Consider the following 131,476-nt stretch of genomic DNA (forward strand, 5'->3'; position numbering starts at 1 on the left):
CAAGATCACACCATTTATTAGTGTGCATTCATCAGTGGCAGCTTTAAATCACAGTCTGTCTGGCACCAAACCATATGATTATAGATGCCCAAAGTGATGTTGACATCATCATGAGAAATTCAGGCCACCTTTAAGAAAAATTAAATAAAATTTGGATATGGATTTCACTCATTGCATAATATTCATTCATTTTACTCCTTCCTTCTATGAGTATAGATATTGGAACATGTTTATTTTATCTGACATGGAAGAAAGGAAGCTGTGTGGATAACCAGGCCTGAATCAGCCACACACCAGTCCTGTGAATTCCTGCAAGTTACTTGGTCTCTTGCCTCACTTTCCTCATCTCTAAAACGGGGGAAATAAATACCATCCGTCCTCCCTCCTTCCAAGATTTGTTAACATCTAACAAGACCTCATAGTTGAGCTGTTCTGTAAAGTATCATATAACATAAGACATTTTAATGGCCCCATCTCCAGGTTATAAGGGGGGGAGGGGAAGTAAGGAAATATAGTGATCAGCCAAGATCCTACTGAAGAAAAGAGAGGTGTGACATGGCAGTGGGCCCTGGGAATCCATGGGTGAAGTCTAGGATGGGAACAGAGAAGAGGAGAGGATGGCTGTGTACACAGTATACACCTGGGTTTAAAAATCGTTAAAACTAGAAAACTTATCCTAACCCAATTTACTTCAGTGGGAATATCCATTTATTCCTCTTTTGTAAAACATTCACACAACATCCGGAGTAACATTATGCATGTAAGTATCACTAAAGCAATACTTGTTGCAATTACCAATCTATTCAACTACTCAGGCAAGCTAGAAAAATAAAAGGGGGTGGTCAGCCTTCAGACCTACTAAGTTTCGGCAACCATTTGATGCAATGAGAAACGAATTTAATTGGCCCACTAACCAAAAGTAAGAATAAATCCTTTGAAAGCCTTCAAGATGACAACGCCAAGCCAGAGTCTCCCTAACTATCCATAATTGAAAAGCTTGTTTCTAACACAATAGATAAATATTTGAAAATTGCTTTTGCCCTTTGTCAAATTTCTCTTTACAATGCTTACTGTGTGCCAGCACTTTACAATTATTAACTCATTAATTCATTTAATCTTCCAAACAACCCTGGGGTAGAGGTGGGGGTGACGCCAACACCAATGACGGCCCTGGTGCAGTCTGCCTTTGGCCCTGGTCGGCCATTTTAGAACTCAAGGCATGTTAGCCTCGGAAGAAGAAAGCTCACATGACGGAAACAGATGAAAAGGACAAGACAGGAGACACACAGACACACACAAGCAAACAGGTATCTAAAAAGTACCAAATCCTGACTTAGCTTGGTGGGGGATGCAAAGATGAAGTGGATGAGAACTTGCCCACATGGAACCTGTAACAACAGACGAGCAGTGACGAATGCCCTATGGATGACAAAATACCAAAAGAGAGGCTACAGGTGGCACGAACCCCAGGAAAGGCTTCACAGAGGAGATGGCATTTGTGCTAGTCCTGAGGGATGGGTAGGAATTGGCCAGGCTGAGAGACCAACGCATGGCCACTGCAGATAGAGAGAGCGCAGTGAGCCAGCATATCCGATCAGGTCCCTGTGCTCAGAACATGCTGGGAACATGCAGTACCTTCCCAGCTCACTTGGAATAAAATCCCAACTCCTTGTCACATCCTACCCAGACCCTGAGCAGGCCCTGTCTCCCTTACTTTCCCCTTGCTAAGCTCAGGCACTGGGATGCTTTCCACCTGTTATTGCCTCCGGCAGGATGCTCTCACCCTGGCTGCATGCTGGAGTAACTCCGGATCGGTCTTCAGGCTCCGCTGCAATGGCACCGCCTCAGAGACCCTCCCTGGCCCCCGTCCATGTAAGCCAGGGCCCCTCTACCTTTTTGCCTCTCCCAGCAGATGATCTGATTCCTGCCAAGTACACACGGCAATTGTAATGGGGATTTTGACCGGTCTGACGTGTGTAATGTCGGTTCCCCCTCTGGAAGTCGTTCTGTGAGCTGTGGCCTTGTCTATTTGGTTCTCTCCAGGCCCTGACACACTGGGGAGCTCAATAAACATTTTGGGGATGAATGAACGCAGCAGGTCAGTGATTGAATACATGTGAGTGAAGGCCTAGTTGAGGACAAGGTGGAATGTGTTTGGGGAATAGGCAATCGTGACTAGAGCGTACATGATAACAGGTTGGAAAAGGGGTGGGCCCAGATGGGGAGGACCTCAAAGGCAGACCTGGATCGGATTAATTCCCCCAACGGGTACTGCATTGCAGGTGCCGGCCAGGTGTTCGGGGGTGGGGGATGCAAACTGTTTTTCCAAAGCACCCCGGATTCTCTCTGCTCAGAGCCAAACGGACACCCAGGGACTTCTGCGGGAAATAAACAAGCTGCAACCACCTGGACCAAGGGGAGACGCTCAAGGGTGGAGGGGGATGGAGGGGCGGGAAGAGGGCTGTCTTTGAGCGACCCCGAGGGAGCTCCGGTACTGGTCTAGTCCCTGCGGCCAAGAGTCAGGATGGAGGGTCGCCCAGGCAGGGCCAGACATCCAGGCGGCGTCGCCCCCGCCCGTGGGTCCCGGGGAGTTGGGGAGGGGGTGGCGGTGGCGGCCGAGAAACCAGCGGGAGATGCCACCTATGGCCTTCGGGGCCACCGCAGCCCCCCAACAGTAGGAGGCCGGCGCCCGCGGGGCGCAGTAACAGGTCCCGCGGCCGCGCCCACACTCACCCTGCGCAGCCTTGGAAGCCGAGCGCGTCCGCCAGAGCCGCCGGGTCGCCTTCCACGGCCGCAACGAAGAAAACAGCCTCCGGCTCTTCTTGCCGCTCTTCTCAGTTGCTCCCATCTGTGCGCCCGCACCCCTCCCCCGCCGCCCGCCGCCGCCCGAGGGTCGCCTCCCGCTTCCCCGGCCGCCGCGCGTCTGCCAGGTGCCCGGCCGTCGCGGGGGAGGACGCGGCCGCGGGAGGAGGAGCTTGGGGCCGGGCGCGGGGCGGGGGGCACCGCGCTCGCGCCGAGCCTGAGGGCGCTGCCAGCCGAGGCGGGGACGCGACCGGGATGCGCCAGCCCCGGGGAAGCGCTCGGCAGCTCACGGCTGAATGCTTTAGTCATTCGTCCTTGATTCCGGAGGTGTCGACAGAGTGCCCGACTACAGCTCGGCATCATTAATTAACACAAAAACCCCTGGGATACGCACTGATTTCTATCCCCAAATTACAAATGATAAAACTGAAGCTCCCAAAGGTCAGGTAATTGACCGAGAGATCAGTCTCTAACCCATGCAGATTCCCAAGTCCTCGGCTCGAACTGCATTTGTTCATTCCTTTCTACTGCCTTAGGATGATTCCACGTTATGTTCGAATTTTTTTTTTTTTAACTGTGATAGATATTCCTGTTTTCTTCATACAACAGATTAAGAATCACCTGTTTTTCTCTCTCTTTTTTAAGAACCTAGTCTATGTCCAGGGACTTTCACACATATGCCATTAAACCTCATAGTACGGCTGTGGGGTAGGAAGCATTTCCCCATTTGCCAGATGAGGAAACTGAAATGTCAGAGCTGAGGTAGCCCGGCCTTCTCACCACTTTGTCTCTGTAGTGATTTTGCTTGTAGCTGGGGGGAGTCCAAGAGAAGAAGAGCAAAACCAAGATTCCTTAACAGGGCCTGGCTGCGATAGTAACAGCTCATATGTATAGAATGCCTTTCATGTGTCAGGTTTTACATACATTACTTCATTTAACTCTCCCAATGATACTCATGGGAGAGAAATTATTAATATCTATGCTTAATAGAGGGCTTCCCAGGTGGAGCTAGTGGTAAAGACTCCACCTGCCAGTGCTGGAGACACAAGAGTCAGTGTTTGATCCCTGGGTGGGGAAGGTCCTCTGCAGTAGGGAATGGCAACCTACACCAGTATTCTTGCCTCAGAAATTCCATGGGCGGAGGAGCCTGGCAGGCTATAGTCCACGGGGTCGCAAACAACTGGACAGGACTGAGCACATACATCCATACATACACTTAACGGATGGGGGAAACTGAGCATCAGAGAGGTCAGGTTACATGTATAAAGCCTTAATAAAGTTTCTATGTTAGGTTGAATCATGCCATTTTTGTAGGTTCAAACAAAAAGCTCAATTTATTATAGGACAGTTTCACCAGATGATCAAAATTTAAATAACCAAAGGAGGCAACTGATAACTCAATGCATCTAGATGATACACTGAAAAACATATATATATATATACATACATATATATATATATGTATATATATATATGTTTAAGGACTTCCCTGGTGGCCCCCTTCGATCCCTGGGTCGGGAAGATCCCCTGGAGAAGGGCATGGCAACCCACTCCAGTATTCTTCCCTGGAGAATTCCATGGACAAAGGGGCCTAATGGGCTACAGTCCATGGGGATTGCAAAGAGTAGGACATGACTAAGCAACGAACACTTTCACTTTCTTTCGTATATGTTTAAGGGTCTTTGTCAGTGATAAACTGTTGAGGTTGATCATTATATTGGCAAGAAAATATCCAAGTTTTATAAAATACATACTAAGATATTTAGGAGTAAATGGTCATGATGCATTTAATTTTCCTTCAAGTGCTTTACCAAAGAAGTTTCATATATATGTTTGCAGAGAGGGGAGAAGCAAATGATAAAGCAGATACAGCAAAATCATAATAATAGATGAATCTGTATAAAGAGTATATGGGTGTGCTTTGTACTATTCTTTATTCTTGCAACTTTTCTGTAAGATTTCAGTTTATTCCCAGGTGAAAGGGTAAAAAAACCTTTGTTTCATAGAAAAAGAAAATAAAGTGGGAAGACTCACTGTACCTGATATTAAGGACTACTATAAGGCTATATTTATCAAAACAGTGTGGTCTTGGCAGAGGGATAGATGCATAGATCAGTAAATAACTCGAAAAACATGCCTATACACATATACCTAACAGATTTTTGACAAGGATGCAAAAGCAGTTCAATGGAGGACAAACAGCTGTTTCAACAAATAATGCTGAAACAATTGGACATGTGTTGGCAAAAAATAAAAAAATTTACCTTGACATAAACCTCTTACCTCATATGAAAGTCTAGAAAATGGATTATAGAATTAAATGTAGAATTATAAAACTTCTAGGGAAAAATAAGAGTAAATCATCTGTGATCTGGAATACAACAGAGAGGTATCACCAAATGCATGATCCATACAAGAAAAGGCTGATAAATTGGACTCTATAAAAATTAAATACTTCTGCTCTGTGAAAGACCCTTTTAAGAGGATGAAAATACAAGCTACAAAATGGACAAAAAAATCCTTATCCAACAAAGGACTAGTATTTATAATATATAAAGAACCTCAAAACTCAGCATTAAAAAAACCCAATTAGAAAATGTGCAAAGACACTTACTTCCCTGATGGTTCAGTGGTTAACAATCCACCTGCTAAAGCAGGGGACACAGGTTTAATACATGGTCCGGAAAGATCCCACATGTCATGGGGCAACAAAGTCCATGTTCCATAACTACTGAACTTGCACTCTAGAGCCCATGCTCTGCAACAGGAGAAGACACTGCAGTGAGAAGCCTGCATACCACATTGAAAAATACCCCTGCTGGCTACAACTACAGAAAGCCTGTGCAGCAGTGAAGATCCAGCACAGTCAAATATAAATAAATTTTTTAAAAATTTAATTGGAAATGTGCAGAAGACTTGAGCAGATATTTCAGTAGAAAGGATGGACGTACAAATGTCAAATAAGCACATGAAAAGCTACCCAGTACCATTAGCTATTAAGGAAATACAAATTAAAACCACAATGATATATTCAGTTCAGTTCAGTCACTCAGTCGTGTCTGACTCTTTGCGACACCATGAATCACAGCATGCCAGGCCTCCCTGTCCCTCACCAACTCCCGGAGTTTACTCAAACTCATGTCTATCGAGTCAGTGATGCCATCCAGCCATCTCATCCTCTGTCGTCCCCTTCTCCTCCTGCCCACAATCCCTCCCAGCATCAGGGTCTTTTCCATTGAGTCAACTCTTCACATGAGGTGGCCAAAGTATTGGAGTTTCAGCTTCAGCATCAGTCCTTCCAATGAACAACCAGGACTGATCTCCTTTAGGATGGACTGGTTGGATCTCCTTGCAGTCCAAGGGAATCTCAAGAGGCTTCTCCAACACCACAGTTCAAAAGCATCAGTTTTTCGGCACTCAGCTTTCTTCACAGTTCAACTCTCACATCCATACATGACCACTGGAAAAACCATAGCCTTGACTAGACGGACCTTTGTTGGCAAAGTAATGTCTCTGCTTTTTAATATGCTATCCAGGTTGGTCATAACTTTCCTTCCAAGGAGTAAGTGTCTTTTAATTTCATGGCTGCAGTCACCATCTGCAGTGATTTGGGAGCCCCAAAAAATAAAGTCTGGCACTGTTTCCACTGTTTCCCCATCTATTTCCCATGAAGTGATGGGACCAGATGCCATGAGCTTAGTTTTCTGAATGTTGAGCTTTAAGCCAACTTTTTCACTCTCCTCTTTCACTTTCATCAAGAGGCTTTTTAGTTCCTCTTCACTTTCTGCCATAAGGGTGGTATCATCTGCATATCTGAGGTTATCGATATTTCTCCCAGCAATCTTGATTTCAGCTTCTGCTTCTTCCAGCCCAGCATGTCTCATGATGTACTCTGCATAGAAGTTAAATAAGCGGGGTGACAATATACAGCCTTGACATACCCCTTTTCCTATTTGGAACCAGTCTGTTGTTCCATGTCCAGTTCTAACTGTTGCTTCCTGACCTGCATATAGGTTTCTCAAGAGGCAGGTCAGGTGGTCTGGTATTCCCATCTCCTTCAGAATTTTCCACAGCTTATTGTGATCCACACAGTCAAAGGCTTTGGCATAGTCAATAAGGCAGAAATAGATGTTTTTCTGGAACTCTCTTGCTTTTTCGATGATATATTAGTGCATACCTATTAGAATGGCTAAAATGAAAAATAGTGATAACACCAAATGCTGGTGAGGATGCAGAGGGAGAAACTGGATCATTTATACATTGCTGGTAGGAATATAAATGTCACAGCCACTTTGGAAAAGAGTTTGGCAGTTTCTTATAAAACTAAACTTGGGGTCCTTGGCTAAGAGGAGACTTTGCCTTGGGCCCGCCGGTGTAATAAACTGCACTCCACTATCTGCATTGTCCTTCTGAGTGAGTTTGTTTCCCGGAAAGAGTGGCTATAACATTTGGTGCATTGGCCGGGAAACTCCTCGCTTTGAGGAGACAGGTCTCATTTGAGGCCACCCCGAGGCTTTGTAGCTTGAATCTCCTAGAGGGGGGAAGGCGCCTCACCCCTCTGGAAGGCTTCTGCTTTTCAACGCCCGGACCTTTCACGTCAGCAGGTAGTGGACGGCAGCAGGGAAACTGAGCGCTCAGTTAAAGTTGCAGGTATTGTCCCTTGATCCATCACACCAGAGCAAAGAAGGCATACCACGTTGACCCGGAGGACACCAAGTGGACCACCCAGAAGGACCCCACCGACCCACGAGAAACCAAGATCATTCTGAGGAGGAAGAAGAAAACGAGGTCCCAGACGAGCCCTCTACAGGATGGAGCTGGGTAAACGACTCCTGCTGCTCAGCCTCACCAATGCAATTCTGAACCTGACCACTGCTCCTGCACAGGACAACGTCTTCACCTCGTGGGCCACAACTCTGCCAACTGTTGGGTATGTGGGGCTATGCCCCTGTCAGTAATGGACAGACTCCCCTGGTGGGTATCGCCACTCCGTTCCTCTCTCTCACCAACCATAACCTTTCTTTGCTTTCCTGGTGTAAGAAGAAGCCATCAATGGGCCAGGGACATAGGGTTACATTTAACATGAACACCAGCTTTATGGAGATAACAAAGGCTTATACCTCATATATGAAAATTAAAGAAGAAAAGGGCTCCCTTAACAAAAGGGGGACAGGCCTCCCGGTACCTTGAGCAATACTACCAGGTCTGGGATGAATATTTCTGGATGACTCCTGAGAAAGGACAGTTGATTACCCCTGCTACTATTTGCTGGGAACAAAAAGAACAAATTCAGATGAGGAAGGCAGTAATTCGAAATAGGATGGCATTAGACATACTCACAGCAGCCCAAGGAGGGACTTGCGCCATAATTAAAGTTGAATGTTGCGTGTACATCCCTGACCTGTCTGGAAATGTATCTACTGCCTTGGAGGATATGCAAAATCAAGTGAAAGCCATGTCTAATGAAAATATTCCCTTTTGGACTTCAGTCCTCTCCTGGGTAAAGGGAGACTGGTGGAAAACCATTGTAACTGTTGTTATAGTAATCTTAATCATACTGCTTTGTGGGCCCTGCTTCCTACAATGCCTTGTGAATTTTGTGACGCAGAGGTTGATAGCATTCTCTCATGTGGGTGGCAGGAGGGCTAAGGTACAATATATCTCAATGAATGATGCTCATTACAGAAACTAAGAGCATCAAGAGAGGGGAATGAAGAAGGAATTCATAGGGCCTGGACTCCATCTCAGGCCTGTCTGTGCTGATCGTGCTCGGCCACCTCTCCAGTGGACTTGAACTCTCTGCTTAGTGCCTGTGGGAACGACAATGGAAGGATAAGACCCCCTCTGGACAGGGGAACCTTGAAGATCATATCCAGGTTACTCATCACCTAAGAGAAAACAGACACTAATCACCCCTGCCTCCGGACACTATCTATCAGAATGTAAGCACAGGCTTATCGGTTATTAACTATTTGGAATGTAACTGCGGGCTTATTGATTATTGACTGTTTGAACACATAACACGTGAATGATGGGGTTATTGTAGTTGTATTTACCCTTCCTTTGTTTATGTAAGTCTCAAGGGAATTGGGGTGGTGGGTTTGGACACGTACACATCATACACATGGGGTATAAAAGATTTTCGCAAATGCTGGACGGGGTCCTTGGCTAAGAGGAGACTCTGCCTTGGGCCCGCCGGTGTAATAAGCTGCACTCCACTATCAAAAAAAAAAAAAAAAAAAAAACCAAACTTGGGCTCTAAAATCACTGCAGACAGTGACTGCAGCCATGAAGTTAAAAGACACTTGCTCCTTGGAAGAAAAACTATGACAAACCTAGACAGCATATTAAAAAGCAGAGATATCACTTTGCCAACAAAGGTCCATGTAGTCAAAGCTATGGTTTTTCCAGAAGTCACGTACAGATGTGAGAGGTGAACCGTAAAGAAGGCCAAGCACCAAAGAATCGATGCTTTCAAACTGTGTGCCGAAGAAGACTCAAGTCTTGAGAGTCCCTTGGACAGCAAGGAGATCAAACCAGTCAATCCTGAAGGAAATCAACCCTGAATATTCATTGCAAGGACTGATGCTGAAACTCTAATACTCTGGCCACATGATGTGAAGAGCTGACTCATCAGAAAAGACCATGATGCTTGGAAAGATTGAAGGCAAGAGGAGAAGGAGGCAACAGAGGATGAAATGGTTGAATGGTATCACTGACTCAATGGACATGAGTTTGAGCAAACTCAGGGAAATGGTGAAGGACAAAGAAGTCTAGCGTACTGCAGTTCATGTGGTCCCAAAAAGTGAGACACAACTTAACAACTGAACAACAGCAACAAATAAAACTAAACACAACTACCATAAGACCCAACAATTGCACTCTTAGGTACTTATCCCAGAAAAAAGTGAAAACTTATGTTCACACAAAAACATATACAACAATATTTATAGTAGCTTTATTTGTAATAGCCCCAAACTAGAAACAACCCAGATATCAGATATCCTTTGATGGGTAAATCATTAAACAAACTGTTTATACCCCTGTCATGGAATACTAAGCAATAAAAAGTAACAAAGCTATTGCTACAGGCAATAAGCTAAATGAATCTCCAGGGAATTATGCTGAGTAAATAAAACCAATCCCCAAAGTTACATACTATGTGGTTCCATTTATGTAGTATTCTTGAAATGGTAAAAACTATGTAAATCAAAGACAGATCATAGTTGCCAGGGATGAGGGAGATGAGTATGGCTATGAAAGTACAACAAAAGGGACTTTCCTGGTGGTCCAGTGGCTAAAACTCTGGGTTCCCAATGCAGGGACCCTGAGTTCAATCCCTGGTAAGGAAGCTAGATCCCACATGCTGCAACTCAGATTTTGCGTGCTGCAACTAAGACCCAGCACAGCTAAATAAATTTAAAAAAAAAAAATTTTGAAGTACAGCAGGAGAGAAAGACCTGTGGTGATGGAACTGTTCTGTATCTTGTCTGTATGAGTGTCTATACTGGCTGTGATATTAGACTACAGTTTTGCACAATGTTCCCACTAGGGGGAATGCATAAAGCTGTACATAGAATCTCTGTATTATTTTTTACAACTGCATGTGAATCTACAATATTTTTAAATTAAAAGTTTCATTTCTAAAAAATGACTGGTCTGCAACTTCATATAGTTCACTCTAATGTCTAAATCGTGATTGAACCAAGATTCCACCAAGGTCCACAACTTCATGGCCACACTAGGCTTTCTCTTGACTGCTGGCTCACTGTGGAAGGCCAAGGATCTGCTGCTAGGTTCCAGAGAGGAGGGAAGGAGGACTCGGAAAGGTCACAGGAGCACGGAGACCCAGGTCAGTCAGGGAGTGCCGAACTACTCTCTTGGGCTTGTTTTTCTTTAACATATTTATTTGGCTATGCCAAGTCTTAGCTGTGACACATGGGATCTTCCTTGTGTTAACTCAGAATCTTCCCTTGTGGTGCTCAGGCTACTTTCTAGTTGTGGCACGCTGGCTCCAGAGCACAGGCCCAGTACTTGTGGTGCATAGGTTTAGTTTCTTTGACATATGTGGGATCTTAGTTCCCTGATCTGGAATCACTGGAAGGCAGATTCTTAACCATTGGACCGCCAGGGAAGTCCCTACTCTGCTGTTTGAAATGAGTCCCTTGGAGATAAGTGACACTCTGAAAGTAATTATGGGTCAGATCTATTCTGTTCTTTCTTGCATCCAAAAAGAATAGGAAGATATAAATATGAAAGAAGGGAGGTGGGAGAGACCAGGAAGAGGGTAGAAATCAAGAGGTGTCCTCTCTACTAGCAGCGAGCTGCATTTTCTTGTACGTCAGCCTTCATTCTCCATAGCACCTAAAGTCTAAAGAAATAATTCCTTAGAAGAAATGATCTAAAACGAACAAAGCTACTTAGAAATAGCAGACATGTGCCAGCAACTCACACCCTAGACAAGGGTTACCTCTGCTCCTAGGACTTCTTACTTGGCCTTGGGGTGAATTGAAATCGCTCAGTCGTGTATGACTCTTTGCGACCCCATGGACAGTAGCCTGCACCAGGCTCCTCCGTCCATGGGAGTTTCTAGGCAAGAGTACTGGAAAGGGTTGCCATTTCCTTCTCCAGAGAATCTTCCCAACCCAGGGATTGAACCCAGGTCTCCCGCATTGATAGACAGACACTTTACCATCTGAGCCACCAGGGAAGTTTGAAGGACATTTAAATCTAATTCTGGATACTTGAACCATCTGCAAAATACTAGTTATGTCCCTGCCCCTCATGGCTTACTATTTTAATCACCACCACCACATCCACTCCCATTCGTGAATGGAATTTAACCAGATGACCTAGAAGTTTCCTTCCAGGGTTTCCCACCATCCTTCCCTGCACATGTCCCACTGGTCTTGGAATACTGTGAAGCATCAGTAACCCAAGTTGGCCTGGCTTACAGACTCACCTTTTCTTCTGTTCTTTGGCATATCCAGTGGATTACAGTTGTTCCTTGGAGGGGTACATTTGCTCACTGCTTAGATTCACAGGTCAGGACAGCATGAGAGAGACAGTCTTCAGCTTGCCCTTTTAGTCCAAATGTCATGTGATTTCACGACACCCTTCCAGCTTGGAGCTGGAACCAGGTCAAAAGTCTCTGGCTCCCACAGTCACGGACTGCTCCAGCAGATCCAGTGGGAAGCCTTATCTGCAGTCCCTGGAGCCCATGGGGAAAGAATTTAGTCTGAGAGAAGATCTTCCACGCTAGTAGAAACACTCAAGTACCCTGAGCACATTCATGAGCACTAGCAACATAGAATTTCTTTTCAAATGTCAAAAATGCAAAACAAATGTTGGGCATAGGACAAAAAGAAAAGAACCCCCGCAAACCCTGAATTTCATTCATGTCACTGGGTTTATAAAGCTAAGTTCAGAAATTTAAAAACAGCAATGCTCAAAGTTGATAGGATAGAAGATTCTACATGCGTATGTGTGGAGAGGGGGCTAACAGAAAGGACCTACACTTTCCAGCTGGGCAGAGCTGTGTGAAGCCTGGCTCTGCCACTTACCATGTACGTCATCTTATCCAACATGCCTAACTTCCCTAAGTCTCAGTTTCCCTGTCTGTAAAGTGGATTTAGTAACTAGTACCATATCACAAGTACATCATGAGAAATGCTGGGCTGGAAGAAGCACAAGCTGGAAGCAAGATTGCCCGGAGAAATATCAATAACCTCAGATACGCAGATGACACCACCCTTATGGCAGAAAGTGAAGAGGAACTAAAAAGCCTCTTGATGAAAGTGAAAGAGGAGAGTGAAAAAGTTGGCTTAAAGCTCAACATTCAGAAAACTAAGGTCATGGCATCTGGTCCCATCACCTCATGGGAAATAGATGGGGAGACAGTGGAAACAGTGGCAGACTTTATTTTTGGAGGTTCCCAAATCACTGCAGATGGTGACTGCAGCCATGAAATTAAAAGACACCTACTCCTTGGGAGGAAAGTTATGACCAACCTGGATAGCATATTAAAAAGCAGAGACATTACTTTGCCAACAAAGGTCCGTCTAGTCAAGGCTATGGTTTTTCCAGTGGTCATGTATGGATGTGAGAGTTGGACTGTGAAGAAAGCTGAGCGCCGAAAATTTGATGCTTTTGAACTATGGTGTTGGAGCAGACTCTTGAGATTCCCTTGGACTGCAAGGAGATCCAACCAGTCCATCCTAAAGGAGATCAGTCCTGGGTGTTCATTGGAAGGACTGATGCTGAAGCTGAAACTCCAGTACTTTGGCCACCTGATGCGAAGAGTTGACTCATTGGAAAAGACCCTGATGCTGGGAGGGATTGGGGACAGGAGGAGAAGGGGATGACAGAGGATGAGATGGCTGGATGGCATCACTGACTCGATAGACGTGAGTTTGAGTAAACTCCAGGAGTTGGTGATGGACAGGGAGGCCTGGCGTGCTGCGATTCATGGGGTCGCAAAGAGTCAGACACGACTGAGCGACTGAACTGAACTGAACTGAACCATATCACAACTCGCAGGGTTGTGATATGTTTTATTATCATATATAAAGAATTGAATAGGCTCAATGACAAGAAAGGAGCTTATTGTAATACTATGTCCGTTTAGAGATACAACAGATGAAAAAGAATAACATCTTCTTTCACAGTGAATAAGTGTGTGTGTGTGTGTGTGTGTGTGCATGAGTCTCAAGAGAGAGAAATGAAAAGGTTGATTCTTGGTGAAGATCACATCCTTCAGACTTCATAATTTAACTCTATGTCTGTCTTCTTTTATGTGTGAAGTGTCCTATTACTCACCCTTCCTTACAGAAAGTTCCAGAATGTAAACTAAACTGTATAACCTAAAAACATCTCAGGTGCCTTTGGAACCACTGGGCAGTGGCAGTGCCAATAGGACTGTTATTAGCCCAGCAAACAATTCAGGGCAGTCTCCACTTTACACTTATTTTTCAGTCTGAAGTTCTGAAGTTCATATTATATGAAAATTGGTGCTTAAAAGTCTTTCTCTCCTCCACAGACTAGCACTCTCACTTTTGCATCTGACACCTGACTTATTCATCGCTAGCTTCTCTGCCCCCAGCACAGACTTGGTAAAGTAGAGGTTTTCATCAAATGTATACTCATTCTGTTTTTGGTTTACATCAGAACCAAAGGATTTTACTGCAGGGGAGTGGTGGTGATCATGAAGTAATCCAGAGAATGTTGTTGTCTAGTTGCTAAGTTGTGTCTGACTCTTTGTGAACCCATGGAACGTAGCCTTCCATGCTCCTCTGTCCATGGGATTTCCCAGGCAAGAATACTGGAGTGGGTTGCTATTTCTTTCTCCAGGGAATCTTCCCAACCCAGGGATCAAAACTGGGTCTGCTGCAATGACAGGTGGATTTTTTGCCGCTGAGGCCCAGGGAAGCCCACAGTCCAGAAAACAGGCATAGTGAAAAGTCATTACCACTCTAGGCTGGAATGACAGAAGGAGAAGGTGTTACAGCAGCCCAGGGGTGGAGTCACTAGACACTGGAACCAAGGAGATGCCCAGAAGAAGAAACAGCCTCAGCAGAGATTTCAGGAAAATGTTTCCTGACCTGTAACACAATGTGCAGCCCACATAGCCCAGACATCCCACACTTCCAGGGAGTCTTTCCAGAAATCCTCCTTCTCTGTCTCCTTTATGATATGTGGGATTTCAGAGCAGTGAAGAAGAGTGATTAAAGTCACAGAATTGATCGCTTCTGGGTAACCAGCTTCTGTGTGCCTTAGTTTTCTCCTCTGTAAAATTGGGAAATTCATATACATCTGTAGGGGTAGAAGTTGAAGATGAAATGTGAGATTACATTTACAAAGCATCTAGGCTTGTCTGGCACGAAGGGAACATTCAAATTATGCTAATCCTCACCCTCCCTTTTTTTTTTTTTAATTTTTTATTAGTTGGAGGCTAATTACTTCACAACATTTCAGTGGGTTTTGTCATACATTGATATGAATCAGCCATAGAGTTACACGTATTCCCCCATCCCGATCCCCCCTCCCACCTCCCTCTCCACCCTATTCCTCTGGGTCTTCCCAGTGCACCAGGCCCGAGCACTTGTCTCATGCATCCCACCTAGGCTGGGGATCTGTTTCACCATAGATAGTATACATGTTGTTCTTTTGAAATATCCCACCCTCACATTCTCCCACAGAGTTCAAAAGTCTGTTCTGTATTTCTGTGTCTCTTTTTCTGTTTTGCATATAGGCTCACCCTCCCTTTTTAAATGACACAGAACATGCCGTAACAAAAGCCTTTTGTATTCCACTCCTTTCTATTAGAGAAAAACTTTTGTGTGGAGACTAGAAAATCTGTCGAAGGGCAAGGGATCTTTCTGGAAATGTTGGCCTTGGCTCAGAGTTTAACTGTATGCCTTGGTGGATGGGAAATGAAATGAAATATAGGGTGAGTGGTTATCTATAGTTGGAAATCCTTCAAGGTAGAGAAGGGAAGGGCCATGGGAATGGCTGACGGGTTGAGGGGGGGTGACTTGAGGGTCCCTCCTCTACTTTCTCCGATCTCCTTGTCAGAGACTTTGGTGAAAATGACAGTCCAATTGTGTAAATTATTTTTTTCCTCAAGTCTTTCTATTTTTCTTTTTTCAAGCTTTCTATGTGTGGCTCTTACTTGTACAATAAGAAAGAAAAATTAAGCACCAACTTTTAGGTCAACTAACAAAGCTGACTCTATAGGCAACGCTTTAAAATGAATGGGGGACTTCCCCCGCAGTCAGGTGGTTAAGACTCAGAGCTTCTACTGCAGGGGACACAGATTCGATCCCTGGTTGGGGAAGTAAGATCCCACATGCCAGATGATGTGGCCAAATAAATAAGTGTTGTAGTTGCTGGTTAGTTGCTCAGTCATGTCTAACTCTTTTGTGACCCCATGAACTGTAACCTGCCAGGGTCCTCTGTCCATGGGATTTCCCAGGCAACAATATTGGAGTGGGTTGCCATTTCCTTCTCAAGGGGATCTTCCCAATCTAGGGATGGAATCCATGTTTCCTGCATTGACAGATGGATTCCTCACCACTGAGTCACCAGGGAAGCCCTAAATAAATAAATAAATAATAAAATGAGTGGTAATAGGAAAATGGAGATAAGGTGGGTTCCACGGGATTCAGCTCTAACCACATGGGATGGTGGTGGCTGTTTCTAACCAGGCTCACCAGCTGGGTCTGCAATCCTGACATCTTTTGTTCTCCTGGAGGGTTCCTTTGCAACACTTATAATTGTGGTATAACGCACTCAGGGAAGGCCTGCATGCTTTTAAATCTTAGAATGTGCAGATACTCCTTTTTTTGTTTGTTTGAGGTATAATTATAGTTAAAATTGGAGTTCTTAACTTCTCTTCTACTTGCTGTTAATCTTGTCAAAGTATCAGTTTGCTTTTGTGACAGAGATGGGTGGTGCTCACCAATATCCTCTTCTTCTTGGGCCCCAGCTAGACTCCTTTCCCAGGCTAACTTGCAGTTGGTCATGGCCAAGTGACTGAGTCTGGCCAAAGGAATGGGGAATAATGATGTACATCACTCAGAAGCCTGGCCTCTGATCGTTCTCACATAACCCTCCATGCTCTCTTTCTTCACAGATCAGCCAACAGGAAGCTGAAGATCCACTGACTGATTTTGAAGCCCAGAGGAATGGTGGAGCTTTCAGAAGGAGGGAGCTGGGTCCCTGAATGACTGCATGAAACAAATTCCTTCTGCTCTTCCATCAATCACATTGGACTGCAGTGTGAGCAAGGAACACCTTTGCCATGTCTGGGGTTGAGATTCTGCAGTTGTTTGTTACAGCAATCAGAGTACTCTTATAAATACACCTACAGAGAAGGCATACTGGGGGAGAAATATCTAACTCTGAGTGGTGTCCCTGGCAACATGGTGCCCAGATGGACACTTCCAAGGGAGATTAACTGGAGCTGCATATCACCATCTCCCAAGGGGCCAAAAAAGCAAATCAGATCATTGGATGTCACTTCTGAGGATAATTTTCTCTCAGGTCCATTTGCTGGGTTATGTTTCCCTCTTCCATGAATAATTACCTCGGCTTCTTATTTTCAACTGTGGGTTGTTAATGATGATGGAGGGACCTGAACGGGGTGGATAGTAAAAGCTGTTACAAAACGGAGAAGGTTTTTGAATATTTCAGAGGGTTTGCTTCTGTGAGCATGGCTTGAAATATTACATTGCCTTATCCTGTAATACTAACAGGCCTCCGTGAATTCTTTCTTTCATTAAACAATTACTCTGAACAAATATTCCACTAGTCCCTGATACAGTGAGATATAACTCTGAAAAACTGAACAACTGTGGTTCTTTTACTCAAGGAGCTTATGGTCTAATGCAGAAGAAAGACATTAAATAACCAATTACCCAAACAGATAGTCACACAAGTGGAATAGGTGCTATGAAGGAAAAGCCCAGTGTACCAGCAGTGTTAGAATATATAATGGTGGGGGTGGGTGTGTGGTGGCTAAATTCACTGAAAGGGAAATAGCTCCCTGAGAAAATGACGTGAACTTTGAGACCTGCAGGATGACCAGTTGTCCAAGGGAAAAATATATAAGGTATGGGGAGAACTACATTAATATAATTAACATTAATATTACTAATAATATTAACCAATGGTTTTATAATACTTATTATGGCTCAGGTAATACTCTAAGTACTTTGCATATGTTCATACATTTAATCCTTTCAGCAATCCTATAAGGTAAGTACTATTATTATTTTCATTTTGCAAATGAAAAAACTGAGGCATAGAAATGTTAATAAGTTGCTAATAAACAGCAAGGGAAGAATTTTCACTCCAACTAACTGGCTCCAGAATTTTGTACTCTTAGTCACAATAGTCTGCTGAGATTTGGTAGATTCTGGGCAGGAACAGAGAAGACAGGCATAACTGAAGCTTGGTGAGCAAAGAAGATGGCACAAGGCAAAACAGTGAGATGGACTTGGGAATTCTTTCAGGGTAGGGCTTCCCTGATGGCTCAATCAATAAAGAATCTGCTTGCAATGCAGGAGACGTGGGTTCGATCCCTGGGTCGGGAAGATCCCTTGGAGAAGGAACTGGCAACCCAATCCAGTATCCTTGCCTGGGAAAATCCATGGACAGAGGAGCCTGGGCGGGGTACCGTCCATGGGGTTGCAATAGTCAGACATGATTTAGCGACTAAATCACCACCATGGCATGCACTAAGAGGTCAATAAAGTCCCCTAAAATTCTGAGCAATCTTGATCTTTATTTTCTCCACGTGAATTTGGTGACCCATGAACTTCAGGGGTCATGACCCTGGGGGATAGAGAGGTGGTCCTGCCCCGTTAGCAGCTTGCACATCCTATCAGCCATGATTCTTCCCTATGGAGTTTAGTTCTTTCTTCTAGATGATCGGCCTGGGGGCCACCTGGACATCCCATTGAACATGGGTTCAATGTACCTGCTTCTTTAATTAGTGTTTTGCTCATGATGCCTGTGACTTCTCAGCCAGCTTGATACACCTCCCAGGTGAGCCCAGAACAAGCTGACTTCATCTAACTCAGTACAATCATTACCGTTGTATACCCTCCTCACACAATTCACCCCTCTTGCAGTCAAGTACCAGAAATGCAAAAAAAAAAAAAAGCTTCTAGAGTTAAGTTGTTCATTACAGCATCCACTAGACACATGTAGCTATTTGCCTTTACACTTAATTAATAACATTTTATTGAATAATTTAAAAATTCTTCAATTGAACTAGCCACATTTATTTGTGGCTGCACCATGCAGCATATGGGATCTTAGTTCCCAGACCAGGGATAGAACCTATGCCCCGTGCATTGGAAACACAGAGTTTTAACCACTGGATCACCAGGAAAGTCCAAACTTGCCACATTAAAAGTATTCGATCATCACAAGTGTCTTGTGGCTACTATATTGACAGCATAGTTAAAGTTTCTATTGTTGTACAAAGTTCTATTAGACAATATAGAAACATGCTTTATGTTCCTTGGGTTCATCTTAAGATCTGTAACCATAGCAGAGTGCATTTTATTCCAGAACCATTCATAATACATGATATCTCATTCATATTCATAGATTATTCATCCTCATTCAACTAATGCACACTAATGTACACTGAACATCTACTGCTGTCAGATTCTATACTGTATACTGAAAAAGGCTGAACTATCACATTGTTAAAAAGTCTTAGATGATTAGAGCAAAAAGTTTTTGAAATATGGATGCACTGGACTATCCCAGTTTTGGGGGGTCTGTAGGTAGACAATCAAACCTTGGAAAGGTACTTAAGCTCTCTGGGCCTCATAGCACTGTTGTGGGTATTAAATGAAGGTATTAAATATATGAAAAACACTTAGTAAACATTCAATAAATAATAACTGTTATTGTTCACATCATCATCATCTTCCCAGTTAACAGGCAACACAGTGGGAAGGGAACTCAGCCTTATTCATTTTGGGATAGTAATAAATGTTATATGCCTTCTTTGTATTGAGGCCTTAGATGCTGCAGTGATTTAGTGGAAGTAAATCACAGATTACCCTCTTTATGACACTTAGCTCTGCTGTGGACTGTTCATTAGATATCTGGAGACTATGCCTGCTTATCCCCTCCCCACACTCAGCCCTGGGTCCTTCACCTACCTACCCCACTTCTGCAACTCCTCCTTTTCATTTATTTCTGAATATTTTCTTCTTTCACAACACTTTTCTAAAAAGTAGAACTCAGAACCTCTCCAGGTACTTCAGGTATTGCCCAAATACTACATGTTCAGTGACTACCAAAATATGTGCCATGAGGAGGAATTCATTTAATAATTTTTTAACATTTAAAAAAATTCATTTAAAAATCATTTATGAAGGTTTACTCCTGTAACTGAATTTTGAAAGTTAAATACAGGACTTAGTTCATATCTACTACACACATGCACACACACATTTTTTTTACATAAGTGGTATCATAGTCTACGTTTTGTTCATATTTTTCATTAACAATAAACCTGGAAATATCTCCAATACTGAGTACAATATGATGCCTCCATTAATCTGAATACAAAACTGTATTTCTATTATGAGTGAAGATCCTATTAGTTGTCTTTTTAGAGGGTGGAGGACTTTTTAACAGTAGATTAGGCTAGTGCATGGTTACCTAAAATATCAGAATTTTTTTCATAAAATTATTAAGCCAAGTTGCTCCCATTCTATATTTCTGCAACTGCTGAATATTTTAAACCTAAATGTAGGACTTGGCATTCATTTCCATTAAACTGCATTTTGTTGTTTTGACCTTACTTCAAGGTCTTTCAAAATCTTGAGTGCTTTATCCAAAACGCAATCCCTCCCAGCTATAAATCTAATAAATATAATTTTACTTCCACTAAATCACTGCAGCATCTAAGGCCAAAAGCAGAGGCCTTTAAAACAGATGTGACCTTGTTTCACATACACGGATCTGCCTCCACTGATCTTTGCAGGTGACTTGTCCTGGGACTGTGTGTTTAACCCATCACTTTCACCTTTCCTCCATTTTAGGTCTTCTTCTTTATTACTATTTTTTTTAATGTTTATTTATTTGGCTGCATCGGGTCTTAGTTGTGACATGCGGGGTCTTTCATTGTGTGTGGACTTCTCTTTAGTTGGGGCCCATGGGCTCAGTAGTTGTACGCTGGCTTAGCTGCCCCGTGGCATGTGGGATTTTAGTTCCCTGACCAGCGATCGAACCCACTGCCCTGCATTGGAAAGGAGATCCTTAAACACTGGACCACCAAGAAAGTCCCCTAGGTTTTCCTCTTTATATTTGAACCAAAAGACTGTCAAGCATGATAAATCAGCGAGTGATTCATTTACTACTCAACAGCTTTGGTGACAAAAACAAAATTCATCACAAGAATTTGAAACAGCAGAGATAAAATAGTTTCAGGATTCACCAAAGATTCCAATTGAAAATTAAATATAGATCAGAAACTCACTTGATGAATCCTTATTTATTAATCGTATCCATTAGGAGGGGATAAATGAGAGGTGACACCCGGTCTGCTTGTAAAAAAGTCAGTCAACAAGGAGGGATTAAAAGGAGTATCTCGTACAGGTCACTTTTTCTGAACCTCTAGTTTGGAGTGTGTGGAGTCATGAGTGGGTTCACAAATATCATTCTCTGTCCTCTTCCAGGCACACAGCAGGATTGCAGCTCCCCACTTTTTACAGCCTTCCCCAGAGGCAGCCACTCTTAATTGTTTGACATACACCTTTCAATATATTTCTTCTACATTTCCACATAAGAATAAATATGAGTAAAAAATATCACTACAAGATATTTAGAAATATCGATCAAATTCCTTTCTTTTTATTTTTTATTTTCAAAATTGATAAGGTTTTCAAATTTTTTTTTATTGGAGGATAGTTGCTTTAAAATGTTGTGTGTGTTTCTCCTGTACACTAAAGTGAATCAGCGAAATGTATACATGTATCCCCTCTTTTTTTGATTTCCTTCCCCTTTAGGTCACCACAGAGCATCAAGTAGAGTTCCCTGTGCTTGGCAATAGGTGCTCATTAGTTATCTAGTTTATACAAAGTATCGATAGTGTGTATATGTCAATTCCAATCTCCCAATTCATCCTCTCACCTCCCTTTCCCTTTGGTATCCATGTTTGTTCTCTACATCTGTCTCTATTTCTGCTTTGTAAATAAGACTGTCATACCAATTTTTTTGGATTCCACATCTATGCATTAATACACAATATTTATTTTTCTTTTTCTGATTTACTTCTTCCTCTCCTGCTGTAACTCTCCAGTTAAACAGCTTGGCTTTTTGGTGCTCATTGAGGGAAGGATGATAAAAGACAAGTATGGGGGTTGTGAGGGTCTTCCCTTGGCTTTGGTTTTCCAAAGTCTAAAACCCTTGGAATGAGGATGAATCTTAGTTTCTATAGTGCTAAGTAAGAAAATGAAAGGATTCGAGGACAGAGGGATTGCTCACTCATCATTTCTTCTCCCTTGGATATTTCCCTGGGAGGAGGGGAGCAGAAAGTCTGAAAGAAAATAGTGAGGACATAGATTTCAGACAGTAGATGTTGCTAGTAGACTGTCCGGTACCCTGGCAGGGAATAGAAACAGCAAAACAAGTCCTGGGCCTGACAAATGACTTCTATGCCCAGGAACAAGATGGAGAAGCAGCAGGGAGAAACTCTTGGGCTGACAGGATGGAAACACCTAGGGGACTGATGACCACAAATCAGGAGGATGGATATCTTGGCAGGTGCCTGTGTGGACAGAGGACCTTGAGTATCAGAGGGACCAATCGCCACCCCCATCTCCCAGGTCCTTGAAACTCAGATGCACCCCTGGAGAAAAGAAATGATAAACTTCAAATTCATTGAGAGTATATCTACAAAGCTGATACGGTGAGGATTCAAAACAGAAATTAGACCAAATTATAAGAGAAAATTAAAAAATAAAAGAAGTTCTTTTTCTTGTATACCTGAGTAATGGGCTTACTATCCATCACACACACAAACACACACATACTAGTTTTTGTATAAATGGTATCATCATCTACATATTGTTTATATTTTTTATTAATGGACTTCCCTAGGGGTCCAATGGTTAAGAATCTGCCTGCCAATGCAGGGGACATAAGTTTGATCCTTGGTATGGGAAGATTCCACATGCCACAGGGCAACTGAGCCCACATGCCACAAGCACTGAAGCCAACGCAGCCTAAGCTGTGCTCTGCACCAAGAGAAGCACCGCAATGAGAAGCCCACTCATCACAACTAGAGGGTAGCCTCTGCTCACTGAAACTAGAGAAAGCCCACATGCAACAACAAAGACTCAGGGCAGCCAAACTTAAACAAACAATATATCTGGAAAATTATCCAGTGCATAATGGTCCATATATGGATAGACTAGGATTTATTATTTATCACTTAACCATACACTTACTGTAAGATTTCAGGTTGTTTCAAGTGTTTGCTGTTTCAAACAAGACTTCAACATATATTCTACATAACTTCATGCACATATGTATTTCTGTAGAAAGGAATCCTTGAAATACATAGAATATAGGATCAAAAGACATGTGAATTCTTAATACTGATAAGATATATACTAGCAATTTGCCTTCCATAGTGACTCTATTGATTTGTATATCCTGTGATAGTTATAAATTTCCCTTTACATTATAACCTCACAATCCTGACTATTATTAATATTTTAAATTTTTTAGAGTTTGATAGTTAAAAGTATTTTTCATTGTTCACTTCAGGGTAATTGAAAAGTAAGAAATTTTCCTCCTCTTACCAGCTTTGGCCAACTGGCATATCCCATCTTAGGAGATTAAGAAGCAGGGATTCTTGGATTTCCCGGATTTCCCCGGTGGCCCGATGGTTAACACTCCATGCTTCCAATGCAGGAGGTGCAGGTTCCAGTTGGGGTACTAAGATCCCACATGCCACACTGTGTGGCCAAAAAAAGTACAGACTTCTAAAAGAAACAAGTGATTAACCAAACCAGATTTCTAGTAGAATCTTACTTAAATATATCACAATGAAATCCTGATTAACAATCTCATTTTTCTCAGATACAACACTTAGTAAATTTAATGATGAAACTCTTTTATAGTTGTCCATAAATTATTAATAAGTAATGCAGATACAGAATAATAGAGAATTTAGCTTCTTTTCAAGCATTCATGGAGAGTCACAAAACCTGACAAAAGTATATTCAAAAGTACAGTAAGGTAGAAATCATACCCCCAAAAAATTTTTTTCTTAACTTTAGGCCCCATCATGCAGCATGTGAGATTAGTTCCCCAACCAGGGGTGGAACCCATGTCTCCTGCATTGGGAGCACAGAATCTTAACCAGTGGACCAACAGGGAAGGCCCACACTAAAATAATTTTGACCACAATGCAATAATATTATAAATTAATATCAAAATTGAAAAATCAAAAACCCTTCTGCATAGAATTTGAAAGAAAAACTATTAAACAGCCTTTGTGTAAAGAGCATATACAAACAAAATCGAAAAATTTCTAAAAGTAGTATAATGAAAGCACTGCATCTCAGAATTTGTGAGATGCTGCTGTGAAAACGATCAAAGGAAAACTCACAGTCTTAAACATGTATAAAAATGATAAAATGAACATAAATGAATTATATTTTCAGTGTTAACAGCTAGGGAAAAAATCAACAAACTGAATCAAGAATTCCAAGGAAGGAGATAATAAGGAGAAAAACATAAATCAATGAAATATGACATAGACACATAATTAGAATGTCTTAGGAAAGAATCAATGAAAGGAACATAGCTACCTTTTGAAATGAAGGAAACTTAAGAAGTCTTATTTATGGAGAAACATGACACAGACTCCTTCTAAGGCCAGAAACAAGATAAAGGATGCTGTTGTCTCCACTACTACTTGACACTGCTGGAAATATTAACCAATGAAGAAAGAGAAACAATTAGAAACAAAAGAGAAAACAATTAGAACTAGAAAAGTGGAAAATAGGTCAAATTATTCCTATGTACACATATTAAACATGGAATCAGTACTATAGATCAGTATATATAGAATCAGTACTATATCACTAGATCAGTATATATAAATCAGTATATACTAGATCAGTATATATAGAATCAGTACCCAACAGAATCAGTACTATAACACAGAAATAATAAAAGAATTCCCTAATATAGCAGAATGTAAAACTGACATACAAAAATTAACAGCCAACTGTCTGTCAGTCAACTGCTACCAGTCTTCAAGAAAATAAGGAGCTAGTACCAGAATGTAAATCAGCTAGGCCACTAAATACACTACTGAACTAGACTGGCAATTTTTTAAATAGAAAAACTTCCTAGTTTATTTACATAATACTGAGTTGATTTACATAATACTGAGAGTAGCACTGGGACAAAGCAGATTAATATATCAATGTGAATAAGAAATAAGATTTTCAGTTTGAGAAGAAAATATAAAATAAAAGAGGGTATGGAAAAATTCTGCAATGTTTAAATTTGAACACCAGTATGAACTAATAACTTAAAATATATACATGTTTTTATTCTATCTAACGTCACCACAGAGACAATGAGCACCCTTGGTGCCAGGATCCTGGTGTTTTCTAAATACTTCATTGTCCCACTAAAAGAGACCAGAACTCTGTGGAGAATTGACTAATTCCAGGTCTTGGAAGGGAAAGCTGAGATGACACTGTGAAATCTTATGTCAACAATCAAGTAAGTATCCAAACACTGATGGAGCCACATTAAAAAGAAACAGGAACAACTTGAAGAGGATCCTACTTGCCAAATTTGGGACAATTTGAACATGGGAAAATAATTGTTAGAGCTAAAAATGTGGCTAGCAAGACATGAGGTTACAAGATCAGTACACAAAAATCAATTTCATATCTGTACTAGCAATAAACAATATGAAAATGAAATTAAGAAAAAAATTCCACTTACAATAACATCAAAAGAATATAATACTTAGCAATAGTATTTTCTAAAAACCATAGCAAAAGATATATACACCAAAAACTACAAAACTTGACTGAGATAAATTGGAGAAGAATTAAATAAATAGAAAGGCATCACATAATCAAAGGCAGGTAGACTTAATATTGTTAAAACTGCAGAAGTAAAAAAAAAAAAAAAAAAAAAACGGCAGAAGTGAAGAAGTGAAGTTGTTCAGTCGTGTCCGACTCTTTGCAACCCCATGGACTGTAGCCTGCCAGGCTCCTCCGTCCATGGGATTTTCCAGGCAAGAATACTGGAGTGGGTTGCCATTTCCTTCTCCAGGGGATCTTCCCAACCCAGGGTTCGAACCCAGGTCTCCCGCATTGTAGGCAGATGCTTTTACCATCTGAGCCACCAGGGAAGTCTGTTAAAATGGCAATATACCTGAAATTGACCGACAGATTAAATGTAATCTCTAGCAAAAAAAAAAAAAACCCAGCTGTCATTTTTTGCAAAAATTGACCAGTTGACCCTAAAATTCATATGGAAATTAAAGTCACCCAGGAAATGTCCTTTCTTAAAAGAGAAGATCAAAGTTGGAGACTTGTGTTTTCTATTTCAAAATGTCCTACAAGACAGTAATCAAGATGGTAATGATGGCATAAGGAGAGATACACAGATCAATAGGAGAGAATTGAGAATCCAGGAATAAAACCATTAATCTGTTTTTAGTTGATTTTAACAAAAGTACCAAGACAATTCAATTAAGAAAGAATAGCCATTCTAACAAAAGTTGCTGCACAACACATGTCCACCTGCAAAAGAATTGTTGGAGCCCCACCTTATGCCATACACAAAACTTAACTCAAAATAGACCGAAGACCTAAAAAGGATTACAAAATTCTTAGAAGAAAGCATAGGGGTAAATCTCTGTGACTGTCAGTCAGTCAGTAGAGTCACTCAGCAATGACTGACTCTTTGTGACCCCATGAATCGCAGCACACCATGCCTCCCTGTCCATCACAAACTCCCAGAGTCTACCCAAACCCATGTCCATCGAGTCAGTGATGCCATCCAGCCATCTCATCCTCTGTCGTCCCTTCTCCTCCTCCCCCAATCCCTCCCAGCATCAGGGTCTTTTCCAATGAGTCAACACTTCGCATGAGGTGGCCAAAGTATTGGAGTTTCAGCTTCAGCATCAGTCCTTCCAGTGAACACCCAGGACTGATCTCCTTTAGGATGGACTGGTTGGGTCTCCTTGCAGTCCAAGGGGCTCTCAAGAGTCTTCTCCAACACCACAGTTCAAAAGCATCAGTTCCTCGGTGCTCAGCTTTCTTCACAGTCCAACTCTCACAACCATACATGACCACTGGAAAAACCATAGCCTTGACCAGACGGACCTTTGTTGGCAAAGTAATGTCTCTGCTTTTTAATATGCTATCTAGGTTGGTCATAACTTTCCTTCCAAGGAGTAAGTGTCTTTTAATTTCATGGCTGCAATCACCATCTGCAGTGATTTTGGAGCCCCAAAAAATAAAATCTGACACTGTTTCTACTGTCTCCCCATCTATTTCCCATGAGGTGATGGGACCAGATGCCATGATCTTAGTTTTCTGAATGTTGAGCTTTAAGCCAACTTTTTCACTCTCCTCTTTCACTTTCATCAAGAGGCTTTTCAGCTCCTCTTCACTCTCTGCCATAAGGGTGGTGTCATCTGCATATCTGAGGTTATTGATATTTCTCCCAGCAATCTTGATTCCAGTTTGTGTTTCTTCTAGCCCAGCGTTTCTCATGATGTACATTTATGATTAAAACCCTTCAAAGAATGGGCATAGAAGGAACCTACCTCAGCATAGTAAATGGCATATATGATAACCTATGGCAAACACTATTCTCAATGGTGAAAAATGGAAAGTATTCCCCCTAAGATCAGAAACAAGACAAGGGTATCCACTTTCACCACTACTATTAAACATGGTTTTGGGAATCCTAGCTACAGCAATCAGAGAAGAAAAAGAAATAAAATGAATACAGATTGGAAAAGAAGTAAAGCTCTCACTGTTTGCATATGACATGATACGGTACATAGAAAACCCTAAAGATAGTATCAGAAAATTACTAGAGCTAATCAGTGAATTTAGCAAAGTTGAAGGACACACAGAAATTACTTGCATTTCTATATACTAACAAGGAAAAATCAGAAAGAGAAATTAAGGAATCAATCCCATTCACCATTGCAAACAAAAAGAATTAAGTATCTAGGAATAAACTTACCTAAAGAGACAAAAGAACTGTACACAGAAAATTACAATACACTAATGAAAGAAACCAAAGATGACATAAACAGATGGAGAGATATTCCATGTTCCTGGGTAGGAGGAATCAATATTGTGAAAATGAAAATGCAATCCACAGATTCAATGCAATCCCTATCAAATTACCAATGGTATTTTTCACAGAACTGGAACAAAAAATTTCACAATTCATATGGAAACACAAAAGACCCCGAATAGCCAAAGCAGTCTTGAGAAAGAAGAATGGAGCCGGAGGAATCAACCTTCCTGACTTCAGATTATACTACAAAGCTACACGCATCAAAACAGTATGGTACTGTCACAAAAAGAGAAATATAGACCAATGAAACAAGATAGAAAGACCAGAAATAAATCCATGCACCTGTAGGTACCTTAATTTTGACAAAAGAGGCAGGAATATACAATGAGGCAAAGACAGCCTCTTCAATAAATGGTGCTGGGAAAACAGGACTGCTACATGTAAAAGAATGAAATTAGAACACTTCCTAACACCATACACAAAGATAAACTCAAAATGGATTAAAGACCTAAATGTAAGACCAGAAACTATAAAACTCTTACGAGGAAAACATAGGCAGAACACTTGATGACATAAATCAAAGCAAGATCCACTATGACCCACCTCCTAGAATAATGGAAATAAAACCAAAAGTAAACAAGTGGGACCTGATTAAACTTAAAAGCTTTTGCACAGCAAAGGAAACTAAAAGCAAGGTGAAAAGACAACTCTCAGAATGGGAGAAAATAATAGCAAATGAAACAACTGACAGAGGATTAATTTCTAAAACATAGAAGCAGATCATACAACTCAATGCCAGAAAAATAAACAACCCAATCAAAAAGTGGGGAAAAGATCTGAACAGACATTTCTCCAAAGAAGACATACAGATGGCTAACAAACCCATGAAAAATGCTCAACATCAATATTCAGTTCATTTGGTTCAGTCGCTCAGTCGTGTCCAACTCTTTGTGACCCCATGAATTGCAGCACGCCAGGCCTCCCTGTCCATCACCAACTCCCGGAGTTTACTCAAACTCATGTCCATCGAGTCGGTGATGCCATCCAACCATCTCATCCTCTGTCGTCCCCTTCTCCTCCTGCCCCCAATCCCTCCCAGCATCAGGGTCTTTTCCAATGAGTCAGGTGTTCACATGAGGTGGCCTAAGTATTGGAGTTTCAGCTTCAGCATCATTCTTATTCACTTTCTGCCATAAGGGTGGTGTCATCTGCATATCTGAGGTTATTGACATTTCTCCAGCTTGATTCCAAGCTTGTGCTTCTTATTGATTCCAGCTTGTGCTTCTTCCAGCCCGGCGTTTCTCATGATGTACTCTGCATATAAGTTAATATTAGAGAAATGCAAATCAAAACCATAATGAGATATCACCTCACACCAGTCAGAATGGCCATCATCAAAAAATCTACAAAAAAGATGGAGATGGTACAGAGAAACAAACATTCTTGCACTGTTGGTGGGAGTGTAAATTGATACAGCCACTATGAAAGATGGTATGGAGATTCCTTAAAAAACTAGGAATAAACCACCATATGACCCAGCAATCCCATTCCTAGACATATACCCTGAGGAAACCAAAATTGAAAAAGACACATGTATCCCATTGTTCACTGCAGCACTATCGACAATAGCTCGAACATGGAAGCAACCCAGATGTCCATTGGCAGATGAATGGATAAAGAAGTTGTGCTACATATACACAATGGAATATTGCTCAGCCATAAAAAGGAATGCATTTGAGTCAGTTCTGATGAGGTGGATGAACCTAGAACCTATTATACAGAGTGAAGTGAATCAGGAAGAGAAAGATAAATATCGTATTCTAATGCACATATACAGAATCCAGAAAAATGGTACTGAAGAATTTATTTACAGGGTAGCAATGCAGAAACAGACACAGAGAATAGACTTATGGACATGGGGAAGTGGGAGGAGAGGGTGAGATGTATGGGAAGAGTAACATGGAAACTTACATTACCATATGTAAAATAGAGAGCCAATGGGAATTTGCTGTATGGCTCAGGAAACTCAATCAGGGGCTCTGTATCAACCTAGAGGGGTGGGATGGGAGGGAGACGGGAGGGAGGTTCGTATACCTATGGCTGATTCATAGGTTTGACAGAAAACAACAAAATTCTGTAAAGCAATTATCCTTCAATAAAAATAAATTTAAAAAAAAGACACAATAGCAAGTGTTGGCAAGAGCATGAAGAAATTGGAACCCACTGGAACGCATTGCTGGTGAGAATGTAAAATTCTCACCTTGGAAAACAGTTTGGCCATTCCTTAAAAAGTTAAACATAGGGTTACCATATGCCCCAGGAACTTAATTCTTAAGTGTTAATATATAACCAAGTGAATTGAAAACATCCATCCACACAAAAACTTACACACAAGTGTTCATTGCAGCATCATTCTTTATAACCAAAAGATGGAAACTACCCAAGTGATGAATGAACAAAATGTGGTACATCCTATATTAAAAGAATATTTTCCCCCACAAAAAAAGAATTAAGCACTGATTCATGCTACAACATGGATGAACCTTAAAAAAACAAAGCTAAATGAAAAAGCCAGGCATAAAAGTCCTCTTACACAGTTCCATTTACAATGAATGCCCAGAATAGTCAAATTCATAGACAGAAAGTAGATGGATGAGTGGTTACCAGGGGCTGGGGAGAGGAAGGAATTAAGAAATCAATAAATACTCAAAAGAGTAAATATATTAAAAAAATTTTTTAATGTAGCAACTCAGTAATTGATATTTTTTCCAACTGTATAAAAGTTAAAAGAATACTACTCCTGATGCCTTTCACCCAGAGTCAACAACTATACCCTTTTTTTCTTTTTTGCCACATTTGCTTAATAACTGAAAATGAGCTTGGCTAGATATACAATCCTTGGTTCACACTTTGTTTCCTTGAAAATATGACTCAATTGTTGGTTTGATTTGTATACTGAATCACTTGGTCTTTTTGACTTAAAGTTTAGAGGAGTTTTTCTGGACATACAAGAATATGTTTTAGGCTTTTCTGGTGCCTCAGTGCTAAAGAATCTGCCCATTAATGCAGGACACACAGGTTTGATCCCTGATCCTGGAAGATCCCACATGCCGAGGAGTAATTAAGCCCAGGAGCCACAACTACTGAGACTGCTCTAGAGCCCGAGCTCCGCAATGAGAGAAGCCACTGCGGTGAGAAGCCTGAGGACCACAGCATGAGAGCAGCCCCCAACTCACCGCAACTACAGAAAAGTCCCTGCAGCCATGAAGACCCAGCACAACCAAAAGCATAAAGAATATATCTTAACACTGACTATTCTGAGTCAATGTTCAAAATTCCACAGTGTAACTTTCAACATACAGTATCCTTTTCAATATATAGATTCAGGGTTTATGTATTTACTGATAAGTTTTTATTGCATTACAGCTTTAAATGTTGGCTTTGATTTATGCTTTTTCTTCTTTACAGACTCAGTTATAGGTATACTAGATCTTCTTTGTCAGACTTCTATAACTATTATTTTTTTTATGAGTTTCATACTTTTTCTTATTTTGTTTCATTGTCATGGAAATTTTCATCTCACTTTTCCACATCTTCTTTGTATACTTTGATGAATCTATTCCTTCTTGTGCATCTTGTAATTTAGTCCCAATTTTGGAGATGGTGGTCATTTCATTCACTTTCTTTTCTGTGTTCAGTCAATTCTTATTTCACACCTTTTTGCTTTGTGCCCACTTCTCATCTGCATTTATGGATTACTGATTTGTGATGCTTTTTCATATCTTTTATGGCTTGTCGAACAATATTTGATTCAGGTTGGAGTGTTGTGCTACAGCTTTTTCTGCTTTTAGGTTGGGCCTTGAATGCTTTCATCAGCTGAAGAATTTTGATTCTCAATTGACTTCCTTTTGAAACTAACTTTCTGTGGATATTGGCTGCTTTCACCTGTTCATATTCAAGACATTTGGATTTTCAAGACTTTTGGATTTTCCTGGACCAGATGTTTCCATGGATGGGGTTGAAGGATTTGAGTGACTTCCTAGTTTCTTAGTTCAAGAGTGCCCTCTTCAGTTGGTACAGTGAAATACAGTTTCTTTAATGACTAGCCTTTTGGAGGATAGGGGAGGAGGATTAGGGAGAGTTTAGTATGGAGAAGGCAATGGCATCCCACTCCAGTACTCTTGCCTGGAAAATCCCATAAACAGAGGAGCCTGGTGGGCTGCAGTCCATGGGGTCACTAAGAGTCCGACACGACTGAGCGACTTCACTTTCACTTTTCACTTTCATGCATTGGAGAAGGAAATGGCAACCCACTCCAGTGTTCTTGCCTGGAGAATCCCAGGGGCGGAGGAGCCTGGTGGGCTGCCATCTATGGCGTCGCAGAGTCGGCCACGACTGAAGCGACTTAGCAGCAGCAGCAGGAGTATGATTAGATTTAATGAAACTCTCATTTCTCTAGAAATTGTCATTTCTACCAACTTCTTTGTTTTTCCTACTTGTTACTGTATCTCCAAGAGATGTCTCCTCCTAAGTTCCTTGTTTTCTCCCAGAAGCTGCACCTCTACATAACGTTTATTAGACTCTTTCTTCCCCCATTAGTGAGAGCTCTAATCCAGAATGGCTCCTCAGTATTTTTCCACTTAGTGTTGGGACTCTCTAAATGTCACTACACTCTCCTTTTTCCAATTAATCCCAGCCTCCATTTTCAAATGGGCTCCATAGGCAGTGCTCTTAATTAGGGATATTTCTCCATTCAAATACAATAAGAGTTTGTTTTCTGGTTATGTGGTAGATAGAACTGTGTTATGTAGTGAGTTAATTGTGATTTATTTGCTTTCCTTGATCTGTATAGTTTGGGGAAGATACATAGAAAGGGTAAGACTTAGGCAACTGTTATCTTCAGAGAGTCCTCACCATCTAACTTCAATTGATAAATGCCAACATGCATAAATTTTTAGGTAATGTCTTCCTACATGCATGCATGCAAAGTCACTTTGGTCATGCCCAACTCTGCAACCCTATGGACTATACCCTGCCAGGCTCCTCTGTCCATGGGATTCTCCAGGTAAGAATACTGGAGAGGATTGCCATGCCTCCTCCAGGCGATCTTCCCAAACCAAAGATTGAACCTGCGTCTCTTATGTCTCCTGCATTGACAGGCAGGTTCTTTACCATTAGCGCCACCTGGGAAGCCCAAGGTTTTCATATGAGCACTAAAAAATTGAGTCATTTTATTGGCTTAATATGAGCTTCCCTGGTGGCTCAGACAGTGAAGAATCCACCTGCAATGCAAGACACATGGGTTCGATCCCTGGGTTGGGAAGATCCCCTGGAGGAGGGCATGGCAACCCACTCCAGTATTCTTGCCTGGAGAATCCCGGTTGACAGAGGTACCTGGCAGGCTACATACAGTCCATGGGGTCGCAGAGTCAGACACAACTGAGCGACTAAGCACAGCACACTGGCTTAATACGGGGGGTACATAACAGTTTAATACAGATAAAATACAGATGATTCATTCAGGTCTTTAACCTGAATTTAAAGAATTTAAGGAATGCTAGCCTGCACCCACTTCTCGCCTACTGCTGGACCCAGGGTGGTTGATATAATATAACACAGTCAGTGGATCGAGGGTGGTCAGTGTATTTGGGCCATTACTGTGAAGAGAGTGACTGATCCGTCTTGACTAATCTGGACACAGAGTAGTATCCCTGATTCTTCCTTGACAGGAAATCACTTTCTCAGGGTTGCATACTTAGAATGCGGGGTGCAAGATGGCAACTCCTGATGGGATAGAAGATTTAATCCCTCCATGGGAGCTCTTTCTGCCTTGTAAAGGGACTTATGCGAGGATCCTGGCTGGGAGAAAAGCTGGCCACAGGAAAGACTCAACACTCCTCAGGTCCTAGTCACCTCCAAGTGGCAAGGCTCTCCACCCAGACTCTTGCAAGTCCTGCCCAAGGCCAAAGGAGCCCTGACTGCAGGGCCCTTAACTGGTTATGTGGTAGATATAATTGTGTTATGTAGTGAGTTAATTGTGATTTTATTTGCTTTCCTTATCTGTATAGTTTGGGGAAGATATAGAGAAAGGGTACGACTTAGGCAACTGTCATCTTCAGAGTCCTCACCATCTAATTTCAATTGATAAATGCCAACATGTATAAATTTTTAGGTAATAAATTTTCAGGTCCCTCTGGATCTTTGACTAGTGAGAGTCAGAATGAGGAAGAACAGCTGAATAATCATACGTGAGCACTGGAGTTGAAGTCTTCCTTTCTCTAACCCTGAGGTTCATCATCTATAACTGGGGTACAATGCTTGGTCCACTGTGTGACACCAGAGTATATCTTCAATAACTGTAATCTTCTGTTACACGTGCATATATGTACACACACATATTTACATATACATGTACGTGTGTGTGTGTGTGTGCTTGCCTGGTGACTCAATAGGAAAGAATCCACCTGTCAATGCAGGGGTCAGGGATTCAGTCCCTGGGTTGGGAAGATTCCCTGGAGTAGGAATGGCAACCCACTCCAGTATTCTTGCCTGGAAAATCCCATGGACAGAGGAGCCTGGAAGGCTACAGTACGTGGGGTCACAAATGAGTTGGACACAACTGAATGACTACATAATACATATATTTATGTGCACATATAAAATATGCACATAAATAAAATACATATACTACATATTTAGCCTAGGTAGGTTCCCTCAAGTATGGGCATGTTTTTCATTTAATTATTAGTTGCTTACATATTCACTGGCTGAAATGAATATGGGGAAAACTAAACCAAATTGAACTCTGGGGGGGAAAAACCTCAAATTATTTAAACAAGTAGTGTTCTCTGATAAATCAGAATTCTATATAAATAAGCTTTTATTTGGTCATCAAAATTAGAAATCCTCTCCTTCAAGCCCTTTGCCCTTGTATACCCTACCCCCTTACTTCATGGCCATCCAGCCACTAAGACCCTCTTTTCTACCTCCTGTGTTCTCATCCAGAAGTCCCACATCAGCTTAAATAGATATGCTCTTCGGCCTGTGCAGTGTTTTTAAGAAGTTTAAATTGCCAACATTTAAAAATAAGATTTCACACAGTGGCTCCCATTTCAGAAAAATATAATACAACCACCCTTTTGTTGAACTCTACTATCACATCTTAGTTCAGACCTGTAGTACAATTACATCATGCAAATGGGATGAGTCTCTTCTCAGCATAAAGTCGGCTGTGAATTTTGAGACCAGGTCAATACAACTTCCCAACTCAAGTTGGTCTTATCTTTATCGCTCCAGTCCTGCCTCACACAGTTCTGACATCTATCTGGCATATGTTCAGTTCAGTTCTGTCACTCAGTCATGTCCGACTCTTCGCGACCCCATGGACTGCAGTATGCCAGGCCTCCATGTCCATCGCCAACTCCCAGTTTACTCAAACTCATGTCCATTGAGTCAGTGATACCATCCAACCATCTCATCCTCTGTCATCCCCTTCTCCTCCTGCCTTCAATCTTTCCCAGCATCAGGGTCTTTTCCAATGAGTCAGCTCTTCGCATCAGGTGGCCAAAGTATTGGAGTTTCGGCATCAACATCAATCCTTCCAATGAATACCCAGGACTGATCTCCTTTAGGATGGACTGGTTGGATCTCCTTGCAGTCCAAGGGACTCTCAAAAGTCTTCTCCAACACTGCAGTTCAAAAGCATCAATTCTTCAGTGCTCAGCTTTCTTTATAGTCCAACTCTCACATCCATACATGACTACTGGAAAAACCATAGCCTTGACTAGATGGAACTTTGTTGGCAAAGGAATGTCTCTGCTTCTTCACTTTAGGATTCAGGTAAAAGAAAAGCCCCATAAAGCTTGCAAGTTTCAATGCAGATGGAGAGATAGGTACCCATCCTCTGGTCCTAAGGCTTCTACTCAGAAGCAACACCTTCATTTCTGCTCACCTCCAGTGGTTAAAGCACATTATATACCCAAGTGTTAAGCCAATGGGGTCAAGATATAAAATCCTCCTAAAAAGTGAATGGTTTGAACTTTAAAACAATGTCACACATTGCCACTAGGTCCAGTTCACATTTCAGGGACATGGAAGCCTGGAGAGTAAGTTGCTGCGTCAGCTGGCATCTGACTTCAGCTAACTGGAAAGTCCCTGCAGGAGACAGGAGAGGCTGGGAGAAGCCAGGGCGTGTGCCCCCGTCCCTGTCACAGGAAGATTCTCCTTCAAAGGCTCTGTTTCCTGTAAACCTCAAGCTCCCACCAGAGAGGTCTGCTGGAGCTATTGCTTCTGCTGGGTAAGCCTGGAAGGCATGACCTTAGAGTCAGGCACTCTGATCCAGTCTCCTTACCTGTAGGATGGGATCTGCTTACATCATCCAGTTGCTTCAAAAATAAAGAATGTCCATGGAAATAGGTAAAGAATAAAGTGCTGGAAAATAAAGGAGTTTGAAGGTAAACAAAGTGAGGCAACAAAGTGTAGCAGAAAATGAGACAGGGGGTCATAAATCTTGGATTTGTGGTCTTGCTCTGCCACCCAACTATCACGTTATCCAGGGAACACTGTATTCTTGGTTTTCCCCATCTTCAAAGTGGAGAAAACACTGTTGATAATGGGAAGGTTGCAGAGTGGTATAAATGAGAGTATTTGTGAAGGTGTGTACTGCCAAGTATAAAAGGCTATATAGAAATGTTAAATGAATTCACTAGTTGTAAGCAGAAAAAACTTTATTTCTATCAAATTAAAAAGTATGAGTCAATCTTCAAGCCAGATAAAATCATCAATAACACAATTAACAGAGCATGTACAGATTAGACTACAGGTTTAGATACTTTGAATTAAGCACATACACCAAAATCAAGAGGACTGATAACTTCCACACTGAGGAAAAGCAGACTCATTGTAAACACACGACTTCTGGGAAAATGGAGCTGACATTTCACAGGAGAGTAAACCAGAGGCGAGTTGTCATTAGGTTAGAGAACTGATTTGAGCTTGAGAAGAATCACAGTGAAATGCCATTGTAATGCAACAATTTCCCGAGATCTACTCATCTCAAGAATATATAAAAATCAGTAGTACAAATTCTCATAAAACTAGGAAAGCCCTCTATGCCCTGACACCTTGGAGCTGACACAAAGATTGAGTTTTCATTTTTCTTCCCTTTATTCTTCTCTAAATTAAACACAAAACTTTGTTTTTATTTATAGCACATTTCTGTCTCAAGAGAAAGGTTTTATGAAATGGAATTAGACACACATCAACCCCAGTGAGAATCTTCAAGGTACAATGCTCTTTTGACATGTGTTTAAACAGGAAATCTTTTATTTCAAGAATGACACTGTGCTTTATAGAATAGCCTAATTATCGCCAAAGAAGGAATGAATATATCCACCACTCCCCACCCCCCCTACCCCCCGCCGCCAAAACACACACCACCTCTCTCTTTCTCTCTCTCTCACACGCACACACCAATTTAGGGAATTTCCTGAAGCATACAGATAATGACATTTATTTTGGCAAGAATCGTGCAATTTGTTAAAAGAAAGATAAGGTATGGCATTTATCAGCAACTGTAATTATATCTCAACAGACACAGGAAGCAAATTTTCCTCACAGTTGAAATACGGCTTCACGGTTCCCCCATCATCTGGGTCTTGCACACTTTGCATCTGGAAACCAGACTGGGTCAGTTATATAAGGAAAGGAACCTTATGACCAGACCACATTCCCACATGAAAAGGTGTTTGTTACTGGGTTCCTCTTCTGAAACACCAAACAGACGAGGGAGTTACTGAAAATGGAGGGGAATAGAATGCAATTCATACTATAGACATGACTCTGTCTTACGAATTGCCTTTCTGGCAAAATTACTGCAGCAAGAAAAGATATTGTCTATTAAGTGAAAAGCAACACATGAAATCCATCAGGTAGATATGAATGCCTCCCGAGATCCCGTGACCCAGCAGAAGACAGATGAAACACCATCCTCTGTATACACAGTGTGCGGCTACCACCAGGACCCACTGATGCCCATTTCCGGTCTCGGCACTAGGGCCAAAAGCAAAGATTCCAGGTGGGAGCAAATACATTGTTTTACCTATTCATGAGAATAGGGAGCTCAAACTAGAAAAACACAAAAAAAGCCTTTTTGAATTTCCTGATTAATTCCTATACATATAGGAAAAGGTTAAGTAAACAGGAGCATTTCAGTTTTAAAACACAAGGAGGCAAGATAATTGAGATAATACTATTACATAGGCTAATTGTTGAGGATTTAATTAGATAATGGATGGAGTGCACATAGCACCAATAAACAGTGACTACCAAGCCCTTCTGATACCTGAACATACCTGGAAATTTGCTGTCTTTATGACTTAAGCAAAGACTTCTCCCTCCACCCCCTGCCCCACACACACACCACAAGCAGGTGGTTAAAACTTCTTTAAACAAATAACCAAAATCAGATATTGAACTCAGTTTCCAGTGATTTAAAAAGTATAAAAACTCTATTTATGGGTGTATAGGCATCTTTCTATCAGAATTTATCAACAACCTACAGGGCTTCCCTGGCAGTCCAGTGGTTAAGACTCCGCACTTCCACTTCAGAGGGCACAGGTTCGATTCCTGGTTGGGTAAGTTCTGCATGCTTCATGGTGTGACCAGAAAAGAAAAAAACTCAACCTAGAAATGACAGGAGAGGCCACAGCATCACCTGTCTCCCAGGAATCCTCCATCGCCTGTGCCTATTCTTACCTTTTCCCCTTCCCTACCAAAGAGAGGGGCACACCCTGGATGAAGCTGGAGCTCATGTGAGCTGAGCTATTGGAAGGTACTGAGAGTCACCCTGGAGAAGGCAGGTGAGATGGGAAGCCATTTCTGCCAGAATTGTAAGTGATGAGCAGTGCCACCACATCAGAGGGCAGGCAAAGATGTGGATTTGGCATTCAGGACCATGTTAATGGGCAACGTCACACAGGGAGGATGATATTAAAGTCTAGGATGACCCTGGATTAGGAGCCCAATCACCATTCATTCACTGGCTAGCACTGCAGGAAAGATCAGTTACTATGGGGGGCACGTCTGGGGGTAGAGGCAAGGGAGTCATTTGTTCTGATGTCAGGGAAACAAAGTATTGAGTAGTGTCTGGAGGGCTCCCAGGAGTCTAGGGGAGTGTGTGAGCACCACGGCTGGGGTGGCAGAAGCACCAAGGTCCCTTCAGGGCCACAAAACCATGGACACCGAGAGAACAAGTGAGGACCATGAGCTTGCCGCTGCCACAGAGTAGCCTGGACCCAAGCCAGGCCTACTTAGACAGCCTTTCATTTTACTTATGTACAAAAGTAAGAGCCGCTCAGTCATGTCCCACTCTTTGCGACCCCCATGGACTATACAATCCATGGAATTATTCTCCAGGCAGAATACTGGAGTGGGTAGCAATTCCCTTCTCCAGGGGATCTTCCCAACCCAGAGATCAAACCCAAGTCTCCTACACTGCAGGTAGATTCTTTACCAGCTGAACCACCAGGGAAGCCCAATTCATTTTACTTATAAGTGAGCAGTTATGGATGATCAAGGGCTCAGACTCTCCTCTGGCAGCTTCCTTTGCTTAAGCAAAAGGGAAAAAGGAAAAGGAACACTCTCATACAGAGGTGGATGTCACCAGAGTGAACACCGCCATTCTGGATGTGAGGCCACTTGGAAATATAAGCAAGCTCAGAGCCCTGTGTTGCTTGGGACAGGACGCAGGGAGTTAACATCTAGGAGCAGAGCTAGGAAAGCTGGGTTCAAGTCTGTCTACACTGCGCATTGGCAGCAGAAGCCAGGGCAAGATGCTTTACTCTGCCGACCCTTGCTTTGTTTATAAACATGGGATCATGCCTATCTCAAAAGATGCTGTCAAGATTAAATGAGATGTTTGCAAATGTCCTAAAACTGTACACACATGACACTCAGCAGGCCTTCAATAAATGGTACCTATTATACGCTTGCTTTAGTGTTAGAGTATATGAAACACAGCAGTGCTTTCAAGTTCTAAAGCTGAAGCTGGTGGGGATAAGAGAAAGCAAAATGAATGCAGAGCTTGCTGGAATCAGAGAAGGTGGGATTACGTAGGAATTTTAGAAACCACCCAAACTACTCTTTGTGCCTTGCTTTGATGGAACCTCACGTGTGGCAATAGAAGGAAAACTAAGAGATCCCTTTAATTTTATCTTGGTCAAAATATTTTCAAGAAAATTTTATTTTATTTTAGTGCAAAATCATTGAAGGAAAAGCTAGACTTTGTTGAAGAAAACCAGAACATTTTTTTTAGGCTATCAAACATCATCAAACAAGCATCATCTTTCAAAAGCCCGTGGAAACAGCATGTGGCTTTCATTATGGTCTCACCTAGCAAAGGTGACTGCCCTCTACTGCAAGGCAACCTCAGAAATAGCACACACTAGTGAGATGCATTGAGCGACTCTGATGCTGGCTTTAAGTGTCTATTTTGCTGGAAGGGAGAACGGAGGGAAGGATGAAGGAGCAGAATATGGAGTCAGGGATCACCGAGGCCATTTCCCATACCTCTTCCCAAAACTCCAAAGCCCATGATTACATTGGAGCATCTGCTAAACATCAACAGAAGTGAGGAAAGTTTTGAAGACTTTTCTGCTTCCAAAAAAGCACACACTTTCCTCTCCTGAATGATCCCTATAATAACCTTAACTTTCTACTTTTCCTACTTTATGGAAATTGTCTCCATGGCAAAACCACTCTAAATTGTGTAATTTTCCTCATATAAGACTTGTTTTTCTCTATGCCTGGTTCCCCTGGAAACCTGAGCTGTATCTGCATGTCTGATTTTCACCCTATCCCCATCAACTGGCAATCAAACACAACTCTTCTCAAAAGTCACTATCATGCACTGATGTTTCACAAATCTGAACTGGGCATTTTAACTGCATAAACCTAGAAAGTAAATCATCTTACTTCACTTGGATTCAGAGGATGAGGAGGAAACTGGTCTGTGTTTCCACTAAGGGAACCAAAGAACATTCACATGAAGGGACAAAGCGAGAGGGACTGGCCAGAGCGGGGGCAGTGTTTGTAGAGAAGATGCATGGCTACCAAATAGAATTCATGGGTCAGTGAATGGCTGGAAATTCACTGCGACATCTTCAGAAAATAAATAATGTGTTCCAACATCACCTATGCTGAAAGGCTTTTGTTTTCTCAGCAGTATTAAGAGTTACACAGAAGTCACTTCTGGAAATAGTAAAGGACCCTCGCTGGTACAATCATGATGCATGAAGAGGAATATTTTTAAGGCAACAGGAATAAATTTCATTGTCCTTCCCAGAGGAGGGCGAGCATTAGTGGCCACCAAGTCTGGAAACCAGGCAAATCCTTAATAAATGGTTTATTGATACTATATTCTAGTGAATGACAAAATAGTATGATCTATATTTCTAGACTTAATGGCCACCCTATAGAAAGCATCTTTGGAATAGAATAAAAAATTACAATTTTATCAAATCCCATAATCATAAAGCTGTCATCATGAGTCTAGGCACAGCTAGTGCAATATTTTCCTTGACCCCATAGGCTCCATTCCCTTTACCAACTATTTATAATATGCTTGGGTCACTCACAAGAGAAAAACACTGTCAGCATCAATATTTAGCAGCATTTTCAAAATATATATTTTTTTGTCTTCACTATAAGCTAAACTATTCTTTCAGTCCAGTAATTCCATATGGTCTTATTTACTTCTATACACAAGACACAATCTTTCAACATTTATGGAGGTGAATTATTTCCCAGTTTTTGAGAGTTTCCCAAAGACTCTTAGGGTTTTATTTTGCCACAATAAAAGAAAGGAGAGGTGTCAATTCACGAGAGTCAGACCAAGAGTTTAAGTAGACCCTCCACACAGTTCAGTTCCTGGTGCATAAAGAGACCGAACATCGTCCCCCAGCTCTCAGCTCTCAGACAGGAATTTGAGAGGGATAAAAGCAGGAACAATATTAATAGTCTAGGGAGGGAGAAAACAGATGTCTAATAAAAGTAGTAGAAGCCAAGTCCTTTCATTCTAGGATGTCTGAAAAAGATTCAATGGAGTATGGATGCAGAGAAGGCGTCATTCCTAACAGAAAAAAAAATGAACTGTGGACAGTCACTCAAGGCCAGAGAAGCAATCACTGAGAGCTAGTGTTTCAATCCCACTGTCACCAGGAGGGCAGATGCCAGAGAACCGGGACAAAGGCAGCTATAGCCCCTGGCATTCTCAGGCCTCCTGGTGCTATGTTTCAACAGCCTTTAGGGGCTGGGGAGAACCAGGGAGCACCACCATCATGTGTGAAAAAGCTACTATGGCAACAACCTGGCCGTGGAAAATCAGCTAGAGCTTGGGCGATACACCGCTTGGAATCCAGCCTGTGTTGCTTCCTTTCTTATAAAGAACTTGAGACATGTGCAGGGACATCTTAAACACGTGTAGGTGGCCCCTCTTTTAGAAAGGCAGAGAAGAGCCTCATCATTAACTCATTCTATTCATTAGTTTTCATGTCTGTTCACCATTTAAACTAGAAAAGACACTGCAAGCTATCTCGGCTAGCTGCTAACTGGGACATGGCACCAATACTACACACACAATTGAATGAATGACCATATCTTCCCGGTTCTTCCACTGCGCAGGCTCAGTAGGCTTCTTTGGACTGAACAGGTGTGATCTTGTTCGAGAAAAGTGTGTAAACATAGGGCCAGATTTTGTTAGTCTCGGTTCCCGAAAATTGGTGGAGCACTCCTCGGCTCCTGAAAAACAAAGTCCGACATACAGGGCATTTTAGGTTTCCTTTTGACATGGTATCAGCGCTGATGAAGATCCTGGGTATAATATAAACACGATCTCCTGGTCTACATCACACATCACTGAGTGCCAAAACCAATGTATCAACACCCCCTGTTCGGTATAACTAAATAAAGCCCTATCCTCTGCAATTCTCACAAGCTTGCTGTCATGCCAACTTTTCTTCTCCCCTTTAAAAACATGATAACATTATAGGGACAACCCCAAATCTGCCTCAATACACAGTGAAAAGCAAATCAGTGACAAACACTGCTACTCTAAAACCCTTGTTATAGATCATGAAACACAAGATGTATCCTAATACATGGTCAAGAACTTCATTTCTAAAGGCTGGCTAAATTATTTGGGGGCTACAAGATCAGACAACGATTAGAGCAGAGGCTGTACACTGCTGTCCTGAATGCAGTCCATACATGGACTTTGTTTGGCATCCAAGCTATTAACAATTTTTTAGGGACTTGCCTGGGGGTCCAATGGTTACGACTCGGTGCTTTTACTGCCAGGGACCCAGGTTCAATCCTTGGATGAGGAAATGAGATACCACAAACTGTGCGGCATAGCCATGAAAAAAATTTTTTTAATTTTTTGCCAATATATTATAAAATATGGGATTTTCTTCTGCAGAGAAAGCCTGACTTCTGCTTCTTCTGAAAAACAGGCTCACTGGCCACACTTAGCCTGAGTGCTTCCATGGTGATAACTGGCTTGAGCAACAGAGGAGCTGTCTAATTCAACTGTCAGTCAACTGCCCAGCTTGACATGTCCCCCACCAGGTTTGACAGTCATTTCCATCACCTGCCTGGCCCCTGTAAGTTATCTAAATTTGCAACCTGTAGTTTATGGCTTTAGCTTTTCTTTATTAAACTCCCTCCAGACATATCTAAGCCAAAAAGTCCCTTCTAATCTTCTATCCAAGTCATATATTTACACGTGGGAGTATCAAAATGTAAACCATTATTTCAGTCCCTTAAAAAAATGAAAATGTCTAGATGCAAATTTATAATCACACAGAGATGATCAGGCTGTGGTCCTTATCAGAGTTTAGGCATAAAAATACCAGGCATTCTTTCCCATGTACACACCAGCATTTCATCCGAGAGGTATTTGGCCTTTCAGGTTTATCAAGCTTAAAGAAACACCAGCCCATGGCAACCCACTGTCCCTCCCACGAGGAGCCACACCTTTTCAGTTGGCCAAGGGGCACGGGAACACTGAAGCACACTCACTTGTATAATTCGATGACTGGCTTTGCCACATCCTTGTACTGTCTTAGTCTGGCAGCAACTGCTTCAGGCTTGTCATCCTCCTGCTGGACCAACGGTTCACCAGTGACATCATCAATCCCCTACAAATACCAGAGAAATCCTCAACAATGTCACTCTGGTCCTCTAAATATTCCTAAAACTAGCTTCTTTCTAAAGCTTGAGTTCTTAAAATGGAAAACAAATGTCTCAAAGGACCCAATGGCTTCCTTAGGAAAAACACTAATCAAAGAGAAGGTATGTCAGTCCTGTTTTTGCTACTTTCAAATTCTATCACGTAGTTCTTCTAAGATTAAACTTACTCAGGTTATTTTAGCAAATCAAATAATGACATCTAAAGTTAGAACAAAATAGGCATGAATCATGTACCCAGGATAACCACGAACAAACATTCTGGCAACTGAAAAGCTGTAATTTTAGAAAATCTGATTTTTTTGTGTACTTTAACTTCCCCAGGAGCTATATCTGCATACAAAAAGCAAAATGGACACCTCAGAATTTCACCTGCCAATGGAGAAGGAAATGGCAACCCACTCCAGTATTCTTGCCTGAGAAATCCTATGGACAGAGGAGCTTGGAGGGCTACAGTCCATGGGTTCACAAGAGCAGGACATGACTTAGTGACTAAACTACCACATACTGAGATACTTCCAGGTTCTGCAGAAAGGAGTGACTGTCCACTCGCCGACACTCTGCTTTTCTCTGCTCACTGTTCCCTGCGCTCTGGTTTCAGTAGCTAACGTCGCCACAAGTTTTCCTTCTTCTAGAAATTTACTCTCTCAGGCATGTATGACCTCTACCATTCTCTTCATGTTGTGGTTTTACAAATTTTTATTATCATTGTGTTATGGCCTCTTGAAGGGAAAGAGATAAATATGCATTATCAGTCAGCTAATTTGAATCAGAATTGTGGTTAAAGTCATATTTTAATATAAATAAATCATACTCTAGAGATTTTTAGCATATTAACAATTCAGTGATTTTTAGCCTACTCACAAAGTTGTGTAACCATCCCAACAACCTAATTGCAGAACATTTTCATCACCCCAGAGAAGCCACATACCATTAGCATTCACCTCCTATTTCCCCCACTCTCCTGCCAGCCGTAATCAATCACTAATCTACCTTCTGTCCATAGATTTGTCATTATTGCTGTTTGTAGAGGGGACGTACAGATAGGGAGAAAGCCAGGGCATCTGGGCCTCCCCAGCACCTCTATCCCTCAGGAGTGGTCCTTTATGATGTTACAGCTCCCCAGAGCCACCATTGGCTGTCAGGAGTGTCCTGATGACCAAACAAAGCAGAGCAGGTGTGACTCCTCATTGTCCTGGGGAGAGGTATATATACAGAGGGCAGCCCTGGCAGACAGCTAGACAACTGAGTGGCTTCAGCATGGCAAAAGTGACCGATAAATCTTGGGAGCCAAAAACTACAAGCACCAGGCGGTGGAAGAAAAGGAAGGCCCTCTCTCAGCCTGGATCACGAGGCCAGGTGGTGAAGATATATAAGAAGGTAAAAAGACCACTTCATGTGTGTTCAAGAAAAAAGTACTCCCCAAAAGTTATAACTATGAGAAGACAAAAGAGAACAAGAAGGGCCAAGCTTCAGCCAGTCCCATAGACTGAGCCAAAAGCAGCCAGGCCAGGCCTAACAGCCCCTGTAGAACAACACCACTCTGAGATAAGACCTAGGCAAACAGCGCCTGCAGAGCAAGCTTCAGAGACCTGAGAACAGTCTGCTATATCTAGAGTCCTGGCTGCGGAGAAATGGCCAACTGCATAGACACTGGCTCAGACACTGACGTGAAACATGGGACACAAATGCTGGTTATTAAAATCAGCAGGGTGTGAGAAGCCCCTCAGAAAAAGGCAATAAAACTAGGCACTCTGTGCAGAAATGAATCGTGAAAAAAAAAAGAAAAAAAAAAAAAAGAATTTCACCTGCCAAGTCCATGGCTATTGGACTACCAAGGCAGATAGTCACAGGAAATCAATCTGTCAAAAGGCAGAATAGAGCAGAACTCAGGCATAGAGCAGAAGGCTCAGTCATTCAACTGGATAATCCAAAATTGGCTCTAAGTTCAAAATGCACTAAAATTCCAATACAGCACAAAGCCTTAAGTATACAACTTACACTTAGAACTTACTGGTGAGCCACATAATTATCATGTGTGTAATAAACGGCTGTTACCCTGATGGAACGGGAGACATGAGGGGTGGGAGAAGGAGATCCGTCACTCATTCCTCTCCTTTATTTTACTTATTGCTGCAAAGTTCAGGAATCATTTCCAGGACTTTACAGCACCCAGTACAACACTGCTTCCAGAAAGAGCAGGAGGACGCTGGGACAACAGCGTCTCCCCCAGGGGGCTCGGTCACCGCGGCTGGTTGACTTGGCCCAAACGGGCACTTCCACTGCTGTCTTTGGAAACAGCATTGAACTGCAGGTGCTCCTTTAGGGGTACCCAGGCTTTGGAAAGCAACTCAAATTCTACAAGAATCTCCACATCAGCAAGTCTACGGAGGGCCAAAATATGATGCATTTGTGTTAGATTCCAATGCCAACTCAGAACCCTCTTTTCCTCCTTTTCCATTTTTCCCCCGTACTTGTTTTTTGGGATGGAATGATGGAAGAGCTCTACAAAGGAATTCCAGAATAACATACATTTTTAAAAGAAGACTTCAAAAGGAGAATTCTGCTTAACCTAAATGAAAAGGACTTATAAGAACTTAATGATGACTTAAAGAACTAGATGGCATCCATACATAACCCCTTGAAGTAGTTTTCTGTAGTTGTTACTGACTATATTCAAGTCTATTCTAGTCCATAAACATTAAACCAGTAAGACACAATAGCCACACCTTTCACACTTATATAGGAACAAGTAATACTATCTATTGGCAAATAAGAATGATCAGATTGAACTAATTCATGCCTTTCCCAGGAACAGTAACTCTTTAAATGAGTTTACCAAGTTTCTTTAACCATATACCCTTACATGTACTTAACTTCATGCAGACACATAGTTATTATATTGTGAACTTCTTTTAAAGGGCAATCTTCTATGCCTTTGGCTCTCTCTCGTCTCTGTACATCCTCATGCTCACTACTCAGATGACCCCACTCACTCTAACCCTATGCCTTACTCTGTCCCAACCCCAAACACTGGCAGCCCAGGCTAGATCCTTAATATCTTTATCCCTACTTTTATGAAGCTAGAGAGCACTTATAATCATGTAAACAGATATGTATAAATAAGGGTGGTCATGGTTTTACAAAAATCGAATCACTCTGCCGTTTGCGTTTGTCATTTAACAACACTCAGGGAAAAATATTACTCTAGGCCAAAGAATATAATAAGTAAAGCACTAGTCAGTCAGTTGTGTCCAACACTATGGACTATAGCCCACCAGGCTCCTCTGTCCATGGAATTCTCCAGGCAAGAATACTAGAGTGGGTTGCCATTTCCTTCTCTGGGAAATCTTCCAAATGAATATATTACTAACTCAATTTTCTTTTTACTGACTACGTAATATTCCAAAATGTGATTACTGCCAAATTTATTTAGCCATCCCTAGAAATTAACATTTGTATTGTTTTCAAATTTTATTTTTCCTACTACAAACAGCACTCAAATAAGCCTGTGTACATGACCTTACATGCTAGTGCTTACATTTTCATAGACTGTACTCCCAGAAATGGGTTGAATGAAATATGTATTTAAAATTTTTAATGTACGACCTAATACAGATAACAGTAACGTGTTCCCAGATCCTAACTACAGAAATAAAAGTGTTAATTTACATTCCTTCATTACAAGTGAACGATTAATTTTAAAATATTTGTTGGCTATGTATATTTGCTCTTTTTGGAATAGCCTATTCATATTGTTCCCCCACTTTTCAACTGAAATGTTTTACCTCCTTGTCAATGTGTGAAAGTACATTGTATATTCTTACATGTACATGAGGTGGGTTGAAGTCCAGGTTATATACCCTTCCACTGGGAGGGTGAATCCAACGTCGGCTGAGGCGATCTTTGAGTGTTTCAAATGGAATATTCAAAGTGATCACTAGATCCAGGTCACATATTCTGTCCAAGGCTTCAGCCTGAACTAATGTTCGAGGAAAACCTAAATGCCAAAACAAAATATATCAAATGCAAGACACTTCCCAATTCTAATTAGCTGTTGAATTATTTTCAGAGACAAAATAATCAAATCTGCACAAATGCTACCCAGAAAGGAACTTTAAAAATCAGGAATTAAAAAAAAAAATCAGGAATTTATATTGACTTCCATGAATTGAATATTAGAAGAAAATATGCTACTTTATAACCTAGCTTCAGCATTTGGAATATAAAAGGTTAAGGAGTCACATGATAAAAGCAATAAGTACTAAAAATTAGACTAGTCCCAGCTCTGGTGTAAGCTCTGCTCTTAACTACCTGTGTGACCTTGGGCAAGTTGTAACACCTCCATTTCCTGTTCTGTTAAAGAACCGAAGGGACAAATTTATTCTTGTGTCCTTTTAGTTGTAATAGCTTGTGTGTGTGTGTGTATGCACCAAGTAGCTTCAGTTGTGTCCAACTTTTTGCAACCCTATGGACCGTAGTCCGCCCGACTCCTCTGTCCATGGGATTCTCTAGGCAAGAACACTGGAGTGAGTTGCCACGCCCTCCTCCAGGGGATCATCCTGACCCAGGGATTGAACCCACATCCCTTACATCCTCTGCATTGGCTGGCAGGCCCTTTACCACTAGCGCCACCTGGGAAGCCCTTGTAATAGCTTGTGAGTATATTATTCTTAGGTTACCACTAAATGCACGTGCACACACACACACATTTTTAAAATCCAAATCAAATAAAGTACAACCCTTCACTCAGACCTTCATTTGAGCCTGCACCTTAACAGTAAGATGGGCAAAATTCCAGTCTCAAAAAGAACTGATGCTTTTGAAACCATATGGATACTGCAAAACTTATAAATTCACTCTACTTTGCTAAATGTGGGGAAATAAACTGCAGTTGAAATTTGGACTCACGGGTATTACTTTCTTTTTTGCAGTTAGCTGATCCCAAATTATATATATTTTCCCCATCCACTTTTCCCTTCCTATTTGTCATTAAGTGATGGGACCAGATGCCGTGATCTTAGTGTTTTTAATGTTGAAGTTTAAGTCAGCTTTTTTACTCTCCTCTTTTACCCTCAATGACAGATTTTATTTTCTTGGGCTCCAAAATCACTGCAAATGGTGAGTGCAGCCATGAAATTAAAAGATACTTTTTCCTTGGAATAAAAGGTATGACAAACCTAGACAGTGTATTAAAAACCATAGACATCACTTTGCCAACAAAGGTCCATCTAGTCAAAGCTATGGTTTTTCCAGCAGTAATGTACGGATATGAGAGTTGGACTACTCTCAACGAAGGCTGAGTGCCAAAGAATAGATGCTCTTGAATTGTGATACTAGAGAAGACTCTTGAGAGTCCCTTGGACTGCAAGGAGAATAAACCAGTTAATCCTAAAGGAAATCAACCCTGAATATTCACTGGAAGGACTGATGCTGAAGCTCCAACACTTTGGCCACCTGAAATGAAGAGCTGACTTATTGCAAAAGACCCTGATGCTGGTTCAGACTGAAGGCAAAAGGAGAAGGGGGTGGCAGAGGATGAGATGGTTAGATTAACATCATTGATTTAATGAACATGAATTTGAGCAAACTCCAGGAGCTAGTGAAGGATAGAGAAGCCTGGTGCACTGCTGTCCATGGGGTTGCAAAGGGTTGGACATGACTTAGCCACTAAACAATTCCCCCTCCAGGGATTGACCTGCTTTAAATTTCACCCCAGGTTTGGCTGGGATAGAACTACACAGTAGTATCTTGTTTCTAAACAGTTTGTCAGGTTGATCTGTTGTTAAAAACCTGACTGTATCCAATATCACTTTTAAAAAAAGTCCTTTAAGTCTTAGTTAGGTAAAAGAGCCAGATGGATGAAGAACAGGAAAGAAAGTATAATAGAAGATGCAACATTCAGAAGAGAAACTTTTAAATCCCATCAAAAAGGACACCAGCCCATCTCCACCCTTTCATCATTAGAAGTAACAAGAGAACTTTGTAAAGATGGGTCTTCATGGCCCTAAAACACTTAACAATCAAAGAACTCCTTTTCCTATTATAGGAAGTCAGTTATTCAAACATAAGCGTGCCACATTCTATGTTACAATTCCCAAGTTTTATGAATGCCAAGGTGATATCAGAGTGTTTGTTCAGTTGAATATGATGAAACCCACCCAAAGTTGTATCTATGCCCTCGCTCCAGGTAACAACCTCTGCAGAAAACTCTCTCCAATGCTCCCTTCAAAGCCTTCCTTATTGCCCATCTATAAGGCCAGGCCCTTTTCTCCAAAGCCCATTCCTCCCAGGCTCCTCATCCATCATCTTTTGCATATTCCATTACCAGGAGTCTGAGCTAAGTCATGGATGAGATTCCTGATTCCTTGTCCTTGCATGTTCCCCAGCTGCAATCCACCTCACCTGTGGGCACAGCTTCACCTCTGGGCTGCCCATGACACCATTTTCCTTATCTACACTTCCCTACAGTTGACTTTGGCCACATCAAGTTGCATTCAGTATTGCTGACCTCAGGCCTCACTACCTTTGTGTCAAAGATACCTCTGCCTCGGGGCCTTTGCACTGGCTGTCCTCTGTCTAGAATGTTCTTCCTACAGATCTCTGAACATGACTGTTTATCATTTGAGATATTTGCATAAATAAAACTTCCTCAGGGAGACTTCTTACACTAGTATACTTAAAATAGCCCCACTTCCCTCTCATTATCTATCTATTCTCTTCAATTTTTCTCTTACTTAGTACTATGAATAATTGCCAAGTATTCATGTTTATTTTCTATCCCTTTCTCACTCACTCTCTGAGAAACGGGACTTTTCTGTCTTGATCACTGCTGTACCCTTTTGCTCCTAAGAAATTAACACTGATGAACAACTTAGTACAGGGCCTTGAGTTATTTCCAAAGTTTATGCCCTGATGAACTTGCTTACAGTATTTTGCCAGTTCCATGAAAAATTATCCATTACCTATATCTTACTAAACTGAACATCTGGTCTGCAGTCCAGTGTAAGCCTTGGTCACAGTAAGTACAGAAATGAGAAAAGAATATTTAGGAATTTTATAGGACTTCCACAGAGTAATTTTAAGGCTGTTGAATCTAAAATTTGGGCTTGAATTTGGTGGTTTTTTCCTTTCAATTTTTCTAGTAATTTGTTTCTATTGTATTTGGCAAGAGAAGTGTTCTGCAGTGGATTGGAAAAACAAAACTGGAGTTTCGCTACAGAGAGTTTATTCTAGGCTTTCCCTGGGGCTTCTTTTCTAATTTTTCCAATAAAGGAAATTATCCAATGGCCCAACTTTCTTTTGTTAAATTTGATGTTGTTTATTACAGAACCTCTTAAGAGATTAAGTGGTATCTCTTTGCAAAGGGACACAGGAACAGAGAGACCCAAACCCAGGGCACATTTCAACTCTATTCTTATGACAAGGAAAGCGTAAGCTCAAGCAGAGGTGAGGACAGACTTACCTTGCAGAGCACATCTCAGTTAGCGCATCGGCTATCATGAGCCTAACCCAGTGTAAACACATGCTCCCACCAGGCACAAGAGCCTTTCCAACACTAGAGATAGCATCAACAGAGACTGCTTTCCCATCCTCATTTGCTGTCCTCTTGTCATCTAGTATTCAGGCTGGCTTCAGCAGAGAAATAGGTACTTCTAAGCTTGCAGTCTAGGCTCCTGTGCCAACAGCCACCCAGCTATATCCTCTCCATCCTCCCACACTAACTCTCTGGCTAAGCATCCCCTTCACATAAAGGCACCCACCTGTTGGGAAATTATGACTGGAAGTATGTTCATGGTGCTTCTGCAATGGGAACTGAGATAAAGTGTTTTCAAAATAGAAAAAATATATATTGCCTTTAAATAAACTGCTAACTAGATTTTTTTCGACTCTCATAATTTCTGTTAAATCAGATTATGACTACCTGGTATTTGAGGAAGTAAAAGATCAAATCATATCTGCCTAAGACCAAGTACAATGTGGACACCTTGGCCTTAGCCCTGGAAGGTAGCACTGCCTGGCGCACAGTGGGCAAGCACTTGGGTAGTTGTCTTCTAGTTTTCTATTCAGTGAACATACTTCTTTGATTAGTCTTCCTTATTTGTAAATAATTCCATGAAATTATGACTCTCTTGAGCTCTGTAAACTAAATATGTAGCCCTCTTTCTATTATGGAATGGTTTGATAACTTTAAAATCAATTAATTAAGCAATTTCTCTTTTGATTAAGTTCAAAAACAAACCAACTTTCTGAATTGGGGTTTCATAGCATGTGAGTGTGGACTTCGCTGGTGGCTCAGACAGTAAAGAATTTGTCTGCCAATTCAGGAGACACAGGAGACACATGTTCAGTCCCTGGGTTGGGAAGATCCCCTGGAGTAGGAATGGCAACCCACTCCAGTATTCTTGCTTGGAAAATCCCATGGACAGAGGAGCCTGGGCTGGCTACTAGTCCATGGGGTTGCAAAGTCAGACACAACTGAGCTAGCACACACACACCCATATATTGAAGATGTAAGCAACATTTTAATTGATGAGTATGTAGAGAATTTTAGAGATCACTTAAAGACCTGAATTCTCAGTCACAGTCCCTGGGGCCTCATTTTCCACCATCACTTAGCTACTACCCTGACAAGAAAACATTGCTCTTTATCCTTTGGGTAGAGCTCAAAAAAGCCCTAGGAAAGAAGAGGCAGCTCTAAGAAAGAGCAGCTCCCCCAACAAATAAAAACTCACATCTTGTTGGTTAAACTTTCTTTGTCTACTGAGGGTAGAAGGCAGTCTGCTCAGCTCCCCTAGAACTGTTTCTGAGTTTTTTGAGGGCCTCTGGAGGAATTGGTGGGAAATGGAATCATGTACAAAATAAGTTCGATTCATCAGGAACAGATTTCAAAAACATGTTGGATAGTGCCAACCTACTGGGCTCTCACATTCAGACCCATATTTAAATTATCTTCTGAGATTTTCTAACACTTTGGGGGGTCGCTGGTTGCTCTTTGCACTCTGCCATAATTACAGCTCAGCACACACACTCCACATTCTGGTCCCCACCCAGGCACCAGGAGCTCAACTCAGCCACAGCTGACAGCCCAGGTCACAGGTCCTGTCTGTCACTCTAGTTAGCCAAAAGAACAAATGCTCCATGGAGTAGGGGAACAGTGTTCATCTGTCTATGAGATAATTAAAATAAAATATCTACAGATCCTAACTTTTAAGACTTCAGGACAAGGACTTCCCTGGTGGTCCAGTGGTTAAGGATCTGCCTCCCAATGCAGTGAATACATGGTTGTTGTTGTTGTTTTATAAATTTATAATTTATATATAAACCATGTTTAATGCATAGAAAATCTGTAGCCAGTATATACAGACCCCCAAAATGACTTGAGTATTAGATGATCAAAAAACCCAACAGAAAGCACACAAAATTTCATTAAGGAAAAATGGCATTTAAGAAGTAAAATGTTATACTTTACAAATTTCCATATCCTTTGAAATACTGAAAAAGGTGATTTTTTTTTAATGAATCAATTTTAAATTTCCCTGTGATAAGTGAAAAATTTAAATATATGCACTTAATACTTTGGGGAGCATTGAAAGGAAGCCTTAATATTACATGGTCCTGAGCATCTTTGTGTAACAATGGCTCCATCATTCAAGTTCCTAAGATTTAGTCCAATGGCAACAATGAGAACAGTCAACATGCCTGGTTACAATTCTCTCCACCTTTAAGTCACTTTCAAACTTGAGCCTTCTCAGCCTATTTTTCTGGGCTATGAAGGTCTGATCCCTGATCGGGGAACTAGATCCCACACGCCACAGGGCAACTACCGAGCAGACGCGCTCTGGAGCCCTCACACCACAACTAAAGGGAAGCCTGCATGCCATGCCGCAACAAAAGATCCCACATGCCGCAACTTAGAAGGCCCCATGCAGCCAAATACGTAAATCAATGGATTGGATAAATAAATAAAAGACTCCAGGCCACAAAATAGAAAACAGTATTCTAAAAGGCAGCATGGTAGCTCCAGAATCCCTTGAATTGATTTACATCAGTGTCTCCAAGGTGGGCTGAGCAAATCCTCAAAGTAATTCATTTTTAATTCTCAGAAGAGAATGTCAGAAGAGGTGCAACGTGACCAGAACATTTCAAGCCATTTTTAAAAGGACATCATTATCCATCCATACATATTTTTTAAAAAGAAGATGAAGTCAGAGGGGTAGAATGCAGACTATCTGAAACCTGTCAAGCAAGATGTCCCTGTATCAGAACACGAGATGGTCATGTTGGCTTGGGAGGTGGGGTAAATGTGGGCACTTACTTTAGAATACATTTAGTTATCATTTGATATCCACTCATCCAAATTCTCTTCTAGAAAGCCACTCTTCATATGAGATTCAACTCAGTATTTTGAATTGCTAAGATATTGGGATTTGAAAGGAAACAAAGAACAAATGTAGGGAATGTTAAACCATGATCCCTTGGAAGTTTTGTAAGAGAAAAGCTGAATCTAAATAGGAATAGTTATTCTGAACGTGAAAGTATTTCAATGCATACATAAAGTCTTTAAACACATAATTAAGTGATTTAGACTAGGCAGGCCCAAGGAGAACTTGCCACTCTAGCTATGGATATTCACTATTCTTTAAATATGCTGGCTCATGGTGCCTATTAAAATTACAAGATTCCTGAGGCTGTGTTTATTCCTGAAACGCCCAAGATACAGTCCCACATATGGTATTCCAGGCAGGCAGGGATTACTGACCAAGTGGACTGATGCACACTCAAGTTCTGTCAACAGGTGGCAGCATTAATAATTTTTCCACTTAGAACAGCAACTGTGGTATGCTTTTATTTTTTACTAAAAGTAATCCTCAAAGACATGCTTTTAAATGACTAGCAGTATCAGGCCATTCCAAGTGAATATATTCCACTGTTGAGGAAACCAGAAAGTTCAACAGATCAAATAAAATAAGCATCATATTTAGGCACAGAAAGCTCGCTTTCCTCCCTCTAACTACACATGAGACTGTTCTGCTGCATGGTTTCTGATCAGGAGAACGAAACACCTACCTCATGGGATCCCTGGGTGAGTGCGTCCTTAGTTACTCAGTCACTTAACTCTTTTGTGAGCTCATGGACTGTAGCCCACCAGGCTCCTCTGTCCATGGGATTCTCCAGGCAAGAATACTAGAGTAGATTGCCATTTCCTTCTCCAGGAGATCTTTCCAAACCAGGGATCTAACCCCCATCTCTTGCGTCTGCTGCATTGGCAGGTGGATTCTTCACCACTGCACCATCCAGGAAACCCAATGGGATTTCCTCATCTCAAAACCCAATGGGATTATCTCATCTCAAAACCTGACCTGGAAAAGCTGCTCTGTCCTGTTCAAACAGCCCGCCCATGCTGAAAGCAGTAATATTATGAAGTTAAATGTCTCCCAGAAGCAATCGTGTTTCATCACTGCTTACAGTGCTTCACAGGTTGTTTTTTAGACCTCCCCAAAAGATGTACTAGGTGCAGGGAGATGTCACTAAATTCCGGACTGGTAATATGTTCCCAGCAGTGCTGGCCACTGGGCCTTGACCCCAGCCCCTCTCAACCACGCCAAGAGCCTGGGGGAGGGCAGCTGGAGCAGGAGGGGTCACAGCAACAAGCCGAGGCAGCGGAGGGCTAGAGAAGTAGGACATTTCTGTTTTTCTAATTTGGAGTGCATTCACTCCAGAGGAAGGGCACAGAGCCAGAGTCCACCACTACATTCCCAGGCAGAAAAGAAAGCCCTCCACTTGATGGAAATAAAAGGGCACTTCTGAAGGGCAACTTCCAACATCCGCCTGGGGTCAGCAGCTTGCAAAAAGGTCAAGCAACCTCAGGGTGCCTTCCTACCTCCAGTAAGATCCGGGGCCAACATGGAGGCTTCTGACCACCCATCTCTTCCCAGTTGTGGGAAAATAAGAACCAGGTTACAGACTGTTCATTACGATTAATCACTGAAGGATTAAAGCTGAAAGCAGTCAGTTATTCTTCCACAGTTTCCCCTAACCCAGTGGGGCATTCACACCACCCACTTAGTATTAACTTAAAACTAATCACCATCAAAATCTGTTTTGTGAAGGAGTTTTCTCTCTCGTATCTTATCTGTTTACACAATATTTATTTGTATGCATATCTGAGACCTCCATATTCTATTTCAGCCAATTTGTATTAACAGATGGTGAAAAGATTAAGAAGCAGCTGTGCTCCAGATGTTGGCAAAGGGGGCTTATGCTACCTCCTATCACTGTGTGAGCTCATAGTTCCCTCTGCGCCAGGAGTGCTCGAGGGCATGCTTCCTGCTCATTGAGATCTTCCAGGGACACTTGGACTCCTGTTATACATCCTCCAGTTTTAGAAATTTGTAAGAAGTGAGTACTGCTCTCAAAGAGCTTATAGGTTAGTAGTAAATGATTTAAAAACCTAGATAGGCTATAATCATTACTGAGTGATCTACGGATAAATACAGGATACAGAAAATTTGGTTTTGAATCACAAGTTTGGATCTTGGAAATGGCTCACTGAAATTAAAGAATTCCTAGTAGGCAGGCATTCGTGGGGAAATTCCCAGATGGCATGGACATCTTCTGGCATCAGTGGAAGGATCTGTCCTGTTTAAGGACGTAGCTGACAACAACTAACTTGAAATCCCTGTTCTTAAACAAGCTATTCTAAAAGCATGAAGCCCTCTTTCCAGTAAGGGAAGATGTATATTGCACTGAGGAAGGCGCTGCATCTGCAAAACTTTTGCTTAAAGGCTCTTCTGTTTAAGAATTCTGCTTTCTCATTCTCTCAACATTAGTCTCTAGAAGAAATTAGGGAAAAATTGGTCCCATTGTGTCTCAGTCCAAACAAAAGGAATTTGTAAATTATTTCACCACAGCTCACATTTTTTGCCCCAAGCATCCCCTACACAGGCTTAGCTGTAGGCTGCAGGCCAGACTTTCTATAATTGGACAGATACTTATTAATCTTTTCTATGGGCACACGCAGTGGGTGGCACTGGCAGTAAAACCATGAATGACACAAATATGATCTCTGCTTTCTGAGCCGTACACCTAGGGTGGGGGCATGAGGAAGTACGAAGCACCAAAATACAGATATATATCTCACATCACATGATTACAAGGTAAGAAGGAAGAGTGACGTGGATAGAGAGGGTGGGACTCGAAGAATTCACCGAGGAGGGCATATCTGAGTAGAGATGTGAAGGCAGCGATGCACATGGATGGGGAGGGTGGGGGGCAGGGTAGTGCAGCGGGAGTGCAGAGTGAATACAAAGTCCCTGGAGCATCGCATGCATGGAACCAAAAGGTAGAGAGATTATAGGATAGTTATGGAAAACAAGCAGATTTTTTCTCCTCTGAACAGGTATGAAGGCAAAAGGAAACACAGCAGCAAGAAAAACTTAAACAAAATACAATAAAGACACATATAGCAAAGAATATAGCATCCAATATAATGGAAAAACTAAACAGATGGACCAACAAAAAGATCTAATACCAGAATTGTGTTGTTTAGTTGCTAAGTCGTATCCAACTCTTTGCGAACCCATGGACTGTCGCCCACCAGGCTCCTCTGTCCATGAGGTTTCTCAGGCCAGAATACTGGAGTGGGTTGCCATTGCCTTCTCCAGAGGATCTTCCTGATCCAGGGATCAAACCCATGTCTCCTGTTTGGCAGGTAGATTCTTTACCGCCGAGTCACCAGGGACGCCCATTATACAGGAGAGTTTTCCAGAAAGGAAAGAACTGAACTCGAGATCAAAAGGACACACTATATATAAGAGGAAAAACAAAATCAATATTGAGAGATTCTATTTACTTAAAATATGAAGAAATAATTATTCAGAAAGTCTATACAAGAAAAGGAACCATATTCACAAAAGGGAAAAACGTCAAACTGGCCTTGGGCTTCTACAGAGCAATAATCCAGGCCAGAAGACAATGGGACACAACTGCAAAGGACTCAAGGACCACTTGAGAATAGCACAGTCAGCTGAACCACTGAACAATAAGGAGATGTTTTCAAACATGAAAATTCACGGAATATAGCACCTCAGGGGCTGTTCTGCCAGGAGGGCAGCAGAGAAGGGAAGAGAGGGAGAGAAGAGAGGCATTCAATAAAATCCAGTAAACCACGTGATGAATGGGAAAGCTGTGTTAAAAACAATGCAAATAAACTTATTTACAAAACAGAAATAGAGTCACAGATGTAGAGAACAAACTTATGGTTACCAGGCGGAGGTGTAGCAGGAAAGGAATAAATTGGGAGATTGGGATTGACATATAGACACTACTATATATAAAATGGATAACTAATAACGACCTACTATATAGCACAGGGAACTCTACTCAATACTCTGTAATGACCTATGTAGGAAAAGAATTTTCCAAAGAGTGAACATATGTATATGTATAACTGATTCACTTTGCTGCATAGCAGAAACATCTTAAATCAACTATATACGCCAATAAAAATTTTTAAAAAGTAGTTCAGCTTTATTCATATAAAAATCATATACAAGTCACTTGTTTAAAGTGTATAATTCAATAGTTTCTAGTATATTCAGTGATATAACTAAGATTAATCAAAATAAAATAAACAGAGGAGTGGTATGGGGGAAAAAATGAGTGCACAGAATTCATTAAAATTTCTTAACTGTAAGACTGAAAAATGGGAAGTTAGAGAAGTTTATAATAAATTTTCACATTAAATGCTAACAAAATTGGGAGGAAGGGAAGAGGAGACGGGAGAAAATGAAAGTATATTGTTTAAATTTGAAATGTGAGATTAAAAAAGAAAACAAAATATGTCAATCTCATCTTTTCATAATCTTAAGAGGCTTCCATGGGAATTAATATCCCTGGTGATGAAGAAGGTTCTATCTGAAATTCAGTATTAATTCCTTAGGGTTCACTTTAGCTTTAGCTATAGTTCAATTTGAGTAAAATTAAATGCCTTTTTTTTAAAGTATGTAAAGTATGGTGTTATTCTTACAGAGTTTTACCTGCATTATGTGTGTGGAGAAGTATCTAGAATGGTGGTCTGCAATTGCTAACCCTTGCTATTTCTGGCTAATGGGATTTCAGGCAAAATTTGTTGCTTTTACTTTGCATTTTTTCACATGGCCTGAATGTTTTATAGTGGTCATGAAGAATTTCTACAAGAACAATATGAAGAAGGTAAAATTAAATCATCTGTGGTAATTCCCTGTTGGTCCGGTAGTTGGGACTTGGTGCTTTCACTACCGAGGGCCTGTTTGGGGAACTAAGATCCTGCAAGATGCACGGTGCAGCCCCAAGAAGAAATAATAAAATAACTCTCTGCTTTTTTCAACACCACCTGCTATTTTTAACCCTAATCAACTTGTTCATCTTTCCAAAATCTGAGTTTTCTTGTTAGTAATAGGCAAATCAACAGCTTTTTATACTGTTTTGTTTTAGATTACTAGATATGGTTTAATGGAAGATGAGTGATTTTATTTACTTAGGCTTTCCCCAGGTGTACTTAATGAGGGGTAAATATGCTGATCCTTAATAGAATGACAATATTTTTGTTAATTTTCTCAACACTTTAAGTTCTAACACCTATATCAGTGTTTGCCTATGTATATTTACATTAATAATAATCAATTAAATTATCTTTACACTGAAAATAAGAACAGATATCTACCACCTGACCACCTACTATGTTCCAGAACTCTACCACAAGTTTTACATTTGTAGTCAATCCTTGCAAACCTATGCCATACATACTCCTATTGTACAGATGAGAAAAACGAATCCAGGAAAGGTAACTTTCCTTACTGAAGACTACAAAGTACTTATTCAAACCTGACTCTCAAGTCCATGCTTCTTCCATGTTCAAAGTAAGTGTACGATAATTGTTTTATTATTAATTAGACTATCAAACTATAACTCATATGCTTTGGATGGAGTTTTACAACGAATTGTCTTAGTTCACCAAATTCCCAAGATGCCTAGTTCATAAATGAGTGAAGCAAGCTCCCCTAACATCTAAAATTAGCCTTACTTTATAGACTTTTAAGTAAGTAGCATTAACAAATGAGATAAGTACATCTGAAAGTACATGAGAAGATAGGCACAAATATAGAGAAACCATGCCTTAATGTTTAAAGTATGTCTGAATTTTAAAAAATTTTTAATTGGAGGATAATTACTTTTAAATTGTGATCCTGGAGAAGACTCCTGAGAGTCCCTTGGACAGCAAGAAGATCAGACCAGTCAATCCTAAAGGAAATCAACCCTTAATATTCATTGGAAGGATTGATGCTGAAGCTGAAGCTCCAATACTTTGGCCACCTGATGTGAAGAGTGGACTCACTAGTAAAGACCCTGATGCTGGGAAAGACTGAAGATAAAAGAAGACGGCAGCAGAGGATGAGATGGTTGGATAGCATCACCAACTCAATGGACATGAACTCTGGCAAACTCTGGGAGATGGTGAGGGATAGGGAGGTCTGGCCTGCAGAGGTCCATGGGAGTTGGACCAACAACTGCTTTACAATGTTATGTTGTTTTCTGCTGTACAACAATGCGAATCAGCTATAAATACATATATATATAGAGAGAGAGAGGGGGAGAGAGAGAGAGAGAACCTCCCTTTTGAACCAACCCCCCCCGAAAATTATTTAGCTAATTTTTAAATGTTAGTTGGAAGGAAAGTTAAAAATAAATTATTCACTCTTCCAAACTCAGGTTTAAATTTTTATTTTTAACTTCCTTCCAACTCATTTTTAATATTAACTTCAACACTTATTCAAGTCCTTGTTTTACCTTTCAAGAAGTATTTAACTTTTGCCCCCACCCGCTTTTACAGCCTCATCTGCTTATAATTTTTGGCTCTCAAATTATCCAACTGCTTGTAGCTTTCAGAACACACATGTTGTTTCACACCTCTTATACCTTTTGTGCCTGATCTTCTCTGTCTACATTGTACTTTACCCCCAATTTCAAAATGTTGTGTCCCCTCCTCCTGGAGGCCTCCCTTGCCCTCAAGAGGGCCAGTCACTTTCTCCTCTGTACTAGTTCTCCCCTTCTACCCAGTTCACTGGTATTCTCAAGATCCTACACTATGATTATTTAAGTAGCATTTGCTCCTCCTGGACTATAAGGTCAGGAAGTAATGCTATTCCTTCCTCAGATGGATTGACGGGATACACAAATCATGCATACTCAATTTGTTTCTTGATCTCTGAACCAAGTTTTTCTAGGATATGTTCAAATGTCTGTTTTCCATATGGTCCTTAATGTTTCCATGTTAAAATCTAGTCATTCCCTGAAAACACAAATGGAATAAACAAAGTCAGGATTGCCTACTGTATTAAGATTGTTCTGCATCCTGAGGCAACAGTCAGATCAATTAGAGAAGAAACACACCAGAAACAGACACAGGGACAGAATCTCAGGAGAGAATCCAACGAAATGAAGAAGAGATCCAGAGTTTTACAGTGTTTTTCAGTCAGATACTCTGAGCTCATGCAGACACCAAAGGCTCCAAACAAGGAAGGGTTGTGGAATAAAAATCAAGTTCTTTGATTTATGGTTACCAGCAGGGAAGGGATAGCTAGGGAGTTTACAGACACATACACATTGCTATATTTAAAATATATAACCAACAAGGTCCTACTGTATAGAGAACTCAGCTCAGTATTTTATGTAACAACTTAAATGAGAAAATTTGAAAAAGATACATGTATATGTATAACTGAATCACTTTGCTGTATACCCAAAGCTAACACAACATTGCTAACCAACTATACTCCAATATAAAATAAAAAGTTAAGAAAAAAATAGAACCCAAGTTCTTACACTGTGAATTAAACCAAAGACCCTCACAAAGACTTAACACTTCAGGTTTCTCTGCAGTTTATTACTGAAATGCTAATGTCTAACAACTATATTGATTTCTGTACATATACATGTATCTTTTTCATTTTCCTATTCATTCCTATACACATGAGTATGTCAAGAAGGATGAGCCTGGTGAGATGCCAGAGATTATGACTGTTCAATCCATGCTTGGCAGGCCTGAGAACTACCACCGTGCCCGGCAGAGTTCCTTCAAGTCTGTGACTCTCCACTCTTCAGCAGTCACTCCACTGCTTCACACCTTCTTCAAGGTTAGGAGAGTATACATACTGCCTTAACAGTGATTGAAGATACAAAGAGGTTCTTTGCGACCCCATGGACTATACAGTCCATGGAATTCTCCAGGCCAGAATACTGGAGTGGGTAGCCTTTCCCTTCTCTAGAGGATCTTCCCAACCCAGGGATTGAACCCAGGTCTCTCACATTGCAGGTGATTATTCTTTACCAGCTGAGCCACAAGGGAAGCCCAAGAACACTGGAGTGGGTAGCCTATCCCTTCTGCAGGGGATCCTCCCAACCCAGGAATCGAACCGGGGTATCCTGCATTGTAGGTGGATTCTTTACCAAGTGAGCTATCAGGGAAGCCCAAGGACTAAACATCTGAAGGTAAATGGGTATTACCCTCTTGAACACATGTGCTCATACACATACAAGGAGAAAGACTGATTCTTTTTTCTCCAAAGAGAATGTCTTCAGTGACCTTCCCAAAAACGTACTACGTTTTATTTTTGACATACCTTACATTCCCAAGGGCAACAGAAAAAAAAATTGTCCTTGGCATTTTCTTAAAAGATGTGATTCAGAAGATATGTGATTGTTGGCTTTTTCTCTGTAGGCATATGTTGCCCAGTGGGATGTCACACCCTTCAAAGGTCTGATTCAGAAAGAAAAATACAAAGTTGGGATAAGGTCAGAGCAAACACATACAAACACTGCACACATTCAAGTGGCTCTGAGTTCTGCTAAAAAAAAAGAAAAATCCCAGAATTACCCACAGAGAGCACCCGTTAGTGTTCAGAACAAAATCAAATGGAGTATACAAATGGAACATGACTGAATGATGACTCTCCTTGTAAAGCTATCTTTATCTCCAATAAAAAGGTTTAAATTATATTCCACTTATAACTCCAAAATTTAAGATTGCTTTCCATGAAACCAAACTTTGACAGCAAATACAAAATATTTCGATACCTACACCTAAAGTGACCAGCAGATAATTCTGTTACAACTTGAGATAAATTAGGACTGAGCCTGAGAACTTGCATGTTGCAGTTTAAGTGCACAGGTTTTGGCAGCCATGTTTAGAAATAGGGGAAGAGAAATCTATTACCTAACACACTTCCCGACAGGCCCCATGTCACAGCCAGCTTTTTTTTTTTAATGAAGAATTTGCATTTAAGCTGGTTATTTGTAAGAGTTGGTTACTGTGCTTTAGTTACTATTTCACCTCAATATCACCTAGTAAGCAGTAAACATCTTAAAGAAAAAGGCTCTGTGGGAGAAGGCGAGGGTGGGATGTTTCGAGAGAACAGCATCGAAGCATGTATATTATCTATGGTGAAACAGATCACCAGCCCAGGTGGGATGCATGAGACAAGTGCTCAGGCCTGGTGCACTGGGAAGACTCAGAGGGACTGGGTGGAGAGGGTGGTGGGAGGGGGGGATCGGGATGGGGAATACATGTAAATCCATGGCTGATTCATGTCAATGTATGACAAAACCCACTACAATACTGTAAAGTAATTAGCCTCCAACTAATAAAAATAAATGAAAAAAAGAAAAAGGCAAAAAATGAAACCAGAGTTTCATAGCAAAATTAGAAGACTTATACATGACATTCTACTGGCTGAGTATCTTAGAAAATATGAAAATTGTTTTTATAAAACTGCTCTCACTCATGGAACGTCTAAGGAAATTAAAGAAAGAAAAAGAAAAGAGGGAAAAAGTCACATCTGTATACACATATTAATACAAAAAAGAGTGTTTCTTTTCCAACTAAAAAGCACACTGTGAAGACAGGCAGTACTGGACTGTCTTTAGCAAGTACATGGCTGACCAAGCCGCCGAGCGCTCACCAGGCCCATTCACAGCCGCCCTGGTGTCTCCTTGGCATGGAGCCACGCTACTCGTTTTCCACCCGCCGTGTGCAGGATGCCTCTCCACAGCCATATGGACCAAGATGATGAGTCATCTGTCATCCAGAATTCTTCTCCTGACCTTTCCACATTCAATCACCTTTAGCACACTCAACCAGCACGTCCTCCGCAGAGCACATGCCCTGGAACATAAGGGGTTTCAAGCTGAACATAGAGCTTAGCATTCCTGACGGTCCCCACTTTGCCAAATCCACTTTGCTCCGGATTTCTTCCAGAGCTTTAAAGGAAAATCACAACCAAAACCGTGACCAGATGGGTTTTCAAGGAGAAAGATATAAACTAAATCAGTGAGGAGACTGACGTCCTTTACTAAAAACAGGCCTATGATGTAAAAGAATTTCAGTTATTCATTCACGGAGAAGAAAAGTTATGGCAAAAGCAAAGCAGTGAAAAGATACATAAAACATTTCACAACTGAAACTGCCTTTTTAACTTCGTGTAGCTGAAGATGTTTTAAACTATTTTTGAACTTAATGCTTCACGTAATCACCAAAAAAAAAAAAAAATTCACGACCTACACCTCATGTACAACAAATCACAAAATCTCATATAGTACTTCCTATAATGGCAAGAATTCTTCTATTTCATCCCTTCTGTAATCTCTGTTTTCCATGAGGAATAAAATGCAGAGAGCTAATTAGGTACTTTGCCCAAGGTCACTGACGTTGCCGGTAAATGGCAGAGCTGGGATTGAAAGCACTGGTACTACTGGGATTAGCGGTGATTACACTAACCACCTTCCCAAAGGAGTCTAAGACACATGATCCTTTTTTAACAGTTAAGTTTACTTAAAACTATACAAGTTCATTTTATAAGGTGAGAAAACTTAGAATTAAAGAATTTAAATTAGAGAAATGTAAATTACTGTTAGGTGGTGGCAAAGCTCAAGTTATCAGCCATGGAAAATACCAACATAAGAAAGTAGTAGTGGGGGGTTAATTTTTGTGAGTTAAATATTTAGAGTCTGGAGAAATTAACAGAACTGGAGAAGTACAGGTAAGGTACTAATAGCCAAGAAACTCCAAAAGCTGGGAAGGCAATCATAGAGAACCCCAGGTCTACAGTACCTAACATCAGTCAACACTCTTGTCAATTTTTCCTCATCAAGGCAATTTTTCAGGCATGGTGCCTCCTGGCCATGTCACTGTTAATGCTTAAATTCAGGCCTTCAACATCTCTTGGTCCAGTTGTGCTAACAATCTCTTCCCCAGCTTCAGGTCACCATCTCCTTCCCTACCCCAACATCTAATTGTCCTGCTGCTAACAGAATAGTCTTTCTGAAACACCAACAGATTTGATCATGCTACCCCTTCATAAGTCTTCAATGAGCTTCCCAGGGGGCACTAGTGGTAAAGAACCCATCTGCCAATGCAGGAGATGCAAAAGAGTTCAATCCCTGGATTGGGAAGATCCGCTGGAGGAGGGCATGGCAACCCACTCTGGTATTCATGCCTGGAGAATCCCATGGACAGAGAAGCCTGGTGGGCTACAGTCCATAGGGTTGCAAAGAGTCAGACAGGACTGAAGCAACTGAGAATGCACACACAAGACTTCAGTGGTCCCTATCACCAACAATTTTCAGTTCCGCCACCTCTGTATAGACTCCATCACCCCAGGATTTCCTCTGCCTCTGTCTGCAGGCCCAGGAAAACACTAGGCTGAGTCATTCCTCTCTTACCCGGTTCACATTACCCCTTTGGTGAAAAAATCCCCATTCCAACCCCATTCATCAACCTGCAGGACCTCACTCTATTCATCTCTTTTACCATAAAGTTGCCAATCCCACTTTCTACCGCGAGAAGAGATAATTTTCTCCTTTGGGTCCTCAGTGTACCCACATGGGTATTGATTTCATTACACTGTCATGATTTTTTACACACCTGATTCCCCTACTGTGATATAAGTCCCTCAATAGAGAAAGTGTCTTGTCATTTTATCAACAGCACCTAATAGTTCCTGACTCACAGTAGGAGCTTTATTCATTACTAATAAATAAACATATACTTTCCACAGACCATTATAGCCTCTCTCGGCAGAAGTTTTCAGTTCAGTCTGTTGGTTCCCTGCAGCCCCATGAGAACACAGTTCCCAATATTTTTAATGGAAGGCATTCTAGAAAGATATGATCTACTCTATAGTCAACATTTCAGAACACCTCCACACGAAGAATAGATGTTGAACAGTAGAGTTCACAAAGAATGGTCCATAGAACCAAACACACAGGTTCTCAACAGTGTAGGAGATTCTAGGGTTAAATAAATTCAGAAAATGCCTCATGATACTGCCTTCTATGAAGAGTTAAATCACACTGTCATAGTAAAGTTCCATTAAAGTCCTAAGAAGTTGGTTAACTTTGGATTTACTAACTTTGAATAGGTAAGTGAACCCTACCTTGTCTCCATTTTCTCATCTATTAAATGGAAATAACAATCTCTACCTTCATATGGTCACTGTAGGGACTGGATGAGATAATAAATATCTAAAGCTCAGATCACTACTTGGCACATAGTGAGTGTTCAATAAATTCAAGCAATCTTTAGTATTTAAACTAACATTTTCTAAACTATAGTCTGTTTTCTCATCAAGCCATTACTAACACTACACACTTGATACAGAAGAACTACTCTACAACATATTAGTCATTTTGGAGATTCACAGCTCCAGACTTTAGGAGAAATAGGCAATCTGATAGTTAAAATGTAGGACAATTCACCCTGGCTTCTGTGTGGCTGACAAACATTAAAGTTCACATTGTCACAACTTGCTGAGGCTTTGGTTCACCAAAGTAAGACAGGAAAGAGTACACTGGGTGAACTAAAGGAAAACTACTCTGCAATGGGAAGAAGTTTCTTATATATAAATCTCACTATCCTTTCATTCCTAGAAAGCAGTATATTCATCAAGTCTCTATTTTCACTGCCAAGGAATCTTGCTATTTAAGAGTAAGACAAATAATCCACAGTCCTTTTTTTTTCCAATTAATAAATCAAAAGATTTATACTGGGCTTGAAGAATCATCTACTTTAAGTAGATGATTCTTAATTCCATCTTCCTTAAGTACAAAACTGCAGCAGCTCATGTGTGAGCATCTATATGCATTTTCCTAGGTAACATATCATAGGAACCACTGAGCTGTTTTTTTCAAACCATTTTTATAAAATTGAAGTATAGTTAATTTACCACGCTGTTTCAAGTATAAAGTGAATCAGTTATATATATACATAATTGAATATATATATATTATTTTTCACATTATTTTCCATTATAGGTCTAAGATATTGAATATAGTTCCCAATGCTACACAGTACATCTATGTTGTTTACCTATTTTATATATATTAATATATATGCTCAGTCACATCCAAGTCTTTGTGACCCCATAGATTATAGCTCACCAGGCTCCTCTGTCCATAGAATTTCCAGGCAAGAATATTAGAGTGGGTTGCCATTTCCTTCCTACTTCAGAGGAGCTTCCTGATCCAGGGATCAAATCCATGTCTCCTGCATTTCCTGCTTTGGCAGGTGGATTCTTTACCACTGAGCTACCTGGGAAGCCCATTTTATATATAATAATATGTTAATCCTAAACTCCGACTTTATCTCCTCCCAACTGTTAGCCCCTTTGGTAACCACAAGCTTGTTTTCTGTGTCTGTGAATCTATTTCTGTTTTATAAATAAGGTTGATTTTGTATCATTTTTTAAGAGTCCATATATAAGTGATATCATATGATATTTGTCTGAGTTTTTTGAAAAATTAGGCCTATGTATTATTTAGATATTAAAAATCAAACAGTAGCAAAGGGTATATACAATGAAAGGTAAATCTCTCTCCCAACCCTAATCCTTATCCAGAGTCAACCACTTATCAGTTTTTTATATCCTTTCGAAGACAGCTTATATATGTGTGTATAAGTACATACAGTAATATTATACCATCTCTCCATTTTTACAGAGATAATAGTATATGATATATACTATATTGCAACTAGTTTTTTTCACTTGGCAGTTTATCTTAAAGCTCTGTCTATATCAATACATAGATACAGATATTTGGTTAATAGGCATACCAAAACTTAAAGCAACCCTATGATAAGATACTTGGCTTCCCAGGTGGCGCTAGTGGTAAAGAATCCACCTGCCAATACAGGAGATACAAGAGACTCGGGTTCAATCCCTGGGTCAGGAAGATCCCTGGAGAAGGAAATGGCAACTTACTCCAGTATTCTTGTCTGAGAAACCCCATGGACAAAGGAGCCTGGTGGGTACAGTACATGGGGCTGCAAAGTTGGACGTGACTGAGGGACTGAGCACAAGATGAATACTTAGGTTGTTACCAGTGTCTTGTAACAAAGGTCAAAGCTATTGTTTTTCCAATAGTCATGTATGGATGTGACAGTTGGACCATAAAAAAGGCTGAGCACCATAGAATTGATGCTTTTGAACTGTGGTGCTGGAGAAGACTCTTGAGAGAGTCCCTTGGACAGCAAGATCAAACCACTTAATCTTAAAGGAAATCAACCCTTTATATTCACTGAAACGACTGATGCTGAAGTTGAAGCTCCAATACTTTTGGCCACCTGCTCGAAGAGCTGACTCATTAGAAAAGACCCTGATGGTGGGAAAGACTGAAGGCAGGAGGAGAAGGGGACGATGGAGGACGAGATGGTTGGATGGCATCACCAACTCAAAGGACATGAGTTTGAGCAAACTCCAGGAGATGGTGAAGGACCAGGAAGCCTGGCATGCTGCAGTCCACGGGATTACGAAGAGCTGAGGGACTGAACAACAACCAGTGTCTTGCAAAGATTGCTGAAAATAAACATCCTTGAATATATATTTTTAGGCAAGAAATGAAGCAGGGAATTGCTAAACACTACTAAATTGCCCTCCAAAGGTTACCCATTTTATTCTCAAGAATACTTATTTCTTACACCCTCAATAAAAAAAGATTTTCAGATTTTCTCTTTTTTAAATCTGACAGGTAAAAAAATGATGACAAATGCTTTTAATTCATGTGGCTTATTTTGAATGAAAGAACCCCTGATTTAAGATGAGTCATACTTATGATGACTTAGTCATGGAAACAAAAAGCACCATCAAAACTGGAACAATAATGGGAATTCAATTAAGGTTTGCTTCAAGTTGATGGCTTTAGGGATGGTAGTCTGCAGACAAAAGAATTAAAAGGCTTCACCACATGGGTTTTTTAAATTATGTTGCCAAATTGGAATATGTCTAAAGAAATGACTGGGGGAAAAAGGCACTTTGCAATCTCTAAGAAATTATGGAAGTGTTCAAGGAGACCATGACCCACTACTAGCAGAAGCCGGGTGGACCCCTAGATTCAACTCACCATCAAGTAGCCAGTGCTCGCCGCGCCTGTTCTCCAGCTCCGACAGCATGAGGCGTGTGATCACATGATCAGGAACCAAAAGGCCTTTCTCTATGTATTGCTTTGCCATATCACCAACTTCTATTAAAAAGACAGGAAAAAGAGACATTCAAAAAAAGCTTCTGGGAGGAAAAAAAAAATGCTTATCAACTCTCTCCTGACAGTTTTGCTTTTCCTTCCACTCCTGCCTAATGTCCTGGGGGGAAAGGTTTTTAAAGAGTAATATTTTTTAAATTGGCTTCAATAATGGTGACACTGTGTCCCAGTTGTCTGCCAAAGAATTAGAAGAGCATCTCTTGAAGATATACACAGACAGAAATAAAAATGAAAGGAAATATAAATTAGGGCAAACAGAAAATCAGAGCAGGAAATAAAGCTGGAGTCTGGAGGGAGAGCGGCACCCAATAAAGGCCAGGAGAGGAGTGAAGTCCGCTCTGCTTGTGAGCAGTGAGCCACACGCTGGACCCAAGCCTCCCACCAGTTTCCGGTAACAAGGAAATAGGATCGACTTCACAATTCACGGTACAGGAAGACTAAAGGAAGCTGAGAGAGTCAAGCATTCCTCAGAAACCAAAGGGGAAAATTTCCACAACTCTTCTAGAAAAAGTGCTGGATGATACAAACAACAATGGGTTTCTTTCTTTTCATGAGCCTCAGTTAAGCAGATGGCACCTTGCTGACGCAGTTGTAGAAGCAACTCAGTGTTTTTAGAGGAATGCCAAGTTCAAGAAAAGACATGAATTTCTATTTTTTTTCCAAGAAAAAAAATGCTTCTATCATAATTTAAAATAACAATTTGTTATACATGGCAATTGTCAGTTGGGTTCAGGAGAACATCTGTTAAATTTCTAGGAATTGAATTTTTTTTTTAATCCAGATGAAGCCCTCAGCTCTCTAGCAATCTGATAATGAACCATTAGAAACGCATTCTTGACAGGCCAATTAAGTTCTTATAAAAACACAGAGCAGAATTATATTACTGGGGGAAAAAAGGTTAAAAATCATTTTGTCCCAACCTTCTGCTTGTATTTAATAAGGTAGAGACCTTCCTTTCCCAGACTGAATCTATACTGCCAACTTCACCTTCCACACTGAAACATGGGCTGTGAAGAGTTCCCTATCAACTCGATTACTACCACTGGGCAAAGAGCCCAACGTTAGGCCCAATGATATGGATTCAGAAATGCACTGCAAGGAAAAGAACATATGAGTGGTTAAATATGAATGTGAACAAAACACATTCATTCAATAAGGATTTATTGACTGCATACTACTTACCAGGTAATAGTCTACAAATGTAGCAGTGACTGAAAGTTGCAGCTTACCAATATTTAAGCAGTATGACTTTACCTGAGAGCAACAATAAGAATCTTTAACTGGGAGTACAAACTAGCAGGTGCTGTGCTTTAAACATTTTATTTGTGTTATTTCATTGATTCTTCATAAGATCCTCACCTTCAGACAGGAGGTAAAACCTGTATTTTTTTTAGGACAGCTTTATTGAGATACAAGTCACACACCATATCATTACAAGTCACACACCATAACATTCACCATTTTAAAGTGTGCAATTGAGTGGCTTTTAATACCTTCCCCATGTTGTGCAAGCATCACCACTACTTAATTTCAGAACATTTATATTACCCCCAGGAAGAAACCCCATACCCACTAGCGGTCACTCTCCCATTCCCTTCCTCCCTCTAGGTACTGGCAACTACTAATCTACTTTTGGTCTTTATAGCTTGCCTATACTGCACATTTCACATAAATGGAAGTATACACAGTGTAGTTTTTTTGTGTCTGGTTCCTTTACTTAGCATGTTTTCAAGGTTCATCCATGTTGTACCATATCAGTACTTCATTTCCAAGGCTGAATATTATGATTCTATTGTGTGGACATATCACATGTTGTTTATATATACATCAGTTATCAGGCATTGGGGTTGTTTTCACTTTGGGGCTATTTTGAATAATGCTGCAACATACATTCATGTGCAAATTTCTGTGTGAATATACGCTTTCAGTTTTCTTGGGTAATACCTGTAAGAAACACGTTTACATCTGAAAAATCACTGTCAGACAGAATGCTCAGAGCAACTGAGAAGCTTACTCTGTGATGGTCAGGCCAGTCCCAGAGTCCTGTTCTCAGTCTCATCCACCAAACATTAAGGTAGAAGCAAACAACAAATATACATCTTCCAAGGTGAGAGACCAAGATGTGAACTGGTTTGAAACGTCCCATGAGAAAACGGTTAATAAGGAGGAATTATCTTGTACAGAAAAGAGAAGACCCAGAGAAGGATGTGATAACAACTGACCCATAACCTGATTCTGGACAGATGGAAACGGCATTATCTTATTTAATCCCCAGGGCTTACAATTAGTACTACTGGGAACTGCAAATGGACAGGAAAAGTTGCCTGAGGAAATATTTGAATGGAGACTCAGAGAAGGGATATTATAGAGGGATTTTGAAAACTGGATTGGGCTTAATTCATGTTTCAGGTCCCTACAGATGGAAGAGTTATGGTACTGCAGTACATCTGAATTCAGTAATTTAATGAAGAACAGTGTCCAAAATGATACCTTTAAGACCTCTGATTATCTCCTAAATGGCTCAAAATGTACCTCCGCTGACACCTCAAACTTATCCTGTCCAAAATCACATTACTCTCCCACTCTGTTCTTGTCTTGGATGCTTCCTGCCTCATCAGTAAGAGTCCTCCCCTATCAACAGATTCCCTGGATTCAATTATCCAAAGTCAATCATGGTCTGAAAAATATTGAATGGAAAATTCCAAAAATAAGCAACTGATAAGTTTTAAATTGGGCACCATTCTGAGCAGAACGATGACATCTCTTGCCATTCTGCTCCATCCTGCCTGGGATGCAAATTATCCCTTCATCTACAGTATCCCACCTGTTAGTCACTTAGTAGCTATCTTGGTACATACTGTTGTGCAGTGACCTTATTTCACATAATAATAACCCAAAGTACAAGAACAGTGATGCTGGCCATTCAGATGTGCCAAAGAGAAACCATAAACAGAGCTTCTTTTAAGTAAAAAGGTAAAAGTTCAACTTAAGGAGGAAAGAAAAATATTGTATGCTGAGGCTGCTAAGATACATGGTAAGAGCAAATCTATCCATGAAGTTGTGAAGAAGAAAAAGGAAATTCATGCTCAGCTTTGCTGCTGCACCTCAAACTTCAGAAGTAATGAACACAGTGCATAAGGGCTTAGTTAAGATGAAAAAAGCACTAACTCTGAGAGGCCACATTCACCTAACTTTTACTAGAGTATGTTGTTATAACTGTTCTGTCTTATTCAGTTCAGTTCAGTTGCTCAGTCGTGTCCGACTCTTTACGACTCCATGGACTGCAGCACATCAGGCCTCCCTGTCCATCACCAATTCCGGGAGCTTGCTCAAACTCATGTCCATCGAGTCGGTGATGCCATCCAATCATCTAATTGTTGTCCCCTTCTCCTCTTACCTTCAGTCTTTGCCAACATCAGGATCTTTTCTAACGAGTCAGTTCTTCACATTAGGTGGCCAAAGTATTGGAGTTTCAGTTTCAGCATCAGTCCTTCCAATGAATATTTAGGACTGATTTCCTTTAGGATTGACTGGTTTGATATCTTATTACTACTTATTGCTGTTAATCTCCTACTGTGCCTAATTTATTAATTACCATTAAATTACTTTATCAAAATTACTTTACCCTAGGTATGTATGTATGTATAGGGAAAAAACATAGTATCTATAGTGTTCAGTACTTTGGTTTCAGGCATCAAATGGGGATCCTGGAATGCATTCCCCACAGACAGGGGGGCACTACTTTACTCTCCTCAGATATCATCTAAGATTAGACACCACTTGTCTTGATTTTCTTGATTTCTCTTGTTGTTGTTGGTTTTTAAAAAATATTTATTTATTTGGCTGTGCCAGATAGTGGGATCTAGTTCCCCGACCAGGGCTTGAACCTGGGCTCCCTGCATTGGGAGTGTGGAGTCAGTCGCTGGACTACCAAGGCAGTTCCTCTCCCATTCTCCACACCTAGCTGAACATGGAAATACTTCCACATGTCTCTCATATCCAGGACAATCGATCAAAACATAACAGCACCACAGTAACTGCTGAACAAACCAGAACAAGTTGTGGTCCTGCAGAATAGTCTGTGCCACTGTGAAACACACTGAAGGCCCTGGACTGCCCTGGGAGTTAACAAGAGGTCGCAGCTTATCAGAAAGTGGAGGAAAAGGAAGGAAGCAGTGAGACGAACTCCACAGCCTAAGTTAGAAACCTTTATATAGTGAAGAGGAGAGAACTGATAAAGGATCCCATAGCTAAGATCAAAGCGAATCCTTTACCCATACCAATCCTTAACTGGCTACAAAACAAGAGTGCTCTTGGGTTCTTGCACATATGAGTCAATCAAAAGAATAATTAGACTACCTAAGCAGCCAATTCTCAATTCTTTGCTTACTTGACTTCTCAGCAGCATGTGACTTGACTCCTGTGCATAAATACAGAGTGACCCCTTTAAAGCCCATTATGCCCCTCCTGTGACTTCCCATCTCATTGAGAGTATAAGCCAAGTCCTCCCCTTGGTCTCCAAGTTCTCTGACCCCATCTCCCACTTCTCTCTTCACTACCCATCCTAGTCCAGATGGACACAACAGTCCACAACAGTCTCCTTGCAATTTCCTGAAGATCACAAGCATGTGTCCACTGCAGGACCTCTGCATTTGGTCTTCCCTCTGCCAGGAAGACTCCCCCAGAATTTCAAAAGGTCAAGTCCTCTCAGCATTCAGGTCTCTGATTGAGTATCACCTCTGATAGGCCTCCCACCCTATCCAAACAGCGCAAGCACAGACACACAAGTCCCAATCCCCCTCTACTCTCTCATCCTACTGTGCATTCTTTTCCAAAACTACAGGCTTTACATATTATATACTGATATATCAGTGAATTCACTTTCTGCCCCCCCAGACTAGAATATAATTAGCTCATTGGGAAAAATAATAATACTTTGCTCACCGCCATGTCCTGAGTGCTTACAATATGGTCTGGCATGCATAGAAACCATTAAAATTTGTTGCATGAATGAATGAATACATTGAAGATTATAGAGAATTCTTTTCCCCAGGCAAGAATCAATCTGACCAGCCTTAAAGTTATTACAGAACCATTACCCCAATGTCAAATATAGCCCAACCTTGCCAGGTATCAACTTTTTCAAGGGAGATATGAGACAAAGTGGGATCAGTACTAACTAGGTGAGATGACCACATAGGGTTTCACAGCTCAGTCTCATTTCCTCAGCATTTCAAAATATGAATAGAGAAGAGCCACGTAGGGAAGGGAAAATGAGGAGAAGGAAATACTAGGAGTCAATGCTGCAGAAGCATGGAGCTGCTTGGCATACCTGGAGGAACTTCAATTAGTAACATCTGAAAATAAGCACTTCATGAGACAGAGAGCACTAGACAGGCCAGAAAAGCAGCATGGGCTTTGAAGGATTAAAGGAAACAGGTAGCTTCAGAAATGGCATTCTCATAGGTAAAAGCGATTACCAAGGGCCCAGGACAAAATGAAAATACAGAGCCTCCTGGTTCAAAAATTAAAAATTTCAAGATGGTGACAGCAGAGCATTGCACTAAGTGCAGGGCCTTTTGTCACGTGACACAAGTCACGTGCCCACGGCAATGTGAAATTTGGATGGGGTTGGCATGATGAAAGCAAAGGAGGCTGTGATAATAATCCCAGCACAGACAGGCCTGCAGAAGCAACATTAGATGACATTCTGGCCCTTGAGAGAGTACCTTGAGCTGACCCATCATCAACTGTGCAACTCAAGTTCAGAATAACTTTGTGGAAGGCTTCCAGAACCATCTTAATCCAATTTACTAATGAAGAGAAAGCTCTAAGGGCAGCATCCCTTCCCAAGTATTTTTGGCATCCTTGGCTCTCCCCTGGAGCGGGACAGACAACATGCCCTCTAACCTAGCGGGACAGACAACATGCCCTCTAATCTGTTACAAAATCAAACTTCCTCTGAGTTTCTCAATCCCCCTCCCCCGCCCCGTGAAAAATCAGGAAAAGCCAACAGCAGCCAGAGCAAAATGAACTTAACAACGAATTTGCATTTGAATGAAGACCTCCCTACAACAGCAATCTGAAATAAAACACTGGTCAGAAGACAGGCCCATTCCAGAAAACAGGACCTTCATCTGCCCTTGTCAGTTCCCTTGGAAGAGAAAGCAGTATCATTAAACGCTAATGCAGCATGTTTGGCTAAAACATAGACCTGAGCCAATTTCTCAAGCAGTATTTCAAAGAAAAGCTGTAGATACACATATGCTCTCTTACAATTTTTGCATCCTTTGTGCGTACACATGCACACGCATGCTCACTAAAATAATAAACCATAAACCACCAGGAAGCTTTTAAAAATGAACTTTATAAATGAAGGCCAACAGCTTCGCATTTTTTAAGTGACACAACAACCAAAAAAAAAAAAAAAAGAACACCTAATTATGTGTTTATGAAATTGACCATAACACTGTTAAGGGACGCACACTGAAACCAGGCCCCACAGTAACCATTTGCATGAGTTGTTTTACGACAGGAGGTCCTGGTAAAGAACACAGAACTAATAAGCCTCCACCAATTGGAAGAGTTAGGGAAAGGTCAAAAGGAGATACCACATGTCCAGCCATCTCCCAGAATCCTTCTCTCTGGTGTCCATCTTGGTTGTACAAGGTGTACACCACCAGGAAGGACTCTGAGTCAGAATGACTGGCTAAAGACAACCCGGAAACTAATTATTATTCATCACCATAAACCCGAGACTGCAAGCCACTAGGCAGAGCTGTTCTCCTGGGTTCCCACCCTACTGCTCTCCACCCGGGTGCTCTTTCCCACTAAAATCTCTTGCTCTGTCAGCGCATGTGTCTCCTTGGACAATTTGTTTCCAAGTGTTAGACAAGAGCCCAGTTTTGGGCCCTGGAAGGGGTCCCCCTTCCTGCAACAAATGGCGACTCTGGTGGGACTCTTCTTCACTGCGACTGACATCCTGACTACTCGGGGTACTCAGGGGCCAGTCTGCCTGCCAATGGACCAGACCCAGCGACCACAACTGGGACCCTTTTGTCCCTGGTTTCCTCCTGACATGGACAACTGGCCAGAGTGCCCCGACCAGTAAGGAACAAGAGACTTTACTGACCTCCCTCCCCTACCCTCTCTCTTTCCTCTCCTTAACCTTTCCTATCCTTCCTCTTTTTTCTAGTCCCCCAGTCCTGGAATCTGGTCAAAGGGCCTCAGCCTGAGCTGAGGACTGGAGACTGATCACCTCCTCTTAGCAGAGAACTCGAACTCTGGTTCAGGTCTGTCTGATTTCTGGCAGGGCTGAGTTTCAGTCCTCCATTCCCTGGAGGCCCAGGGTAAAGTCCCGTAACACCTGGGTTATCTGCAGATGGCAGGAGACGTCTTTAAGGCCACCCCTTTGGCCCGCCTCTCCTGCCTCCTCCCCCGTCTTCTTTCAACCTGGCTCCCTTTCCTCCCTTTGAAATCTTTGAAGACCTGAGATATTTTCCTTTATTCTATCAGTATTTGGATCTGAAGTTCTGTGTCTATAGGAGGTTTTCTGAGAGACTGTATTCTTGTATTTAAGGGAGTGTCTGACGAGGACTGCCAGGTTTATATGCGTGTTTTAACTCTGTGTTCTGTGAGGTGATTTCTGATGGCCATTTTGCTTTGTCTGGCCACCATTTGGTTTAGGCCTGCTGCCATTTTGTTAGAACCTGATTTTCTTTCCCTGTGCCTTGAGACCAGGGCTCTCAGGCACTTATCTAGACCATCTCTAACTCCTCAGACTGAGGAAAAAATGGGAAAAAACCTTTTAAAGTTTTATTCACTCCAAATGTTTTTTACGAACTAGAAAATTTTATATTATAATATCTAATTCATGACCAAACTTAGAAAATGAAGCTAGATCTTATGTTGTGTCTGTCTAAATATGTCTCAGTATGTCTTTGTCTCTGGATAATATTTTTGAGATTAACTTGTAAATGAGCTCTTTTTAATTGGCTTAAAGAAAGGTAAGCACTTACAAATCAAATAATTCTAAATTAAACAATAAATTCCAAGTCCATGTGAACTGGTAAATATTTAGTATTAAATACCTGATATTAATGTTTGTTTGTTGGCCTATCTAATATAGACATGTCTTAGAATAATTAACATTGGGTAGAATGTTTTCATTGTACCTAGGTTTAATATAAGTTAAATATTATTGTATCTGTTACAAGTTTGTCAACAAGGAAATTACCTCGAGTGAAGAAACTTCTAAAAGAAATAATAAATGAGACATGAGCTTTTAGATAAACTCTATTAAGAATAATTATACTATAGGAATATCTGTTTAAAATAGTCTCTCCAGATTGGGGTAACTTGAATTTCTAAGGGTTGCACTAAACTAAGTGTTGGAAGTCTATTGAATAGTTAGGTCACTTCAAATAAAATAAGATTTTGAAACATTTACTACTAAACACTGATTTCCTTTTACAGAAAAACTAAAGAGATTGGGACTATAAATGAATAATGTTTGGTGCCATCCAAAAATGTTTTAAGAACTCAAGGGTTTTAAAAATTATCACTGGTATTTATGCTCAGTTCAATTCAGTCGCTTAGTCATGTCTGACTCTGCGACCCCATGAACTGCAGCACGCCAGGCCTCTCTGTCCATCACCAACTCCCGGAGTCTACCCAAACCCATGTCCATCGAGTCAGTGATGCCATCCAACCGTCTCATCCTCTGTCATCCCCTTCTCCTCCTGCCCTCAATCTTTCCCAGCATCAGGGTCTTTTCCAATGAGTCAGCTCTTCACATCAGGTGGCCAAAGTACTGGAGTTTCAGCTTCAACATCAGTCCTACCAATGAACACCCAGGACTGATCTCCTTTAGGATGGACTGGTTGGATCTCCTTGCTGCCCAAGGGACTCTCAAGAGTCTTTTCCAACACCACAGTTCAAAAGCATCAATTCTTTGGCGCTCAGCTTTCTTCACAGTCCAACTCTCACATCCATACATGACCATTGGAAAAACCATAGCCTTGACTAGACAGACCTTTGTTGGCAAAGTAATGTCTCTGCTTTTTAATATGCTGTCTAGGCTGGTCATAACTTTCCTTCCAAGGAGTAAGCATCTATTAATTTCATGGCTGTAATCACCATCTGAAGCAATCTTGGAGCCCAGAGAAATAAAGTCAGCCACTGTTTCCACTGTCTCCCCATCTATTTGCCATGAAGATACACCCATCAACACTGACTAAATCTGACCAAATGTCCTAAATCCTTTTAATTGATTTTTTTGACAAAACTTCCCTAATCGAATTCTTTTGAAGTTCCTGTGACCTTTAGCTAACTTTGTGGTGCTTCAGAGGGCCCCTGAAACATCCCAAGGAGAGATATTAAACGTTTATTTGGTTGGTTAAATTACATGAAAAATATTATCAAATGAGTAATAAATTCTCTCATGTCATAATGTATGGTAAATATTACTAATATAGATATCCTAGAAATTATATGTAGCTCTTAACATTCTTATATGTCCTGGTATTCTAATGAAAAACCTGATGACTTCCAAAAGTTAACAAAGGACTGAACGAACCAGTGAATATGCTTACAACTTTTATGGTTTCTTTTATGACTTCTAAGATTCAAATGGGTTTGAATCTTATGTTTTCTGGGAGTAGGAAAAAGCTTCCTCTCAAACTAATTATGACAATACTTTGGTAAAACTATACATTATAAACAAAACAATTATATTTTCTCTCTATCTGACTCCTCCAGAAATTGGAAACTCTTAGGTTTCCAGTAAGTTTATTAAATGAGTTAGGAAGGTTATCTCACTAACAGGTACAAAAATCTCAAGGAATTTTGGAGACCTTAAAAAGGGAAGAATTTACCTAAATTTGTTAGGCAAAATCTGTGATCAGTCTTTGGAGCGAGTTTCCCAGCCCTGTTTTAATTTAAAAGTTCAGTCTGAGACTTTATATATGTTTCAGCAAAATAAAGTCTATGACCAATTATGATTATATAAATCATCAGACCAAAATTAGTGAGAACAGACCTATTTTGCAAACAAACTAGCCTTAATTTGGTTATATTTGATAAAAAAAATTGAGGGTAATTTTAGGGAGAAAAAGATGTTTCAATAAATGTTAAATCCCAGTTTGTTAATGGAGGTCTCCATCTAGTAAGACTCATTTCTTGGATAGTTCTTTGCTGTTATGTGATATTAATGTAAAATTTAATTGGATTCTTAAAGAACACCCTAAGTTTGTTTCTGAAGCTCATCTCAGTGATCTATCTTTGGATGAATATCAGATGCCTCATGACCTGCAACCAGGACTGGAAAAAGACAATTTAAGGGACTGTCTCCAACCTGGATGGAAGGACTTTTTTATCAGGTACTCTTAACTAGCTCATGCACAATGAAACTGAAGGGAAATTAACTCTTAGATTAATTCCCACTTCCAAAGGCCCCTACATTGGATTGGTCTATAGAGAAGACAGCTGAACTGATCTCACCTTAAAATGATGTTCAAACAGAAAAGAAACTACACTACACCAGGATGAGAAGACGACATCAGAGGTAGACAGCTTGCCGAAGATGCTGGACCTGATTCCTATGATCATTTATAATGTTTTCTTAATTTCTTAGACCTCTGCATATAAATCAAATGCTTTTCTATCATAGGCCTATGATCCTATGCTAGTTTCAGAAATCAAACCAATTGTTGGGTTTGTGGCCAACCTGTGTCTAGTTCTGGGTTATCTTGGTAAATTTCTCTACTACAAGGCTCTAACTGGTTGGCCCTGAGAAAATTTACTTTAAAAAAAAGATTATAGTCATATCCAGGTCACTGTGATATTACTAGATGGGATCCCCTCACTGGGCCAATTAATAATGCCTGCTCTGACTCTGGCCATAAATTTGAGCTTTCTTCTACTACTCAAGTTCAATCAGAGCAACAAGCAAAGTTTCAGCAAAGGAGGAAAAAAATCTCCCACAATTATGGGATGGATTTATATTGATAACACCAGGCTATGGTAATTTAGGTTTAAATTCCTCTGTGTTGGAAACAATTAAATCATACTAAGGATAATCAGTCTAGTAACACTAGAAAACTGGGCTATGTGCCTTATAGACAGTGCCAATATATAATTTCCCTGGAGATAAAGATTCTACAGAGTAGACTAAGTCAGATGACCTGGGATATACTGGGCTACATCTAATGGAAGCTCTTAAGTCTTACTTGTGACTTTACTAATACTGCTGGCTATGTTATTTGTATTTCACCTGTTTTACAAAATTGCTGTTTCTTACACTGCCAAATGTGTGACTGAGGCCTCTGATAGAATAATATGTAGTTCCATATGAGATCGATGATGCTAACAGTGTAACTCTAGATATGGGAAGAGGCAACAAGAGGGAATGTTTTCCTGGACCAAGAGGCTAGTAAGACAGGTGGTCCAGAGAATTTTGGATACTGTTTTACGGCCTAGTCCAGTAACAGCACATTGAGTGGCCTGTCAACAAAATCTTTGCCAAACCTGAGAATGGACATTCTCAGCACCATGGGATAAAATGGTCATGAAATGCCCCCCTCAAAATCATGGTCAAGTTTATGAGCAAAAAGGGGCTCTGCCAACTGAAAACTGACACTTGCCATCTACGTCTACAAAGATTAAATCATGGCCACTGCAACTGATGACCTTCAACTCCCCTGAAAGAAGTTTAGGGTGAAAATCAGGAATGAGGCACTCTGTGCTCTGGGAAAAACTGGCAGAACAGGCCTTCAGATAGTTTGGATCTTTTCAGGAGATTTTATGAGTTTCAATTCTTACATCTTCTCATACCTAGAGAAACACTGACGTCATTAATGGTGACATCTGCCTTGGCTATTAAGGAAAATTTTACAATTAAAAGTCAAAATAGAGTAGCTATGGTTCAGACATCCTGGAAAATAACTAGGTGATGCTATGTGTGTACTTTCAGACTAGACCTTGTATTGCTAAACACTTTTTGAGTGTTTTCTGAGTCGTGTCAGGCTTGGATGCCAACATTCTCAAAACAATGTCTGCTGGAAGTTAGTAACTGCAACCTTACTTTTTGTAAAACTAGGCAACTGGCTAACTGGCTACAAGTCTCCCAGAAGTGCCAGGTCCAGACTGGGTTTCAGGCCTATCCTTCTAAAAAGAAATGAGATTTATTTTGTCTATTAAAATTCCTCCAACTACTTCTAATTGGGTCTGTTACACCAAAATGGCAGACCAAGGGATTGAGATTTTAATCATACAAGACTCAGATCTAGAACTGGGAACTCAGTAGTATTTCCAATTCAGCGTCTATCCTCCAAGCTGAGGCAGTCCTATGCCCCATTGTGACAGGAAGTTATCACAGTCATAGTTGCCTAGTTCCCTAAATTAAAACTGAGCAGAACTCTGTGGGGCTCTGGAGTACAGGTATGTTCTCTGTTCTCCATTTCTTGTCTGTAGGATATAGGCTTCATTCAGCCTCCTTGACCTTCCCTGAGTTCCAAAGGGTGGATTCAAACAATTGCTAATCAGGGCAGGGAGGGGATACAGAAACAGGAGGAACAATCAAATGGTGATACAGCCTCCATACAAGGTCCTGGTTCCTACTCAAAGAAATATGCATAACAATGTCTTTGAGTTCTTCTACAGAACTGGAGCCCCCACCCAGGTTGTGATTTCAGACTAAACACAAGACTCCTGGAGCACAGCTCTGTTGCCTCACCACCAACCAATAAAAAAAAAAAAAAGCCACAAAACCTGCAGCCCTCACCCCAAATGTTGCCTCCTGTTTCTGGGGACCAGTGATGACCATCTGTTAGGTCTCCTGTTTGACCCCTGTCTATTTCATCTCTGAGAGGAGCCAACAGTTTCAAACTAAAGTGCTGTTATTACAAGGGTGAATACTGGTTTCAGGCAAAAAAAATACCTTGACTTAGATCAGGCAGAGAGAGACTTCTGCTCTGCTAGGCAGACCTACGCCCATGCACAGCAGGAAGAAGTTATAGAAGAAAGAGACCTCCGCCCCAATTCCCAAGAAGTATCTTGAGTATGAAGTCTCTCAGGGGGCATTTATTAAGGGAAGCACACTGACTGAAACCCCCCACCCTGGCCAGGCACCATAGTAACCATTTGCATGAGTTGTTTTACGACAGGAAGTCCTGGTAAGGAACACGGAACTAATAAGCCTCCACCAATTGGAAGAGTTAGGGAAAGGTCAAAAGGAGACACCACATGTCCAACCATCTCCCAGAATCCTTCTCTCTGGCATCCATCTTGGTTGTACAAGGCATACACCACCAGGAAGGACTCTGAGTCAGAATGATTGACTAAAGACAACCTGGAAACTAATCCCATCACCATTAAACCTGAGACTGCAAGCCATGTGACAGAGCTGTTCTCCTGGGTTCCCCTCCCCTACTGCTCTCCACCTGGGTGCCCTTTCCCAATAAAATCTCTTGCTCTGTCAGCACATGTGTCTCCTCGGACAATTCATTTCCGAGAGTTAGACAAGAGCCCAGTTTTGGGCCCTGGAAGGGGTCCCCCTTCCTGCAACAACACTGATTAAGGCCACATTTGGAAAAACTGTCTTCAGAAAGGGAAAGATTAAGTGTCAGAATACAAAATGGCATGTATTATGAAATTATGCATGTATATGCACGGACATATATCACCATCCTCAATGTTAAATGTATTATAAGAAAACAACACTCCACTCCTAAAAATAAAAAATTTGTGGCAATGCAGCTAAAAAACCTATTTCATTTAATTACTATTAAATATAAAACAAAACATACATGGCCTTGGTGACCTTGAGAAATATATTTTTTCAATATCTGATCAAATCAGACAACAAATACATTTTCAGAATTTAATGTTATCTATTAAGTTGTATGGGGCTTCCCAGGTGGTTCAGTGGTAAAGAATCTGCCTGCCAATGCAGGAGACACAGGAGACAGAGGTTTGATCCCTGGGTGAGGAAGATCCCTGGAGCAGGAAATAGCAAACCCACTCCAATATTCTTGCCTGGAAAACTCCATGGAAAGAGGAGTCTGGTGGATTACAGTCCATGAGGGCACAACAAGTCGAACATGACTGAGTGACTGAGCACATATACATTAGGTTATATATTTAAGATAATATCAAGTTTAAAAATTTAGATAACACAGATCTTAGCATACCTATTAAATTGGTCAGTTCTCCAAAATTCATGCTTCCAAGATATGGAAGACTTTTTATTGGCTACAATTCTTTCACATTAAAGTTGTTCATATTCACATAGATCATTGTATTCAGGGCAGCAAATATGGCAAAACCCTGTCCATTGCTAAAAGGGGGATTTTGGACACACATTGTGAATTATCTTAATTAAAAAGAAAATATCTTAGTCTAAATAACTAGGAGAGCTACTAAGGAAATAAGATTTCTTTAGAAAAACCATAAGAACACACATACAGGTTTGTAGTCAGCACAAAATCCATTCTATAGACACCCTAAACATTCACGACTGCCAGCTCAAACATTCCAGAGACTAAATGACTTCCAAAAACAAACAAATGCATAAAGATCCAAAATGTGAAAGAAAGAGTGAGATGGGGGAGGGGGTGGTAAACACTGTTCACTAAGGGAGAATTGTAGAATATGGAATGTGGCTGGTTTTGTGGGCTTAAATACTCTCTGAGTCCACTTAATATTCACTCAGTCCATATTTATTCAGAACCTACTATGTACCAGGCTCTGTACAAACTTCAGAGGAGGCCTGTACCACAGCTTAGAACCTCAACACTGGTATCAGGTCCTAGCCCCCCAAAAGTGTTCAATAGCAAAATTTCATGGAATTTTACACTGTCAGGCAAAAAAAAAAAGATTAAATAGTTAGCAATTATCACTCTGGGCTTCCTTGGTGGCTCAGTGGTAAAGAATCTGCCTGCCAATGCAGGAGATCCAGGTTCAATCACTGGGTCAGGAAGATCCCTTGGAGAAGGAAATGGCAACCCAAACCAGTATTCTTGCCTGGGAAATTCCATGGACAGAGGAGCCTAAACGGCTACAGTCCATGGGGTCGCAAGAGTCGGACAAAACTTAGTGACTAAACAACAACTACTACTACATGCCAGGTACCACACAAGCACAAGAGTTACAAATATGAGGCTACCTCAAAGAATGAGAGAAGAGGGACAGACTCATGAACAAATATAATTATTGAAAACTGTATTCTCTGAATCCACTTGGAAGGAGCATGAAAGTTGCCACTATGTCCTAACAAGTGGAAAACTGCACAGACTGAAAAATCAATAATTCTTCTTGATTCCATAAGAGAGGGGAGGACACCTGGCAAACCACTGTCCCCAAGGATGGAGAGATGGCTGGGTAAATACATGGGGCCACAGCTCAACGGGACATAAACCCACAGCCAGTGCCAGGAAGGAAAACGTGAACTGTAACTGACAAGCTGCTGAAGGCTCTATGTGGACAGAAACTCAGGGAGGGCCCCATCAAAGGGGGAAGCCCATAACATAATGAGATTTTCCTCCAGACACTCTACCCGGTTGCCACAGTAAGTATCAGAGAAAAATCCCCTCAGGCTTCTGGCAGGGTGAGGGGAAAGGGAGCCATTTAAAAATAACCAGAGCACTTGGTTCTTCTTAGCAATTCCAAGCACGTGGAGATGAAAGGGGTGGTTTCACCAAAGCAGGATGCTACATTTAACCTTAAATCTTACCTCAGAAAATAAACAGTTTTGAACACAAGGCTCATAATTATACTAATAAAATTGCAAATTATCATCTTGCCCCGTTACAAATCTCAAACCGATTTTATTTCCCCTTTACAGCTAGGCTTCAAAAGATAGGATTTAGTATTCAGTAGCTTCCTCATAACACTAAGCTCCTCCACATCCCACCATCTCATGCCACTGTTTTCTACCCTACAGCTGGAGTGGTACAAACTGCATATCTGAGCAAGTCACATTGCTGTTAAAAACACACCAGGGCTCCCCTGGTGGCATAGTGGATGAGACTCCATCTGCCAATGCAGGGGACACAAGGTTCCATCACTGGTCCGGGAAGATTCCACATGCTGTGGACAGCTAAGCCAGAGTGCCTGTGCCCTAGAGCCTAGGAGCCGCAACTACTGAGCCCCCTTGCCCTAGAACTTACGCTCCACAACAAGAGAAGTCAACACCATGAGAAGCCTGAACACCTCAACGAAGAGTAGCCCTCGCTCATCGCAGGCAGAGAAAAGCCCTCGCAAAGGAATGAAGACCCAGAGCAATCAAAAATAAATAAATAAAATTTTTTAAATGTGTGGAAAAAAAGCCAAAACACTTCAAAGGGATTCTACTGCAGTGGCTTTCAAGTCCCTCCAAGATCTGGCCCCTGCCTACTTCAGTGGCCTCAAAGATTTTCTCCCATCACCCACATGTGGCCATCCCATGCCATCTCTACTCTCCAGTCCCAGTTCCTTTCTCCAAAACAAGCGAGGCCCTCAGTATATGGTCCCAGGGCATCCTTCCTCCCTCCTTACAGCACTCACCACATCTGCATTTTATTTCTCATGTCAGTCCTCCCCAGCATACAACAGAGGATCGTGTCTGTCTGGTACACCACTGTCTCGAATGCCCCATGAACAGCACCTGATCCAAAGCAGATGTTTGATACACACTTGAAGACCAAGTAGCCCCTCCAACTCTTTTCAGTCCCTAGAGGATCAGGGCTAACTGCACCTTTCATAACAGGTGTAGCTACTTCTGACAGAACCAGACAGGTGTGTAAACACTTCAACCACTCATCTGTATGCTAGATTATGAATTTACATTGGGATATAGCTTTCCCAGCTAGGACGCCCACATTCAGTTCAGTTGCAAAGAGATGTCAAAAACAAACTACATGGAAGTTGTAACACGTGACGTTCATTGACCTTGCTATTACAATTCATTTAGAAATTTTACTGAGCAACTAGTCTGTGCCAGGCATGGCTCATTTCACTACATGTCAGGGAAACAATGAAAGGACCACTGTTTGTTACAGGAGCCACAAGGACCACACTGTTTGTTACAGGCCACTGATGGTTTGGTCAGGGATCAAGTTGACAACTTGGCCTACTTCAAAACAAAGTCAAGTTATAAGAATAGCCTCCTATATTTCACTGGCACGACCAGGAGATAAAAATATTTTTTGTTGTCCTAAAATCTCCCATTTATATAAAATTCTAAAACAGATTAAATTACACTGTATTATTCAAAGTACTATTGAAGGACCCATGTGTGTGTGTGTTAGTCGCCAAATCATGTCTGACTCTTTGCAACTCCATGGACTGTAGCCCACCAGGCTCCTCTGTCCATGAGATTTCCCAGGCAAGAATACTGGACTGGGTTGCCATTTCCTTCTCCAAGGGATCTTCCTACCCAGGGATCAAACCCTAGTCTCCCACATTTCAGGCAGATTCTTTACTGCCTAAGCCACCAGGGAAGCCCCATTGAGGGACCCTGCATCTTGTAATTATCCTCTTGTTTTGTCATACACTTTTGCCATAGATGTATTGAGGGACCCACACAACTATGGCAAAAGTGTATTGGAAAGCAAGAGGATAATTACAAGGGGCAGGGTAGCAGCTGGGGTCATAGAGAAAGAACATATAGGGACTTCCAAGGTACTTGTGACGTTTTATGCCTTAGGTTGAGTGGTGGATACACAACTGTTATCCTTTACATTACACACACCGTGCTTATCTTCTTTTTGTCTGACTGCCTATAAAGTGATGGCAAACTAAATACAGAAGACAGAGCTGGGCAAATGTCCAAAAAGCAGCAAATTGCCAAGAGGCCTGGCTAAATCACCAGAAACACATAACAACTCCGTGTTCTCTTCATTGTTCAGTTAGAAAACAGTGAAAGAGACCACTGTAAAAGAGCCTGATACCTGCTTAAGGATGCCTAAAGTAGGATAAACCATTGCCCACTCTCAGTATCATCCCTTCACAGTGATCCCTCAGGACACCACCGAGAAGGCCAACTTTGTCTCTCACTCTCCCCCACAAACACACATTACAGTTTAGTTCAGTCACTCAGTCGTGTCCGGCTCTTCCGGACCCCGTGAACCGCAGCACTCCAGGCCTCCCTGACTATCACCAACTCCTGGAGTTTACCCAAACTCATGTCCATTGAGTCGGCAACGCCATCCAAACATCTTATCCTCTGTTGTCCCCTTCCCCTCCTGCCCTCAATCTTTCCCAGCATCAGGGTCTTTTCCAATGAGTCAGCTCTTCACATCAGGTGGCCAAAGTATTGGAGTTTCAACTTCATCCTTCCAATGAACACCCAGGACTGATCTCCTTTAGGATGGACCAGCTGGATCTCCTTGCAGTCCAAGGGACCCTCAAGAGTCTTCTCCAACACCACAGTTCAAAAGCATCAATTCTTCGCACTCAGCCTTCTTTATAGTCCAACTCTCACATCCATACATGACCACTGAAAAAACCATAGCCTTGACTAGACGGACCTTTGGTGACAAAGTAATGTCTCTGCTTTTTAATATGCTATCTAGGTTGGTCATAACTTTCCAAGGAGTTAAGTGTCTTTTAATTTCATGGCTGCAGTCACCATCTGCAGTGATTTTGGAGCCCTCAAAAATAAAGTCAGCCACTGTTTCCACTGTTTTCCCATCTATCTGCCTTGAAGTGATGGGACCGGATGCCATGATCTTAGTTTTCTGAATGTTGAGCTTTAAGCCAACTTTTTCACTCTCCTCTTTCACTTTCATCATGAGGCTCTTTAGTTCTTCTTCACTTTCTGCCATAAGGGTGGTGTCATCTGCATATTTGAGATTATTGATATTTCTCCCAGCAATCTTGATCCCAGCTTGTGCTTCATTCAGCCCAGCATTTCTCATGATGTGCTCTGCATATAAGTTAAATAAGTAGGGTGACAATATACAGCCTTGACGTACTCCTTTCTCTATTTGGAACCAGTCTGTTGTTTCATGTCCAGCTCTAACTGTTGCTTCCTGATCTGCATACAGATTTTTCAAGAGGCAGGTCGGGTGGTCTTGTATTCCCATCTCTTTCAGAATTTTCCACGGTTTATTGTGATCCACAGTCAAAGGCTTTGGCACAGTCAATAAAGCAGAAGTAGATGTTTTTCTGGAACTCTCTTGCTTTTTCGATCCTGCGGGTGTTGGCAATTTGATCTCTGGTTCCTCTGCCTTTTCTAATATGTTCCTATATGCCAGGTGTTGTCCGAAACAGTTTATACACACGAACCCATCAATCCTCATAAATATCTATGCAGTCAATGCTAGTATTTTCCCCATTTCGCAAACAAGTACACTGAAATACAGAAAGAGTAAGTAATTCTCCGAAAGTAACTCAGCTAATAATAAGTAACAGAGCCAGGAATCACACTCAAGTAGTCTCCATTTCCTTAACCACTTTACTACACTGTCTCTCAGTGTTTGAGAGCATTTCCCTGAATAATGGCACTTTGGATGTTAGAGTCCATTCTCCTGGAAGGGTGAAGCAAATCCCTAACAAAAGGGACAGGAACATACATTTCTGTCATATATGTATGCATGCTAAGTCACTTCAGTCTTGTCTGACTCTTTGAGACCCTATGGACCGTAGCCTGCCAGTTCCTCTGTCCATGGGATTCTCCAGGCAAGAGTACTGGAGTTGGTTGCCATGCCCTCCTCCAGGTGATCTTCCTGACCCAGGGATTGAACCCGTGCCTCTTATGTCTCCTGCTTTAGGCAGGCAGGTTCTTTACCAGTAACGGCACCTGGAAGAATGTGTGTGTGCAGGATATATATGCATTAATGGTGATAGTATGCCCTGTGGGAAATACATGTCTTCAACTAAATAAAAACTTACAGCAACTATTTCTGTGCAGCTGCTTCCTACCAAGCTCTTAAGCACCCTGCAACCCTATACCTCCAAACTCTCCACATGGCCCCTTCTCTCCTCTGATCCATGTCTATACAACTCCAAGAAGCTTTCCAAAAAAAAAAAAGAAAAGAAAATATAGTTGGCACAAGTCGCTTCCTCCTCCAACACCAAGAATGCATTCCCTGGCCTACAGGATGATGTGGAAACTCCTCAGGATGGCAATCAAAATCTTTCTGATCCACCTGGAACTATTCCTCACACCTGACCTCCCCCACAGATCTCTCCCTCAAGGTCTCTTTCCTCGAGCAGTCCACAGACTCAGGGAGGAAGGGGCAAGACAGGAGAGAAAGACAGTGCTGACGGACATGTGCCTGAGACACACAGGGACACACAGGTGGTCACCGCCATCTGACCTTAGGTCCGAGAATACTTGCCTCCCTAGAACTGGGCTTTGAAGGGCTGACAGAGGTTGCCTGGAAGAATCACCTTTCAAGGACTTCATGTACCAGCCACCTCACAGCCATGTATTTCCTACTCCCTTCAGAGGAGTAATCCTCTCTCCTGCACTCCACCAGCACCTGGGCTGAAGTTAGTACATGATGTGTCTTCAGACATGAGAAAAAAGATATTGCCTTTGGAAGATGCCCATTTCTCAAAGCTGACTCAGCTGTAAGCCAGGGAACACAGCTTGCTGGACAGAACCCAAGCTGGACTGTAAGCCCACCCCCAACACTCCCCAGCCAAGTACCCGCCCACTCCCTATGCAGGGTCACAGCCTGTGCAACTACATGTGGTTGCACATCTACCTACACATCGTTCATTGTGTTCAATGGAGGCTGTTCAGAAATCCTCCACACCAGATTATAATCTCCTTGAGGCCACATATTATGGGATTCCCAGGTGGCTCAGTAGTAAACAATCTGCCTGGCAATGCAGGAGACACAGGTTCAATCCTTGGGTCGGGAAGATACCCTAGAGAAGGAAATGGTAACCCACTCCAGTATTCTCACCGGGAAAAATGTCATGGGCAGAGGAGCCTGGCAGGTTACAGTCCATGGGATGGCAGAGTCGGACACAACTTAGCAACTTAACAACAGCAAGAGCCACTGTACTTGAGATCAAGAGCTACCCTATCTTTAAAATCTCCATCCTTCCATTGCTAAGGTCCTACAGATTAGATGAACTTTATTATCACTACACCCACAATCTTATATCTATTGTATTTTTCAGCAGTCCTGATAAAGTCAACGCTTTAAGCCAATTAAGGCTTAGAAAGACCTTCTTAATCACAGTAAGAATTATGTACAGAAATATTTCCTTTAAATATTATTTTTTCTAATTTTTTGGTAAGCCTTGAATAATTGAGTAAAATAAATTACTGGATTAATAAGCAAACCATTATAAACAGACACAGTGTAGTTTGTTAATGGGTCTCACGATGATTGCTTCAGTCTATTCAGGCTGGTGCAGAAAGATCATCACCACAGGTTGTCTTTGGATCCCAAACTGGAGCTCTTCACAAGAAAGGATCTGTTCCTGCAAGTGGATGCCTGCCCCTTCCGAAGCCACCTGACATCCTCCAACACCCACAAGAGGTGCATGAGTCACCTCTTAAAGATTCTGAGAGCGCAACTCCAAAATATTATCTAACAGAATAAGCGAAGAGTTTAGTGTGAAGGAAACAACTTATCATTTCCAAACTAACATGCAGGTGCTTGCTTGGAAGTCACCCCAAGTCAGAGCTTGTACTAGGCTCAGCTGTCAAAAACCTGCTGCCTCTCTGAGCTATCTCCTCTTCTGGGTGTCTATGTGTCACAAGTTAGGTTCTACCCAATGGTTTCCTGATAAATCACAAGATATTAGGAATTGTAAACCAAGACCAAAGAAGACCAGAGGAAATTCCCTGGTGGTTCAGTGGTTAGAACTCCACACTTTCACTGCTGAGGCCTCAGGTTCAATCCCTGGTCAGGGAACTAAGATCACACAAGCAACACAGCAAGGCAAAAAAAAAAAAAAGGAAAGGAACAGTACCAAAGATAAATGTATAACCTACTTAATGTAAAACCAGGCAACATTTTGAAACTATAAAGACTTTATTCTATCCACTCTTTGTTCCTTTGGACATCATCAGACTAAGTTCCCCCTAGGATCAAATCATTGACCACATCGCTCCTAACTTCACACAAAGCACTCGTGTCTTCAAAACCTTTCCTCTGCCATTTAGTCTCCGGATAAAATGTTTACCTCATCATGGGGTCATTACTGGGGCTTCCCCAGTGACTCAGCAGTAAGAATCTGCCTACAAAGTGGAAGCTGCAGGAGACATGGGTTCAATCCCTGGGTTGGGAAGATCTCCTGGAGAGGGCATGGCAACCCACTCCAGTATTCTTGCCTGAAGAATTTCACGGACAGAGAAGCCTGGCAGGCTGCAACTTAGCACGGGACAAGGTCATTATTATTACTGGTGTCTTAACCAAAGGAAATTGTGGTGAAAATTATTTGAATAAATATTTGAAAACTACTTGTGATCTATATGATCAATCACTACTCCCAAGGTTAAAAGGAGGTTAATAGCAAAAAAAATTATTTTTTCTTTTTAGAGTTGAACCCAAACGTAAAGTACAAATGTTTCTCTTTACCACTAATTCTGAGGTTAAAATGAAAGAATTTAGTGTGATTTCTTTTTTTCTATTGAGTTCTAATTCACATAACATTAGTTTCTGATCTACAACATAATGACTTGATATTCGTATATATTGAAAAATGATCACCACAATAAAGCCAGTTAACATCCGTCAACATTCATAGCCACAAACTTTTTTCTTATGAAGAGAACATTTAAGGTCTATTCTCATTAGTGTGTACACACATAAATATTTCTATATTCAAAATAGAAAACCAGGGACCTCCCTGGTGGTCTGGCAGTTAAGACTCTGTGCTCTCAACGCAGGGGGCACGGGTTCAATCCCTGGTTGGGTAACTAAATCCCACATGCTGGAAAACATGACCATAAAAAAAGAAGATAAAACAGAAATCCAATAAACAAATGAATTACTTTTGAGGGGGAAAAAAAAAGATATATTCTCTTGGCAAATTTCAAATACGTAATAAAATATTATTAACTATAACCACCACACTATATGTGCATCCCAAGGGCTCTTATACTTTAGTTTGGACTTTTTGACAGGCTAAACCCCCACCTCTGGCAATCACCAATCTGTTCTCTGTATCTATGAGCTCAAGGTTTTTTTGTTTTGTTTGTTTCTGAGATTCCACATTTAAATGAGATCATTCAGTTGATTACTAATATCTATATTTTTAATCAAGGAACAATATCCTTTCAAAAACATAGAACTGCCTTCATAATGAAGCAAAGAGCCAATATGATACAATGAATTACCACAAAAGTGGGAATCTGGAGTCTTGACTCTTTTAAGTTTGCCTCCAAGTCACTGCCCATGGCCTGAACACATCAATGTCCTTCACTGATTGCAGCCTCAAGTTTCCTCATTTGAGTGAGGGAGGTGAACTCTTCTTCCTCTGTAATCTCAGAGGCAGAATTCCAATTTCCTATACCTCTGTTCAGTTCATTCGCTCAGTTGTGTCCAACTCTTTGCAGCCCCAAGGACTACAGCACGCCAGGCTTCCCTGTCCATCACCAACTCCTGGAGCTTGCTCAAACTCATGTCCATTGAGTCGGTGGTGCCATCCAACCATCTCATCCTCTATCATCCCCTTCTCCTCCTGCCTTCAATCTTTCCCAGCATCAGGGTCTTTTCCAATGAGTCAATTCTTCACATCAGGTAGCCAAAATATTGGAGCTTCAATCAGTCCTTCCAGTAAATGTTGAGAGTTGATTCCTTTAGGATTGACTGGATTGATCTCCTTGCAGTCCAAGGGACTCTCAAGAGTCTTCTCCAACACCACATTTCAAAAGCATCGATTCTTTGGCACTCAGCTTTCTTTCTCTGTGATCCAAATCTCACATCCACATACATGACTACTGCAAAAACCATAGCTTTAACTAGATGGACCTCTGTCAGCAAAGTAATGTCTCTGCTTTTTAATATGTTGCCTAGGTTGGTCATAGCTTTTGTTCCAAGGAGCAAGTGTCTTTTAATTTCATGGCTGCGGTCACCATCTGCAGTGATTTTGGAGCCCAAAAAAATAAAGTCTGCCACCGTTTCCATTATTTCCCCATCTATTTGCCATGAAGTGATGGGACTGGATGCCATGATCTTTGTTTTTTGAATGCTGAGTTTTAAGCCTGCTTTTTCACTCTCCTCTTTCACTTTCATCAAGAGGCTCTTTAGTTCCTCTTCACTTTCTGCCATAAAGGTGGTGTCATCTGCATATCTGAGGTTGTTGATACTTCTCCCAGCAATCCTGATTTCAGCTTGTGCTTCACGAAGCCCAGCATAGCCTGGCATTTCACATGATACTATGCATATAAGTTAAACAAACAAGGTGACAATATATAGCCTTTACATACTCCTTTCCCAATTTGGAAGCAGTCCATTGTTCCATGTCAGATTGTAACCACTGCTTCTTGACCTGCATACAGATTTCTCAGGAGACAGGTAAGGTCGTCTGGTATTCCCATCTCTTTAAGAATTTTCCAGTTTGCTGCGATCCACATAGTCAAAGGCTTTAGCGTAGTCAATGAAGCAGAATTAAATGTTTTTCTGGAACTCTCTTGCTTTTCTATGATCCAGAGGAAGTTGTCAATTTGATCTCTGGTTCCTCTGCCTTTTCTAAATCCAGTTTGAATATCTGGTAGTTCTGGGTTCACGTACTGTTGAAGCCTGGCTTAGAGAATTTTGAGCATTACTTGGCTAGCATGTGAGATGAGCGCAGGTATAGGTACTAATATACCTGGCTTTGGACTTGAGCTTTCACACTGCTTAGCACGTCTGAAACCACAGCAGGATCCTTTCACTCACCTAGACTCTACCTCTGAAGTGAGCACAGGTGAGACCAAGGAGCATCTCCCTGCCTTCAGGCACCACTAAGGTGCTGACCACTATATCCATGCTAGACATGACAAGCGGGGTCTGGACCAGAACTCAGGCCTGACCCATGTGCCTGGGAATAAGGGCAAATGCTCTGTTTGGCCTCTTTGCTTTTTACCTCTCTAGCCAGACTGGATATTTACATTCACTTAGTCTAATTTTGTACCCTAGGTCCAGAAATGTGTTGGCAGTGGGTGTGTTTTCTATAATAGCCAAGATAAAAATATGCATGGACAAAAGCCACGACTTTGGGTAGGGGAGGGGCTCGCATTACTGAGAAAGAAGGTGATCGAATGTCTAAGCACAAAGAATATCCTTAAGCTTTCTCATCCCATCAGCAGATCAATTATGTGACCCCCCCCACATACTGATTCAAAGAATAAAATTGCACAGTGACTTCATTTTTAGACTTTTAAATAAATCATGAAAGGAAAAAGATACTATAAATTTCATTAAGCCAAAAAAATTTTGGAATATTTTCTTGGCCCAGAATAGGAACACATGCATTTATAGACGCACCATGAACATCTGGTGAAGGACCACATGCTGCCTTACATAAGCAGCAGGAGAAAAAGCAGACTGGGATGAAGGCAACAGAATCTGGGCAAGGGAACAAATGGGAAAAGGCAAGTAATCCGTAAGGTTTGCCAAAATCAAGGCTGAGTTTTAGACCCAGAGTGTTCAGCCATCTCCTCAAGCTCAAGTGCCGCAAGTCTGCCTTGGCACCCACGATACAGGCACTTCCAGCCCCAAGGAGCAGGATCATACTTTATGATCACAAGCTCTCTAGATTTTCTCTGCCTCCCTTGTGACCTGACCAAACCCAACTACTAGCCCCATGCAGAGGACAGAGGGGATTTTCACTTTTAAAGCAAGATAAAAGGAATTCCTTCCCATTGCAGAAGGCCTGGGTATGGATCTGGCTGTGCCAGGCATCTTGTCAGCTGCCTCTCTGTGCAGGATTTTGGCTGCAGATCTGCACAAGGGAAGCTGCTGTTTCCTCCAGAGCCATCTGCTCAAACAGGGTGGGTTGCTACTGCTGCCCACGGTGGGGGTGGGGGGAAGGGTCCTCTCTCTCTCCCTCTGCCATAGCTTTCTGGCAATACTCGGATGGAGAACTACTCCAAGAACACCGAAGACGTGCACATTCACCAGCCTCCCAGGGCTGGTAGCAGGCAGTCCTACAAACAAAGGAAAAGAAGAGGAGGGAAACACTTTTCCTCTAGGGCTCCCAGTGGGATATATGGTCCACTGAGAAGGCCCACATGCCATCATCCTTTAACACCAGCAAGGACAACAATAATAATAATACCAGAGGGCAACCATATAAAAAACAGTACAGAGGTTCTGCAAAAAATCAAAAATAGAATCACCTGGGACTTCCCTGGGTGGTCCAGTGGTAGAGAATCCATCTGCTAATGCAGGGAATACAGGTTCGAAACCTGGTCTGAGAAGATTCTACATGCCACAGAGCAGCTAATTCCATGTTCCACAACATGAGAAGCCAACATAAGGAGAAGCCCCCACACGGCAACTATAAAGTAGCCCCTGCTTTCCCAACTAAAGAAAGCCAGTGCTCAGCAATGAAGACTCAGTGCAGCCAAAAATAAATAAATTAAAAAAAAAAAAAAGAATTACCATATGATCCAGCAATTCCACTCAGGGTATTTATCCAAAGAAAATGAAAACACCAACTTGAAAAGATTTATGTAGCCTTGCGTACACTGTGGGACTTCCCAGTTGGCTTGGTGGTAAAGAATCTGCCTGCCAATGCGGGAGGCAGAAGATACTCGGGTTTGATCCCTGGGTTGAGAAGATCCCCTGGAGGAGGAAATAGCAACCCACTCCCAGTATTCTTGCTTGAAAAATGCCATGGACAGAGAAGCCTGTCAGGCTACAGTCCATGGGGTTGCAAAAAAAGTAGGAGATGACTCAGCAACTAGACAACAACAACAATGTTAACTGCAGTTCAATAGCCACGGTATGGAAACAACCTAAACGTCCATCAGTAGATGAATGGATAAAGAAAATGAGTGATACACACACAGACACACACACACATATACAGAGAGAGAATATTACCAAGCCATTAAAAAGAATGAAATATTGGGACTTCGCTGGAGGTCCAGTGGCTAAGACATCATGCTACCAATTCAGTGGACCCGGGTTCAATCCCTGGTCAGGGAACTAGATGCCGATGCTCCAAATACGGGTTCACATGCTGCAACTAAAGATCCTGCATGCTACAAAGAAGACAGAAGGTCCCTGCTGCAACTAACACTTGCTGCAGCCAGATAAATAAATTAAAAAAAAAACTAAGTTTAATTTTAAAAAAAGAGCGATTAGAGAGTGATCAGAACTGTACATGATGGAGTGAAGTGCTGTGTACCCACTGAGCAGGTGATGGGAATCTAATAGTGAAAGTCGCTCAGTCGTGTCTGACTTTTTGTGACCCCGTGAACTATACAGCCCATGGAATTCTCTAGGCCAGAATACTGGAGTGGGTAGCCTTTCCCTTCTCCAGCAGATTCTCCCAACCCAGGGATCAAACCAGGGTCTCCTGCATTGCAGGTGGATTCTTTACCAACTGAGCTATCAAGCACACAGGATGGGAACCTGAGTCTTCCAAATTCAACAGATAATCCTGGAGTACTGGTCAAGTGCCACAGACTGTTCCCCAGTGTCACCCATCACCCTGACTGTGACAGTGTGTCTATTCCTGAGAATAGTCACTCTCCCAGGTTACATATCACAATGACTCAATGCTACCCACCAGGATTTGCGATTTGCAAATCTGTTGACAACTCAGTCCGAACTTGCCCAGAAGCAGAAGTAATCAGGAGAAGAAAGCATTGGATTTCATCCTCTGACTCTAGAAGTCTTAACCTCACTAACTAATTTGAAGACGAGCTGATAAATTACCCAACAGGAAACATTAAACTTTGCCCATTAAACCAAGGGATGGCTTTCAGGCTAAGATAATTATTCCCAGAGTTGCCTCTATTTCAAGAAGAGTTCCTGGATATCTGAGGATATATATCCCCTTATAAATCAAAGTGCCACTAGTATACTAGTGATTTCAACCTCTACACTTATTCTACACTCAAGTCTCTACATCTTTTTCTGCTAGATATGCATATACATGAAATCTGAATGCTCCACCAGATATACAATTTTACACTCAATTTTAAACTTTCACACTTTTTCCACCTGCCAAATGAAAGAAGGAAAACAAAGCAGACATGTATAGTTAAGCAGCTGCCACAGCTGTTCTCTAAAAACTGGTACAAAGAAGGTGACATACACTCAAGACAAGAATTTCCCATTCCTTTTTTCTTTTTTTAACACTAAGCCAAAAAACACCTGGAGTCTCTATAAATGATCAAATTCATGCAGTAGATCCACCTTGCCATGGCAAGGCAGCATGGTCTGGTAGCAGTCAACAAAATGAAGTTATGTTTTTAATTCATTCTACTACAAGTAAACAATTGGATTCCACCTCTTGGGAATCTAAAAACAAAATGATAAAACCTGCAGGTAAATGTAAACCTCATGGAAGCCAATGACAACTGCGATGGTGATTACTAGTTTATTTAGCTTTACATATTTTATGCAACGCATCAACAACATCCAGTCTCTGCGACTTTTTTTGAGGGGGAGGTACACAAGGTCTTCATTGCTGTGCACGGGCTTTCTCTAGTTGCAGCAGATGGCACTACTACCCGGGCTTCTCACTTCGTTGGCTTCTCTTGTTGCAGAGCACGGGCTCAAGGGCACTCAGGCACAGCAGTTGAGGCTTGTGGAATCTTCCCAGACCAGGGGTCAAAACCATGTCCCCTACATAGGCAGGCAGATTCTTAACCACTGGACCACCTTTTAGGAAGGACTATGTCTCTTACTCTGTTCAGAAAGCAGCACTGGATGAATCTGTAGTAGAAAGGAATGAAGGAAAGAGGGAAAGATCACTGCAACAGAGTGGTGCCCTAACAGTTGGCCTTGCCTGTGTGACAACTGGACTTTCAAGAAGAAAGCTTTAAAACATCAGATTCTGTAGCTTTTTGTTTGTTTGTTTTTTGCCTTTCACTGGTCACTAACTATGAAAAAGATTTCCAAGACATGCTTATAATCAGGTCTGTATAACTAAAGGCAAACTGGAGAAGAACCAGAACTAAAGAAAGATTCTATGATCATAATTTAACTTCTAGAAACACCACTTTATAATCCCCAGTGGGGTCTGGTTTCTGTCACTTAGAATATCTCTCGCCAACTAACAGTAGTTCCAGCTCCGGCTCAGCCACCATCTGTGTCCATCTTTCACAATCCCCACCATCGAGGAGAAGCAATGTTGCAGTGCTATTTGGTTTGGCTAGATTCCTCTAGACATAAGCTCAGTACATGCATTTTTAATTCTCTGGCTGTGAACTTTAGCAGTATTTGAAACACAACATTTCAAAACCTAAAGTTGACCTTGATGAGATTTGGACTGGCACTCTGAGATAACCTAACAGAAACATCTATGCTGGGGAAAGAAATCCTTACATGAGGCTTTCAGAACACATTTCCTCCACAAGACTAACATCCCCGTGATAACTACAAACAACACATCTGTCTGCAACCGGGGTGAGATTAGTGAGGCACTCACTTTGGGCCAAAAATTGGAGAGGATATAAAAGAAAACAAGCTCTAGTAACCAAGATAAATAATATTTTAAAGTATTATTCAATGTTTTAAAATACCAAAATTAAGGCTATGGATTTAAAAGATATTCACAACTTAAAAGTTAAGAGAATTTTTAGTATTTCAAGCCTAGGAGACAGCATCTCAAGTAACCCTGGAGAACCACTAAGGAGGTGAGGAGAGGAGCCAGGTAGAGTTTTACAACAAAGGGCAGGTAGTTTGAATATCAAAAGATTATTTTTGATTAAAGAAAACCAGATATCCCAAGTTAAGGAATTTTGCATTTTTCTATATATAGAAAAATACAAAAGTCCTAGCTCACTGAAATCACTCCTTTGATATGAAGGAATCTATCTGGGGTCTGTATCCTGTGTCATCACATCCTGAGTTTCTTCAGGGCTCAACATAGGGAGCGGCTACAGTCTGATGGCTGCTAGATGGCAGGTATTTTTTTCTTCCTGAGTTCCCCAGGGCTCACCAGCTCACCATCCGTGGTGGCTGCAATTGCTGATGACTATGACATCCTTTGTTTACTGATACGGCAGGAAATATTTCATTTCTCAAGGCAAAAAAACCCATGATGAAAAATTACGAAATTTTTAAATAAAGACAGGATCCAATCCTGCACTTGTACAACTCACTGTCACTCACTTCACCCCAATCTCAGTCCTTTAAGATTTGGTCTCTATTTAAAATGTTGGTATTTTGGCACTTCCCTGGTAGCTCAATGGTGAAGAATTTGCCTGCCAATACGGGGGTCACAGGTTCAATCCCTGATCCAGGAGGATCCCACATGACAAGGAGCAATTGGGCCCATGCAACACAACTACAGAGTCTGTGTTCCAGAGCCCGGGAGCCATGACGACTGAGCCCACGTGCCAAAACTACCGAAGGCCATGAGCCCTAGAGCCCATGCTCCACAACAAGAGACGCCACTGCATTGAGAAGCCTGAGCACCACAACTGGAGAGTAGCCCCCTGCTCGCTGCAACTAAAGAAAGCCCACATGCCACAATGAAGACCCAGCACCAGCCACTAATAAATAAAAATAAATCTTTAAAACAATAAATTTTCAAATGTTGACATGTGCCTTATTTTACTCCATTAAACTATTTATCTTGATGACTGATTTTTTTGGCAGCCCTTTAAATTTTTTACTTAAGGAGGGTGCCTTGCTTGCTCTTTTAAAACTAGCCTCAGCCCTGCCAAAACATATTAACTTATTTCACACAGGGAAACTTGATGAGGCAGCTCTATCATGACTCTCATTTATAAATGAATAAACACAAAAAGGTTAGCCATTGATGCTTTGCCCAAATTCCTACAGCTAGGGTGGCCAAGTCAGACTCCAAACCCAGCTATGTGGGTCATAGCACAAACTCTTATTAAAGGCAACTCTCAGAGCTTTGCGTCACTAACGTATCTGGCATGGGTGAAACTGATCAGGATACTGTGGGGCCCCAATGGACACAAAGTCTTTCTGGGTCCCCTATTTCTTTTATTTATTTGGTTAGTTGCGGCACACAGGATCTTTGATCTTCATTGCATCCTGTGGGATCTTTAGTTGCAGCATGTGGGATCTAGTTCCCTGACCAGGGATCAAACCTGGGCACCCTGCATTGGGAGCTCAGAGTCTAGGCCACTAAACCACCAGTGAAAGTGAAAGTCGCTGAGTCATGTCCAACTCTTTCCAACCCCTTGACCTATACAGTACATGGAATTCTCCAGGCCAGCATATTGGAGTGGGTAGCCTTTCCCTTCTCCAGGGGATCTTACCAACCCAGGGATCGAACCCAGGTCTCCTGCATTGCAGGCAGATTCTTCACCTGCTGAGCCACAGGGAAGCCCAGTGAAGTCACCTCCATTTCTTATTTAAAGGATAAAGGCTTCAGCCTCCTTCCTAAACCCTCCCAAAGATCCAAAGGACAGATTCAAACAGCTACCAATCAGGGAAATAAGGGATGCAGAAACAAAGGAGGAACAAACAAGAAACTATAGTACAGTGATTAAAGCAGCATCCTGATTCCTCCTCAAGGGACTACATAACAGAATCTTTGAGTTCTTCCGCAGGAACTAAGGCTCCACCCAGGTGGGGGTTGGTAATTTGGGAGCACCACTCTGTCACCTCACCACCAATAAATCAGAAGAAAAGTCACACATCCTGTAGCCCTCACCCCAAATTTTGTTTATAGAAACTTCCACAAAAGCCATCAGGGAATTCATGGGGTTTGGAGCACAAGCCACCGGTCTCCTTGCTTGACCCTGCAATAAAACTTTGCTCCAAGCTCAGATTTTTCAATTCATTTGGCCTCATCTCTTCTTTGGTAACCTAAGTCGCTACAATCCTGGGTTTCATAAAATAATATGTGGGAAACAGTCCAAATAAGCTATAATTAATGACAATCTGGGTAAATTCGGTCATGAGTTGTTCACTGCTGATCTGTGTCCTGCAATATTTAGGCTGATTAATTCCATCCGGAATTTCTCCTGGAATCTAATTTGTCCCTAATTCTCAGAGGGAACCAAGAAAGCAAGATCTCTGAACCCTCACTCAAGGACAGCACTACAGAGCTGAATAGTCTGGAGTAGCTGGTGTCTGAACTTAGGTCTTCGCACTAATCTTCAAGTACTGTCAGCTTTATGAAGCTACATGAGCTACACTGAATTGCAGGACATGTTCAGAAATACTCCCAAATAATGTATTCATTTAGGAAGTAGAATATAGAAGTAAATCCACTATAACTGTAAGCAGATAGGGTAGGCGGTCCCTGGAGAAAGAGAACCAGGAATGGCTTTCTTGACATGAGAGAACTCATTTTGGCCTAAAACATTTTGTGATCTAACCCTGATCAGGATGCTTGCCCTTGAACAGGTCTCAATAATAATGATCTTAAGGGAACAAAGGAATGCTGGAATAGAGAAAAGGCAGTCAAACATCAGTTCAGTGATAAAGCAAGAGTCCTAGTTACTCCTCAAAGGATATACATAATAATATATCTTTGAGTTCTGTAGAAACTAGGACCCCAACCCAGATGCAAGATAGGATAAGGATGCTGCCCTCCAGACTTCAATCAACCAAGACTTAGATTGTTGGCCTTTGCCCCAATTTTAGGCTGAACTCTCCTGGCTCAAGCCCCTTCATGAATATGCATGTAGCCTTAGCTTAAACTTCCCTGATTTTGCTGATTGGGTATGCTGCTTTGAGAAAGATCACAAAGTACTTGCTGCAAGTAATAAGTCCTTCATTCTCCCGTACTTTGGCTTGGTTGTGTCTACTGGCTCAACATCCACTAAGAGGTGAACCCAGCTTTCCGGTAACTTAGCTGCAATGATCCTGCCACATTTAGCTAGCTGTCAGGAGGGATGGCCACTGCAGATTAAAAGGGCCATAGTGAAATCAGGCTGCAAAAGAACCTAGAAAAGATATCATGGGAAGAATGGCTGGGGGAACAAGGGCTATTTTTCTTGGGGGGAAAAAAAAGACAACTTAAGTCAGAGAAGTGGTGCCTAGCAACTATTTTCAATTATCTGAAGAGCTAGTGGATTTAATTTATGTGACAACAAAAGACTGAAGTTGGATAAGTGGATGACAGTTTATGGATGACAGTTTCAAGGAGTTGGCTTTCATCTCAGTATGAGGGGGGAAAAAAAATCTTCCAACAATTAGACCTGTCCAGCAATGAAAGAGCCTGCCTCCAGAGGAGGCAAGTTGGCTGTCAGCTGCTGTAGAAGGGATCTAACACAGAATGGCCACTTGGACAGAAGGACTTAAAATCCCTTCCAATTCTAAGATGTTAAGAAATGGAACAAATAATTAAACCTAACACAGTTATTGTTATGCATAGTGTTTAGCTCCTAAGAACCCTAGAAAACTGAAACAAAACTGAGTTCAATGAAAAGGTTTTGCACTTTCATCTTATTCCAAGCTGCATTCTTGATTTTTTTTAAAAGCTAAGCCAATGAAGTAATGCAAGTTGAAAGTCAATCTCTCTCTTTGAAAAACTAAATTATGTCCTGAGATGGTATTTATAGTTACTATTTAAGAAAACTAGGAAACTACTCATACATACAATCAATATTTTATAGCTCTCCTACAAACTACATTGGCTATTTTTCCCAAGACCTACAGGGGTCATGTAGAAGAAAAATACAGAAGCAGCAGTGTTAAAATTTAGGAAAACCAAGCAAAGCAAAAGTTGAATTTCAGTTATGTCAGCTACTCTGTTTATGAAAAGACCTTGAGAAAATCTAACCTATCAGATAAAGAGGTAAAGGTAAGAAAACTGTCCTTTCCCTTTCACTGCTGTGGCCACAGCCATGAGTATGCTCAGGCTTCAGAAAAGGCTTGTCTCCAGGGTCCCCCTGCTGTGGCAAATCGGTCTGGTTGGACCTCAAGGAGACTAATGAAATCACCAAGGCCAATTCCCGTCAGCAGATCCGGAAGCCAAACAAAGATGGGCTGATCACCTGGAAGCCTATGACTTCTTGGACTCAGTGGTGGAAAAACACCTTGGCTCGCTGGAAGGGCAGGCATATGGGCATAGATAAGCGAAAGGGTACTGCCAATGCTCGAATGTTCGAAAAGGTAACCTGAAAGCAGAGGATGAGAACTGTGCTGGCTGCTCAGAAGATACCATGCTCAGAAGACTGATCACCACGTGTATCACAGCCTGTACCTGAAGGTGAAGGGTAACATGTTCAAAAACAAGTGGATTATATCCACAAGCTGGATATATCCATGGAATATATATATATATATATATATATATATATATATGTATGTATATGTATATATATATATCATGGAATATATCCACAAGCTGAAGGCAGACAAAGCTCGCAAGAAGCTTCTGGCGGACCAGGCTAAGGCCTGCAGGTCTAAGACCGAGGAAGCCCTCAAGCACCATGAAGAGCAGCTTCAGGCCAAGAGGGAGAAAATCATCAAGATTCTGTCCAAGGAGGAAGCGACCAAGAAATAGTTCTCCCCCTCTTCTCTATACGTAGTAGCCTCAGCAATTGCATAAATCACACATTCAATAAAAACAAACCTTATTCTACCTTAAAAAAAAAAAAGAAAGAAAACTGTCCTTTTAATGACGACACAATTTTTAAAAAGCAATTTTCCCTGCCTTCCAAAAGAGGCACACATGTTAAGTAGCTTTGTTTGGATAAGAGTGGAAACAAGGGGTTTCCCTGATGGTCCAGTGGTTAAGAATCTGCCCTTGCAATGCAAGCGACGTGGGTTTGATCCCTGGTCCAGGAACTAAGATCCAGCACATCTCAGAGCAACTAAGCCCACGGGCCGTAACTACTTTAGTCCAAGAGCTCGGGAGCCCCTGTCACACAATTAGACGCCACAACAAAAGCTCCTGAGTACCGCAACAAAGACCCAACTCAGCCAAGTAAACAAATTAAAAAAAAGAAAACGGAAATAAGACAAATTCAAAGGAAAATAGGACAACACAATTAAAACAATGAGCAAATGCTTATAACCTCTGCAGAACAGAGAATGGTTGAGTGGTGAACACACACACACACACACACCCAGACACATCTCCTAAACACCACTGGATTATATCACTGACTCTATTCAAAGCACCACATTCACTGAGGAAGTTTTTAAATGAAATGAAAATATATAACTCCAGAGAGAACAAACCGGAGAATCCTCTTACTTGCCAGGTGTTTGACATAAATGACCTCCTCTGACTCTCCCCAAAGCCCTATGATATAGGGATTCTTACAAAGGAGGAAATCAAGTTCATTAACTTTCCCCAAATTTACAAAGTCAGTAAGACGTTGAGCCCGAGGTATGCATGACTCCAAAGCTCAACAGCATTTCCACTATGCCATGGGGCCAGCTTCAGTGCCAGCCACTTGCTACGCCAAACCCACAGGGGTTCTTGTCAACTGGAACTTCCCACAGGTATGGACTGCACCCCTCTGTTAAATGGGACCACTTTCCCTGACAATCACTGAAGTTTCACACCTCAAAGGGCTGCAGTTGGACCTACCCTTGCCCACCATTCCCATACAGTCACATCTGATGTCACCACCTCAGCTTCTCCCAAACACTTCTTCCCACTACTTTAAACTACTTCTAAACGTCCCATTATGATCTAAACAATCGTGACACGACCCTAGCTGTGCTCCACTTCCTTCCCACCAGTCCACCAGTAACAGTCACACCGCTAAAGGAATCTGAGGAAGGCACTCCCCATAGTTTTCCTATTTACAAACTCCATCTGGGATTACACAGACAGCCCCTCTCCTGCCCCCGCCAAGAACATTTCCAGCCTATTGCCTATAATCCCCAATTCTAGAACCTAATCAAAATACCCTTAATTTTAATCACCTACTCCCAGACATGATCCTTCAAAAACACCCTTCTCAGGACTTCCCTGGAGGTCTAGTGGCTAAGACTCTGCACTTCCAATGGAGGGGATATGGGTTCAATTCCCTGTCAGGGAACTAAGATCCCACATGCTGAATGGTATGACCAAAAAACTCAAAAGTTGAAAGAAACAAAACACCCTGCTCCCATTTTTCCACCTGCCAGTACCTAACCTATCTGTAAAGGCCCAGCTCTAACGCCATCTCTCCCATAGCTTTCAGTTACTCTGTCATCTCAAAGTATAACAAACAACTATTACACACTGCCTGTGTTAGATATTGATGATACAAAATGAACTCCCTCCACTGTTCTTATAATTTTTCATGCCTTTTTATAGTATTCAGTACAATCTCCCTGATAAAACAATTAATTGGCTGTATGTTTTACCTTGTGAATTTCTTAAAGGTTGAGACCATTTTTTTATTCCTAATAACAAGTTGCCACTGGAATATCTTGATTTAACAAGTGCTTCCTGAAGTTTAAAGTCTAACCATTTGTCTGTGGCTACTATAACAACCTCTTCACTGATCTTGGAAGTTTCACTCTAGAACCATCCAATCCAGTTTACAAACAGCCTGAATGACCTATTAAAAATGTGAATCAAACTGTCAATTTCATATTTAAAAACAATGGCTTCACCTTAGATTAGGTGATGGTGTCTTAGCCACATCACTAAACTCACAAACAGCAAAAGAAGAAAAAAAAACCCATAAAAACTGGACTTCATCAAAATTAAAAACTTTCCATGGACACCATTAAAAAAGTAAAAAGACAATTCACAGGGAATTCCCTAGTGGCCCACTGGTTAGAACTTGGCACTTTCACTGCCAAGGGCCCAGGTTCAATCCCTGGTTGAGGAACTAAAGTCCACAAGCCATGCAACATGGTCAAAAAAATATAAACAAATAAAAAGACAATTCACAGAATGGGAGACAATATATGCAAATCATATATCTAATAAGGGACTTACATCCAAAATATATAAAGAATTCAACAATAAAGGACAAATGAGCCAATCTTAAATACAGGCAAAGGATTTAAATAGACACTTCTCTCCAAAGAAAACATACAAATGGTCAAAAGGACACGGAAAAAAATGTTCAACATCATTAGTCCTTAGGGAAATGCAATTCAAAACCACAATGAGATACCACTGCACACCCACTGGGGAGGCTAAAAGAAAAAGACAGTAACAAAACTTGACAAGGAAACGAAGACATTGGAAAACTCATTCATTGGTGACAGGAATGTGTAGATGATGAAGCTGCTTTAGAAAATAGTTTGGCAGTTCCTCTAAATGTTAAACCTAGTGTTACCACATGACTTAGCAATTCCACTTCTAGGTACACACCCAAGGGAGATGAAAACATGTCCACACAAAAATGTGTATACTGATGTTCACAGCAGGAAATGACCCAAGTGTCCATCAAAGAATGAAAGAATAAAGAGTATTATTAGGCAATAAGAAGGAATGAAGTACTGACACATATTACCACATAGTTGAATTCTCAAAAACATGCAAAGTTAAGGAAGTCAGCTGCAAAAGAAAATTATGTATTATTATGAGTCAACAATCATTACGTGAACAATCAAAAAAAGGTAAATCCATATAAACAAAAAGTAGGTTAGTGATTACTAGGAGCTAGAGGGAGGAGGGGAATGGGGAATGACTGCTAAAAGGTCCAGGGTTTCTTTCTGGGGTAACGAAAATGTTCTGTAATTATATAGTGGTTGCATAGGGCCTCCTAGGTGGCTCAGTGGTATAGAATCCACCGGCCAAAGCAGGAAGATGCAGGACACTGGGTTCGATCCCTGGGTCAGAAAGATCCCCTGGATGGGGAAATAGCAACCCACTCCAGTATCCTTGTCTGGATAATCCCAGGGACAGAGGATCCTGGCAGGCTACAGTCCATGGGGTTGCAAAGAGTCAGACACGACTGAGCACACACACATGATGGTTGCACAACTCTATAAAAAAAAAGCACTGACTTGTGCACTCTAAAAGGATAAACTTTATTATATGAAAGCTATATCTCAGTAAAGCTAGTAAAAAAAAAAAAAAAAAAAGAAAAACTCCACTGCCTTGCATCCAGTTATAATGAAGTCCTAATTTCTGGACACCCTACACCTTTTCAGCCACTTCTGCCATCTCCTCTGCACTCAGGATGCTCCCGAGACACCTGTCTCCTCTCTTCTCCACTGATGGAAAGCTCACTCCTATATTACAATCTTGTCACATGTTCATCCCTCTGCCCAAGTCTTCACATACCTGGCTGCCACACTCATGTTCAGAGCTCAGCTTATACATCATCTGTTCAGACAGGCCTCCTCCGACTTCACATTCTGAAGTCGTCTTCCCAGTCACTCTGTCACTGCACTATTATATTTTCTTCACAGTACTTATATAACGAATAAGGTGTACAAAGTTATCTCAGTTGTTTTTCCCTCCTGCCCTAGTAGGCTATCAAAACTCCTGTTGAGCTAAACTAAAGCTAATGAATTTACTCTTCAGATGGTCAAAGACTGTAACTTAAGTTATGAAATGGATCATCTTACATGGAGGTGATAATGAATGCCATGTTAGAAGTACAGATGGGTATGGGAGAAATTCCAGATTAGAAAATGACATGTAGCTACAACAGCTGTGGAAAAGCTTCATAGAAAGATGGGACTGCAAACAGGCTATGAGAGATTAACCGAAGTGTGAAAGGCATTACGGAAGAAAGGGAGAAAATTATATCTGAATAACACCCTCCCTCAATGATGTTCATGACCTCAACACTTCACCCACACACACCCCACCATGACTCATGAGAATGTTAACATGGAACCTTGAACTTGAATCCTCAACCATAAATGCCTCAAGGACACATGTGCATACCTACCCCTACCTAATGCAGGCACAGAAACATTTGTTAAGTGACTAATAAGTAAAAAAAAGTACAGGTATTATTCCAGAAGTCTTACCATTATGATGAGAAACAATTTCTGCAAACTCACAAATACATATGGTTTCTATTTTAGACCTCTTTCGGCCCATTTTTATGGGAGAAAAGAGGAAGTCGGTGTTTCCTATTTTAGAATTTTTTTTTTAATGTTTTAGGGACAGAGTGGTAACAACAAACCATGTATCTCCAGCTCACCATTAAAGGGTCTGCTCAATCTCAGTGGCCTTGTGGAGAGCTAAGCTGCAGATTCCCTGCCACTCCTTCCCAATGTGACATTTCTAAGATATAACGTAGATAGTCACTAGCTACTGGAGCACCTGCAAGGCAGCAGGACACAATGGGAAGTTTAATCCCAGCCATGCAGTCTCAAGTTTGCATGCTAGCTTCTCTATTTGACTTCTGATCTAAGGCAAGTAGCTCAACCTATCTGATGCCATTTCTTTATTTGTAAAATGAGATATTACTTACAATTGCTCCAGATTTATGTGGGGACTAGACAACATGCGTGGGCTGCCCTGGTGGCTCAGACAGTAAAGAAACCACCTGCAATTCAGGACCTGGGTTCGATCCCTGGATTGGGAAGATCCCCTGGAGGAGGGCAGGGCAACCCACTCCAGCATTCTTGCCTGGAGAATCCCATGGACGGAGAAGCCTGGCGGGCTACAGTCCATGGGGTCGCAAAGAGTCGGACATGACTGAGCAATTAAGCGCAGCACAGAGAATGTGCCTACACTGGCTAGTCTAGCACGTGCTTGACCCACTCCAAATGTCAGTCACAATGATCAAGTCACAAGAATTACAAAGTACCAGGGCCACAGGTTGCTGGCCAATTAAAAAATGCTTTAGAAAACAGCTGACTTCTAGCTTCTTGGGAATTTGATGAGCAGGAGTGACTTTGCATTATTTCAATACTATCAGTCTCTCCTGGCCAAGGAAGAGATGCTTGCTGCCAGACCTGTCGTTTAACCAGTACAAGAACCCTTGGAACTTGGAAGTGAGACTGTTAAAATATAACATGAGCCATCTGATTGGGACTGCATGAAGCTCTACAAATGAGACCTTTTGTACTATGTCTTAAAGGCCAATCAGAACCAAGCATCAAGTGATGGAGGGGAAAAGGCAGAGTAATCTAAAGCCTCTATTACCTGATTTAAAATATATTTAAAATATATATATTTGTACATGTATCTAGTTCACTAAAAAGACAATACACAGTTGATATACCTCATTCACTGTGAAAGCATACTGTCTAAAACTTAAAAAAAAAAAAAACAATTTCCAAGTCTTAAGTCTTCTCACAACATGGACCACACAGAATGCTAAAGACTAGCATAATATAAAACAATTTAACAATTTACTTGATAGACTGTTAAATATGCAATTCTTCATGCCCTTCATAATGACTGTATTTATAGCTAATCGTCTAGAGCCAATTTACTCTAGTTTCAAGATCAGTTGCCATCACTGACCCAGGAATTGAGTTCCAGGAAGTTAGAAACAGAGGATTAAAAGTTTCCTGGTACCACATGTGTATGGATCTTAAAGGTAAGCACAGTAATAGAAACTGGAAAAGGTGATATGAAGCAAGAATAATAACCCTTTCCTTTGACAATATGTGTAATTAGAAGAAAATGTATAATAGAATGATAATATGCATAATAAAAAGGGTAAAACAGGAGATTGAAAAAGCTGGCTTGAAACTCAACATTCAAAAAAACAAAGATCATGGCATCTAGTCCCATCACTTCATGGCAAACAGAAGTGGAAAAAGTGGGAGAAATGACAGATTTTCTTTTCTTGGGCTCCAAAATCACTGTGAACAGTGACTACAGGCTTGAAATGAAAAGATGCTTGCTCCTTGGAAGGAAAATTAGGACAAACTTAGTGTATTAAAAAGCAAAGATATCACTTTGCCGACAAAGGTCCGTATAGTCAAAGCTATGGTTTTTCCAGTAGTCATGAACGGATGTGAGAGTTTGACCATAAAGAAGGCTGAGCGCTGAAGAATTGATGCTTTCAAATTGTGGTGTTGGAGGAGACTCTTGAGAGTCCCTTGGACTGTGAGGAGATCGAACTAGTTAATCTTACAGGAAATCAATCCTGAATATTCATTGTAAGAACTGATGCTGAAGCTTCAATACTTTGACCACCTGATGTGAAGAGTAGACTCGCTAGAAAAGACCCTGAACTGGGAAAGATTGAAAGCAAGAAGAAAGGATTGAAAGCAAGATTGAAAGGAGAAGGGGGTAGCAGAGGATGAGATGGTTAGATAGCATCACCAACTCAATGAACATGAATTTGAGCAAACTGCAGGAGATAGTGAAGGACAAGGAAGCCTGGTGTGCTGCAGTCCATGGGTCACAAAGAGTTGGACACGACTTAGAGGCTGAACAACAACAATATTTAAAGGGTGAATGAGGTCTAAAATGCTAATATACAAGGTGTGATCAAGTCACAAAAGCAATGATCCTATGGACCTCAAATAAGCCCTGGAGGAATTCTAGGTATGCCATATAAACATCCACCTCTCCTCACCTCTTAGTTGAGCTGACTTGTCAAAATTCAGCTCAGAAATATCCTCTGAAAAGCTTTCCTTAACTCCATGCAAACATGCTAAATTGATTCAGTCATGTCTGACTCTGTGCAGTCCCATGGACTGTAGCTTGCCAGGCTCCTCTGTCCATGGAATTCTCCAGGCAAGAACAGTGGAGTGGGTTGCCATTTCTTCCTCCAGAGGATCTTCCTGACCCAGAGACTGAACCCAGGTCTTCAGCACAGCAGGCAGATTCTTTACCATCTGAGCCACCAAGGAAGCCCCCTTTAACACCATGTGTGTGTGTGTTAGTCGCTCAGTTGTGTCCGACTCTTTGCGACCCCATGGGGTATTGCCCACCAGGCTCCTCCATCCATGTGATTTTCCAGGCAAGACTGCCAGAGTGGGTTGCCATTTCCTTCTCCACTTTAACACCATACACAAAAATAAACTCAAAATGGATTAAAGAACTAAATGTCAGACCAGATAGTATAAAGCTCTTATGGCTGAACACGAGTCTCATGTCTCCTGCATTGGCAGGCGGGTTCTTTACCACTAGTGCCACCTAGGAAGCCTCTTCCTCAACCTTATTTCCTCCTAAATGCTGGGTAGGCTGCCTCTTCCCTATGTGCCCAGGACCTACAAATGCACACCTTGCAGCCTTTCATCAACTGCATACTTGTTTGCCTGACTGCCTCTCCCAATAAATTTACAGCTCCTTCAGGGAACAGACCTTGACTCACCTCTTTGTATCCCATAAGCCAATACTGCCTGGCACTCAAGCCTTTGTTGAAAGATATAACCAAGGGACAGTCAGCAAAGTGTATTTTTGTATACTGAAAGACTGCAAATAATCCATAGGCAACTGGTTAAATCACCATTCTCAAAGTGTGGTCCAAGGATCCCTGAGGGTCCATGAGACCTTTCCCAGGGTCTGTGAATCCCCCCTTTCTCTAACCACATTATTTGTGTAAAGCCAGATTCTCTTCCAATACTTTACCTGACAACATGGCAAACTGAGTAAGAAACCAGATGTGAGAATCTAGCTTTCTTCTATTAAACCAGACATTAAAGAGGTTTGCAAATATGCTACTCTTCTTTGGAGTCTGTACTAGAAAACAGTTCTTTTTTAATAGAAATAAGCTAACATGGGTTTATTACTCTTGTGTACGTTAGTCACTCAATCATGTCTGACTCTTCGAGACCCCATGGACTGTAGCTCACCAGGCTCCTCTGTCCAAGGGATTCTCCAGGCAAGAATACTGTAATGGGTTGCCATTTCCTTCTCCAGGAGATCTTTCCGACCCAGGGATCAAACCCAGGTGTCCTGCATTGCAGGCAGCTTCTTTACCATCTGAGACCAGAGAAGCCCAGTTACTCTTACTTTTAACAAATTAATAAATATTTTTTAACTTTCTTAGTTTTGATTTCTAGTACAGTTAATAACTATAGGTAGAACCTGTATAAACAAAGATTCTTTGGGGTTCTCAATGTTTTTTAAATGTACTAAAAGGTCCTGAGACCCAAACAGTTGAGAATGGGTCGGTTAAAGAAACAATGGTATAGCTGTATAAGAGTATGCAGCCATTTTTTTAAAGAATATGGTAGGTTGATAAACACTAGTAGAAACCAATGTCCAAGCTATAATGCTAAGTTTAAAAAAAAAAAAAAAGACGGACAGGGACTCCCCTAGTGGTCCAGTGGCTGTACCTGCGCTCCTAATGCAGGGGGCGTGGGTTCTATCTCAGGTCAGGGAACTAGATCCCACCTGTCACAACTAAGAGTTCCCATGCTGCAAGTAAAGATCTTGTGTGCCGTAATTAAGACATGTGCTGTGTGTGTTAGTTGCTCTGTCTTGTTCGACTCTGCAACCTCAAGGACTACAGCCCGCTAGGTTCCTCTGTCCCTGGGATTCTCCAGGCAAGAATACGAGAGTGGATTCCCATGCCTTGCTCCAGGGGATCTTCCCAACCCAGGGAGCAAACCCGGGTCTTCTGCATTGCAGGAGGATTCTTTACTGACTGAGCTATCACAGAAGCCTGGGCTGACATGGCACATCAAATAAATAAATATTTTAAAAAGAAAGAAAGGGCAAAACAAAGTATTGATATATGTGTACATTTTTTAAAGAGGTACCACTATACATACATATATGATATATGTATACACATATTTTTGGGATGAACATCCAAGCAAAGTAAACAGTAGGTATCCCTGTGGAAAGTAACTGGGAACCAGAGGTCAGGGATGGGAGGGATTTCCCACACCATTCCTAGCGTATCTGAAAATTTTACCACCTGCATGTATTACGTGTGTGCTCAGTCAGTCATGTCCACCTCTTTGCAACCCCATGGACTGCAGCCCTCCAGGCTCCTCTGTCCAAGGGATTTTCCAGGCAAGAGTACTGGAATGGGTTGCCATTTCCTACTGCAGAAGATCTTCCCAACCCAGGGATCGAACCCAAGTCTCTTGCGTCTCCTGTATTGGCAACAGATTCTTTACCACTGCACCACCTAGGAAGCCCTCTGCATGTATCACCTTTTTCAAAAAATCAAGAGCGTAATAAAAATTATATTGAAATAGTACAAAGCATTAAACTCACATTGAAGAACAGACTGTAATGACACTGGAAAATATTAAATGATACATTGTGAAATAAAACAAGCAATTTTCAAAACAGTAATACATAATGTATTCTTGAAAAACTATCAGGAAGATATTCTGCACATAAAAAGTATTAACAGTTATTATTTCCTCCTAGTTGGTGTTAGTGTAAATACAAATTTTTAATTCCTCATCTTTCTTGCATTTCTAAACCTTTGGTACCTTAACATGAACTATTTCTGCAATTAGAAAATCAATGAAAGGCCTCTGTCCTGGATGGAACTATGGAGGGTGCAGAAAAGAAGAAAAAGAAGGTTCCTGCTGTGCCAGAAATCCTTAAGAAAAAAGCAAAAGAATTTGGCAAAGCTTAAGATAAAATGCCTGAGAAAGAACTTCGCCCAAAAGATGCTTTAAAAGGTAAGGAGGAAGTTAAACTATGAAAAAGCTAAGCAGTATCACAAGGAATACAGGCAGATGTACAGAACTGAAATTTGAATGGCTAGGATGGCAAGAAAAGCTGGCAACTTCTCTGTGCTGAGGAACCCAAACTGGCATTTGTCATCAGGATCAGAGGTATCAATGGTGTGAGCCCAAGGTTCAAAAGGTTTTGCAGCTTCTTCATCTCCATCAGATCTTCCAAGGCAACTTTGTAAAGCTCAGCAAGGCTTCAACTAACATGCTGAGAATTGTGGAACCATACATTGCATGAGGTGTTACCCAAACCTGAAGTCAATAAATGAACTGATCTACAAGTATGGTTATGGCAAAATCAGCAAAAAGAGAATTGCCCTGACAGGTAACATGATGCTCAATCTCTTGGCAAATATGGCATCATAAACATGCAGAATCTGATTCATAAGATCTATACTGCTGGAAAATGTTTCAAAGAAGCAAACAACTTCCTATGGTCCTTCAAATTGTCTTCTCCATGAGGTGGAATGAAGAAAAGGACCACCCATTTTGTAGAAAGTAGAGACGCTGGCAACAAGGAAGATCAGATCAACAGGCTTATTAGAAGGATGAATTAAGGTATTTACCATTATTTTCGTAATCTGTTCACTTAACAGAGACTGCTTTCAAGTTGAAAAGAAAAAAAGAAGGAAAGAAAAGAAAAAAGAAAAAACAAAGAGAGCGTTTAAATACACAAGAATAGGGAATTCCCTGGCAGTCCAGTGGTTAGCACTTCACACTTTCACTGTTGAGAGCCTGGATTCAATCCCTAGCCAGGGAATTAAGATCCTGCAAGTGTAGCAGTGCAAATGAGGTGGGGGTGGGGATGGGGATGTTGAAAAATAAAAATATACACAAAAGTACGTGTATCTATGTCTATATTAAATAAAATATTTAGTAAGCAAAAAATTACATGAATAAAGCAGCACCAGGGTGGCGCAACAGTAGAGTCCCCCTGCCAATGCAGGAGATGCAGATTCAAATCCTGGATTGGGAAGATCCCCTGGAGAATGGAATGGCAACCCACTCCAGCAATCTTGCCTGGAGAATCCCATGGACAGAGGAGCCTGGCAGGCTGCAGTACACAGGGTCACAAAGAGTCGGACATGACTGAGCGACTAACACTTTCACTTTTATCTGCTGAATGGACTATAATATAGAAACTTTAAATGGTTTTGAAAAAGTGGTAAGAACACAGGAAAATGTTCACAATATCCAAGTGGGATGCCAAGTTAGTTTGTTGGAGACAGCGGGGCAAATATACAGGAAAAAAATAACTTGTTAGAATATCCTAATGTCAGTGTGGAATAGTGGGTAATTTTCACTTGCCTTTTCAGTTTCTTTCATAGCTTCACATTTTTCAAATTTTCTACAAGTCATGACTTTGGTCAGAAAAAACTACTTTTAAAAAATGACCAGGACTTCCCTGATGGTCCAGTGGCTAACGCTCCAAGGTCCCAATGCAGGGTGCCCAGGTTCAATCCCTGGTCAGGGAACTAGACCCTGCGTGCTGCAAATAAGACTTGGCACAGCCAAATAAATAATTTTTTTAAAGTAGATTTCCATTAAGAAATGACCACACTGAAAAGAAGCTCCGATTCAGCTACACATGTGTCAGTCTTATTGTCATGGGACCTTATTCAAGTCAAACAGTCCTCTTGAAGTATGAGTGAAAACCCTCAAAGAAACGAGAAAAAACAGGGGGATGTACAAGTGGACCTGCAGACAGGAGAGATGCCTCCAAACTTGTCAGGTCCTTGACCCAGGCTACATCCTGAGTCTTACCAAATGAGGGAAAAATACGGAATATACCATACTCTAGAAATAGCAGACTAAGCCAAGACTTTGTATGATCTCCAAAAATCTGAACTATTAATATTTAATGTTGTTCTAAATACATAGGTGAACATTAGTCTCTTTAATAGAACTCCAATTGTCAGACGTTTTCATTCTTACATAAGAAAAGACACACATTTATACTTAATGAGCATTAAAAAAAAAAAACCTGAACCTTCTGAACTAGATCATCTTTTCAGGAGAGGCTCAGCCCATAGACTAATTTGAAATGCCAATCCCACCTGCAAACCTCAGCAAGAGCTGCAGTTAATATTAATTAAGAGCAGAAACAGGTTTGTTCTTGAACATCTTTTCTCTCAAGTCCAGGATGCTTCCAAATGGAAACTTTCCAATTTCCCTATACTTGCGATGGTAGATCCAGTACAAACCTTAAAACAGGATTCTCACACCTTTCAGAGGGAGGTTTCAGTCACTGATCACTCAACAAATGAAGGTACCACTAAATATAAATGGGGGCGGGGTGTTTGTTTTGGGCCACACCATGCAGCATGAGGGATTTTCATTGCCGACCAGGGATTGAACCTGCACCCCCTGCAGTGGAAGTGCGAGCATGGAGTTTCAAGAACTGAACTGCCAGGGAAGTCCCAAGGTCTGGGGATAGTGGGTTTTGGTATTTATTTTCTTTACTTATTTGGCTGTGCCAGGTCTTCATTGAGGCTTTTTAGTTGAGGCATTTGGGATTTTTTCTTTTTTTTTTTAGTTTCAGCATTCGGACTCTTGTCTAAAGAGTCTGCCCGCAGTGCAGGAGACTCGGGTTCGATCCTGAGTTGGGAAGATGCCCTGTGGAAGGGAATGGCAATCCTCTTCAGTATTTTTGCCTAGAGAATTACATGGACAGAAGAGCCTGGTGGGCTATAGCCCACGGGGTCACAAAGAGTCGGACACAACCAAGTTACTAACACACATTCATGCTCTAATTCCCTGATCAGGGTTCAAACCCAGGCTCTCTGTGATAGGATCACAGTCTTGGTGTAACCACAGGCCTTCTCCTACATCCTCTGCTTTAGCTCCTCTCTGAAGTACCTAGATAATAGTATTTGATGCAAATTTCCTGAGTTACTTTGCAGATATGAAACCCCACTCCACCAAATGGAAGAACTACTTGGGGACCATGAGCACATAGCCCTAGGCCTCCTGGAGCCTAAGGACAAATAAGGTTAACCCCTGTGACACCACTCTGCTGCCTCACCATCAGCCAATCAGAGAATTGTGCACTGGCTGGTCCTGTACCCTGAGACTCTCAGCTGCCCTTAAAAAATGCTTTGCAAAAACCCTTTAGGAAGCCCCAGGATTTTCAAGGCATAAGCCACCTCCTAGCAAGGACTCGCAATACACCTTTCTTCGCTCCAAACTCTGATGTTTCAGTTTGGCCTCATTGCACAATTTGGCACATGAACTTGCATTAACATTAGCCACTGGACTACCAGGGAAGTCCCAAATTTTAATAGAACTCTCTATTGAGTGCCAGCTCTGTGTGTGTGTGTGTGCTGGCCCCCTTTGGTAACTTAGTGTGTGTGTGTGCTGGCCCCCTTTGGTAACTTAGTGTGTGTGTGTGTGTGTGTGTGTGTGTGTGCTGGCCCCCTTTGGTAACTTAGTGTGTGTGTGTGTGTGTGTGCTGGCCCCCTTTGGTAACTTAGGGAGTAGCTGCAGCCCAGAAGTGTGTGTGTGTGCGCGCACACATGCACCCGCATGCACACACACACACACATTCATGCATATGTATGCAAACACACACACAAAAGCTAATATTTTTATGACAGTATCCCAGCTTCTGGCAACTTAAGAGAACTCTCCCATCTATTTACTCAGTCAGTATGCTAAAAAAAAAAAAAAAAAGCCAAAAATTTGGGGGTGGGTCTTCATATAAGATATTTGATAAGTCTCAGCCTGCAGAGCTTCAGGCAGAGCCAACAGGTGACAGACATCACAAAGCTCATCTGAGATCCATAGTAAACACAAACTTTTATCACAAATCAGAGTTAATTAAGCAGAATGGACTTAATCGCTAAAGGCTGTTTGACTCTTCTGGGAAAGATGTAGATAGAATTTATGACTGTGTCTTCATCAGACTTGTTGAACTCCTTTTATTCATTAGGCAATTTGTCAGATCTATCCTTTAAGTCTCTCAGTGGCAACTGGAATATGGTGAAGGTAGAAAAAACTACTGCTATATCCCCCGGCACCTAGAACACTGACATATAGCAGGTATTCAGTAAGTATCTACTGGATAAATCAGAATACATTTGCTGCACTGCATCAGAAGTGTATGTGACAGCAGCAATAGAATTCACAAATTATGTGCAGAGGAAAGAGATGCATTTTGCCAGGGTAGGTGAGGGAAAATTGCCCAAATGCAATGAGTGGCCAGTCCTTTCCTGGAAGAGCAGCGTCTCACCAGGCAGTAACTGCAGGAACACCATGTGGACAAGAGTATGCCCCAATCCTGCAGGCTGCAGCAGATGGCCTGAGCTACTTTCCAATTCAAATTCTTACCAAGGTTTTACTTCCTGGGATTTTGCTGCACTTCAGCATCTCCTTCAAACCTTCAACTATAAAGGGGTACCTACAGAGTGGTCATTGTGCTTCTCTGCCAGGAAATTAGTGAAAAGCAAACAGCAAGTAACAGAAAAATAAATGCTGAGGAATGTTTTCTTATTTACCAGGCAACGAGCCTGTTAAGACTCTTATACCTTCTGAGAAAAATAACCCAAGAACACCCTCTAAGTCCACTAGAAAGAGGCCACTTTCAAAACAATCATTGTCCTTTATTTGTCCTCTTCTTCTTTCTCTGATAGTGCTTTTGTTTTTTTGGGTTTTTTGGCCCCACAGCACAGTGGATCCCAGTTCCCTGACCAGGGATCGAACTTGCATCCCCTACACTGGAGGCACGGAGTCTTAACCATTGGACCGCCAGGGAAGTCCATTCTTGATTAAGTTTTTTTAATTGATTCATGCATAAACTACTTGATTCCCAACAGAAAAAGATAATTTAAACATTGCAGAGTCACTTTTTACTCCAGGGAGAAAACACTGGCAGGGAAATGAAGGCACTTGAAAGAGAACTGAGACTAAAATTCTGAACAAAGGAAAGATAAAATGAACAGAATAAGCGAAAACAGCAAGTGGAAAAGTTTTCAAACCCCCTAAAAAAGTGCAGAAACAAGCGACTTCCCATCACATTCTCTTCAAAAAAGCAGAGTGGGCTTCTCTGGTGGCTCAGTGATGGAGAATTCTCCTGCCTGTGCAGGAGACATGGGTTCAATTCCTGATCCGGGAGAATTCTAAAAGGCAAGGAGCAACCAAACCCATATACCACAACTATTGAGCCAGCGCTCTAGAGCCCGGGAATGGCACCTACCTGAAGCCCGGGTGCCCTAGAGCCAGTGCTCTGCAACTTGAGAAGCCACCCAGATGAGAAGGCTGAGTGCCGCAACTAGAGAGTAGACCCCACCCTCTGTAACTAGAGAAAAGCCCAAGCAGCAAGGAAGAACCAGGAGAGCCAAAAAAATAAAGTAAATCATCTTTTTCAAAAGGTAAGAGCCACTAATCCAGTCCCAGGATGGATGGTGCAAAGCCTTCATGCCAGAAGGAGGCAAGTTAGCGAGTCAGGCACAGAGAAGGCAGAAAAATGGGCTCAATGCCACCCAGCAGTTTCCTCACCTCATTACACCCACTGAGAAGCCCCACCTGACCACAAAAACCCACCTGGCCACAAAAACCTTGCCTTGAGCCAGCCTACCCTCTCACAGTTCTCCCCCCACCCAAACTGCATTCCAAACGTGGAAGGAGTAAAATGCATTTGAATGTGGTATTCAAATTAAAATAGACCAGTTGTGGTAACAATACCTGCAAGAGAAAATTCAGGTGCAATCAAGTACACAGGACGCAGCCTTCTGTATGTTGAAGGGTGGGGAACAGGATTATTGAAAATCAAAAGAAAAGTTTGCTCTTAAAACCTGCTTTAAGAAATAAGGAGTAAAACTCTGCCTTTGAGATACTTCTTAATTCCCCGCCACTTTCAGGCTTTCTGTTTTCCAAGCACAGTCCTCCACCCACCTCTGTCAAACTAATCTGTGCTTCTGTAATGAAGATACCGTAACCGGCTATAACCACCTAGGACCAGATGAGAACAGAAAGACAGAGTGAAGCACCCCGTTCGCAATAACAAGTTTTCACAAATGAGTTGCTAATTGTGAGCATCTGCATCCCAGAAGGGCCAACTACCTCCTCTCGCCTTTTAACGCCAATTCATGATGAACTCGTGTGAACGCGGGGTGAGAGGAGAGGGGAGAAGGGCCGCACCGACAGGCTAAGGAGAGCAGGCGACCTGTAGCCCCAAATTCACCACGCAAGCCAAGCGAGGCATTCTCAAGAAGCCATTTCCAGGGAGGCTGGATTCAAACCGTAATTTGTCAAATCGAGTCTCCTCGTCTCCTAGTCTCCTAATGCTCAGGCCCCGGCTTGAGGAGGAGGGGGAGTTAGTGGTGAGAGTTTACCTTAGAAGGCGGCTGGGAACAGACGGGCCTTTCAAAGCCACCCAGGGCTCTGCCCAGAGGCCCCGGGAGGCGTGGAGGGGCTGGAGCGGCGCGCGGCTGCGAGCCCCGCGGCGCCACAGGTTCCCCAGCGCGCGGCCGGGCCCGACTCCCACAGGTGGGCGGCGCTCGGCCCGGGGGGCTCGGGCGAGAAGAGGGGATGCTACGGGTCACCAGGGACGCGGTGAACCGGTGGGAGACGGCCAAGCGGTGGCATGGCTTGGCCTTAAGGAAGCCGGGCGAGAGGGAAGCTCGGGGTTTTCAGCTGCCGCGATCTGCTGGGTGGTGACCCGCTTTTCGCCAAGGCAAGAGCAGCCCCCCGGGGAGGGGGCGGGGGTCTCGCACCCCTCCCACCCTCCGCCAGCAAGCCTCTGTCTCCTCCCGGGCGCGGTTAAGCCGCACGGCCGCGGGCCACCAGCTGCATGCGCCCCGGCACGTAGGAGCCTGCACGACCACATGGGGGCGGGGGAAGGGCGCCCGGGGACCGAAGAGACTCAGCCCCTGGCTGGCCCTTCGCCTCCCAGCCTCACCCGATCCCGCGTCCGCTCACTCGCCCCCGCTCCCTCTTACCCGTGTCGGCCTTGATGTTCTCCCGCAAGAAGTGGCCGCTGGAGAGATGCTGGAGGCCAAAGTTCTGGGCTATCCTCTGGCACACGGTGCCCTTGCCTGAGCCCGGCGGCCCAAGGATGACCGCACGCAGGAGTTTGGAAGCCATTGCCTCGGCGAGGAGGGGGAGGCCGAACTGACGACCGGGACAGCGGCCTCGGAGAAGCCCCGGGAACTTTGTTTCTTCTGCCCCTGCCTCTGACACCCTGGGCTCGCGCGGGGATTCGCCGCCGCCCCTGCAGGGGAAGGAGAGACTTTTTGAGACAACCCCTCCCCTCCGCCCCGCGCCTGGGCGGCTCGAGGGCGGAGTAAGCGCCACGCTACACCTCCCCGCCCTCTACGCCCCCACTCTGCGATCCCGGAGAACTCCCGAGCGCCCGCGCCTGGCGGGGGTAGCCCTCGGGAGCTAGGAGCGGGGTCAGCCTGGCCAGGCCCACCTCAATCCTTTCCTAGATCTCGCGCCCCACGCCCAGTCCGAGGAAGGGGTCGGGCATCCCCACGCCAGTCTCCACGGAGTGAGACAGCCGGAACAGGCGGTGACTCCAAGCGCGCCTCCAGTAGCCCCACGCCGCGGCGGACTGGGGGCTGAGCCCCAACCCGAGTCCCCGCACGTGGGCAGCGTTTGGTCCGCGCTTCCGCCTCTCCCCGGCGGCTGTCACATCCCCGGGAGTCGCAGCGGCCGCCTCCGCAGAGGTCTGAGGGATGCTCTCCTCGCCGTGAGGAGCCACAGTCCGGCGCCTCTCCACCCGGAGAAGTCAAGTAAACACACACCTTGGCCGGGACGCGGCCCTCCGCGAGGCTTCTAGCCCGGATCCCGCTGGGCGGCGCCGCCTCCGCCCGCCCCCACTCGGAGCCCCGGCCGGCCGCGCGGGGCTCGCGCCTTACGTAAGCCGGGAGACCGGCTCCGCGCTAGCCGACCGCCTGCGCTCCCCATCCAGCCCCAGCCCTGCCGCTCGGCTCCCACCCGTCTCCTCCGCGCTCTTGCTCCCCGAGACCCCGTGGGGCCCGCGGGGCAGAAGGAACGTGGAGAAGACAGACGCACGCGCCAGAAACCCCTCTTTTGCGGTAGGTTAGGAAGCCGGTCTCCTGTGGAAAGGAAGGAAAAATACAACTTGTTGAGTGCCTACTGTGCGTCAGTAGACTATTTCCTTGAAGCAGCAACCGTTCCAGGTAGGGCATGCACAACGGAGGAAAAAGGAGGCTTGGAGTACGGCCCTTCATTCATTGAGTCATTCATTCAACAAAGGTTTATTGAGCGCCTACTATGTGCCAGACACTCTTAGTCCCTCAGCATATAGCTGCGAACCAGAGATGGACTCCTACCCTGTGGAAGTTAAATTTCAGCGGGACTTTTGAACTCTCATTTGCACGACGCCAAAGCGCAGGCTTCTTGAGTTAGAAGGAAAAGGGCGGGGGGAGGGGGGAGGAGTTAGGAATGATCCAGCGCTCAGGATCTCAGACTGGTTCCAGAACTTAAGAAGCCAGGGCGTTGGCACTAAATTAACAACTCAGTCCCAATGGATGCTATCTTCTCCCTCGCCTCCCCTCTCCTCGCATCCCAATATCCCAATCCATATTCTCTTTAAATCTGTTCCCGCCCCCCACACAGCCTTCATATCCCACTCGGACTTAGAGTGATAATCGCCTGCCCACAAGTCTCCAGCTTCCGGTCGTCCATCTGTGATGCAGCTACCAGAGATACTGCTAAAGTGCGAATCAATTTCCATTATTTCCTCACCTCAGATATTATCGACCCTTCAGCATAAAGGAAAAAAAAAATCGTCAGCAGGGGCACACAGGTGCCTTCCGCACACCTCTGCCATCCTTCCACAGGCCTTCTGTCTCCTGCCATTGCGGAATCCCCTGCAGGATTCTGAGCACCCCCACACACACGTGGCTCCCCGATTCCGGAGAGACAGTGTGGAGAAGAGCCTTCTCTAGCTTCCTGGCTGCTCTGCCTGTGTTGAGGGGCTGGGGAAGGGGGTGAGAGAGACTGGCATGGGATCCCAGGTCCCATCCCTTCTCCTCCACACACTGATTGCCAGACAGAGCCTAGTTTCTCGCTACCCAGGAGCACCCCCAGGTTGCCAATCCCCTGCCGCCAACCCCAGGCCAGTATTTGTTCCAAAGTCCCCTTCCCTTGTCAAAACTATCTCAGTAATTTCCCTGGTGGTCCAGTGTTTAAGAATCCGCCTAATGCAGGGAGTCACAGGTTCGATCCCGGATGGGGGAAGATGCCACATGCCCTGGAGAAACTAAGCCCATGTACCACAAGTACTGAGCCCAGCACTGCACCTGAGTAACTCCTGCTCCCTGCAACTAAAGAAAGCCCCAGCAAGGCAATGGAGACCCAATGCAGCCAAAAATAAAAATTAAAAACTAGCTCAGTGTTTTGTGGACCTCAGAGAGTTGTTACATAGAGCCCTTTTAGCCCTTCTCCTGGAAGCAAAGAGAGGAAAGAGCCTCTTTCGCTTTGGAAGGGATGACAAATCTCCCCTCTTCTTCCTGCCATGTGCCCTAAAATATGTAGCAGACACTCTGCAGTCCTTCTCCGACCTGAGCATGCATCAGAATGATGTGGAAGGCTTGTCAAAACCGACTGCTGATCCTTACCCTCAAAGTCTCTGATTCTGGACATTTCTAACAAGTTCCCAAGTAGAGCTGGGGCTGCCTATCTCGAGAGCTCACTTTGAAAACCACTGCTCTTGGGAAATCAGTATTCAGACACATGTGGTCTGGATTCCCCCACCTGCTGTGGGATCTTTGGCCCTTAACTTCTTTCTAAAATGAGATTGGATTTAGCTGGAGCCAGAGGTCCCTTTGTATTTACCAAGAATTGATTCTATAAGTTGCCACAGGAAAGGCAGCTTCTAACCCCCACAAACTAGATGTAGATAGCTTACCTTGCCATCTCACCCAGTTCTTTTGCCTAGTTTTGAAATGTCTTCACCAACATCACCTTATGGTGTCAGGCAGCTCTGTTAGCCACCCCCATAGCCCTAGGACTTGATATTTTAAGTTTAGGAACATATATTATGAAGAAAAAAAGGAGTTGTGACATAGGTAAGCTTAGGAGAAGCCTGGCTGAGATCCTAACATTTCACAAGAGCCCTAATGGACCTTTCATGTATACAGCCATCCTCAGGGTCCCACAACTCAGCTGCTGATTGAAAGCAGTAGAAATGGAAGAAATGGGCTTGGGAGTCAAATACCCTAGGATTCAATTGCAGCAGCACCATTCACCAACACTTCAAGCTCTTGATGTCTGTGAGCCTTAGTTTGCTCATCTGTAAAAGGGAAATAGTACTTATCTCACAGGCAGTAATAAGGCTTAAATGAGATAATGTATGTGAGAATTTAGCACAGGACTGGGCATATGAGTACGTCAAGGCTGTATATTGTCACCCTGCTTATTTAACTTGTATGCAGAGTACATCATGAGAAATGCCGGGCTGAATGAAGCACAAGCTGGAATCAAGATTGCCGAGAGAAATATCAATAGCCTCAGATATGCAGATGACACCACCCTTATGGCAGAAAGTGAAGAGGAACTAAAAAGCCTCTTAATGAAAGTGAAAGAGGAAAGTGAAAAAGTTGGCTTAAAACTCAACATTCAGAAAACTAAGATATGGCATCTGGTCCCATCACCTCATGGGAAATAGATGGGGAGACAGTGGAAACAGTGGCAGACTTTATTTTTGGGGGCTCCAAAATCACTGCAGATGGTGACTGCAGCCATGAAATTAAAAGACGCTTACTCCGTGGAAGGAAAGTTATGACCAACCTAGATAGCATATTAAAAAGCAGAGACATTACTTTGCCAGCAAAGGTCCATCTGGTGAAGGCTATGGTTTTTCCAGTGGTCATGTATGGATGTGAGAGTTGGACTGTGAAGAAAGCTGAGCACCAAAGAATTGATGCTTTTGAACTGTGGTGTTAGAGAAGACTCTTGAGAGTCCCTTGGACTGCAAGGAGATCCAACCAGTCCATCCTGAAGGAGATCAGTCCTGGGTGTTCACTGGAAGGACTGATGCTGAAGCTGAAACTCCAATACTTTGGCCACCTCATGCAAAGAGTTGACTCATTGGAAAAGACCCTGATGCTGGGAGGGATTGGGGGCAGGAGGAGAAGGGGACAACGGAGGATGAGATGGCTGGATGGCATCACCGACTCGATGGGCATGAGTTTGAGTAAACTCCAGGGGTTGGTAATGGACAGGGAGGCCTGGCGTGCTGCAATTCATGGGGTCGCAAAGAGTCGGACACGACTGAGCAACTAAACTGAACTGAACTGAGCATATAATAAGTATTTATTCTTGAACATCATCATGATTAACCATGGAAGAATTGTATAGCCTATCTGATCTCAGTTCCCGGATTATGAGCTACTATAAAGGCTGACTTAAAATTCAACATTCAAAAAATGAAGATCATGGCACCCAGTCCCATCACTTCATAGCAGATAGATGGGGAAACAATGGAGACAGTGACAGATTTTATTTCTTGGGCTCCAAAATCACTGCAGATGGTAACTGCACCCATGAAATTAAAAGACACTTCTCCTTGGAAGAAAAGCTATGACCAACCTAGACAACATATTAAAAAGCAGAGACATTATGTTGCCAACAAAGGTCCATGTAGTCAAAGCTATGGTTTTTCCCGTAGTCATGTATGGAGTGAGAGTTGGACCATAAAGAAAGCTGAGCGCCGAAGAATTGATGCTTTTGAATTGTGGTGTTGGAGAAGACTCTTGAGAGTCCCTTGGACAGCAAAGAAATCAAACCAGTCAATCCTAAAGGAAATCAGTCTGAATATTCACTGGAAGGACTGATGCTGAACCTGAAGCTCCAATACTTTGGCCACCTGATGGAAAGAACTGACTCACTGGAAAATCGGAGAAGGCAATGGCAGTCCACTCCAGTATTCTTGCCTGGAAAATCCCATGGACGGAGGAGCCTGGTGGGCTGCAGTCCATGGGGTCGCGAAGAGTCAGACACGACTGCGCGACTTCACTTTCACTTTTCACTTTCATGCTTTGGAGAAGGAAATGGCAACCCACTCCAGTGTTCTTGCCTGGAGAATCCCAGGGACGGGGGAACCTAGTGGGCTGCCATCTCTGGGGTCACACAGAGTCGGACACGACTGAAGCGACTTAGCAGCAGCAGCAGCATTGGAAAATATCCTGATGCTGAGAAAGATTGAATATAGGAGAAGGGGACTACAGAGGATGAGATGATTGGATGGCATCACTGACTCTATATATATGAGTTTGAGCAAGCTCTGGGACTTGGTGATGGCCAGGGAAGCCTGGAGTGCAGCAGTCCATGGGGTCACAGAGAGTTGGACAAAACTGAGCAACTGAACAGAACTGAACTGCTGACAAAGTACCTAGCAGGCTTCCTGGCCCTGGCAAGCTGTTCTGTAATGGTAGCTGTTCTTAACACAAACACTCATGTAATTGGCTTCTTCTTTAAGTCCATTTGTAATATGTATGACAGTCTATAAATAATTCACATCTATGTGTTAGTCTGTAGACTGTAAACTCTGAGGACTGAAGCCAAATTGAATTCATTTTTCTACTTTCAAAAATGTACAGCACTGGACTTCCCTGGTGGACTTCCCTGGACTTCCATGCTTCCACTGCAGGAGGCACCAGTTCGATCCCTCATCGGGGAGGATCCTGCATGCCACATGGCACAGCCAAAAAAAATGATACAGATAGATAGATAGTCCTTTGCCCAGAGTAAGTAATCTGTAAAAGTTGGCAAATCTCACCACCACCACCACCCCCCATCCTAACACACTCACCATCAAGCTGCATGGCCTCTCTGCAACTTTCCATAATATAAAGACTACGTTTGTTCAAACTTTACACTTCCTTCATCAGATTCTCACAAGCTTGCAAAAAAGATTGAGCAGAGATTCTCGTTCCTATTTTACAAATGAGAAAACCAAGGTTCTGAGAGGTGAGGTGAACTGCCCAAGATCACAGAACTAGCTGGTGACATGGTGGGGTCCAAACCCAGATTTTCCCATTCCAGGCATAGTGCTCTTATTTACTAAATTTCAGTCATTTCCACACTACTTTCACAATTTTGCCATGATCTTCTAACATCTTGGCTCTAATCTGCTTATCATGTTTCTTTATATCAACTCAATTTGTTTAAATAATTTATCTGAAAAAGAAACTATATATAACTCAGTAACCATAAATACAAAGGATACACTAAAATAAATGCAAGAAAAATAAAAGTAAGTTACCAAATTCCTCAAATCTACTTGTTGAGTTCTGAGCTTAATCTTTGCTTTAAAAAAAAAAAAAAAAAATCTTTGTTTAAAGAAAAAAAAGATGTTGTTTACCAAGTGTTAGCCAAAAGATAAAAAGGCATGGCGTATCTAAATGAGACTGTTTGTCTACAAACATATAGCTCAAAATAGAATTAGAAAGGGAACACGTTCTTAACCTTTAGTTTATTATTATCCAAAGCCAGGTCCATGTACCACCTAGAATCAGCTCCATCTCCACATCCAATTATCTCTAACTTCATCAGGAATGCTTTCACATAGTTCAAAGTGTACCCTTGAAATGTAATTTAGCATAACTCACCAGGATTTTTTTAATGATGTGACCTCAACCATAATTCACAGATATGATGCCAATCCCACTTAAAACGTTAACCCCTATGTCCCCACCCCACCCCCTGTTCTTCACACTGTCACTCTCCTTCACTGTCTTCCTATCATCATTCAGCACTCCTTCTGTTGTATTTGATGAAGACTGTAGGCTCCTTGAACATAGTTGTTACCTGAAAACTGAGTTTGCCTCTTGGTGGGTATCAAAACAATAGGTACAGCCAAGTCAGAGATCAGGAAAAGGAAGAATTTGTAGCTTGCAGCAAGTAAGGAGAACACTAGGGATCTTCCCCAAAGGAGTATCTCTCCACACAACAAAATGGAGACGTTTTAAGCTAAGGCTACATGCATATTCAAGAAGAGGCTTGAGTAGAGGAGAAATGAGGCAAAGGTCCACGGAGTGCAAGTCTTAGTTGATTGAAGTCAGGAGGGTCAGCATCATTCTGTCCTGAACCTGGCTGGGGGGGCCTTAGTTCCTCCAGAACTCAGACGTTATTATGTACAGCCCTTAAGGAGGAACTAGGACTCTACTTTATCCCTGCACTATTGTTTGACTGCTTTTTCTCTGTTCCTGCATTCCTTTGTCTCCTTAAGATTATCAGTTTCACCACGACTTGTTCAGGGATGAGCTTTGTGTCTAGGCTTAGATCAAAAACTGGCTCAGGCCAAAATGGCTTCTCTTATGTCAAGAGAAGTTCTCTTTCTCCAGGGCCCAGTATATCTGTTTACATAGTGACTTCATCTTGTATGTCAGGGCCTCCACACAGTTAGGTATAGAGTCCAGACTTGGAGGGCAAATATTATCAAATGACTGACTCGTGGCTGAATGCAGAGTGGGTAAAGTCCAGAGGGACAGAAAGAAGGAATGCTAGCGACTTGGATACAGCAACTTTCAGAAAAGAAAGATGTAAAATAATGGAAGAAGGAACAAGATATTAGCCCCAGATTGCCTGGCTCCTTCCTCCCTGCCGGCACTCATGAAAAACTTAGGACACCAAAAGGTTGTATTGAGAGAAAAATAAATAGGGAGGACTAACATGGCATTATGCATAACAGCAGCACATTGTTACAAGCGAGTCATTTCCAAATTTTACTAGTTCACATGGTTATTAAACTCTAACATCTTAACAGTTATTGAAAAGAGGCAGCATTATCTGTTTTACAAGGTTGCTCTCAGATCAAAAAAAAAGTGTTCCCAAACTGGCCTCTGAGGCATGTGGATAACCCCACATGCCTCAGAGCAACTAAGCCTGTGTGTCCCAGCTACTGAGCCTGGGCTCTAGGGCCTGGGAGCTGCAGCAAGAGAAGCCAGCACAATGAGAAGCCCGAGCACCACAATGAAGAGTAGCCCCTGCTCTCCACAACTAGAGAAATGCCAGTACAGCCAAGTTAATTAATTTAAAAAAATAACGGGAAGGAAATAAATCAACATTCTTCATATTTACCTGGTATAAGCCATCATTCTCCACCAACACCAAACCACTTACAAATTGATCCTGGGGTAAGAGTCTGTGATAGAGGTGCTTCCTCAGGAGATGAAGGTGTTGAACTCCCACCCCTGGTCTTTTCTCTGTGAAACACTAAAAAGCAAAGTAACAATTTGTTAAGCCCTACCCTCCAAATACAATGATACAAGGATGATGTCTTGCTCAGAACTCTGCTCTGATGTGCACATCTGGTAGAGGAGATGGACAAGACTGTGTCATTCCCCTCTTCACACCACCTTTTCAACCACAATGAAAAGCGGAACTCTGTCTCTGAGTTGCCTCTGAGTTGTCTCTGAGTAGGCAAGTCTCTATACTCCAGATGCCTTTGACCCTATCTTTTCTCTGTGCAAAGTTAACTGCTAGGGGGAGTACAACTTTTTTCCTGCTCCAACTGGATGAAGGGACTGGAACTGAACACTGAGTTTATTCTGCCCAAGTCTTACTCATCAAGGCTGGATGGGGAAAGGCGATCCCACTTGTGGGAGCCTTCTAAGTTTGGTCTTCTGATATGGGCAGTACAGACCATAATAAACATTTATTGAGTATTTGCTATGTACCACTGTTTCTTTCTCTCTCTTCATGTGTGTGTGTATAAATATATGTTGTTGCTGTTGTTCAGTCGGTAAGTCATGTCTGACTCTTTGCAGCCTCATGGACTGCAGCACGCCAGGTTCTTCTGTCCTCTACTGTCTCCCAGAGTTTGCTCAAATTCATGTCCATTGAGTCAGTGATGCTGTTTAACCACTTCATCCTCATCTCCCCCTTCTCCTTTTGCCTTCAATCTTATATATTTATATAATATATATGTATGTGTGTGTGTGTGTGTTATATATAATATATATAAAATTGTTAATATATTATTATGTTATATACAATATAAATTTTTGCCACAGCCCTATGCCATAGGTAGTCTATTATTTTGTATCCACTTTATAGATCTTAAACCTGAAGCAAGACATCTGGCAAGTTGCCTGACATCCTATAGACATAGGTAGAAGATTTAAGGACACAAATCAAGCATCCTGACTCTAGAACCAGTGTTCTTTAATCATCGTGCTATGCAGATTCAAAGACATCTGGAGTAATAGTGTTACCCTTTTATTTTATAGATGAAGAAACTGAGACACTAAGAGGTTAGGTAGTTTATCCCCCAGTGTCATTGAGCCAGAGCCGGGATTTGAACCCAGGTATCATGGGTCAAAGCATATAACCACCACACCCTACCCAATCTCCCTAGTACTTAAGTAAAGAGGGTCCTACGACTGTGTCAGGAGCAATCTTTACCAGATTGCTGCTCTGGATGCTAGAGTAGAGAGATGCTAACAGCAAGGAGAAAGTCACTTATGTTCAACCTGGCTTCACTCCCTCAACAGCCAGGTAAGATCAACAGGGTCCTATGAAAGGTTCTTCCCACTAGGCCCTCTGTCTCAGGAATTGCTGCAGGTTTTAACTTACATCTTCCCTCCTGAACCTGCCAGTTGATTTGTCAGCCTCCCACTGCTAACCTGTTGCCTGATTATTGCTGTGTCTCACATCTTGTTGCCAGATTCCTTTGATGGGAGCTTGACTCACTGTGGATCTGGCTCTCAGGTGGCATTTCCACTTTGTTCTCCATCTCAGGACCACAGGCCTGCCTACCAGCTTGGGAATCAAGTTCCAGCTGCCCTCCCACCACCACAGCCCCTCCACTACCCCAGTCCCAAACTTGGCTTCCAGATCTCCAGCCAGGGCCATGGGCCCCCATCTATTTGACAGGTCACTATGGACACAACTGAGAGACAAACCAAAAGGGTAGGAAAAGGGTATAATTTAAAAGGGGTGTCTTCCTTATCTTTGACAAAGGAGGCAAGGATATACAATGGAAAAAAGACAACCTCTTTAACAAGTGGTGCTGGGAAAACTGGTCAACCACTTGCAAAAGAATGAAACTAGAACACTTTCTAACACCATACACAAAAATAAACTCAAAATGGATTAAAGATCTAAATGTAAGACCAGAAACTATAAAACTCCTAGAGGAGAACATAGGCAAAACACTCTCTGACACAAATCACAGCAGGATCCTCTATGACCCACCTCCCAGAATATTGGAAATAAAAGCAAAAATAAACAAATGGGACCTAATGAAACTTAAAAGCTTTTGCACAACAAAGGAAACTATAAGCAAGGTGAAAAGACAGCCCTCAGATTGGGAGAAATAATAGCAAATGAAGCAACAGACAAAGGATTAATCTCAAAAATATACAAGCAACTCCTGAAGCTCAATTCCAGAAAAATAAATGACCCAATCAAAAAATGGGCCAAAGAACTAAACAGATATTTCTCCAAAGAAGACATACAGATGGCTAACAAACACATGAAAAGATGCTCAACATCATTCATTATCAGAGAATGCAAATCAAGTC

At 42.0% G+C, this 131,476-nt stretch overlaps 2 protein-coding genes and 1 non-coding gene across 5 annotated transcripts in view; 1 reads left to right on the forward strand and 2 right to left on the reverse strand.

Moving 5' to 3' along the window:
• DNAJC6 (DnaJ heat shock protein family (Hsp40) member C6) overlaps window positions 1-2,972 on the reverse strand; it is a 170,630-nt gene extending 167,658 nt beyond the window's left edge. The window contains exon 1 of one of the 2 annotated variants that reach the window (XM_043461065.1): window positions 2,734-2,972. In XM_043461065.1, coding sequence (XP_043317000.1) covers window positions 2,734-2,848 — 115 coding nt within the window. In that variant the 5' untranslated portion in view covers window positions 2,849-2,972. The remainder of the gene's footprint in view (window positions 1-2,733) is intronic. The other variant, XM_043461066.1, reaches the window with a different exon arrangement.
• A 33,378-nt stretch (window positions 2,973-36,350) lies between these two features.
• AK4 (adenylate kinase 4) lies at window positions 36,351-121,668 on the reverse strand. 2 transcript variants are annotated; one of them, XM_043461083.1, is made up of 6 exons: window positions 121,390-121,668; window positions 120,917-121,188; window positions 69,319-69,438; window positions 47,712-47,884; window positions 43,717-43,835; window positions 36,351-42,435 (listed from the first exon to the last, which is right to left on the reverse strand). In XM_043461083.1, exons 2-6 carry the CDS (start codon window positions 121,059-121,061, stop codon window positions 42,321-42,323), a joined length of 672 nt encoding a protein of 223 aa, XP_043317018.1. In that variant the 5' UTR covers window positions 121,062-121,188; window positions 121,390-121,668; the 3' UTR covers window positions 36,351-42,320. The 2 variants fall into 2 exon arrangements, with proteins under 2 accessions (XP_043317018.1, XP_043317019.1); XM_043461084.1 differs by lacking the exon at window positions 121,390-121,668 and having other exon boundaries at window positions 120,917-121,254.
• TRNAE-UUC lies at window positions 91,241-91,313 on the forward strand. The gene has a single exon. It is a non-coding gene; the product is annotated as a tRNA-Glu (tRNA).
• Window positions 121,669-131,476: the final 9,808 nt, after the last annotated feature.

This window comes from Cervus canadensis, chromosome 2 (genome assembly GCF_019320065.1).
Source record: "Cervus canadensis isolate Bull #8, Minnesota chromosome 2, ASM1932006v1, whole genome shotgun sequence".
Lineage (NCBI taxonomy): Eukaryota > Metazoa > Chordata > Mammalia > Artiodactyla > Cervidae > Cervus > Cervus canadensis.

Bases quoted from the DNA above. Each gene is read 5' to 3' on its own strand.
- AK4 (XM_043461083.1), bottom strand. From the start codon at position 121,061: ATGGCTTCCAAACTCCTGCGTGCGGTCATCCTTGGGCCGCCGGGCTCA. The intron at 69,439-120,916 runs GTAAGAGGGAGC...TCTTTTTAATAG, and splicing joins GAACATCAAGGCCGACACGG to AAGTTGGTGATATGGCAAAG. The intron at 42,436-43,716 runs GTGAGTGTGCTT...TTTGTTTTTCAG, and splicing joins CCAGTCATCGAATTATACAA to GAGCCGAGGAGTGCTCCACC.